The 144,179-nt window shown below is 37.7% G+C and overlaps 1 pseudogene; it reads left to right on the top strand.

Annotated features, from left to right (window-relative positions):
• The first annotated feature begins 91,381 nt into the window (after positions 1-91,381).
• Positions 91,382-93,410, top strand: LOC149142700 (DNA gyrase subunit B, chloroplastic/mitochondrial pseudogene; annotated as a pseudogene).
• The last annotated feature ends 50,769 nt before the right edge of the window (positions 93,411-144,179 follow it).

Below are 144,179 nucleotides of genomic sequence, written 5' to 3'. Positions count from 1 at the left end.
CCTCTTCCATTATACTCTGAACATTGCTACGTATATCTTTCTACTTTCCACTCCTCCAATTTAAAAATAAGGAAAGAGTAGTGATAAGAAATAAGGTGACGAGAAAACTTTTAATGCTGAAATCATATAAAATATACCACCCTATGTGAAATGACCTTTTGATTAGATCCAAACCTTATCTCATTAATGATCATCTAATAACTCATTAAATTAACATTAATGCGCATAACTTGGCATCGAATTACGAATTTTTTTTTTTAATGATGAGCCCTGTAAATCTACGATAAAGCGATTTTGTGATTTGCTTCGCAATATCGCTAATCGCAATATCACTAATCCGTTGTGTTTAACAATCATCTATCATCATGTGTTTCTGCGAGATGTGATTTGCAAGATGTGTTATCGCATATCGCCCGGTTGAGGTATTTTATCGTAAGTGATACTTGAGACATATGAAAACTGCGACACGCGATGAGCTTCTTCAGTGTGTGATCTTGCATCACAATTTCGCAATCTTAGTAGTTTTCTTATATGGTGTCATCCATTACCTTTTTGCAATGCGATGCTTTATTATTGAGAGAACAATTTTGTTCGAACTTATCATAAAACTTAAGTCCTTTTGGAATTTTTGTGGGTGTTCTCCTAAGTTTATGATAGTAAGATTTACTCAAAAAGGGAATATAAGTGCTAATTTATTTTTTTATTTTTTTAGAGAAGGGTCCCCACTTATTTAGTATTAGTAATAAAATTAAATAAGAAGGGGGGTTGTTACTAGCCACAACAATTGGCGATTCACTTGGAAGAACCAGTTATGTCTTATTTTCTTTTGAATTTTCTAAACTTCCAAAACAGAAGGGTTTTTTGGAAAATCAAACTTTATTATAGAAAGATAAAGTACATCATGCTTTCAGTTGTTAATGATAGTTTGTTTCTTCTATGTTAACTCTGATTATTTACTTCCTAAAGCTAGTCATTCTATTTACATCAGCCACTACTTGGTTTATAAAGATAAAAAGAAAATCTCCTTTGTAAATCGATTTTAAATATGCTCATTTGTCATAGGTAGAGGCTTTGCTGCCAGCAGGCGTTTATAGCCTCGACAGGGTTACTGTTACCTAGCAATGATTCCGTATCCTACTTGGAGAAATATACGATTTTCAAAGGGAAATCCATATCGACACTTATTGCTTTTATTTTCTTTTAATTCTTAAAGAATAATGTCTTGGTTTGGTAGCCAAATTATGATAGTGCCACTGACTTGATTTATAACTTTACTGAACAAGCTAGCTCATGATGAGACCCCTTGTCTTTTGATTGCAACAATCTTGAGTCATTGCCCTGTTGTGGTATGTCGTTTTGGCAAAGTCAGCAAGATACAATATCTATGATCATGAAAAGTTGGCTCATGATGAGACCTCTTATTCTTTAAGTTTATAGTGTATCACTAGATTATTCCTTGAAGCTCGTAATTCTCTAGGTGGGGAGGAAGTCATTGGTTCCTTAAGAATAGCTCTGGATGACAATGGTAGAGGTTTTGGAAAGAGTTTCTCTACAGAGAATCTTCATTTTTTGTTATTGATGCTTTTCATTGATTGATATAAAACAAATTCCCACTAAAGGTTGCTTTTTATCAAAATTCGCAAGGTTGAAACTAGTACCATTTCCAGGCTTATAGCCTTTGACTGTATCTTTCAATAATAATGATCAATTTTGCAAATTAGTTCTATTTATATAAGTGAAAAATAAAATCTAAAATAAATACTAGTCTTTTTCGTGAATTCCAAACGTAACCATTTACAACTGGTTTTATTATCAAAATAAAGGAAAACCTAATTTACAAAAAATAGAATAAGTGATCTTCTATGGAAAGTACTTTTTGAGGATCTGCCCATTAATAGGTAAAGATTCTCTTTTCCCTGCTAAATACTGCAACATAAAAGTGGATGGACCTATGATTTCCGCAATTTGGAATGGGCCAAGCCACATTCATTGGAATTTCGTATGTTTACCCTTTTCTTCATGAGCCTTATCCCATTTTAAAACTAAATCTCCAATTTGAAAGTCCTTTCTAGATACCATGCTTGAATCAAATGAAGTCTTTACTAATGCTTGATGATGAGCGTGTGTTATTTTAGCCAGTTATCGTCGATCTTCTAGCTTAAGAATCTGCAGTTGTCTTAGTTGTAAGGATGAAGTTGGTGTTTCGTCAATAAATTGAACTAAGGCCAAAGAGGGAATTGCTAGGTGAGTTGGGAGAACCACTTCTTTCCCATAAACTAAATTAAAGGGAGAAGAGCCAATGGAGTCTTTCTGTGTTATTCGGTTTGCCCACATAGCATACGTCAAAGATTTGTGCCAATTCTTATGATTTTGATCGATGGTTCGCTTAATGATTCTGATTAAGTTTTTATTCGTTGATTTGGCCAACCCGTTCCCCTGTGGGTAATAATTGGCAGAGTATTTAAGCTTAAAACCTCTTTCAGGTGTAAATTTAGTGATAGCTTGCCAGAAAAATATGATGCATTATCCAACATTAAAGTAGAGGGTAAACCAAACCTGGTGATTATGAACTGAACTATGAAATCAATGATGTGTTCAGCATTAGCTGTCTTGAGAGGAACTGTTTCTACCCATTTAGTAAAATAATTTGTAGCTGTAAGGATATACCTATGTTGTTTAGAAGAGTGAGGAACGATCTCACCTATTATATCCAATCCCCATTGATCAAAGGGTTGATCGATATTGACTGGTTTCAAAGGCAATGATGGCTTCTTTTATCTTCCAGTAGCAGTTTGACAAACTTGAAATTTCCTTACATAGCTATGCGCATCTTTAAATAGTGTAGGCCAATAGTACCTTGCGCGCAAGATTTTATTTATTGTAGCATCTCTAGCATAATGTCCACCTACTGGTCCATCATGGAGTTCCTGCAACACTTTTCTAGCTTCAGATTTCTCAAGACATCGAAGGAGAACAGAATCATAATTCATCCTAAAAATTACATCATTTACGAGTTGATATTGCTTAGCCTTCAATCTTAGGCTCTTTTCTTTGTATAATCCAGGTTTGAAGGAGCATATCCATTCTTTAGATAAAATATGATGTTAGCATATAATGATTCAATATCATTTAGGCTTACCTCATACATTTGTACTTCTTGATTTGAAGATGATATTTCGGAAATAAGCATGTTCCAGCCAGCATTTTGCAAAAGTTTTGACCTTTTACAATATTTGCTGGTTTAATTTCAATGTTGTATTCTTGTAAGGCAGTAACTCAATTTTCTCTTTTCTCACCCATGTCTTTCTGTACTAAGAGATTTCTTACCATTGGAAATGGTACTATGGTTTTGGTATGGGTTTTAAGAAGGGAGGGTATGAAGTGCTTGATCGCTTTGAAAACAGCATAAGCTTGTTTCTCGACATCAGAATAATTTAATTCGGCCCCTTGTAGATTTGAATTGAAAAAGGAAATTGGGACTTCTGCCTTGTCTTGATTTGCTTGAGTGAGTATCGCAGCATATGATCTATCAGAGGCAAATGTATACAAAATGAAAGGATCGAAAAAGTTTGGAGTTGCTAAGGATGGGGCATTTACAATCACTTGCTGAATCAGATTGAATGCTTCATATTCCTCTTGGCCCCATTTGAAGAGTGAATTCTTTTAATCATTGCTTGTAAGGGAGATACAATCTTTGAGAAGTCTGGAACGAATCTCTTAACAAAATTAATCTGGCCAAGGAAGGATTGCATGGCTTTCTTGTTGTGAGGCAAGGGTATTTTATAAATCTCCTTAATTCTATTGGGATCAATATGGGTTCTAGATTTTGACACTATAAATCCAATAAGTTTTCCTTCACTTAATGCAAAAAAAGGACTTTTTTGGATAAGTGAAATCCCATACCTTTGGCAACATTGGAAGATTTTCTTTAAGTCTCTAAGATGATTAGGTACCATGTTTTTTAGCATATACAGTTATATCATCCAAGTAAATTACTACTGATTTGTTTACTAATCCCTTAAATGCAATGTCCACGACCCTTTGAAATGTGGCGCCAGCGTTGATCAGACCAAAAGGCATCTTTTGAGATGTGTAAGTACCCCATTTGGTTCTGAACATGGTCTTTAGTTGATTGTCGGGATGGACAAAAACTTGGTTATAGCTAGAGAAACCATCTAAAAAGGACATTAATTCTGGACCTGCAACTGCTTGCAATATTTGCTCCATGGGAGGCAGGGGAAAGTTATCCTTTTGGCAGGCTTTGTTAAGGTTTCAAAAGTCAATACAAATTCTAATGTCTCCGTTTTTCTTTCTGATTGGAACCAAGTTATAAACCCATCTAGAATGTCAAACGGGAAAAATAATTTTCGCTTTCAATAATTTTTTGAGCTCAGACTTAATCTGTCTTTCTAGATTAGGATGGATCTTCCTCAGCTTTTGTTGGACAAGTTTTTCATCGGTTATCATTGGGATGGTATGCTGAATGATAGAAGTGTCGTAAGTCTTAAGATCATCGTATTTCCAGGCAAAGACACTTTTGTATTATTTCAGGATACGAACATAAGCTAATATTTCTTCAAGGGCTAGGCCAAGACCTAGGTTGATATTCTGCATCTTGGTATCAGTTCCTAGATTTACTAATTCGTAGTTCAGAGTTGAAATCTGAAGTTTTGAATCGGTAGTTCTCTTGAATCGGTCTTTCAAATCATATAGGTCTTCCAACTTGACTATTGATTTTGGCATAGCATTATTAGTGCTTTCTTGTTGCAACTGTTTGTCATGTTGGTCCTCATCAATTAGCTGATTAGTGTAAGATCCCCTTGATGTGAGGAAGCTTACAATATCAAGATCATCGTTGAAAATTCTCCAGTTTGTAACATTATCAGGAATCGAGGGTCTAAAAATCAATTGGATTGAGAATCTTTCTGGGCTATAGTCTTATGATGGAATGAGCTTGGTAGCTACATTTTCCAAGAGGTCACCACAAGCATTTTGGAGTCTAGGAATTGGTGAAATATTGAATTCCATAAAATTTTCAGTCAGATCTTGCACTAAAGATTGATAATGCTTTAAATGACCTGATACACAATGTATAGTATTTCGTACCTGTTTAATAAGAATTTCAGAATCTCCGAAGACTTGTAGATACTTGATATCTAATCCGATTGTCTTGTATAATCCTTGGACTAAAGCCTCATATTCTATAGTGTTATTGGTGCAATCAAACTCGAGTCTACAATTTTGCATGGTTTTGTTTCCCTCTGGACTAACTAATATGCATCCTACTCCTGCTCCATCGTTAGACTTAGAACCATCAAAAAATAACTTCCAAAATAAAGATTTATTTACAGGACTATCTATAAAATTAACACATTTAGAACTATCTATTTGAGAAAAGTTTTCTACTTGAGATAGAACAGAATGTTCTAAGTAAGGTGAAGTATGAGCATTAAAATTTCCTAAGAAAGAGTCAACAGAATAGTTGCCAATTATATTGTTGTTGTATGCTACAAGTTCATTTTCTCCTTCCAATTCTGTCACTATGTATTTTTGATGTCTTTCTTGCTCAACCTTTATCTAATTCAGTTTACCATTGTAAGGGAGCCACATATGTGACCAATCAGTTGCAAAGTATCCATGAAGCTTTTCAGACTGATCCCTACCAAGAATTAATCCATAAAATTCTAGAATGTTTGCAACTAAAATATCAATGACTTGACATACCTTTGTATTAGATGACAGCCTTATGGTAACCTGATTTAGTTCACCGATCATTTCAACCTGTGATTGGTCCAGCTAAACTATGTGTACCGCAAATTTTTGAGGTTGAACGTTTAACTTTGCACTTATTGATTCAGGTAAGACATTAGATGAAGGTCTTGAATCTACCAAACAATTATGTAAGTTTTTGTTGAAAACTTCATAAGTAAGAAGAAATGGGGGAGTATGAGATCTTGACCTTCCTCCAATTAAAGTGATATGGTTTGGATCAACTATATTAGTCACATTAGTTGTAGGTCTTCCCATCTCATGAGAAGATTGCAAGATTATAGTGGTAGGCAGCGGTGCAATAGGTATTGCGTGTAACTCTTTCAAAAGTAGCTTTTGTTGATGTTTTAATTTGCTCAATTAATGAAAAGTAATGTTAGCCCTAGTCTTATTCATGTCTTGAATGATATTATACTCCATATCATAAGAAAAAATCAATGTTTTAGATGGAGTTGGTGAATCAGATTGGACTGGGCTTGTTTGAGTCGCTTTGGGTGATGATTTCTTACCTATGGCTTTATCTTTAGATATCGAGCTTGCGCTCTTCTGTTTAGGAGTAGGTTGTGGAGGATTGAGTTGATTTCTATTTCTGGTACTGACTAGTGATGCCTCTTGATCCTCTTCGTCTGGGAGGATGAAGTCCCACATTCCCTGTACTTCTAAACCTTCTTCTTCATCAGTAAGTTCCTCGTTAAAAACTTCCTCTTCTTCTTCTTCTGATTCTGCATTTGTGATAGCATTGGGAGGCTTTGAATCAGTTGAAGGATTTTTTCTATAAGGATTGTAAGGCTTTTTTGAAGAAGTCTTTGCTACTTGTTTCTTAATGTCAAAAATTTCATTACACATGGTTTTCAAAACTTTCTACAATCCTTCTAAATCAAATGAGTCTGTTAGCACTCCAGGAAACTCTCTTAGGTTGTAGCTCGGAGATGCCTGGTAACATATAATCTTCAGTATTGTTCTCTAAACTACTGGAATGGATGATGGTTTGGATCAAGTTAGATAACCATTTCAGCTCTATTCTCACTCAAGACATGCATGAACACCCCCAACAACACAAGGCTTTAGACCATTAATGCTCAATAGTTTGTAGATTTAATGGATAGATGGAGAATACTGACTATACCAGCAGATTGCATACATGAACATATATGAATGGCTAGCTATAGGTAGCAAAAGAACTTACTGACTATACTGGCAGATGCATATATAATAACACATAAAAATGGCTAGCTACAAGCAGTAAAGAAGCTTGCAAATCTTAATATGATAGTTATCTAGCCTTAAAGACAAAGAAGACCTGGATTTTTTTTTCAAGTGCAAGCATAGAATAGAAGAGAAATGGACATTGAACATATAACAACAAAAGAATCTTGTATTACTAAAGAATGCAGATGAGAAGCTTGAAGGAATAGAGGAGGAATAATCTCCAAAAGTTGAACCCTTGTTACATATTGTTTTCAACTATTTATAGCTTGTTTACAATGGTCTTGAGCCTTTTGAGGCTTCAGGTGTCTTAATCTATCCCTCTCTCTTGTTTAACCATTTGATTCCATCAATAGGTAGGCATGGCTTAGCAGTTTTCCTCTTCTGACAGAGGAATAACCATATTCAGATATTTTAGGCAGCTTGCCGTGATACCTGGGGGCTCTCTCGTGCCATAGATGCCCCATGATCTCGTTTGATTTGGGTTGCAGTGTGTTGTGGCCCCTCTCTTTCCTTTTCCGGGATCTATCTGCCGACCGCTGTATCCCAGCCGAATCCCTCTTTTTGCCATGTAAACATTTCTACACAATGCTTCTAAGGATGGCTAGCCACCTGATCTTGTGAATGGAGTGACTATCAAGCATATGAAATCCTTGTAATAGTCCCTTTCAAATGATAGCCATAATTGTTTTCCTTTTCATCCATAAAACGTTGCAACTATGTAAATCCCACCCTTCTCTGTCCTTTCAGACTTCAACAGTCCTGAAAAATGATTAATTCTTTTATCGTGTCCAAGTTTAATCGCTATCGCAAGTCACATCCATATGTGTGTAAAGGTTGCGCCCCTTGGTTTCCGCTGATGCGATATTGCGATGCGATCTGATCGCAATCGCATATCGCTATATGTAAAGGCCTTTCACCTTGGTCTCCCCGATCTGGGGTCTGCCGACGTAATGTGGGCCGTTAATCAGCTGTATCTAACAGCTGTTGTGCAACCACTATTTAAGACTGTAGTAATGGTTTTTTCCATGTCTTTGGAGTGTTTTGAGCTTCCCGATAGTGTATTTCCACCCTCTTGAGGGCTTTTGCAATATGATTGTTTTGACCTTGGGAAGATCTTAATCAACTCTTGAAGAGTTCAAGAGTGTTTTGGATCCATTTTTTGGGCCATTTTCCCACAAGGCTAACACTGGCTCCTTCTGGGGATGAAAGCCTCCCTGTGAGGTTTCAAGAACTGCAGAGCAATGCCTTTCCTGTAAAACAAAATTAAATCCTTCCCCTAGTGTTCCATTGGGCATGGAGTCTTTTTAGCATAAACATAAAAACTGAAAGAAAAACATATGTACAATAATAAGGTTTTAGAGCCTTAAATGAAATAGAGTTTCAGGAACCGCCTGTCTACTGGGCTACCAAAAGTGTCTCCTCCTTTCAGATTGTGCAGGATGAATGTATTGTTGTGCTAAACTTGAGCGATGACAAAAGGACCAGTTCATAAGAAGTCAAACTTGCCATGATTACCTTTCTCTTCCTTCAATGCATCCCATTTGAGCACCCAATCACCAACTTGCAAATTGTCCTCTTTTTCCTTCCTATCAAAGGTTTCTTTGATTTTCTTCTGATGGACTTGTGACTTCTCAACCAGCTTCTGTTTGATTTGCTGTAATTCAACTAGGTTATTCGTTCTTCTTACTAAGTCATTCTCTTCATATTGTTCTTCTTGTAAGAACTTAGCCATAGGAAGGATCAGCTAAATAGGGAAAACAACATTAGTGCCAGAAACTAGTTTAAATGGAGAGTTCACTATGGAATTTTTGATGGAAACTCTGTCTGCCCATAGTGAAAACTTCAACTTGGAATCCTAGCTCTTTTTGTTGTCTTCTAATAGTTTTTTTATTATCCTTACCAAACTCTTGTTAGATGATTCTGCCAGGCCATTTCCTTGAGCATAATATGAGGTAGAATGCACCACTTGAATGCCCATGGATTCAACCATGTCCATCAATTCTTTTGCCTTAAAAGCTGCTGCATTATCAATGACTAGTTTGGTTGGGCAACCAAATCTAGTGAAAATATTCTCATTCAAGAACTTTATGACAACTTGATGATTGGCATTCTTAGTGGGTATAACCTCAATCCACTTGGTGATATAATCAGTGGATACTAAGATCCATTTGTGTTGGCCACTGGAATGTGGGTTAATCTCACCTATAAAGTCCAAGCCCCACTGCTGGAAGGGACCATTGACATGTATTGGCTTTAAGGGCAGAGATTTTAGTTGTTGTCTTCCTGGAAATCTTTGACATTTGTCACAAGATTTTACAAAAGAAAACACATCAGAGAATAATGTAGGCCACTAATACCCAGCCCTCAAGATTTTTTGAGCTGTGGTTTTCCAATAATGATGCCCACCACAGATGCTAGAATGAAACTGGTGTATGACCTCTACAGATTGTTCTTTATCTAGACACCTCAAAAGGATTCCTAATCGGTCTTTCCAGTAAAGTAGATCTTTGTCAGTGTAGAATTTGGCTAATCTGAGTCTAGTGGTACGAGCTTGACTTGAACTAAGCCCTAGAGGAACTTCCAACTTCTGCAAGAAATGAACTATGATGGCATACCATTCGCATGTGGCTAGATTCTCAGCCATGGACTGATTCTGCTTTTGCTCTTCTGATGCTCCCCTTGTTTTCTCATCATCTAAAGTTAAACTCATGAAATTTATGTCTAACAAGCTACAATTTTCTTCGGCCATGAGCTTAGCCAAGCCCTGGCCTTCGACAAGCTTAGTGGGCTTCACCTCTATGTCAAATTCTATGAATTTTGCAATCCATTTTTCCCTCTTTCCATCAATATCTAGCTGAGTTAAGAAATCTTTCACTGAGGCTGAGGGTACATATGCAATTACTTTGGAATGCAGAATAAAAATCCTGAATTCTTTCAAGGATTTTATGATATCATAAGCTTGCTTCTCAATAAGGTCATACCTTAGTTCAGCATCCCTTAGAGTTTTGCTGAAAAAGGCCACGGGGTGCTCTATGCCTTCATCATTTTTCTGCAACAAGACTGCTGCTAGTGTATCATAAGAGGCAAAAGAGAAGATAGAAAACCCCTTAGTGTAATCTAGGCTTATTAGAGTGGGAGCCTCCATGATCTCTTGCTTGATGGCTTCAAAAGAGCTTCCTGAAGTCGCTATCCATTTTATGTTTGATCCTTTCTTCAGCATGGAAGTGATGTGCTTTACTAACTCTGCAAAGTTTGGAATGAACCTCCTTACAAAGTTGATCTTACCCAGGAAGGATTGAATGTCCCTTATCAACCTTGGGATGGACAATTTCTGAATGGCTTGAACCCTCGCTAGATCAATCTTCACACCTTCAGCAAAAACAATATGTCCCAGAAGTTTGCCTTCTTCTAAAGCAAACTATGACTTCTTTGGGTTGACTGAAATTCCAAACTATCTGCACTTTAGAAGGACTTTCTTCAAATGTTGTAAATGATCTTTGTGGCTACTGGAGAAGACTATTATGTGATCAAGATAAATGAGGAAAAAATTGTCCTTCTCTCCCACAAAGGCTATGTCCATGGCCCTCTAAAAGGTAGCCCCATCATTCATCAGTCCGAAAGGCATCTTGGAGTACATGAAAGTGCCCCAAGGAGTAGTGAAGGTGGTCTTTCCCTCATCTTTAGGATGTATAGAAATCTAATTGTAGCCTGAAAATCCATCTAGGAAAAACATGCCTCGAGCCTCTGAAACTCTTTGTATCAAGTGTTCCATCTTGGGTAGGGGATAGTTATCGTTTTTAGAGCACTTGTTTATATTTATGAAGTCGACGCAAATCTTGATTTCTCCATTTTTCTTCCTTACCACCACTAGGTTGGCTATCCACTTCGAATGTCTTAGGGGAATTATGATTTTGGCATCCAACAACTTCTTGATTTCTTTCTCAATCAAAGGCAGTAAGAGAGGGCTGACAAGTCTTAATTTCTGCTTAAAAGGGGTGGTGTTCTTTTCTAATGGGATTTTATGCTGAATAATGTCTGGGTCATAGGTTTTAAGATCATTGTATTCCCAGGCAAAAATATCAGTGAATTGCTTCATGAGGGAGCAATGCTCGGAATTTTGGGTAGAAGACCAATGAGTAGACAAATTGATGAATTTTGGATGGGTTGGGCTCCCTATATTATGTTTATAAACGACGGACTCATTCTCTATTTTGACCAACTTGTAGGGCATGTCATTATGATCGAAAAGCTTCTCTAGAGGCACCAATCCCTTTGGTACGTGATTACTGGGCAACTGGACGATGCTTTCTCGACCGATTTCAATTTTTAGCTTGGACTGGCTAAATTCTTCCATGTTTTGATTTTCTTAGTCAATGTGCGTTTTAGCAAATTCCACAACAACTTGTAAAAACCTGTTAATTTCCTCATCATCTTCAAAAACATTCCAATACTCGACATTGTTTGGCCGGGATGGTTTTTATTTTACCTGAACTTCATATGTCAATTTAGGAGGCAAAGGGGGAACAAATGTGCTAGCAGAGATAGCAAGGGAGTCGGCAAGCTGGTTCTTCATTCTTGGAATATAAGAAATGCTGAAAACTTTGAAAGAATCCTTGAGCCTCCATACCTCATTCCTATATTCTTTCAGCCTTGGATGCTTTGCTTGGAATGATTTATTTACCTGCTGAATGATGAGGTCTGCATCCCCAAACACTTGCAGGCCTTTGATACCCCTTTCCTTAGCAGCGCTTAAGCCCAGAATCAAAGCTTGATACTCTGCTATGTTGTTTGTGACCTAAAAGGCTAATTTGAATGAAAAATGAATGTATTCCTGTGTTGGGGACATAAGGACTACACCTGCCCCTGCAGCTTCTTTGTAGCAAGCCCCATCAAAGAACATACCCGAAATCTGTGGGTTTCCATCTTGTGTGATCTGGAAAATTGCCTTTTTAAGTTGCGTGGAGGCCAACTAGGACTCTTCAATATGAAGAATACATCCTCCAAAATCAGTATCAATAGCGTAGATGGGATGATTGGTGGGATTCTTCTCATTGCTGATGATGTAAGCCAATTGTGCCTCTCTGTATAATCTCTTGATCTCACCTCTGAAAATTGGGACAGTAGCATAGGTCAGATCATTTTGTAATGATCCACCTCGTCTCTTGATCCGACCACTGGAAGGTAACATGCCAAATTTGGGAGGTACATCTGCTACCACAATATCCATCATCATGCTTTTCATAGGCAGTTGAGACAAAGTGACGGCAAGGTCCTTGATTAATCCTCGACATTTCACTTTTCTAGAGTCAAAAGAAAAAAAATCATGATAATGCTTAGTGATGTCGAGACCCAACTTGTCCATGATAGCCTTGGGCATCAAGTTATGGCTAGCTCCAGTGTCCCAAAGGCAGTTGTGGAGGATTTTATCATGAATGTTAAGAGAGACTTAGAATGATGGGGAGTTGTCCAACTATTTTCAATTATTGGGCTGAGGATAATAGCTAGCTTGTCATCTTGTAGATTTACACAGTCGGTGGAGGCTTGGATGGATTTAGGCTTAAGGGCTTCGAGGATGGATCTTTTGAAGGACTCACTTTTCACTAGTTCAATCAGAGACATAGGTATTCTTAGCTTTTGAATTTCTAATTGAAAACTCAAAGGAGAAGGGGACTTGTCAAGGCCTCTTACCTCATGAGCTGGAGGTTTGAGGATGATAGGATCAACTGCCAGTTGTTTTTTCTTATTAGCTTGTTGCACTGCAGGGTCAGCAGCTCTTTGAACTGAAGTTTCCTTGGCATTATTCATTTTTGACCACAGATTATATCTGCGATGATCTTCAACTTGCAGAATAGCTTCACCACCCCATTCTTGGTTAGTTTTATCATTGCATAATGACTTTTCATAGGTAGCCGTGGTAAAAAAGGAAGAATTGCCTTTGTCTTCACGGTAATGGATCTCATCATCTTCTTCAAATTACTCTTCCTCCATGACTACATTCTGGAAAGGTGTCTTGACCCTTTGGTCTTCATTGGAATCTTTGCTTCCTTGCAATATCTTCAACTGTTCATTATCTCTTCTATATGGATTTGGATTTCTAGGAGAAAAGGTATTGGGAACTCCTCCTTTCCCAGGGTTCTATTCAACCTTTAATTTGGAAATATTAGAGGCTAATGACTCGATCATTTTTGTCATTTTATCTATCTTAGGATCAGACGAGGATGAAGACTCGCCCCTCTATCTTCTTCTATCAGCATTTCCCTTGAGTTTTTCTGTAACCATGATGTTTGATTCTACTTCCAAGGCTACGTCCTGCATGTCAGCCAAAGTAGCACATCACCTCTCTCTCAACAGTAGGCAGAAGTCAGAATCAAAAGTATTAGCATAGGTGAGTTTAGTAGAGGTAGTAGTAGGATTCACTTCAGTTGGTATCTTGTTGTACATGCAGTTAAATCTCTTATTAAAATCAGACAACAGTTCACCATTTTCTCTCTTTAAGTTCCCAAACTTAGTGTGGTAGTAGAGGAGATCCTTCTTATCCCCCCAATGTTTTAGGAATGCATCATCTAAAGCTTCGATATCTGCTATAGATCTTGGGGCTTGTTCCCTAAACCATTTTCTAGCCTCCCCATCTAGGCTTTCGACAAAATCTCTCATCCACACATCATCTTCACTAATATCCAGATTATTAACATAGCTATAAAATGACTCAATGTGTTCTTCAGCAGTGGCACCTTCAGTCCCAGTGAACTTAGGCATATACTTCTGATATTCTCTAGTGGGCATAGCATTCAAAGGAGTGGGCAATATTAGAGGTCCATACCTAGTAGCTATGATTCTTTCCATTTTGGAGGGTGCTTGCGGACCTTCCATAACTGTGGTGACTAAAAGAGTACTAGAAGTCTGAATGATAGAAGGCGGAGGAGTGACTGACAAGACCAAAGGAGTATGGTGAATAGGAGGTGAGGTTCCCTTTGGGCTAACAAAAAAAGGAGAAACTAAAGAATAAGGATCTTTATGAATTTCTAAGGGCTTTTCTTCACTGCTAGTATTAGAATCTGTACTCTCAACATGCATTTGTTCTATTGCGGGATCTTCTTGAAGAGATATAGAATATTGTTTAGGTTTACTTGAACCTGATGCTCCTTTCTGCAATACTTTCTTCCCTTTGATCATCTTTTCAGGGTCAGGTACTGGGTCAGCCTGCGATTTCTGAGGATTTCTCTGAGTATGCCTCACAAACTGAGCCAGGATTATGAAGTGGAATCGCCAAGAGGTTCGGCCTCCAGTAGAGTCACCAGATAGATGATTACAACCAAAAATGTGCCCATAATTTATCTATCATCAAAGCTGGATCTGTGTCATTTCCCAGGTAAGCTGAGCTTCAATTTCCTCTCCCCGGCAACAGTGCCAATTTATGTTATAACTCCAGGAAACTCTCCGATTCTTGTAAATCGGAGATACCTAGTAACATATAATCTTCAGTATTGTTCTCTCAACTACTAGAATGGATGATGGTTTGGATCAAGTCAGATAACCATTTTAGCTCTATTCTCACTGAGGACATGCATGAACACCCCCAACAACAGAAGGCTTTAGACCACTTATGCTCAATAGTTTGTAGATTTAATGGATAGATGGAGAATACTGACTATACCAGCAGATTGCATACATGAACATATATGAATGGCTAGATACAGGTAGCAAATGAACTTACTGACTATACTGGAAGATGCATATATAATAACACATAAAAATGGCTAGCTACAGGCAGCAAAGAAGCTTGCAAGTCTTAATATATCAAAGCAGAGATAAGATGACAGTTATCTAGCCTTAAACACAAAGAAGACATGAACAAATTTTTCAAGTGCAAGTGTAGAACAAAAGAGAAATGGACATTGAACATATAACAGCAAAAGAAGCTTGTGTTACTAAAGAATGTAGATGAGAAGGTTGAAGGAACAGAGGAGGAATGATCTCCAAAAGTTGAACCCTTCTTACATCTTGTTTTCAGCTATTTATAGCTTGTTTACAATGGTCCTAAGCCTTTTGAGGCTTCAGGTGTCTTAATCTATCCCTCTATCTTGTTTAACTGTTTGATTCCCTAATTAGGTAGGCATGGCTCGATGGTTTTCCTCTTTTGACAGAGGAATAACCATATTCAGATATTTTAGGCATCTTGTCGTGATGCCCGAGGGCTCTCTCATGCCAAAGATGCCCCATGATCTCATTTGATTTGGGTTGCAGCGTGCTATGGCCCCTCCCTTTCCTTTTACAGGATCTATCCATGTACTACTGTATCCTGACCGAATCCCTCTTCTAGCATGTAAAAATTTATGCACAACGCTTCTAAGGATGGCTAGCCACTTGATCTTGCGAATGGAGTGGCTATCAGGCCTATGAAATCCCTGCGACAGTCCCTTTCAAATGATAGCCATAATTGTTTTCCTTTTCATCCATAAAACGCTGCAACTGTATAAATCCCACCCTTCTCTGTCCTTTCAGACTTCAAAAGTCCTGAAAAATGATTAATTCCTTTATCGGGTTTGGATTTAATCGCTATCGCAAGTCACATCCATATGTGTGTAAAGGCTACGCCCCTTCGTTTCTGCTGATGCGATATTGTGGTGTGATCTGATCGCAATTGCATATCGCTAAATGTAAAGGCCTTGCCCCTTGGTCTCCCCAATCTGTGATCCACCGATGTAATGTGGGTCGTTGATCAGCTGGATCTAATGGCTGCTATGTAACCACTGTTTAAGACTGCGGTAATGGTTTTTTCCATGTTTTTGGAGTGTTTTGAGCTTCCCGATAGTGTATTTCCACCCTCCTGAGGGCTTTTGGCATATGATTGTTTCGAACTTGGGAAGATCTTAATCAACTCTTGAAGAGTTCAAGAGTGTTTTGGATCCATTTTTTTGGTCGTTTTCCCACAAGGCTAACAAGGTCTTTTGATTGTTTTTTCTTGTGATCTTCTCTAAAGGTGACTTTCTTAGATTTTCATTCATTGAGAGTGTTTCTTTTCTAAGGCTATGATACGTTTTTCTACTGCTATTGCTTCCTTCATATTATCAGCCAAAGTTGTTTTCGAAACCCTATCAATAAAGATTGCTATGTTTGATGGTAGAGCAGATATGTACCATTCATTTCGAACTTCTTAGCTAGGCTTCGAAGTGGTAGGAATTTTATTCAAAATTTTATTGAAACATGAGTTAAAATCTTTGATAGGTTCCATTGATTCAGTCTTAAGATTCGACAGATTATTGATCAATGTTGCAATAGACATATGATCACTGGACTTAGTCAAGAATTGCTCTTGGAAAATATCCCAACTAGTAATAGATCCTGATGGTAATGAAAAATACCAGGATCCGGCTGCTCCTTGCAAAGTGTAAGGGAAGAGCCGAACAACAACATCTTCATTAGTAACTCCATTTAGATTTACAAATAACATAAAGTTGTTTATGTGTTTTTTTGCTAGCATGCCTGCTTCAGGATTAAACTTAGGCAACCATTTTTCAGGATGGGCCAGTATTTGACTCAAGGGCGTAGGCATTAAGACTGCCCCTGGGTTATTCCATGGGGTTTGGGCCATCGTTGAACTACTAACATAGGAAAGCATAGAAAATGTTCCTTGTGGTTGGGAAGATGAGGATATTACAGTTCCAGATGATTGAGAAGTAGATGTTGAAGTTCCAGTGGTCTTGTGGACAACAATTTGAAGGGGAGGGGTTGATGGTTGACTTGGCAGTGGAGAGGTCGAGAGGGATGATGATGATGAAAGAGTCTCACTATCAGACCCTTTAGGTGATTTCCTTGTTCTTTTCCTTTTAGGTAGAGGTAATTCAATTGGTTCGATACCAAACTTTTCACTCTACAATCTGGTAAGAGGATGAGAAGGATTATATTTCAAAGTCACACTACCTTGAGATATTTCATATTTTTGGTGTGATATAGAAAATCCTTGAAGTTTATGGATAAAATATTCAACTTGAGGAGGTTCAGTAGTAGATTTCTCTTAAATGTTCAAGTTTGTGTCAGTGGTTGTTATTTTATCGACTTCTCGCTCAAGATTTAAAGACTCCCAGTGCGATGGAGAAGTCAAGGGAGATGTTGAGGGTGATTTACTCTTAGAATGGTATTTAGATTTATATTTACTATCCATTCACAGTTCAGACCCTCCTTCTAGCGCCAAATATGTTGAAGCCCAGAAAATCGGGTCTACAACAAGGGGGATACCCACCCAGTCCAGACCTTGAAAGAAGCTCCTTTTCCGTTTGGGATGGTGGGTCCGACTAGGGATAATGGGACCAGTTTTCCAATTTGTGTGCATGTGATGAGAATTGATATTTCCTTTCTGATAATTCCTAAGTAAAATGCTTTTATTCTAAATCTATTTTACCAATATGCAATTGTATTCTAATGAATAGAAATATATAATTCTAAAACTAACCTGGGATTTAACCTTTCAGTTATGCGATCTAAAATAATTTCTAATATAAATTGGTAATAAAGATCATTCAATTGCTATGAGACAAGAATTCAATAAAAATGAACCGCTTCATATAAAAAGTTAGCCGAAACAATTTTGAGAAACATATCGCATAGTAAGTCATTCGTAAGTTAAGCATAAATAGAATAGTCATCACTGTACAGAAGTTCCAAATGATAACTCAAACATTCAAGAATTCATATATAAATAACTGAACATAAATATCACCTTAACACATAAGCAGAAATCTTTAAGAGATAAAAGTACCATTGATAACAATTTCTACTCATGAGCTTCAGCAATAATGATTTATCTCTTCCTAATTCAACATCTACTAAGAGTACAAAAGGTGCATTTTAGTAGCAGACATTAAACACAGATATCAATAAATCTTGTTCCATTCATTCATCAAAACCTCCTCTGAGGGTGTAGAAGTGCATGTTCTGAGGAAACTTTATTAAAAAATTTCAGGACCCTTCTCTAAATGCATGAGAGGGGTTGAAATACTACTAGCTAAATCCTAAAAATAGTCTATTACAAAAATATAGGAGGAGGTTTAAATGACTGTCCTCATCTAAGGCAAAAATAAATCAAAACTAAAACTAAAACTAAAACTGAATCTGGAAATTAACTATCTATGTATCTATTCTTTGTGGTCGCAATCATTCAACATCAGTTTGAGGAGAGTTGGTTGGCCGACCTCCGATTTTAGTTGCCTTGCGCAAACAGAATCACCAAGTGCTGGCACTATCTTCTCGGCAGAATTCGTAAGGCATTTGAGAGTCATGCATTGACTGTGTGGATTAACCAAGTACTACCAGTAAGAATCCCAATTCAACTTGGTTAACTTCTTGATGGATTCTTCTCTTTCCTCATCCTTTTATCTCTAGCTTGTCCCTGATAAATACCACTGGTTTTTAGAGCTCGGGTTTTGCCTTTAACCTTTAGCACTTTTTCCTACAATTTTCCAGGCTTACAGGTGATAGTTTTCGCCTAAACCTTAAATTTTGTGGAGTGAACAACCCAATGAGTTATTGGCTATAAGTCTTAAATTGTCTGTCTGTTATATCAGCACCATCCAAGACCCATTTGACCATGTCTGTGTATGGAAGAATCTTGGGTCTCGCCGCTATCCGGTGCAGGAATGAACATGCAAGTTCTGTAATTGACGCCTTATATGACTCGCGTGAGTCTACAGTTTCTTTAACCTCCATTACTCTAGTATTTTCCTCTTCGTGTAGATTGTACATGCCTTCCCAAGTAGTTATGCCACAATCTCTGTTACAAGTGGTGTCTGTGTATAAGGGCGTCATTTCTTTGTCTTCAAAAATCAGAGCTTTTCCCTTCTTTCCCATTATACTTTAAACACTGCTACGTATATCTTTATGCTTTCTGCTCCTGAATTTACAAATAAGGAAAGAGTAATGATAAGAAATAAGGTGACGGGAAATCTTTTAATGCCAAAATCATATAAAATATACCACCCTATTTGAAATGACCTTTTGATCAGATCCAAACCTTATCTCATTAGTGATCATCAACTAACTCATTAAATTAACATTAATGTGCATAACTTGGCATCAGATTACGAAAAAAAAACTTTTTGAACGATGAGCCCTGCAAATTTGCGATAAAGTGATTTTGCGATTTGCTTCGCAATATCGCAAATCGCAATATTGCTAATCACAATATCGCCAATCTGTTGTGTTTAACAATCATCTATCACCACATGTTTCTGCGAGATGCGATTTGCAGATGCATTATAGCATATCACCGGGTTGAGGTATTTTACCTTAAGTGATACTTGAGGCATATGAAAACTGTGATGCATGATGAGCTTATTTAGTGTACAATCTCGCATCATGATTTTGCAATCTTAGTAGTTTTCTTATATGGTGTCATCCATTACCTTTTTGTGATGCAATGCTTTATTATTGAAAGAACGATTTTGTTTGAACTTATCATAAAACTTAAGTACTTTTGGATTTTTTGCGGGTGTTCTCCTAAGTTTATGATGGTAAGATTTATTCAAAAAGGGAATATAAGTGCTAATTTATTTTTTTATTTTTTTAGAGAAGGGTCCCCACTTATTTAGTATTAGTAATAAAACTAAATAAGAAGCTGGGTTGTTGCTGGCCACAACAGGTTCACAATTTTGTAACTATGATCAGAACTGTAATTCTTTGTTTCTTGAGCAAGTGAGACACCACAATTTAGCTTGGGTACAATCACTGTCTGGTTAAAGACGATTTACTATAGGTTTAAGCCGATGTTACTGTTGAGTAAGGGGTATTCTTTTAAATGACTGTTCCACACAAGCTTCTAAACCATTGTTCCACAGTTAGTTGGAGGGCTTTTGAACCTATTGTTCCACTAGAAATTGGAGTTCTACCAAACCTATTGTTCCAATGGAAAATAGAGGAATTCTGAGCTATTGTTTCACTATTAGATAGAGGAATTTTGAGCCGTTGAAGTGCATAAATGCTCCTAAAGTAAAACTACATAAAATCTTTGTTGTCCTGTAGTTAACTTCAAACCCAAACACATTTCAAATTATTCTTGTTCTCGTTTCTCCCTTAGATTGACTCATTTGAGTTTCTGAAGTGTTCTTGTGATTCTGCCTAGGATTGATGATGAAAGAGTGAAGCTGGATCCTTAATAAACAATGATTTTTACAAGACAAAACAAAAATACATGTCTAAGTATGGAGGCCGACTTGAAATATAAGGTGTAGGTCGGGTTACTGTTAGATATAATTTTTTTGACATAAAAATTCCATATATCATCAACCACTGGGCGTTTTGTGACAAGTAAGGGCTCATTGGAAAGAGGAAAAAGGCCTCTTTAAGATGGTGTATGACTCACTGAGAAAATATGCCTCTAAGATGGAAAACCTTAATTTTTATGCATAAAACGTTTGGGACAACATGAGGAATGTTTGGGACAATGTGGCTTCTTCATTGTTATAAATGTCATCATAGGGTCATAGAGTCATCATGTAGGAGTGCATCATTCATGTCATGATGATAGTGTAGCATCACATATAAAAATTTCATCATATACTAGCGCAATCATATGTCCTTAACCACAGTGTAGCATTTATTAATTTTCCATTACGAGATTTCCAAGTCCTTTATCTTATGTCTTTCCATTAAGAAATTTCCAATTCCTTCAATGATTTCATCAAAAGCTTCATCAAGTGCCATCATCAAGTGTGGTAATCCTTTAAGTGTATGACATCATCAAGTATGGTCCTCCATATGTCATCAAGGGCTTGTATATTAGAACTTAATGTCTAGGTCATCAAACAAGGCATATGATTGGCACTTTGCAACATTCAAGGATTTCTTAAGGCTTCTTCATTAGTGCCATGACATATTAATAGCTTGACATCTTCATTAATGGCATCCTTATCAAACAAGTGGGACTTGTCATCATGAGAAATGACATCGTCATACTATGCATAGGTTATGACATCACAAGACTATTTTCAATCCCAATAATCCCATATTGACATCAATGACAATCTTGATTAAAAATATCCGCCTTTGTCATTGATGGAAATATTTTTTCCCTTCAACATTTTCTCCCCCTTTGACATTAATGGAAAACAGGGTGTCCAAGTACTCCCCCTATCAATATGCTTATTTTCATCATATATTCTTTATCAATAGTAGTTCTTCATAGGTATGTTACTCCCCCTGTCATGGTGCTCTTTCATATGGAAATATGGTCCATTTTGCATTGCTTCATGGATAAACCAACTCCCCCTGTTAGCATAAAGTCCTTTATATTGTTATTAAAAATTGTTCCCTTATGATCAAGTGGAAGAAATTTTCAACAATAGTCCATCGTATGAGTAAGGGATCGTGTTATTCAATGGAGCTTCTCCCGAGAGATGATCTATGATTATTATGTGTGACTCATCAATAATTTCATAGTACCCATTCATGGATAGATTCTACAAGAATGATCAATAGCTCCCCCTAACTGTATGCATGGTATTCATTTTGGCAAAGTCCCATCAAATCACTTTGGATATCACATATGTCAAGGATGTATTCATAAAATCAACAACATGTGTTGTTGATTAGAGTGTCTAAGAGACTTTTGGATCCAATTTTCTTCTTTCTCCATATTTGAGTAACTTTCTTCTCTGGCTTCGTTTTCATGGTTCTAGCTTGTGTGGGGACCCAAGTCAAGTTATAATCATGTTCAATATGTCCAATTTTATGGAAATTGAAGCACTCTATCTTGTTCATGAATGAGAAATCACGACTTCATCTTGTAAAATTGCTTCTAGGAGATTGATGGGGAGCACTATATTTTTCTTTGTCATATGCCCTATAATATTTACCATGCGCCCAAACTTTGTACAAGAATAGCAATAACCAAGAAATATACTTTGGTACTTGGAAGATGAAGCTTTCCTTGATGTACTTTGGAAGTCTTTGTCCCTTCATATTCTTTGATGATATTCATTTTCTTTTGTATTCCTGACACCATCTGCAAGTCTCCTTGGAGTAGGATTTCTTCCATAGTTGTCTTAACTCTTCTCCTTTCCTTTGCTTGAACTGGGAGCATTGATATTTCTTTCCGGCTTCCTCACATCCTTGAAGTTTGAAGCATCAGGGATTGCATCATTCCTTCTTGAGTGTTCACCTGCATAGCTAAGACCTGATTTATCAAGAGGCGATCTTTGATGACTTAGGATGTCAGCTGGGGTTTGAGAGCTCTTTAGGATCTCGTTCAATTGATCAACTTCCTTTTCAAGGATATCAATTTATTTTTTCATTTTCTAAGATTCTTTATCCTTCTTTGATAGATTGGTCTCCATTTCTTCCTCCGTCTTGGTTGATTCACCTGATTGGGCTTTAAGTGAGGTGATTTATGATCTTAATTTGGTGGTTTCATCATCCTTTTCCTCTAGCATGGTGTTTCTTTTCTTTTCTTCTTCATAAAATTTTCCTTCTATGAGTGCCAAGGATTCTAGCACCTTCTCAGCTTCGTGTGTTTGTTTTCTTACTTCCTCTAGTTGAGATCTAAGGGAGGAGACCACTTCCTTGTATTGACCCATCTCTTCTTCAAGTTTGTTTAAGCTCTTGGATATTTATTCAAGGTGGATTGATAAAGTTTCTTCCCTTTTCTTCACCTTATCCAAATGATTTTTCATGGATATGACTTCTTCATGATGCTTTCTTTTGTTTTGATGAAATTCCTCTTTAAGTCTGGTGAGCTCCTCATATTTTTCTTGTACTTGAATCTTGAAAATGTCAACTCCTTCCTTGTCTTGTTTGGGTCACCATCTTCTACTTTCTTCTTAAGTTCCTCATTTTCCTTTCTGAAATTGTTAATCTCTTCCATGGCATCTATAAGTTTAGTTAGGCAATCTTCTTCAAATTCTTCTTAACTTTCTTCTTCTTCTAGGTCTTCTATGGCCTTGATGTCATCTATCTTATTTTCATCTTCCTTGATGGATTCTGGATTTCATTCTTTCTTTCCATCATCTTCTTAACTAGAGTTCGTGTTCAATGCTCCTTTTAAGTGAAGGTCGTGAAGTTTGTCCCATATATCTTCTACTGAAAAACATTTCTCTACATTGGCCTTTATAGAATATGGTAGCCCATTCAAAATTTCCTTCATCGCTTTTGCATTGTACTCCTTGGATTCTTCATTCATCATTCTATAATTAATCATTGATTCATGTGCTTCAATGCCTTCAGCCATTAATAAATTTCTCATTGTTACCTTCCATACATTAAAGTTTCCATTGAACAATGGACCCTTGATAATTTGATTGTCTTTAGTTTTCACGATTGAGGAAGAGACATCTTTAGGAGAATTGGAGCCTTTCTTTCTTAGCTTTTCCATTTGTGTTCTAAGTATCAACCTTCAATCTGTTAGACTTTCAGTGAAGGTACTAGCTTTGATACCAATTATTGGAAATACTGAGGGGAGGTGAATCATTATTTCTTTTCAATTGTTACCTTTACCAGTTAGATCACTTATATTTAGAACACAAAATGAACAATAAGAAGAAATGCTTTTATTAATTTTTTCTTTCAAAGAAATCATGTACAATATATGTAGGGCTCCAACACTAGATGATGAAACCAACATTTAATCTCCCAAGCTCCAACCTATATTTTCCAATCACCGACTTGGACTTCCAAGGCTCTAACCTTATCAATTTTGAGGCACCATCCTTGTCTTTTTGAGGCTCCAACCCTTAACTTTACTTCATAAAGATATGTTTGGTTATTATTCATGGATCCCAATGTCTTATTCAATGAGACTTGTCAATCTTCACCTATGTCATCACTTAGCAACCACATCACATCATCAATGACAACCTTGTTCTCTTAGAAGGTGTCATCACTGCTCTTCGTTGTACACAAAAAAAATTCTCCAAGTTGCCTCATGATTACTTCAATTATGCATCAATGTATTTCAAGAATGCCTTCAAGTTCAACAAGTGTCTTCTAGAGTTCTTTAACAATGCTCCCAATATGATTACTTCAAACCCAAAGCAACTTCCTCTAGGTTACTTCAATAGGATTTCAATGATGACTTCTTTCTTAGGTTTCCTAAAGGTTTGTCCTCACAACGTGTCCCAAAAATTATCTTTAAAATATGTTCTAGGGGATTTCATTAAGACTTTCACTTGGTTTCTCCAAATGATGCTCGAAACCTGTTGTGACCAGCAACAACCCCCCCCTTTTTCATTTAAGTGTTGTCCAAAATACTAAATGAATGGGGACCCTTAGTTAAAATTTAGGAAAAGCAAGAGTTTCCTTTCTTCAAAATAAGGTTACCATCGTAAGCTTAGGAAGATCTTTTGAATACTTTAAAACCTAAGTTTATGATGAGAAAAAATTCTTTAAAAGGCTGCATCATAAAATAATAGATAAGCACCTCCATTTGGGTATAATCCCGGTATGTGCAAGATTCTCGTGCTAAGAAATATATCGCATCGCAATAAGGTAATGCTAATGAGAAAGACTTCAAGATTTTCCGATTTGCGATAACCTCGATCGTAAGATCGCATATCGCAGGGAATGGGCTAACAAAATATGGCAAGCATAAAACTTCTGCGATCTGCGATGTTGCGATATTGAGATAAAGTGATGGTTGCGATATTAAGCCAAATCAACTCTGCAATGTTATATTTGTGAGTTAGTGCGAGAACGTGATAGTGAAATAATGCGATGTCGTGATCTGCGATGATTGCGAACCAAATTGCAAAATCACTCCATCACGAATCTTTCGAGCACGCTATTCAAGAAAAGCCACTTACCATAATCTGACTCAAGATCATGTGCTTTTAATGATAATAAAGGAATTAGTTGTCATCTATTAAATGTAGATGCGTGATTTTGCAAAGAATTACTTCACGTAAGGTGGCATATTTGATATATCTGCTGCATTTAAGACTCTCCCATCACCTTTCTTGATCAAGTCATTTCCATTTCGCTTGTGAATTGCAGGAACGAAGAATGAAGGATGATACCAAGCCATATGCAGGAAGAAATGGGAAATAAAAATAAGGCTCAGGGCTCTGAGGTGAAGGAAATGGCACCTTTATATATAGACACAGCTTGTAGCAGAGACACAGGGATATCGACGTGGGAAAGCATGTACAGACTACTTGAAGAAGAAAACCCCAGAATAATGAAGGTTACCGCTGTCGCAGACTCACAGGGCTCTTCCAAAGCATCCTTAGAAGAACTAGCGTGCTCATTCCTTCATCGGATAGCAGCAAGGCCCAAAATTCTCCCATATACGGATATGATCAAGTGGATACTTGACAATGCAGAAATGAACGACAGACAGTTCAAGATTCAAGGACATGGGCTCGTTGGGTCATTCGCTGCACAAGACTTAAACCTCATGTATCATCTTCCTGAACTGCAGGCGACTTACAATGCACTATTTATTAAAAAATTTGTGGCGGAGAACCCAAACCTATCAGAGACCACCAAAGATTGGTCTAGAAAAGATGAACCGCTCAAGAAAGATAAAAACGGTATGTACAACACTGGTTCCCTCACCTCTCCGTATTGTTTTGCTGCGGCCATGCTTTGTAGATTATTTGGGATGCCAGATATCAATAAGTTTTCCTCTGAATGGTTACCATTGATCGATGCTGCCACAAATGCCGTTATTATAGATTGGGAAAGATCTTTTCTGATAACCAATTCACGACTATTATCAATTACCGGTCTAAAAGATCCATGTCTCAAAGGATCTATCCTCCTTTTTACCTATCCACATATGTTATGGATTCTATTTGTTATGTGTCTAAATTTCCTGCTATGGGTTGGAAATGGACAAATCAGGACCCATTACCCATCCATGTTTATCATAAGATATTATGGGATTCTCAGTTCATTCCACATTTCTACCAGATTTGCCACGGGCTTATCTTACCCATGTATAGAATGATGTATGATAAAGAACCCCCGAGGTGCTCACCTGAGGCATAGATAGATATCATCCCCATCGCAAGATGGTTCAGAGAAGAATGGTTCACCTATACTAGAGTATTTGGAAGCACCGTCCCCCCTCATATCCTGCCTTTGTATATTCCTGACAAACTTCTAGCTCGAGAAATTGCATATCAAACCTGTTCAGAAGGCGGCCTAACTAAAGACCTAAAAGACAAAAAGAAGGCCATATGGCCACAGTTTCCCGTAGCTTGTAAGGCCTTTTCATTGTTCGATGTAGGCCACGCGTTCAACGAAGTAGAGAATATGACGTGTCTACAATTATTTAAATTCTCGGCAAGGCCATTTGACCCAAATGAGGTTGCCCAGGATTTCACAACGACAGTCAAGATAAAAGTGTTCGTTGGAAAAAATGATTATTTGATGATATATTTCAGAGTAAAAGCTCACTTCAGGAAATTTTGCGGGAAGCTCAATCGCGATTGTCTCCAGATGACCTCCAAAGATTCATGGTATACATGGAAAGAAGACTAGCCAGTGTTCCTCTAGAAAAGCTGCAACTACCTACCAGAGAACCTACTCCAAGCATTAGTCTCAGTGATAATTCAAGCACTTCCGGATATAAATCTAAGACTAGACAAGAAATGCCTGAGCATTCTAAAAGATCCGAAAACAACCAAGATAGGAGCAAAGAGTCAGCTAAAGACACCGCTCAGTCAATGGAATTTACATGACAACAGGCTATCGCCTCCCCGCCAAGAGATGTCCCCCCTCTCGTCATTGAAGCACCACCTGTCATAACAGAATCTGATAAGGAATGGGAAACCTTCAACGAATTGATCAATCTTGAAGGACAAGCCCCAAAAACACCCGTGAGCAATACACAGGTAGCACAAGAAGTGGGCTCAGCGTTGCTCTTCAATGAGTGGGACGATCAAATCGAGGAGGCAGAACAAGCAGAATGGAAGCAGAAGACGCCAAAAAAGGGAAAAACGGTCCAAGCACTAAACAGGTTAAGTTGGGAGTGTTACTTGGCATACTTGGTGAAGCCGCATAGTCAGTGGATGACTATGAAATGTATCATAAATGCGGTCGAGAAAGTGGTGCCAGCTCTTATAGATTCCGTTTTCTCAGCCCAGCTCAAAGCAGAAGTCAGCCAGCCGACTCTCCTTAAACCAATGATGAATGCATGCAGCTTTAAAGATCAGATTCAGAAGTAGCTTAATTTAGAATGTTGTTTTTTCTTAAAAAATTAGATTAGAAAAAGGACGGTCATTTGAAAACCGCATCCTAAATTTTGTAAATAAACTATTATTAGAATTAGGAAGTAGTATTTAAACCCTTCTCATGCATTTAGAGAAGGGTCCAGAAATTTGTCAAAAACTTGTCCTCAAAACATGCACTTCTGTACCCTCAGAGGAGGTTTTGATGAATGAATGGATCAAGGTTTATTAATGTTTGCATTTGATATTTGCTACTGATGTTGCACTTCTGTACTCTTGGTAGATATTAGAACAAGTAGAGATAAATTATTGTTGATTGAAGCTTATGAGTAGGACCAGTCATAAATGGTACTTTTATCTCTTGGCCATTTTTGCTTATATTCTTAAAGTGATATACAGTTTTTAGTTGTTTATATGTTATTGCATGAATGTTTGAGTTACCATTTGGCACTTTTGTACGGTGGAGTCATTTATTTATGTTTGATATATGAATAACTTATTATGCGATATGCTGTTCACAACTGTTTTGCCTAACTTTTATGCAAAGTGGTTCATCTTAATTGATTTATATTCTTATGATAGCTGAATGATATTTATTACCAGTTATTATTTGAAATCTCTTTAGATCGCATAATAGAAGAAATACACCCCGGGTTAGCATAGATTAGATGTGTTGTTTTAATTAGATTACAATAGCATAGAATTAGATTAAAGTAGCTTAGATTAGAACTCTTAGATCAGCATCATCCAACTCTGCACACACACACACACCCTTAGATTGGGAAACTGGTCCCATTATCCCCAGTCGGACCCGCTACACCAAACGGATAAGGAGCTGCCAACCAAGGTCCAGACCGGGTGGGTATCCCCCTTGTAATCGTAATCATAATCATAATCATAATCATTTGAATTAGGATGGCTGCTCACAAACTTCCCATTTGGAGTTGCATCCATGTTCGTGCCTCTTCCAACACTCCACCTGAAGTGGTAAGGCTCTTGTCTCAGGTAAAATTCAATGGTAAGAATAATTCTTCTGCTTTTAATCATGCCCTTCAATTTATTCAAAGTGTTTCAAGTTCGAACGTTCAAAGAATTGATGAAGGCATTTTATGCAGAATTTTTATTCTCACATTCACGGCGGAAGCTAGAAAATGGTGTAGAACCCTCCCAGTTGCCTTAATTCACAGCTGGGACCAATTTGTCAAGGCTTTCATTTGTAAATTTGATTGCTCTGATTATGATCAGGTATATGATGAAATTGAGTATCTACGAAAAGAAGATGAATCTCTTAGGGATTTTAATATGTGATTTCATCTTGATTGTCTAAAATACGATCTTGAAAATGAACTCATGAATGAAGAATCTTCAGATTATGCAGAGCATTCCCTACCTCCTATGTCCGATCCATCAGAAATTAGTCCAAGTCTTGTTTTATTTTCTTCTAATAGGAATGAAAATTCCAATTTGAATGTGCCAATCACTCGTGATGAAGAAACTTCCCAAAACTTAGGAAACATGCCTGCTCTAATGCAAGAAGACAAAAGTGAGAACGTTGAAAGAAAGCCTGCCTTGGAACCAGAAAGCAACTTGGAGACAAGGTTAGATAATATCATCGCAAGTCAACAAATGCAGACACCAAGGTTAGAAAAGAAAATTAATTCTCTTTCGGAAAATACAAACACGCAAAGGTATGATCTAAAGCCCAATGTCTACAATGAATGTGATGAACAAGAAATTTTTCACGATGATATTTTCAAATGCATTGTTTCAGAATCACATTTTTCTCTTTATCCTGATGTATTTAGTGATGGTAATTTTCCCCCCTCAGTATTAATGATATCTCAAAAACTACAGAGGATTATTCAAATGAATCATTATTAGGTTTTCAAGATAAAGAGGCAGCTATAGAACATCCTTTGGTCATTTACAAACAAGAACGACTTGACCTTCCTTTTCTGAAAATATTGGATAAAAAAGAAAAATCTAGAGAAACCTGTAAAATCATTTAAGATAGCTACTTTGATGATGATGATGTTGATTTATCTCAAGTAACTCAACAGAGCTCAGATAACGAGAGATATTCTAATTCAAGAATCTTATCAGTCGATTCTCATTCCAGAGTGAGGGATCATTTGCATGATTTTACTATCCAAAACAATATCCCAATCTATGATTCGTATCATGAGCAAACTCCCATGCGTGTTCCCAATCATAACTTGTTTTCTGATTCACAAGACGTAATTCGAAATTACTCGGATCCCATAATTCTAGCCAATTCTTGTGAAAAAGAAGATATTTCAAGTCAATCCCATTTGTGCTGTAACATTAGTTGTACAGATAATCATTGCATTCTTTTTCGCTTGCACTCATTTTGTATAAAATCGGATTGTATTTTAAATTTTCAGACTTTTGATAGATTACTATGGTATATTGAGCACCTTATCAAAGAACATTCGAAAGATGTATTACCATTTTGGAAAACTAAATTGTGTCAAGGAAATACAGAACTTTTTCAATTCCACGATCAATCAATATCAGCCTTTCAGAAGAAACTTCTATGTCATCCAAAACATCATCAACGAAAGAAAGTATTTTTGGAAACTTGCCAGCAATTCGCGTTAATTGATAAATCTCTTTCCAAAAATTTCCATCTATTCTTCATTGATTTATTTAGTGATTTATATGTGGAAACTTTCCTTTTACAAGAAATTGCTAAAAGCTTGACTTTAACGCATAGTAGATTACAGGCCATTAAAACTAAAAAATCATATTCGCAACCTGGCTTGTCATCTTTCCTATTACATGATCACCAATCCATAACAGAAATTCATCCTGATTTTTATGATCCAATAGGTATCCAATTGGAAAGAATATTTCATAAGAGATAAATTTCAGGCAGAACTCCGCCTGAAGTTACACTTTCTAATCCTAAATTCAATGTTCACAGTCCAAGAAAAGTTTTATTCTTAACACTGATGTTTGAAAGGTACATATGTGTAGGAATAAAAATGAAAAGATGCTTTCACTGGAAATATCATTTTACCTAGTCAATTTGTCTGTGTATAGTTAGAATAGAAGTAGGGGTAGTTTAGCTAGGTTATTAGGTGGATAATTTAATTTTTAAATGTTGGTAGGCAAAATAAGAGAAGAAATTACCCCTATCATGTACATAATCCAAGGGGATAGTTACCTCTCATTTCTTTAAATATTTTCCTCCCTAATAAAATTTGTTGTGGTTAACAGCATTTGACATTTACTAAAGACCATTTTTCTATCAGATTTTGAACTCCTGCTTATATAAATAGTAAATTTTTTGGAAACTTGATCTTTATTATTAATAGATATAGTTAAAAAACTTTAACCCAGATATGATACTAGTTTCAACTTCAAGAAATTTGATGAAGGCAATCTTAGTGAAGAAATTGTTTTATATCAGTACAATGAAAGGTATCAATAACAAAATGAGGATTCCCTGTAGAACAACCATTTCCAAAAAACTCTATTATTGTCGTCCAGAACTTTCTTAAGGAGAAAAAAAAAAATGACTTCCTCCTCGCTAAAGAAAATCGTAGCATTTAGAGAAACGACCCAAGGATACACTATATCTTGAAGAATAAGAGGTCTCATCATGAGCCGGCTTATCATAATCACAAATATTATAACTTGCTGCCTTTGCCATTACTGTCCACCAAAACAGGGCAACGACTTAAGATTGTTGAGATCAAAAGACAAGGGGTCTCATCACGAGCCAGCTTGTTCAGCAAAAGTGTAAATCAAGTGAATGACAGTGTCATAATTTGGCTACCAAACTAAGACATTGTTCTTTAAGAATAAAAAAGGGAAAAAGTGTCAATATGGGTTTTTCTTTGAAATTTGTAGATCACCTTAAGCAGGATAAAGGATCATTACTGGGTAATAGGTAACCCTGTCGAGGCTATGAACGCCTGCTGGCAGCAGAGGCTCTACCTACGACAAATGAGCATATTTAAAAAACTGGTACACAGGGAAGACCTTATTTTATCTTTACAAGACCAAGTAATGGCTGATGTAAATGCAAGGACAAGCTGAGGAAGCAAATAATTAAAATAGAAAGAGGTTGGAACAAAATGTCATTGACAGTTTGGAGTATAATGCGCTTTATCTTTTTGTAATAAAGTTTAATTTTATAAAAAAAAATTTGTTTTGGAAATTTGAAAAGTTCAATAGAAAATCAGAGATAACTGGTTCTCCCAAGTGAATCACCAATTGTTGTGACCAGCAACAACCCCCCCTTTTTCATTTAAGTGTTGTCCAAAATACTAAATGAATGGGGACCCTTAGTTAAAATTTAGGAAAAGCAAGAGTTTCCTTTCTTCAAAATAAGGTTACCATCGTAAGCTTAGGAAGATCTTTTGAATACTTTAAAGCCTAAGTTTATGATGAGAAAAAATTCTTTAAAAAGCTGCATCATAAAATAATAGATAAGACCCTCCATTTGGGTATAATCCCAGTATGTGCAAGATTTTCGTGCTAAGCAATATATCGCATCGCAATAAGGTAATGCTAATGAGAAAGACTTCAAGATTTTCTGTTTTGCAATAACCCCGATCGCAAGATCGCATATCGCAGGGAATGGTCTAACAAAATATGGCAAGCATAAAACTTCTGAGATCTGCGATGTTGCGATATCGCGATAAAGCGATGGTTGCGATATTAAGCCAAATCAACTCTGCGATGTTATATTTGTGAGTCAGTGCGAGAAAGCGATAGTGTAATAATGCGATGTCGCGATCTGCGACGATTGCGAACCAAATCGCAAAATCACTCCATCACGAATCTTTCGGGCACACTATTCAAGAAAAGCCACTTACCATAATCTGACTCAAGATCGTGCGCTTTTAATGATAATAAAGGAATTAGTTGTCATCTATTAAATGTAGATGTGTGCTTTTGCAAAGAATTAATTCACGTAAGGTGGCATATTTGATATATCTGCTGCATTTAAGACTCTCCCATCACCTTTCTTGATCAAGTCTTGAGCTGCAGGAACGAAGAATGAAGGATGATACCAAGCCATACGCAGGAAGAAATGGGAAAGAAAAATAAGGCTCAGGGCTCTGAGGTGAAGGAAATGGCACCTTTATATACAGACACAGCTTGTAGCAAAGACGCAGGGATATCGACATGGGAAAGCATGTACAGACTACTTGAAGAAGAAAACCCCAGAATAATGTAGGTTACCGCTGTCGCAGACTCACAGGGCTCTTCCGAAGCATCCTTAGAAGAACTAGCGTGCTCATTCCTTCATTGGATAGCAGCAAGGCCCGAAATTCTCCCATATACCGATATGATCAAGTGGATACTTGACAATGCAAAAATGAACGACAGACAGTTCAAGATTCAAGGACATGGGCTCATTGGGTCATTCGCTGCACAAGAATTAAAGCTCATGTATCATCTTCCTAAACCGTAGGTGACTTACAATGCACAGTTCATTAAAAAATTTGTGGCAGAGAACCCAAACCTATCAGAGACAACCAAAGATTGGTCCAGAAAAGATGAACCGCTCAAGAAAGATAAAAACGGTATGTACAACACTGGTTCCCTCATCTCTCCGTATTGTTTTGCTGCGGCCATGCTTTGTAGATTATTTGGGATGCCAGATATCAATAAGTTTTCCTCTGAATGGTTACCATTGATCGATGCTGCCACAAATGTTGTTATTATAGATTGGGCCAAGATCTTTTCTGATAACCTAATCACGGCTATTATCAATTACTGGTCTAAAAGATCCATGTCTCAAAGGATCTATCCTCCTTTATGTGTCTAAATTTCCCGTTATGGGTTGGAAATGGACAACTCAGGACCCATTACCCATCCATGTTTATCATAAGATATTATGGGATTCTCAGTTCATTCCACATTTCTACCAGATTTTCCACGGGCTTATCTTACCCATGTATAAAATGATGTATGATAAAGAACCCCCGAGGTGCTCACCTGAGGCACAGATAGATATCATCCCCATTGCAAGATGGTTCGGAGAAGAATGGTTCACCTATATTAGAGTATTTGGAAGCACTGTCCCCCCTCATATCCTGCCTTTGTATATCCCTGAAAAACTTCTGGCTCGAGAAATTGCATATCAAACCTGTTCAGAAGGCGGCCTAACTAAAGACCTAAAAGACAAAAAGAAGGCCATATGGCCACAGTTTCCCGTAGCTTGTGGGGCCTTTTCATTGTTCGATGTAGGTCATGCATTCACCGAAGTAGAGAATATGACGTGTCTACAATTATTTAAATTCTCGGCAAGGCCATTTGACCCAAATGAGGTTGCCCAGGATTTCACAATGACAGTCAAGATAAAAGTGTTCGTTGGAAAAAAGGATTTATTTGATGATATATTTCAGAGTAAAAGCTCACTTCAGGAAATTTTGCGGGAAGCTCAATCGCGATTGTCTTTAGATGACCTCCAAAGATTCATGGTATACAGGAAAAGAAGACTAGCCAGTGTTCCTCTAGAAAAGCTACAACTACCTGCCAGAGAACTTACTCCAAGCGTTAGCCTCAGTGGGAATTCAAGCACTTCCGGATCTAAATCTAAGACTAGATAAGAAATTCCTGAGCATTCTAAAAGATTCAAAAACAACCAAGATAGGAGCAAAGAGTCAGCTAAAGACACTGCTCAGTCAATAGAATTTACACGACAGCAGGTTATCGCCTCCCCGCCAAGAGATGTCCCCCCTCTCGTCATTGAAGCACCACCCATCACAACAAAATTAGATAAGGAATGGGAAACCTTCAACGAACTGATCAATCTTGAAGGACAAGCCCCAAAAACACCTGTGAGCAATACACAGGTAGCACAAGAAGTGGGCTCATCGTTGCTCTTCAACGAGTGGGACGATCAAATCAGGGAGGTAGAACAAGCAGAATGGAAGCAGAAGATGCCAGAAAAGGGAAAAGTGGTCCAAGCACTAAATAGGTTAAGTTGGGAGTGTTACTGGGCATACTTGGTGAAGCCACATAGTTAGTGGATGACTGTGAAATGTATCATAAATGCGGCCGAGAAAGTGGTGCCAGCGCTCATAGATTCCGTTTTCTCAGCCCAGCTCAAAGTAGAAGTCAGGCAGCTGACTCTCCTTAAACCAATGATGAATGCATGCAGCTTTAAAGATCAGATTCAGAAGTAGCTTAATTTAGAATGTTGTTTTTTCTTAAAAAATTAGATTAGAAAAAGGACGGTCATTTGAAAACTGCATCCTAAATTTTGTAAATAAACTATTATTAGAATTAGGAAGTAGTATTTAAACCCTTCTCATGCATTTAGAGAAGGGTCCAGAAATTTGTCAAAAACTTGTCCTCAGAACATGCACTTCTGCACCCTCAGAGGAGGTTTTGATGAATGAATGGATCAAGGTTTATTAATTTTTGCATTTGATATCTGCTACTAATGTTGCACTTCTGTACTCTTGGTAGATATTAGAACAAGTAGAGATAAATCATTGTTGCTTGAAGCTTATGAGTAGGACCAGTCACAAATGGTACTTTTATCTCTTGGCCATTTTTGCTTATATTCTTAAAGTCATATACAGTTTTTAGTTTTTTATATGTTATTGCATGAATGTTTGAGTTACCATTTGGCACTTTTGTACGGTGGAGTCATTTATTTATGTTTGATATATGAATAACTTATTATGCGATATGTTGTTCACAACTGTTTTGCCTAACTTTTTATGCAAAGTGGTTCATCTTAATTGATTTCCATTCTTATGATAACTGAATGATCTTTATTACCAGTTATTATTTGAAATCTCTTTAGATCGCATAATAGAAGAAATACACCCCGGGTTAGCATAGATTAGATGTGCTGTTTTAATTATATTACAATAGCATAGAATTAGATTAAAGTATCTTAGATTAGAACTCTTAGATCAACATCATCCAACTCTGCACACACACACACCCTTAGATTGGGAAACTGGTCCCATTATCCCTAGTCGGACTTGCTACACCAAATGGATAAGGAGCTACCAACTAAGGTCCGGACCGGGTGGGTATCCCCCTTGTTTTCGACCCAATTTTCGGGGCTTCAACAAAACCCTACGCTCAAGATATTGAAAAATGCCAACTAACTCTTTCTTCAACAATTTGTTTCTCAAATACCTCCGAGTGTTTTTCAATCACATTTCTTTAATGATTTTGCATTATCCCTCTTGCTTGGGTCTCTTTCCAATCCTTACAACCCACTTTCAAAAACAAACTAAATCACTTTTGAGTTACGTTATTTTACAAGACTGTGAGCTTCTTAGGTTTATGAGTCTAGTTTCACAATTTTGTAACTACAATCAGAACTGTAACTTGAATTCTTTGTGTACTGAGCAAGTGAGACACCACAGTCCATCTTGGGTACAATCACAGTCTAGGATAAAGATGAGCTACTACAGGTGCAATTCAAGGTTACTATTTAGCAAGGGGTATGGTTTTAAGTCATTGTTCCACGCAAGATTCCCAACCATTGTTCCATATTTAGTTGGAGGGATTTCAAACCCGTTGTTCCACTGGAAATTGGAGGGCTTCTGAACCTTATGTTCCATTGGAAAATAAAGGAATTCTGTGTTTTTGTTCCACTATCATATAGAGGACTTCCAAGCCTCTAAAGTGGATAACTTCTCCTAATCCGAAGGTACATAAATTTTTTGGTTTCCTGTAGTTAACTTTAGACCCAAACACATTTCAAATTATTCATGTGCTCCTTTCTCCCTTATATTCACTCATCCAAGCTTTTGAAGTGTTCCTGTGATTCTTCCCAAGATTGATGATGAAAGAGTGAAGTTGGATCCTTAATAAATAGTGTTTTTTACAAGCTAAAACAAAAAGACACGTCTAAGTATGGAGGAAGATTTGAAAGATAAGGTGTAGGTCGGCTCCCTGCTATATATATATTTTTTGTCTTAAAAATTCCATATCTCATCAACCACTAGGTGTTTCAGGGAAAGTAAGGGCTTATTGAGCAAAGATGCCTCTAATAGGGAAACAATTATTTTTCTTTATGATTGTGCGTAAGTTTTATGCATAAAATGTTTGGGACAACATGAGAAATGTTTGGGACAATGTGGCTTCTTCACTCTTTGGCTTCTCCATTATTATCAATGTCATCATAGGATAATAAATTCATCCTTTAAGAGTGCAACATCCATGTCATCATGATAGTGGAGCATCACATATCAACAATGTCATCATATACTAGTGCAATCATATGTCATTAACCATAGTGAAACATTTATTAATTTTCCATTAGGATATTTCCAAGTCCTCATGCCATGTCTTTCCATTAGGTGATTTCCAAGTCCGTCAATCATTGCATCAAAACATTCGTCAAGTTCCATCATCAAGTGTGGTCATTCTTCAATTGTATTACATCATCAAGTATAGTCATCCATATGTCATCAAGGGCTTGTATATTGGCACTTAAGGTCTATATCATCAAACAAGGCACATGATTGGTAGTTCGCAACATTCAAGGATTTCATAAGACTTTGTCATTAGTGGTTTGACATATTAATAGATTGACATATTCATCAATGGCATCCTTATCAAATAAGAGGGACTTGTAATCATGAGAAAGGACATCATCATACTATGGATGAGGTGACATTATAAGAATATTTGTCATTCCAATAATTCCATATTGACATTAATGACAACCTTGATTAATATACCCAAATAGATTACACTTGTTGGAAGTGGAACGCATACTCAAGTATATGCGTGGTATTATGGAGTATGGGCTGAGTTATGTCGAGGGAGAGGGATTGAAGCTATTGGGTTATTTGGATGTTGATTGTTAGTGTTAGTGTCCTCACATTGCCATCAGTGATCAAAATTTACTCTTTTGCATTTCATACTAGGAGTCCCATTCTGATGAGGTTGCATACCATTAGGTCATGGATCTACTCATGGTATGGTTATTTTAGTTTTTCCCTCATGATATGTACTTGCTGACCTCCTTTCATACCTTTTAGTCAATGATTTATGCTCATTTTCAGTTCATTTCATCAATACATAGGGTTTCAGTCTCATTAGGTCTTAGGGTTTCCACCATGGTCAAAATTCAGCGGTTATTACTAATAATGGTTAGCAAAGACATGAGGACTTCAATAATGATATGAAAGTCATAATATGTTAATTTGTAAGCTTAAAAAAAACAAAGCATTTGTATTATATTTTTAAATTTGATGTAATTTTAATGTTTTCATATGTAATAATGGTTCCATGCTACTCCTAGACATCTGGTGATGTTGCCAAAGAACTGCCACTACAAAATTCAAAGAATTTGAGCATCATTCCACCTATCAAAGCAAAGAAACCAAGAATAAAAAAAAAAAGTATTGGAAAAAGCATACAGACATTATAAAAGTGGTTTTTCACTAACAAAAATCACAAAGTGAATGCTATAAAAATCCATCCTTCTATTTATAATTTCATTGTGTTAATGTTGAAGTTAAACGTGCCAAAAGGAGAGCCGAGGATTGATTTCAAGCATCATACTCTCACATATTTCTTCATCTTCACTCTATTCGTTTCATTCCTTTACCCTATCCTATCATCACCCATACAAAACCATAAGTGTTCACAACTATAGAAAAACAATGGAAAGAGATAGTGAATATGACTATGAGGAAGAGACACTCAGTGATAGTTCCATGGAGAGAAATAAGAAATAGGGGAAGCCTCATAAAGGAGGAAGAATTATCAGAGAAGAGCCTACTAGTTTGAGGGAGTTACTAGCTTGTCCACTTGCCAATTCTTGCTTTAAACAGTAGGCATGCTTTGATTTTTGTGAAATGATAGAAAGAGTCAGATTTCGTTATGAGTTGGCTGGGTTATTTGTGACTCATTTGCACAGTAATGAAGTAACCCTTGCCGGAATCACCTTCACCATATCACCAGCTGTCATCTCAGAGGCTACAGGAATTCCAAATGTGGGTGAAAATTGGTAACATAAGGATGAGGAAACTTAAATCTAGGTTGAGGAAGGCTTTAAAGAGAAAAAATGAGCAAGATAAGTTGAATATATTAGCTGAAGCCTCACTAGCCCATCAGAGCAGCTGATGGTGGTGTCCCATGCCAAAATTGGGCAAGTTTTGATGATTTTTTTTGCATTTTTCAAATTTTACAAATTTTCAAAATAGAAAATCGGCTCAGAGGTGGCGCTGTGCTTTTCCCTGGAGCACTTTTTAGAGGAAAAGCTTATATATTTTGATTCTGCATGATGAGAGCATTCATCCCTGAAAATTTCATAATTTTTGGAGCAAAACTAGGTCATGAAAAGGTCCAAAAACTACCAAAAAATGACCTCTTTGCCTCTTTTTGGACACACTGAAGCAGCCTTGGGAGATTTCAGTTTTGATGGTGCAAATGACCTTGAAATGCAAACATTCAAGTTGTTCTAGAAACTATACTAGAATACCTTTTCAATGAGCCATCTTGGGCTAATTTTGGCTAAGGGGAAAGCCTCCAAAAGTGGGTGAAAAGCGGCATTATGCTTTTGGCTAATGGCGCTGTGCTTTTGACAAGTTTGCTAGAAAATCAAATTTTCACCTACTTTCACTACAAGTTGACTTTCTCTCTCTTCATGGATGATTTTATGATTGTAATTAATGACTTGATAGGTAAATGTAATAGTGAGATGATCTTAGAGGGTAGATTCATCAGTTTGAGGTGGTTTTAGGGTCAATGAATTAGCTTCCATGCTTATAGAGGCAAGTTGTTCCACTACCTATATTCTTGGTTCCTGTATGGAAATGGTTATAACAGTTCCTTTTCTCTTGGTTTCGACCCCTGATGGCTAGCATAGGTGGTTTGATTTCTATATTATGTATTATTTCTGTCATTAGAAAAGGTTGGACTCTCTTGGATGCTCTGAGCTACATTGTACATCTTTATCAGCAGTTTGGCAAGGAAATAAACCAGGATTTGAAGCTATTTTTATGGGATACTTGTGGTATTGTGTTTTTTCATAGTTTCTTCTTCTGTTATTAGTTTTTCAATGTCTTATGTATGTCACAATCTAATTCATTTCTTCTAGTTGAATGAAATCAAGATAGATAGCTAGAATTCATTATTTACAGTGCTCTACCTCAAGAAGCCATTCAGTTTTCTATATTTTCTATTGTTTGAGAAGGATACATGATCTTTGCATGCCCTCCTCAGCTCCTCACTAGTCTTAAACCTATCATTTCACTCAATTTCAAGTGCTAAAGCACCTACCTACCTCACACCATAGAACACCCTGCATCCTGACTTAATTTCCTGGACCCAAAACTGCCTGGCTCCATTTGACCCAGCAAAAAACCTAAAAAAATCAATCAAACACCCTAGAGCTACTATACCTAGCCTGAAATCCATATTTGATCTAGTCATATTGACTGAGATTCATAAGGAGAGATCCCTCTCCTGACCTGGTAGGGCTAGCTACTAGGTTAAGCGTCATTTGTGGTTACCCTAGAAATGCTTCAATTCAGCCTGAGGTCAATCTAGGCTCTAACATAGTGGCCACCATATTGGGGAACAAAGTTTCATGTTCCTCAGCAAAATGTATCAAGTTTAGATTTGATTTTTGATGGTGAACAATGATCAAACACATCAATGGAAGGCTGAAATCAATCACCTGGCGACTCTAAATCAGTTTTGAGATCAGACCCAAGGACTCCACTGGAGGATGAACCTGACCAATAGAAACATGAAAGGAAAATATGGAAAGATCAGGCATTCAAGTTTGAATTTCATCCAAGACATTATATTCTTTGTTATAAATTATTTCTTCTCTTTTCCTGAGAATGTCAAGAAGGCTTTACGAAATATATTGTATTTGAGAAAGGATCTTATACCTGCATTTGATTCTTTCCCTATGAAGGTTGTGAATACAAAATATTTGCATGCCTTTGATCTCGATCAAGACCCTTCTTCTGAATCTTATGATGACCATCTTAAAACTGATGAGACTTAAGAGACCAAGACTAATTCTACATCTTCTGTATATACTCCTATACCTTGTAAAATTCCAGATAGATACAAGCCTCTGATTTTACCTCCTATATCCCATGCTTTCCCTAAAAATCATTTACCTATATCTACCAAGATTTGATGGTGACTATGAAATCATCAGTACTGACAGACATGTACTAAATTTTGAGTCTTTTCTTGACCATTTTGAAGTTGATGAAGAGGATGTTAGTATTAGGCTTTTTGCTCTTTCTTTGCAAGGCAAAGACAAGAGTTGCTTCAAAACCCTACTTGATGCAAGCATCTCAGATTTCCAGCAGTTCGTCAAAGTTTTCCTCGACAAATGGGTGGTTAGATAGAACCCTTTTTTGATTCTAGAATAATATAACTAGTTGAAAAGACATCTAGGGGAGACAGTACAACAGTTTTATGCCAGGTTCAACCAGGTTTATTGTTCGATGCCTATTACTATAAGACCTCCTCCTGGGGCCGCTCTCTTACACTACCCAAAAGCCTTTGATTCGGAAATGGAGTTTCAACTGAGGGAAAGGAACCTTGCAACACTTGAAGAGATGAAATATAGTGCAATGAGTGTAGAGGAAAATCTGATGGCCAAAAGAACAAGGATGAAAACTGAAAAGAAGGTGACTATAAAGGAAGAAACGTCTTCCTCAGATGTTAAGGCAGATAATATTCTCTGGAAAATTGAGAAAATATTTGATCGGTTGATAGTTGTAGACAAGCCTGAAACCATAATCAGAAATCCAAACTTCAGAGGACAGCAGCAACCCCAATCTAGGATTAAATAAAGGGAGCAAAAGGCACAAGATCAGTCGTCACGACAACAACAGGTCAGAACGCCTTTGTAGCAAAACTATGTACATGGAACATAGGATGAAGATGATGATGATCTGGTGGTAGAGGTGAATGATTTCCTTACTATTGATTGTTTTCCCATCTTTCTCATGGAAGATGAAGAATATTCGAAGGTCCCAGATGCCCAAAGGGATGAAGACTACGTACTAGCAAATGAGGAAGTTTTGGAGGATGTGTCAGATGATTATCAGCGAGGATATATGAATGCATTGATAACACAACAGAAAAAATATTCATTGAGAAGCAGAGATGTACCAGTCAGTCCAGTTCAAAACAGAAAGGAATAACAACCCAAAAATGACTCTTCAAACATTCAGAAGAAAGGGAAAGAGCCTGCTAATCCAACCTCCAGCAAAGGACCATCTGCAAATAGCATTACAAATGAGAAGAATAATCAACAAAGTGCAGCAAAATAAAAGGTTGAAAAGAAGGACCTTCCAGTCAAAGAGGTAGATAAAGTTATAGCTTTTAGTTTAGAAAATGAGATTGCTAAATTAAAAGTTTCAATTCCTTTGACTGAATTGATTAAGAATAACAACTATAAACACCAGGTGTTCAAAATTTTGCACATAGATCCTTTATCTGATATGGTCAATGTAGAAGATGATCACCCTGATCTTATTTTTGGCCCTACCTTAGAAGGTCAGTCTGAGGATAGTGAAGTTCCTCCATTCTATATAAGCCTCAGATTACATGAGTATATCCTCCACAATTCCATGCTTGATTCCAGAGCTTCCCATAATCTGATGCCAAAAGCTATTATGGAGAAGCTCGGCCTTGACATTACTCGAAAATATCATGACCTGTATTCTTTTGATTCCGGTAGAGTCCATTGTATTGGTCTTATTAAAGACTTGGTCATATCTTTAGATCAAATCCCCACTAAGAATGTTTTGATGGATGTGGTTGCCGCGGACATTCCCCCATGGTTTTGTATGCTTTTGTGCAGATCATGGGGTGCAAAGCTTAAAGGGACTTTACAACTAGATTTCTCTTATGCTACCATTCCCGTGTTTGGCCAATTGAGAAAACTATACAGGGAGAAGAAAATGAAATACATGATTACAAGCAAGGATAAACCACTTAATCATCCAATTAATGTTGTACATACAGATTTAGAGTCATTTGTACTATATCCAAATAGTGGTTTGAATGATTTTGATCGTTAGATAGTTGAAACAAAATATGTTCCAGAGATTTCAGAAAATTTCAGAGCAGCCCTTGAACAACAAAGACATAAAATTGCAAGTACTTCCGAGCAGTCCACATACCGGCAGTGTTATAGACATTTTTGGGCACTGGAACCCCAATCAATTATGTCCATAAACCGAGGGCTCCTAAGTCCCTAAAAGTGTTTTTCCAACCCCTAAAAGAACAAGGTCAACTGATTACATCATCTCTTAGAAGTTCTCCATGAAAAACTACTCAGAACTGGTCAAAGTTGGACCATCGCACCTGCTCCATGGTCAAAGTGTGCTGCATCCCACCTAAATGCACACGAGAGGTGCGATGCATACTGAAAAAGCCCTTCTATGGGGTGCGATGGGCGAGAGTGGAAAAATGGCAGAGTAAATTTGCGAGGTGGACGATCATGGAATCTTCCAGAAACGTCTCCTGTGACACTTGCCTCTCTGCATTCGCCTAGGGATGAGTAAGAGATCATCAATCTCCAAGTGGAATCAAGAACTATCAAAGAGAGGACACTAGTCAAATCTCAGAAGCTGACTCACCTCCCTGCAATAATCTATATATGGATCCCTCATCCCAGAGATCCAGGGGCTGGAATTTTGTATCTTGTAAGGAAGTGCTGCTGGTTTCTTGGTGTAACATCATAGTGTTGGGTGATCTAAGCTTTTCATGAGGTGAAGAAGGGCTTTCTTGCTGAGAGGATGACGTCGGGTCAGAACAATTGGTTGTAATCCTCTTTGCTATTCTTGATATTAATAAATCTATTCAATTTTTCCTCCACATTCTTGTATGATTGATGATATATGCATTTGTGTGGTCAATATATATGGTCCTATATTGTTATGATAGTAGATCTCTGTTCTTGGATAGTGTTATGCTACCTTGATTCCACAAGTGCTCTTTGAAGCTGGGTAGACAAGGAAGAGAGTGGCAAAGATCTATCAGAAGGGAAAGGAATCAAGCAAGGGACCAAGCGCAAGATAGAGGTTGGTCTCCTTTGTTCCCCTCTTATCTACTTCTCATAAAGGAAAACGAAAGTAGTTTTAGTTTGTTTATTTCTAAGATAGCTACCAGTCTTAATGGGACTAGCAGCTCTGCATGGACACTAGATTTCCCGATAACAAAATGGTGAATCCACTGGGGAGCGAATATATTGATTATTTGTCTATATTTGTTTGCTTTATAAACTTACAGACGGAGCCTGAAGTCAAGCCAACTAGCCTTCGAACTGCATTTGCTATGCAAGTGCAAAGTAGATCAATGCTGCTTCAGTCTATCTCCGAGTTTTGTTTATGAACTGAACAACCGATTTACAAACTCTCTAATTTCCCTTGTGGTGGCCTTAGTAACCTCCTTAGATCTACCCCTGTGATTTATTTATTGATTACCACTTGCTTAGCCTAAATACCTGAACTGTGCTGCAAATTGTGATCAAGAACTGGATCAAAAGTCTCTCACTGTACCATCGCACCCTCTCTTCAAGGATATCAGTAGGCATAGCACTTCCCGTGTGTTGTAGGTGGGATGCGTACTGGAATCCCTGTGTAATATGTGCGTTGATCAGAAAAGGCTAATTTTGCCTCCAGACTTTGGTTTTTCTTCACTCTTTTCAGCTCTATTCAGGATTTTTACTGTCTGTAGTCAGTATACCTCTGTTGGAAACCCCCTTCCTTGCCATTATTCTGCCTCCATTGTGCAAAGAAATGTAAATGTTTTTATGTATTGTGAGCCATTTTCAGTTCTCTTTTACAAAGAAGTAGCGTAATTGAACTGTCGTTTCTTGATTTGGAAGTGTCGCAAGTGTTGTTTTGAGTCATAGAAGAGAATCCAATTGTTCTTGATAGTCGATTACACTGTTACTCTTGTATTTGATTTGAATTAGTAGTTTTTCAAGTGCCGAAAGCAAGTTTTCAATTCCAAATCACAAAGTGTCGCCATTGTCTTCATTTTGTCTTGAAAATAAGCTTGTTAGTAATGTCGCTTTGAAAAAATAATTCATATTTGCGCTTAGCTTTCTTTTTATCATTCACACATTAAGAAGACTGAAAAAAAATACATGCATGTGCATTTGCATTTAGACGGTTTGTTGGTTTGATTTAGGACAGTGCATATAGTGTGTGCTCTCTGCTCTATATTGAAAGAATATCATCTCTCTTTCTTTAGTAGCTAGGATTTTCATTGCAAAAAGAAGATTAAACGATTGTTTATCATCTTAGATTGCATTTTAGGAATTGTATATCTACATCATGTGGTGAACCTGAAAGGAAATTTTCTTAAGCAAGATCAACTATAAAATAAATTTAATGAATCTAAAAATGCTTTGGAACCTAACACACAACATTTATAAGTCTAGGTTAGAGACGTATTCCGGCGTCGTAAAGCCTGGTAACTATTGTTTTCACTGCTGGATGGGTGATTCCTACACTATGAGATGATAAGTGCCAGTACAGACTTGTGCTCCCACGTACCATTTAGTATATATTGGGAGACCACAATAGGCTATATCCTTTGTCCATAGGGAGCTGTGTCTGCCGCCCTATCGATCGTAATGCACTGAACACAGTATTCGGGAAGATTGAGTGCCGTACCGTAAAAAGTATTCTGTAGTTTTGCAATTGGTTTGGTAATCCCTTTGTCTAGATTTCCAAAGTAGTCTCTTTCATTCCTTTTCAGACTCCTTAAAGGAAAAGGTCCATCTGAGCACTTGTCACTTCAATCTCATTAAAAATCGAAGGCGACTAGAGTCATCTTTTGCTTTTTCTTAACTCTTAAAAATTGAAAAAGCAATTTGTGTCAAAGCATCTAAAATTTATTTTAATCGGAATAACACCACCTTTCCTACGTTGGTCTTAGGTTGAGGAAAATGGAGTCCACCAATCGAGGAGTTCCCCTTGGGGGAAATCCTAGTCCTTTCTCCTCTTGGAGAGATGTTGGTGCACCCCATATGGCTACATTGTCACTTCCACGATTGACAATCGGCCTACCCGTATGGCTCTTCTCGACCTCTGTCATTCAGAACACCGTGGTTCCTGAGCAATCAAGCAAGTAGCTAGACGATACCAAAGCTACCCCCCAACCTTCTACTTCATCCAATTCTCCCTCTCCTCCTTCCTCTTCACTTGATGGAGCTGGTAACGCCCAAATTCAAGTAACTAAGAAGAAGAAGGAGAAGAAGAAGAAAGAGAAGAAGAAGGAGAAGAAGAAGAAAGAGAAGAAGAAGAAGGAGCCAAAGACGACAGGGGCAACAAGGCATCATCTAGTGAAAATCCACACACTGCGCTATCAAAGCCTAAATCTCCATGTGTCATTTGCAAAGGAGATCACTATCATCGAGATTGTCCCTGCATCCCTCGGATCTTAAGGGACTGGTCTCCTCGTTTGCACAATCTGGTGTTGACAACATCTGATGATCATGTTGAAAGTACATCGTCAACTAGTGAAAGTGAAATGTCGGGACAGAAAAGGAAAAGTAAATTCCCTTGTAAACTGTGTGAAGGAGATCACGCCATCCACCGTTATCCCTTCCTATATGAAGCTAAAATATTTTTGGACGATCGTTCAGTTTCATTGTTACGACTTCCTCCTGGATATAAGAAACTCTTGCCAAGTCCATCACTAGTTGAAAATCTGACTGACACGCCATTGTGGTCAGTTGAAGCATCTATCATTGAAGATAAACCATCTGAATTCACATGAGATGAAAGTCAAAAGGTCGAGGTGGCAGTTGACCCAGTCTTGCCTTCAGAAGGTCTATCTTCAGATGATACAGTCACCGAAGAGAACAAGAACGACACCATTCAGATTCTCTTCGTAAACACAGACTCTGATGAACATGGGGGCCGTCTACCTGTTCCTTTACCACAGGAAGAAAGTTCGTCAGATTCATATCCAGCCGTCTATTCGGTCCCACCTCCAAGCAACCTAGTTGTTTCCTTCGATTGAAATCTACTAGGCAGACCTCGTTTACCGGCTAGTGTACCATTTCAAATCATTGCTCAAATATACAGAATGGTCATGGCCGGTACCATCATAGATGAAGGGGCTTCTGTGAGTATCCTTTCCTCAACTGCTTGGAAAGCACTTGGTTCACCATCAATTTTGCCTGAAATGAGAAATCTAACAGGCTTTGACAAAGGAACTAGTCGACCGTTAGGGATCCTTCCCAATGTACCGATAACATTGAGAAGGAAAACCATTCACATGAACATAATGGTAGTCCAAGGACCCCTGGATTATAATCTACTCCTTGGACGCGACTATATTTATTGCATGGGAGCCATTGTCTCCTCACTCTTTGGAGTAATGTGTTTTCCGCATGAAGGAAGAGTGGTCAAGCTCATAGACCAGCTTTCATTCCATGGTTCACACATAGAAAATAGTCAAATACCATCCCTGAATGGTCTTTTCATGCAAGGAATGTCTCATCAATTCCTAGTCCGTCCACTTGATGAGCGCGAGTGATTCGGGAGGACATGACTGAAACCCAGGGGGCATGCACCCTGGTCTGTTTCGGCAGGAAAACCTTGGGCATAGGGTAGGTTTCCACGAAGGATATATGACCAGTTTATGAGATTGGACTGAAATATGATTCCTTCGTCAAAGTTATGTGAGTGGAGGCAAGTTGCGCCACTCACCTTTGTCTATTTTGATAGACATCGCCGAGGAAGTGTTTTGTTTGCAGTGCGGATAGAACAATCTTTGGTAACGTGGAAATTTTTCGCTATACCTGGGGGCATGCAAACCTTTCAGCATGCAAGTGAAGAGTGACCATTTATTTTTTAAATTTGTAGGTCATCTAACCCTTTAAACTCGTAGGATTGATCGTTTCCTAACTTGCATAAAGAAAGGATGTGGGGCAAAGCTTTGAAAAAATGCCATCTTAGATGAGACATCCTTATTATACGACTGGATCGCACAGTTTCTATGTGGAGTTAAAGCTCGTTAAAAATTAAACATAAGTAGTGAGAAAATGTTTCCCCTAGAGTTTAAGCTCATTCATTAAAAAATGAAACAATTTCCGGTAAATAACCATCGTGAATGCATTATCATCAGCCTTTGAAGCCTTGGTCGTGTTCTCATAATCACCTCCACTCTGTATTGGCCGATCATTCACCTCCATTTGATTTTTTACCCTTTTTGAGGAACAGCTGCGAAGAGTGATCCTATTAGCCATCCTTGCGACACTTCCGTGATTGGAAAATTCCAAACCTTACCTGGAATTAGCTGCTACCCGAATTTATCACTCATTCCTCGAAAAACGAGTCTCCTTTAAGCTATTTTCATCTGACTCGTAAAATATGAAAAGATTGTCGAGCAATTGGCCTCTCTAGCTCATTAAAGTGACTGGAAGTGCTATCCCTCCTTTAGATTTTAATATTTTTGGACCAGAGGGATTATTACACAAAAAGATCGAGCGCTTATTTCGTTCGGCTCATTAAAATTACCAAAAATTCATCCCTTTCGTATTATTTTATACTTTTTCAGACTTAAGGGATTATATGACGAAAAAAGATTGTTGGAGTTTTCTTTACGTCCCTTTCAGACTCTCTAAAATTGAAAAGGAATGAGTTATCTTTGTCGTTAAACTCGTTAAAACCGAATAGTGACAAACTTGTCCATACCGACAAGAACGAGTTTCACTATCGCTAGGCTCGTTAAAACATAGCGATGGGTTTGCCCGAAGGGAAAATTATAGAACAAGCATATGTTATCCTCCTCAAGCTTGACAAAAATAAAGAGGTACTCGTCAGCAATGACTGGGGAAAAATCAGGAAGAAAACTTGAAGAAACTTTATTGGTAGCAAGTCGCTCTTGAACATGACACTTTCACTCCGCATCCAAGTCGGGTTGCGTTGTTCGGTTCACTGGTCATATCACCATTGGTCCATCACACCATCCACATTTGGGGTTAACGCTACCAATCCATCATGTCAGTGTCGCTGATATGTTCAAGAGAAGTCGCTAAGAGAATTCACCTATGTCTCATCCACTGCAATACATTTACACTCCATTCTTTCATGACCGCCACCCTGAACCTTATATCGTCAGATCATTTTCACCTCCATTAAAATAATTTGCTTCATTCCGTGTCATAGATGTGGGATTCACTAAGGCCATCCTATGACGGATCGCTTCTTGTCGACATCAGCTCATTATCCAAGAAGTCGATCTAGGAACAACCCTTTCAGTACTTTGAAGCTTGCATGCCTCAATGGCAAGTTTCTCACTTCCGGCGACAGGTTTACATCAATGGACTTCGACCGAAAGATTTTGCGTGGTGTTCGACGCCAAGTCCCTTATTCACACCACGTGAATTGTACTGTAGTAACTTGAGGGTCATCATCATTATCGGTGATTCCTCTCGCGCCTATTAACAACTTACATCATTGGCTGGTAATCAGGCGATGTCTTTCCATGTTCGACTCCAGAACATCTCTCACATGGATCGACTTGTAATTCGAGTGAAGATCGAACGAGATTGAAGACCCCGAATCTAGTTTCATCCATCCGGGCTGAGGTATATATTTAGGAAAATAAAGACATCAAATGGACATCATTGCTGCACAGATAATCATCCAATCTAAGGGATGATGGCTCTACCAGAATCATCAGTCTGCACATAGATGATTGTCTGTCTTATGTACATGAAAATGAATTTATAAAGATGAGCATGGGAATTCCCGCCTCAGCTAGATCATGGAAATATTATGAAGATAATGTATTGTATTGTATCTTATTACAGGTCGCCTTCCAGCTCGAAAAAACTTTGGATCCTCATGATAGAGCATTTCACCCGACATCAAAAGATTAACGACCTCATGCTTGAGGGGGTAAGTGTTATAGACATTTTTGGGCACTGCAACTCCAATCAATTATGTCCATAAACCGAGGGCTCCTAAGTCCCTAAAAGTGTTGTTCCAACCCCTAAAAGAACAAGGTCAATTGATTACATCATCTCCTAGAAGTTCTCCATGAAAAATTACTCAGAACTGGTCAAAGTTGGACCATCTCACCTGCTCCATGGTCAAATTGCGCTGCATCCCACCTAAATGCACATGGGAGGTGCAATGCATACTGAAAAGCCCTTCTATAGGGTGCGATGAGCGAGATTGGACAAGTGGTAGAGTCAATTTGCGTGGTGGAGGATCATGGAATCTTCCAGAAACGTCTCCTGTGACACTTGCCTCTTTGCATTCGCCCAGGGATGAGTAAGAGATCATCAATCTCCAAGTGGAATCAAGAACTATCAAGAGAGGACACTAATCAAATCTCAGAAGCTGACTCACCTCCCTACAATCATCTATATAGGGATCCCTCATCCCAGAGATCTAGGGGCTGGAATTTTGTATCTTGTAAGGAAGTGCTATGTGTTTCTTGGTGTAACATCATAGTGTTGGGTGATCTAAGCTTTTCATGAGGTGAAGAAGGGCTTTCTTGCTGAGAGGATGACACCGGGTCAGAACAATTGGTTGTAATCCTCTTTGCTATTCTTGATATTAATAAAGCTATTCAAGTTTTCCTCCACATTCTTGTATGATTGATGATATATGCATTTGTGTGGTCAATATATATCTGGTCCTATATTGTTTATGATAGTAGATCTCTATTCTTGGATAGTGTTATGCTGCTTTGATTCCACAGGTATTCTTTGAAGTTGGGTAGACGAGGAAGCAAGTGGAAAAGATCTATCAGAAGGGAGGGGAATCAAGCAAGGGACCAAGCGCAAGACAGAGGTTGGTCTCCTTTGTTCCCCTCTTGTCTACTTCTCATAAAGGAAAACGAAAGTAGTTTTAGTTTGTTTGTTTCTAAGATAGCTACTAGTCTTAGTGGGACTAGTAGCTCTGTATGGACACTAGATTTCCCGATATCAGGAAGTAGCAAAAAGAGAGTGAAGAACAGAAAAATTGTAGGTTTTAACTCCGTACAGAAATTATCTGTATACGAATTCTAAAATACAAAAAATAAACAATGCAAGAGCATAACACATACAACACATATACACAAAGATTTTCCCTTGGATCCCAAAATCGGGACTACCAGCTTGATTTTTCATTATATTCATTTCAATGTTACAATACATATTTATACATGCTAAAGAATCCAATACCGCGTACTGAAAACCATCGCATCCAAAACCATGTGTGAAAATCATGCACAAAACTAGAGGTGGGTCCGCCCAACCTAACATAGGTTCCGAAACAAAAATTTTCCGGGGCAGTGCCCCAGACCCCATAGAGTGGGGTTACGGGTACCCCTCAAACCCCTTGTGACCTCCCCCACTCTAAACCCCAGGTAACTACATGGCCTAGTCATGGAAAGAATATAACACAACCCAACATTCTCCCACTTGTTGTTTTCTTTCCACAGGGGGTCACAAGAGAGCTTAGTCATTTATCCAAACCTCCAATGCCCATTGTTTCTCTACACCAAGAGAACTTCTTAGAGCTCACAGATTTTTTCAATGCATCTACAATATTCTTCAAAGTGTCCACCTTTACTAGCAACACCTTTTTGTCTTCTATCATATCCCTCACAAAGTGATACTGAACATCAATGTGCTTTGTCTTTGAATGATATGCCGGGTTCTTTGCCAAGAAAATTGCACTTTCACTGTCACACTCTATCCTAATGGATTCCTGTACTAACTCCATACTTGAACACAATCTCTACAATCAAACTGCTTCCTTGCTTGCAGGAGTGGTTGCCATGTATTCTGCCTCTGTAGTTGATCATGCCAGTGCAGATTGTTTCTTACTCATCCAACCGACTGCACCTCCAAATAGGTTAAACACATACCCACTTGTAGATATTCTCTGATTCAGATCTCCAGCCCAATCTACATCAACAAAGCCATAAATATCCAACACTCTATCCAATCTTGGTCTTCCTTGGTAGCACAAACCATAATCACTAGTGCCACGCAAATACTTGAAAACCCGCTTCACTGCTGTCTAATTCTCCTTCCCTGGTTTTGACATAAACCTGCTCAATACTCCCATTGCATGTGCAATGTCCGGTCTCGTACAGACCATTGCATATTGAACACAGGACACGTCCTCTTCCTCTTCTTGTTTCTTGGGACATTGTTCAACAGATAACCTCACACCTACAGGAATAGGAACCTTGACCCGTTTACTATCCTGCATATTAAATCTCTGCAATATTGTCTTGACATACTTCCTCTGGTTTAACCAGATCTTCCTCTTTGCCCAATCTCTTTTAATTTCCATGCCCAAAATATAGTTTGCAGCACCAAGATCTTTCATGTCGAATTTGGAGGACAATTGGGTCTTCAAATCCTAGATAACTTCTTTGTCATTCGAACCAGCAACATATCATCCACATACAAGACCAGATAAATAACACGATCACCAATTAATTTAAAATACACATAGTGATCTACTTTGCTTCTGGTGAAGCCAAGTCCCCATATAAATGTTTCAAATTTCTGATACCATGTCCTTGGTGACTGTTTTAACCCATACAGAGACTTATTTAACTTACATACCAGTTCTTTCTTACCCTTCACCACAAAGCCTTCAGGTTGATTCATGTATATCTCCTCTTCTAGATCCTCGTGAAGAAATGTTGTCTTCACATCCATATATTCTGCCTCAAAATCAAAAGCAATAGCAATAGATAAAAGTAATCTAATAGAAGTTACCTTGGCAACAGGAGAAAAAATATCACCAAAATCAATTCCTGACACCTGGGAATAACCTTTTGCTACCAACCGAGCTTTGTATTTCTCCACTTTTCCTTCTACATTTGTCTTCTTTTTGAACACCCATTTACTACCAATGGGTTTCCTTCCAGCCAGAAACTCCACCAGATCCCAAACCTCATTTTTGTGTAAAAATTCCATTTGATCAACCATGGCCTCTTTCCAGAGTTTTCGATCCTCTAAATCCTCTTCTTCCTTCACAGTTCTGGGATCATCATTAGTAATAGACAAGGCAAAATTTGAACAGAAAGTAGATGGAATATACCTTTCTAGCTGCCTTCTTTCTCAAACTGATCTTCTCATAGCCAGAGTTTGTGGCTCTTCATCTTCTGATTCTTCCTTTGCTGCAGAGTCTGATTCTTCCTCCTTTAGCTCAAACTCTATCTTCTCAACTTCCTTTGGTTGGACTTCATGTTTAATAACATCTTTCACCTCATTGAACACCACATCTCGGTTGTACACAACCTTCTTTGTTACTGGGTTCCAAAGCTTATAACCTTTTAAACCATCCTTATACCCAATAAAGATGCACTTTTCAGATTTACTATCCAACTTGGTTCGTTTCTCCTTTGGAACATTTACATATGCATCACATCCAAATACCCTTAGATGTGAAAGAGAGGGTTTCTTACCAGTCCATACCACTTTTGGAGTCTTATCCTCCAATGCTAATGAAGGTGATTTGTTGACCAGGTAACATGTTGTCTCCACCGCCTCTGCCCAGAATTCCTGTCCTAACCAGGCACCACTGAGCATGCTTCTTTCCCTTTCCATCAACGTCTTGTTCATTCTTTCTGTAACTCCATTTTGCTAAGGTTTATATGGAGTAGTCTTCTGTCATGCTATACCGAATTCTTCAAATTCCTTACTGAAAAACTCTCCACCGTTATCTGCCCTCAGCACCTTTATCTTCTTTTCTCTCTGGTTTTCCACTAGAGCCTTAAATTCTTTAAACCTGCCAAAGACTTCAGATTTCTTCTTAAGGAAATATATCCATGTATTCCTTGAGAAGTCATCTATAAATGATACATAGTACACAGACTTACCCAATGATGGAACCTTCATAGGTCCAAACACATCACTGTGCACAAGCTCTAATATTTGTTTCGCCCTCTTACTACCAGAGGGGAAACTCTCCCGATTTTGCTTCCCATATACACATTTTCACAGAAATAAAAATCCAGAGAGCTATTACTCATACCTTCTACCATACCTTTACCATAAAGTATTCAAAGGCCCTTCTCTCCAATATGTCCAAGCCTTTAATGCCACAGCATGGTATTTTCTCCAGAGACCACTGGATTTTCTGCTCCACTTTCAGGAACCACAGAATTGTTGCACCCATCAATAATAGTGCTACCTTGCAGCTTGTATAGAGTTCCAATCTGAACTCCCCACATCAATACCAGTGCTCCTCGAACCATCTTGTAGGTATCCTTCTCGAACATTATTTTTACACTTGCATCATCTAACTTGCTTACAGAAATTAGATTTCTGGGCAATGCAGGAATATGTAGAACACTCGGAAGTGTTCTAACCCTTCCACCTTGTAACTTCAACTTCACTTTTCCGCGACCAATGATTCTAGCCTTCGTATCATCCCCCAAGAAGACATCACCACCATCATATTTCTCATACTCACAAAACCACTCTCTATGTGGAGTGAAGTGAAATGATGCACCTGAGTCAACTAACCATGCCTCATGATCTACATGTGTACTTGAAGAAGCCAAGTACACATCCCCACCTTCATCTGAGGTGGTTTTCGCCTATGCAGAAGGAGCATCATCAGATCCCTTTCCTTTATCAGGAGCTTTAGATTTACAGTCCCTTTTGTAGTGCCCTCCCTTTCCACATTTCCAGCACACCACATTTACAGGTTTTCCTGAAGATTTAGATCTCCCACTCGATGAGTTATTTTTGTTTTTGTTCTGGGACCATCCTCCTACAAACAAGGCATCACCATTCTAGCTCTCCATATTTTTCTATCTCCTCTCCTCTGTCAGCAAGGCTGAGACTATTTCGTCAAACTGCAAGGCAGTTGCATTGCTACCTATTGCAATAACTAGACTATCCCCCGAATCTAGTAGAGAACATAAAAAATTGATGCACTTATCTTCATCTGGAATTTTAATATCAATAGATGCTAATTGAATTACCACAGTATTTAATGCGTTCATATGCTCTATCACCGAGTCTCCATCTTTCATCCTCAGCTTATACAGCTTTTTCCGCAGGAACAATTTATTCACCAGAGACTTAGATTGGTACAAAGTCCCTAACTTGTCCCACAAAGTCTTCACCGTAGCTTCCCATGATACATTTAGTAATACTAAATCTGAGACACACAATCATATTATGCTCTTTACTTTCTGATCCAACTTCTTCCATTCTTCATCGGACACTCCCATTGGTTTAGTACTCGGATCTACCATGATCCACTGATCTTTATCAACCGACAGATCCTCCATCTTGAGTTTCCACAACTCAAAACTCTGAGCATTAAATTTCTCGATCTCTATCTTTCAATTTCTCACCATCTTCTTTCACCACCAGAATTGACCTCACAGATCTCCCACTAAGCAAGGGTCTACCATAGGCCCGAGTGAAACCCCTCAACAACAAAGGCTTCCCCTTGAAGCCAAAACTACTCCGATACGAAATGTAGGTTTTAACCCCATACAGAAATTATCTGCATACAAATTCTAAAACATAGAAAATAAACAATGCGAGAGCATAACACATATACACAAGGATTTTCCCCTGGATACCAAAACCGGGACTACTAGCTTGATTTTTCATTATATTCCTTTCAATGTTACAGTACATTTTATACATGTTGAATATTCCAATACCATGGACCGAAAACCATCACGTCCAAAACCATCTACGAAAATCATGCACAAAAACATAGGTGGGTCCGCCCAACCTAACATAGGGTCCAAAACCAAAATTTTCTGGGGCACTATCCCAGACCCCATAGAGTGGGGTTACGGGTACCCCTCAAACCCCCTATGACCTCCCCCCCTCTAACCCTCGGGTAACTATGTGGGCTAATTGTGGAAAGAATATAACACAACCCAACAAAAATGAAGAGATCAATCAAAGTAAGAAAGAGCATGAAACCGAATTTCAGCATTTAGAAGAAGAAGCAGGCCTATGGAGCATGGATTTTGATGGAGGTGTGGGTAAGGATGGTGCCGGTATAGGGATTTGGATTCGCAGCCCCGCTTTCTAGAAAAATAAAGTTCCTAGCAATGTTATAATATGTTCATATAAACTGGCCTTTTATTTTTCTAACAATGAAGCCGAATATGAAGCATTGATTGCAGGTTTGAAAATTCTAAAAAAGATGAATGCAAAAAGGATATCAGTCTATGGAGATTCAAAGCTAATAATCAATCAAGTCAAGGGAGACTATCAAGCTAAACACTTGTGGATGAGAGCCTATCGAAACACAGTTTTAGATATCTTACGTATGTTTCCAAAATATACTTTGACAGCTGTACCTCGTGCTGAAAATGTTATTGCAGATTCACTTGCCACAACTGCAAGTAATTTAAAGATTCCGATGAATTCCAGCAACAAGTTTGAGATCCATGTCAAACACCGCCTTGCTATTCCGGACAATTTAAGGTATTGAAAAGTGTTTTGGGATGATAAGGAGATTGATACCTTTTTTCAGAATGAAGGAAACTACAAGGATGCTTCCATAAATGTTGACTATGATACTGATGAACCCGAAATTGAGGTGAATCAAATGGAAATATTGCAGCTGAAAGACAACATTATTCCTAAAGGTCTCATACCTTTAGACGAACTTTTCGATCAAGATGATGTGGCTAGAAAGCCAAGTTTAGTGCCTATAGACAATGGTGTCGAGGATGTTAATCTTGGAACAGTAGATAAGCCCAATTTTGTGAAATTTTCCAAAACATTGTCTCCCGAGGTAAAGTCTAAATATGTTAGATTATTATCTGAATTTTCTGATGTGTTTTCTTGGGATTATTTAGATCTAAAGGTGTACAACAAAGACATAATTCAACACACTATTCCCATCAAGCCAAATCAGAAGTCGTTCAGACAAAATATGAGAAGAATCAATCCCAAGTTGTTGTCTTCCATTGAAAAATAGGTGAACAGATTATACAAGGCCAGTACAATTGTCCCAATCGGATTTTCTGATTGGATTTCGAATCTTGTTCCAGTAAGAAAGAAGACCAGGGAAATCATATTGTGTATCGATTTCCAGAATCTAAATAAAGTATCATTGAAGGATAATTATCTGCTGCCGAAGATGGATCATATCCTCCAGAGAGTGGTTGGAGCATCGCGTATGTCACTACTTGATGGATATTCAGGGTATAATCAAATTTTAGTGCATGAAGATGACCGAGATAATACTGCATTTACCACCCCTTGGGGAACTTTTCATTATGCTAAAATGCCATTTGCTTTGAAAAATGATAGAGCCACATTTTAGCGTGCAATGGACATCGCTTTTGCAAATAAAAAGGATGTATTTCTGGTTGTATATTGACTTGACAGTGTTTTCGGGTTCAGATGATGAGCATATTCACCATTTAAGAATTGTGTTTCAGCGATGTAGGGAATTTGGGATATCACTCAATCCGAAGAAAAGTCTCTTTGCCATGGATGAAGGGATGCTTCTTGGTCATATTATCTCAAAGGAAGGAATTTGCATTGATCCTTCAAGGGTAGAAGCAATTCAGTAGATCGATTTTCCCAGAAACAAAAAAGAGATACAAGCTTTTAATGGTACGATGAATTTCTTATGTAGATTGTACCCAATCTAACTGACCATTTGAGAGAAATTACTAGTATGTTAAAGAAGGATAGTGTGGTAAAATGGACGGAGGATGCTATGAAGTCATTTAATCTGGTAAAGTATGCTTTATCTACAGCCCCGGTTTTGATTAGTCCCGATTATACACAAGATTTCATTTTATTCTCATTTGCATCTGAGCATACCATGGCAACAATTTTAATGCAAAAGAGAGATCAGTTGGAAATGTCCATTGCATTTTTCAGTAGGACCATTAGAGATGCTACCTTGCGGTACAACATAATTGAAAAACAGGGTCTTGCTCTTGTCAAAGATTTGAAGGACTTCCGAGTATATATTCGACTCACACATCATAGCATACGTTCCTAATGCAGCGGTTAAGGATGTGCTGATACAAACCGATCCAGAAGGAAGGCGGGGAAAATGGATTACAACAATGTTAGAATATGATCTAGAGATCAAGCCTACAAAGCTGATCAAAGGAAGGTTAATAGGGGAATCAAATCTGCATGCTTTAGATATAAATCTTATTGTGACCATGTCGGAAGATGAAGAAGAAAGCTCCCTGATTCAAGTGTTTGAAATGTTCCTTCAATCACCATGGTATTCAGATATCATGTATGTACTTCAGTGCCTCTCACCACCTCCGGGGATGACAAAGAACAAGGTTAGATCTCTCAAACTTAAAGCTGCCAAATTTTTCATTTTGAATAATGCCCTTTATTGGAAGGATCTAGGAGGAATTTCGCTGAATTGTTTAATTGAAGATGAAGCCCAGCAGGTGATGAGTGACTTTCACAAGGGTGATTATGGTGGTCACTTGTTCTGGAAGACAACAACAAACAAAATATTGAGAGCAGGCTATTACTGGCCAACCTTATTTTCAGATGTGTACAAAACAATCATGAGCTGTCATGAATGTCAAGTGTTTCAAGGTAAAAGAAAATTTTTGCCTCTTCCTTTGATACTGGTTGAAGTCAATGCACCATTTCAGTAGTGGGGGCTCAATTTTATCAGGGAAATCCATCCAACATCATCAGTACAGCAAAAATGGATCCTAACAACAACTGACTATTTTACCAAGTGGATTGAAGAAATTCCAACCAGACAAGCCACAGATACGGTAATCATTCAATTCTTGGAATCAAATATTTTATCTCATTTCGGTTGTCCTAGTAAAATCATCACAGATAATGTAGCTGCATTCAAATCAAAGAAGATGATCGATTTTTGTAGCAAGTATAAGATTACTTTGGGTCATTCTACAGCATATTATCCGCAGGGAAATGGTCTGGTTGAATCATCCAATAAGTCATTGGTGAATATCATCAAGAAGATGTTGGAAACAAATAAGAAAGGTTGGCACAGAAAGTTAGTTAATGCCTTGTGGGCTGACAGAGTGAGCCAGAAGAAGTCCATAGGTATGTCTCCATTTGAATTAGTTTATGGCATTGACACAGTTTTTCCAACATCTCTTGCGGTTTCGGTTGTGAAAATTTTACAGGAGACTAGCAATGAGGAAGATAATTTTAAGAGGAGAATAAATCATATGATCCATTTACAGCAGACAAGGGAGGAATTTTTCCAAAACACTTTCAGATTGTAGGAAAAAATAAAAAAGATTTATTACCGGAAAACAAAAGCAGAAAAATTTCAGCTTGAGGATGTAGTGTTGCGGTGGGATGCTAGAAATGAAAATAAGGGCAAACATGGTAAGTTTGAAAACTTATGGAAAGGACCCTATAAAATTCCTGCATACAGAGGACAAAATTCATTCGTGCTAAAGGAAATGGATGGACAAGATTGTTCAGGAGGGCCAGTCAATGGTAGGCTCTTGAAACGCTACTTCTTCTAAGGTGATTTCTAAAATCATGATGTGATCATTGTATATACCATTTTCATTTTCATTGTAAGATTTCAAAGGTACGCAGTCATTTCAGCTTGGGGCCCAAGGTGAAGGCAATAAAGTTGAGTGATTTGTGTCCGTCGATGTGTTTAATTCAGTGTCTAGTCATATTTTGAGTCTTGAGTCAGTTTGCATCGAGTCATTTTCAGTTTTTGAAATGTCTTGACCCCATTTCCCTATGAATGAGGCACTAGTCTACATGTTCCTAGAGATTTGCGGTCCTTGGAATCTCCAAGGAGCTACCATCCCCATTGGACCCAATGTTAGTGTTAGTGTCTTCACACTGCCATCAGTGATCAAAATTTACTCTTTTGCATTTCATACTAGGAGTCCCATTCTAATGAGGTTGCATTCCATTAGGTCATGGATCTATGGATGGTAGGGTTATTTTAGTTTTTCCCTCATGATATGTACTTGTTGACCTCCTTTCACACCTTTTAGTCAATGATTTATGCTCATTTTCAATTCATTTCATCAATACATAGGGTTTCAGTCTCATTAGGTCTTAGGGTTTCCACCATGGTCAAAATTCAGTGATTATTGCTAATAATGGTTAGCAAAGACATGAGGAGGTCAATAATGATATGAAAGTCATAATCTGTTAATTTGTAAGCTTAAAAAAGTTCTCACCTCAAAACTAGTTTTGAGGTGAAAACAAAGCATTTGTATTTTATTTTTAAATTTGATGTAATTTTAATGTTCTCATATGTAATAATGGTTCCATGCTACTCCTGGACATCTGGTAATGTTTCCAAAGTATTGCCATTGTAAAAAGTCAAAAAAATTGAGCATTAGTCCACCTATCAAAGCAAAGAAACCAAGCATCAAAAAACAAAGTATTGGAAAAAGCAGACAGACATTATAAAAGTGGGTTTTCACCAACAAAAATCACAATGTGAATGCTATAAAAATCCATCCTTCTATTTATCATTTCACTGGGTTAATGTTGAAGGTAAAAGTGCCAAAAGGAGAGCTGAGGATTGATTTCAAGCAAAATTGGGCAAATGAAAGTTAGTCGCTACATTTCTGGAAAAAATTGAGTGGCGCTGCGTTTTTGAGTTGGCGTTGCGCACCTGGTAGCATTTCTCTGTGAAAATTTGCACAGGCACTGCGCTTTCAGAGTGGCATTGTGCACCTGTGTGAGGCACTGCATTTTTTCCTAGCCAAACCTAAATCATTCCCAAATTTCTAATTCACCTCAGAAATTTCAGTTTCTCCCTATTACAAGTTCATTTATCACATCTTATGTTTTAGGGTTTTGTTTGCCAAGTTTGGTGTTTTGCATTCTTAAATCTAAAACCCTAGCCTCTAGGGTGAAACCCTAGTTTTCCTCATTTCACTAGTGGTTATATACCCTATCTACTTGCCATTATTCCCTAAACCTCATTCCCACATACCATATTTCCTAAATTCCATTCCCCTCATACATTTCCCTAATTTCCTATTTACACTCTCCATTAACCCTACAGACCCTACCCACTCTCCCTAAAACCTTACTCATCCCAAAAAACCTGTTCACACATCATACTCTCACATATTTCTTCATCTTCACTCTGTTCATTTCATTCCATCACCTTATCCCATCATCACCCATACAAAACCATAAGTGTTCACAGCTACAGAAAAACAATGGAAAGAGACAGTGCATATGACTATGAGGAAGAGACACTCAGTGATAGTTCCATGGAGAGACATAAGCAGCAAAGGAAGCCTCATAAAGGAGGAAGAATTATCAAAGAAGAGCCTACTAGTTTGAGGGAGTTACAAGATTGTCCACTTGCCATTTCCTGCTTTAAACACTAGGCATGCTTTGATTTTTGTGAAATGATACAAAGAGTCAGATTTCATCATGAGTTGGCTAGGTTATTTGTGACTCATTTGCACAGTAATGAAGTAACCCTTGCTGGAATAACCTTCACCATATCACCAGCTGTCATCTTGGAGGGTACAGGAATTCCAGATGTGGGTGAAAATTGGTAACATAAGGATCAGGAAACTTAAAGCTAGGTTGAGGAAGTCTTTAAAGAGAAAAAATGAGTAAGATAAGTTGAAGATATTAGTTGAAGCCTCACTAGCCCATCAAAGTAGCTGATGGTGGTGTCCCATGCCAAAATTGGGTAAGTTTTGATTATTTTTTTGCATTTTTGAAATTTTGCAATTTTCAAAACAGAAAACCGGCCCAGAAGTGTAGCGCCACCGGCACTGTGCTTTTCCCTGGAGCACTTTTTAGAGGAAAAGTTTATATATTTGGATTCAACATGATGAGAGCATTCATCCCTGAAAATTTCAAAATTTTTGGTGCAAAACTAGGTCACCAAAAGGTCCAAAAACTACAAAAAAATGATCTCTTTGCCTCTTTTTCGACACACAGAAGCAGCCTTGGGAGATTTTAGTTTTGATGTGGAAAATGACCTTCAAATGATAAAATTAAAGTTGTTCCAGAAACAAGACTAGAAGACCTTTCCAATGCACCATTTTGGGCTAAATTTGGCTAAGGGGAAGACATCCAAAAGTGGGTGGAAAGCGGCGCTGCACTTTTGGCTAATGCCACTGCGCTTTTGACCAGCTTGGTAGAAAATCAAATTTTCACCTTCTTTCACTGCAAGTTGACTTTCTCTCTCTTCATGGATGATTTTATGATTGTAATTAATGACTTGGCAGGTAAATGTAATATTGAAATTATCTTAGAGGGTAGATTCATTAGTTTGAGGTGGTTTTGGGGTTAATGAATCAGTTTCCATGCTTATAGAGGCAAGTTGTTCCACTGCCTATATTCCTGGTCCCTGTTTGGAAATGGTTGTAATAGCTCATTTTCTCTTGGTTTTGACCCCTGATGGCTAGCATAGGTGGTTTTATGTCTATATTATGTATTATCTCTATCATTAGCAAAGGTTTGACTCCCTTGGATGCTCTGAGCTACATTGTACAACTTTATCAGTGGTTTGGCAAGGAAATAAAATAGGATTTGTAGCTATTTTTATGGGATACTTGTGGTATGGTGTTTTTGCATTGTTTCTTCTTCTATTATTAGTTTTTCACATGTTTTATGTATGCCACAATCTAATTCATTTCTTCTAGCTGAATGAAATCAAGATAGATAGGTAGAATTCATTGTTTACAGTGCTCTGCCTTGGGAAGCCATTCAGTTTTCTATGTTTTCTACTGTTTGAGAAGGATACATGATCTTTGCATGCCCTCCTCAACTCCTCACCAGTCTTAGACCTATCATCTCACTCAATTTCAAGTGCCAAAGCACCTACCTACCTCACCCCATAGAACACCATGTATCTTGACTTAATTTCCCGGACCCAAAATTGCCTGGCTCCATTTGATCTAGCAAAAAACCAACAAAATCAATCAAAAACCCTAGAGTTACTATACATAACCTAGAATCCATATCTAATCCAGTCATCTTGACTAAGATTCATAAGGAGAGAGCCCTTTCCCAACCTGGTAGGGCTAGCTACCAGGTTAAGCGTGGTTTGTGGTTATCGTAGAATTTCTTCAATTCAACTTGAGGTCAATCTAAGATCTAACATTGATGAGCCTAGGTATTGCAACAAGAATTCTGCAACTCCCAGGGCTACCCACTTTACTTAACAACCCATGGTTCATACAAACTTGGAGGTGACAGTGCTATATGCACAAGTAAAAGTGAAGGTCCTGCCTATTGTCACTGCTCATCTGGCAAGAGACCCCAAGGGTTCCAAGCCAGACTTCTATAGGTCCAAAAGAAGCATAATTATTTGATGGAAGAAGAGAAAACCTATTCCAAGAGAGAGCAACTCTACTTCATTAATGAAGAAAACACCATGTAATGCTAAACCACACCATAACCTAACTAACCATCTAAATAGCTATGCTAAACATAATTACTAAATCAACACTAACCTAATGCTGCTATCTAGGTTGTGGAGGTAAAGAGCATTAAACTATACTAAGGAACTAAACTAAATCATTTTTCAAGTGGAAGTGCAGTTAGCGATTGAAATTGGTGAAAGGAGGACGTAAGGACACAACACTACATAGGGACCGTTGGATCGATCAATGAATAGAAGATGGACGACGGAGATCTTATTGCGGTGGCTTAAGTGAATAGATGGATGAACAGGGTTAACGAATAGGATGAATGGTGGAGATCTTGTCGCAGACAATTTAGTGAATAGATGGATGAACAAGGTTAACGAACATGATGAACGAAGGAGATCATATTGCAGGTGATTTAGTGAATAGGTGGATGAACAGGGTAATGAAGCAGATGAGTGGTGAAGATATTATTGCGAGAAAGTAAGTGAATGAATGTTCGAACAGGGCAATGAAGTAGATGAACGGTGGAGATCTTATCGTGAGGAATTAAGTGAATGGATGGATGAGCAGGATTAATCGGTAGATGAATGGCAAAGATCGTTTCGTGGGAATAAAACGTGCAGAAATGATGGAGTGGGTTTCGAATGCCGTAAGAAGTTTCTTATGAGCCCTTAAAGTTGTAAGCTATATTTCTGAATTTCTCGCAATTAGCCTAACTGAGTGACACGTAGCATGAGAAAACCACTTTTATCACATTCTCTCGGGTAGATAATGATCATGCAAGAATCTGCTCGAGATTGCATGATAGTCATCAGATTAGGCTAGACAGATTGACGGTGGATATTTGGGTGCATAAAGTATTGAGGTGATGCGATAGCCGTCGGATCAGGCAAGGCAGATCGACAGTGGGGATATAAAGTGCATAAAGTAGGTGGAATGATTCATGCGAGGTGGCAGTTGAATAAACAAATGAATCGGACGGCGATTAGATAGGTTTGTTGTGGATCAGATGGTAAGGGGATTATGCATGAAGAATGTACTGAAGGAGGTTTCAATGAAAACAATAGAATAACCAGTGAAGGTGAAAAAGTAACTGCATTATACAACAAACTCCATAACTCATGCGAGAATGAGAAACCTATGTTTTTGGGGTTGCTGAAGGGTCTCTTCCTCAAGTCATGGTCCCAGAGGGAGGAGATGAGACCGAGACACCTGCGGATAACCTTATGGTGATATTTTTCTCCTAGCCAAATTGCTAATTGAAAGAAGGCACAAATGGGAGTAAACTAAAGCACAACCGTTCTACTCTACACTACTGTAAGAGGAATGCAGTGACCTAAGCGAATGAATAGAAAAACCAGGAAGCTACTTAAGAAAATGAACAAAACCAAAAATCTATGCTAACATATATGTACAATAAGGAGGAGCTTTGGCTACTTGGGTTGGGCCCTAACCCAAGAGCTTCAACCCTCTAAGTTAACTCAGTGATGGCTCAAAGAAGAACTCGTCTTTATCATAAAAACCATGGACTACATAAAAAACTATCACAAGTCTTGCAACTCAGAAATAAAGTAGAGATTTATAAAGAGAATCTAAATCCTACTGAGGTCCTAAGCCTCTCTACTTATATATCTGAAGTCTCCAATGACTTCCTTCCCCTTAGGGAGGCTTGGCTCCCCACTCAAGATAAACTGGTTTCTGTCACTTTCACTTGTTTGGTTGCCTTTTAGTCCTCATGATTTGGTTGTTTGCACTCCGAGATGATGGAGGAATATTCAAATGGAGGGGTATTAAATGAGGGGGATTTGCCCCCTATAATTCCTCTCCCTTGTTCCATTCGAGTTTTTACTAAGGTCTTTGCCACAGTTCCTTGCTTTTATCCTTTATTCCTACATTTTTCCTTCCTTTTATCCTTTATTCCTGCATTACATGCATATTAGACCACAAAGAAAAATATCGAACTCTAACTCATCTGATAAACAAAATATAATCAAACGTATGCAATAAGTTGTGAGAATAGTTGGTTTGACTAAGTTAGGAGGTGAATTAATGCCAATTAAGGCCCATATAATTACCCAATGATGAGGCTCATCATGACCCCCCTACTGAAAGTGTTGCTCATCCTCTGAGCAACTTAGTCAATGTCCATGTCCTCCATGGCTCTGGTAGCCTCTCTAACATCCCATGTTTCTATTATGGTCTCTTCTTCTAGTTTTTAGAAGCCTGCTTTCCTTTCTACTTCTTCCCTCTACCTCTTTTCCTCTTCTTTTCTCCCTTCTAGCATCCCTAGGAGTAGTGGAGGACTGAGTTTTAGGCCTATCCAATTGACCTTCAACCTTTGCATTGATTTCTTATACATAGGAGTCCTGTTGAGTGCCTGTCTCAACCTTTGAGGGGAGTGATATTCTTTGATCTTCAAGCTGTGCGGCAGTGTTTTCCATCTCCTTTAGTAGGCATGTATATTATCATCTCTTGGTAGCCTAAACATATCCTCAAAATGTGAAATTTCTTGCTCTTGGGCAGCAAGATATCTAGGTGCCAGTTGATGATCATTTGCAATTAGATTATGGGTGTTGATTAGGGCCATGGGATTTTATTGTTCAGCTTTAATGAAAAGAGGTTCATTTTTCTCTGTGGACAATATTATTCTCATCTCTGCAGCCCTTGACTTCTCATGGTTCATCGATGATGCCAAAGCCATTAATTGTATATTTTCTAGCTCTGGATTAGGATCCCAAATATTCATGTCTATGAGGGCCATGTTGTGCAAGTAAAACTCAACCATTTTTGCCCTATCCTCTAGTGAACTTTGATCACAAAGATAAATAAACTGCCTACAGCCCTGAAATGGCATGGTGACCCTTTGTGCCAGTGTTTTAATCTAAAATTGCAACCATTGTTCTCTGAGGTAAAGAGCATAGGATTTAGTTGGCATCCTACACTGGATGGCCTCTAAGGAGAGGCTGGCCATACATGCTAGTTGGTTTTCCTTTTCCTATAGTTGTCCTCTCAGGAGCCTTTGGAGAGATGCTAGGTGACTCCTCCTTGTGTTCTTCCGCTTCTGTTTCAATGCCTTCTTCCTCTCTGACAGAAGGACTACCATCATAGATGAGGGTTTTGATGTCATCCTCTGCTGGTAAGTCTCTGAAGAATGACCATTTTATAGGGATTCTGAGGTTTTGGAGGGCATCCTCAATGAGGATTTTGATCAAACCATGGTGAGCCAACTGTTGGAATTTCCTTCCTTTACTTTGTTGCTAGAGTTTATGAGTGATTGCATCAAGAAATAAGGTATGCTGAGTCTTTAGTGAAGTCATTTTTCTACCCAAAATCTTAGTTCTTGAAGAATCCTAAAATGGTAGCCATAAACAACATTATATCTACCCTCATACGATATATATTTGATGAGTTGGTAGCCTACCTCACTCCATGGGTATGGCAGGCTATCCCTCCTTACTCCATTTTTATCCTCTGTGTGTTCTTCACCTTCTAAAAAGAATTTCCTTTTTGCCACCTAATTGTCTTCCTTGTCTTCTTTTCTCCATGTAATTCCTAGGGGAAGTGTGGTGAACCTACTGATGAACTCTGGGGTAAGATCTATAGTGAGCCCTCTAACTATAAAAATGGCATGGATTATGCTGTGTGGAGTGAGGGAATGAGAAAATTCTTTAGAAAACAATGTTTCATGTGTATGTAATCCACTAGCTTTTTAGAGGACTTCTAGTTCATTTGCTTGTAAATGGGGATGGATTTTTGGATCCTACCTCTTTAGAATGGTGGCAATGGACAAGTCTCTTGATATTCCCTCTTGAACCCCTCTCTACCTATCCTGTAGACTGCCTCTGTGTATCCTGTAGATTGCTCTTGTAGATTGTTCTTGTAGGAATTCTCTTGCAAGACGATGGATCCTTGCTTCTAGTGGGTGGCCATAGTTATGAGAGCTACTTGAGTGAGGGAGTTTCAAGGAGGTAGAATGCATGAATGCATGCAAATGATGTTTTGTTTCCCTTTATACCAACTTATCATTCCCACTCCTTGTAATCAACTCCCACAGTTGTTAAATCCATAGTTAACCACTTCTTCTCCTACTCCTCCTCTATTCTTTGAGTTGAGTACAACCATGTGTGAGAGGACACCCTGCTTTTTTTCTGATGACTGTAAGAAGGTGGCCAAGTTAACTGGCCACATTTTCACTTACAAACCAACTACGTCGTAACCTTTACAACTTTTGATCAAATGGTGCATATGAGCGAGTGAGTGGGATACTTACATGTGGTCTCAATGCCATGTTGCAGTTTGTCGAGGATCAAAGGTGTTGCATTGTTTATTTGATGCATGGTCATTATTCTTCCTCCTCTGCTATCTTTTAATGGTGTATGTGACTGCAGATTTGATTCTGCTACTGTTGTGTAGCTCCTTGATTACCACTTGGAAATGTTTGGTGTCTCCCTTAGAATTTCTTGATCATGTTGTTGGATGGTGCTGTGAGGATGTTGTAATGAATGGAAAATGGGAGTAGGAGTATGTGTGAGTGCAGGGATGATAGTAATGGATGATTTTAGGGATGATTTTAGGGGTTAGACCATGTCTATAATGAATTTTGGGGACATAGCCAACCTACCATTCAGGGGATCCTGTAGAAAACACAATCTAATATGGAGTGGAGGAGATTAATGTATGTGAGGCAGGGTTCCCTTTGAATCTTCTCTTTGCTCCTTGATTTTCTTTTTCACCCACCTACAAAGAACAATTATGTCTTTTTCTTTTACTATTATTATATTTTTTTTCAAAAATTCCTAGGCTGTCTTAGAGAGGTTTTCACCCTAGATATCTGCCCTGGGTGCCTCAAGGAAGGTTTTCACCCAGGTATATTCTTACTCTTTTTCATTTTTTCTCATCCTTGGGCCACCTTACAAGGTTTTCAACGCAAAGATGGGACTCAGGCGCCTCATGGAGGTTTTCACCTGAATCCTTATTCTTTTTCTCTTTTTTCAATGTCGTGATGTGGGAGGAGCTGGAACTTGCTCCACCATCATCATTGTCTTATTGATATTGTCAATGAACTCTTGTTTTGATAAAGGCCTCTTGTATATTTTCAATCAGTGTCCATTAACAAGCAATGGAATGGCTTCTTCATCTATAGTTCTGATTTGCACTGAACCATTATCATGGAATCTTTCCAGCACATAAGGTCTAAGCCATCTTTTCCTTATCTTGCCCTTGAAGTCTTTATACCTAGAATCATATAACAATGTCGAGTCTCCCTCTTGAAATTGCTTCTCCTTAATATGTTTTTCATGCCAGATCCTCCCCTGAAGCTAAACTATCTCTATATGTAGGACGGCCTGCATTGTGAATTTATCCAAGCCATTCAAATGGAACAATCTTTCTTTCTGTGCATGACTAAGATCCAAATCTAGTTGGGCTTCCATCCTCAATGTGTTATATTCAAACTCAGTGGACAAAAAAGCCTTTTTCCCGTAGACCAGCTCATAGGGTGTAAATCCAGTGGTGGTCTTCCATGTTGTATTATAGGCCTAGGTAGCCTCAACTGGTCTCTCTGCCCAATCCTTCCTGCTACTGCTCACTACCTTGGTTATCACCTCCACTTGCCCATTAGCTTGTGGATGATAAGCAGTAGAGGTTCTATGCTTGAGTTTGTGATGGATGAGTAGTTCTTCAATCATGTTGAAGGTAAACTGGCTGCCTTGTGTTGGAAATAATACTGAGAGGGGGGGGGGGGGTGAATCAGTATTATCAAATCAAACACTTTTTCATTTCCATACTCAGATTCATATACGCTACTTCAGTGAAGGGAACCTACGTGTACACGCAACTGTGTCTAATGCAACTAGCGTATATCCAGTAAACTTATGATTTAGTTAATCCATTAAATGTTGATCTTTAGTTAGTGCATCAGAACTTTTATTAACCATATGAACAGTAAACAGGTGTAGTAAAACAGAACAAATCATCACACACAAGAAGCACACATGAACACCATGATGTAAGGTGGAAACCCAATGTGGGTGAAAACCACCTGCTGCAAGTTGTCTCTATCTTCTTTTAATAAGAAACTTCTTTTTACAATATTTCTGTACTGGTGCAGTCTTATACCAGTACACAAGCTTCTACCTACAGAAGGCTACAACCTTCTCTCGTTCTCCAGCTTCTCCTGGAAGGGAGCTGCAACCCCCTTAGCTCTTGTACTAGCCAATCCTTTTACTAGTACATAGGTGCTAGCCTACTGAATGCTCCAACCTTCACTCATTTTCCAGCTGCTACTGGAAGGGAGCTACCACCCCCTTAGCTCTCGTACTAGCTGATGTAATAGTACGTAGGTGCCAGCCTACAGAAGGCTACAACCTTCTCTTTCATCCTCTAAGTACCACGTTTCATAAATGTTCAGACTTGATACTCCTGAAGCACAACACCATAATCTGAAAGGCCACGTTTCATCCAATTTTCATACTGGACCCATCAATATCATTGAAGCACAAAATTAGTCAACACTAGCATCATCAATCTCTGAATCACCCAATACTGAATCACTGAAACCCAGTGAACAAACTGCAATCACCAAAACACAGAGCAGAATACAGAACTCTGCAACAATATTCAGAACCAACTGTATCATCAGAAATCATGCTACCTGGAAGAGCCAAACCAGCGTGTATACACAACTTCACCAAAGTGAACTAGCGTATATGTCAACAATTACTTACTGATAACTTCGCTACACATCCCGACTTCAGACATACCTAGATCATTACATATACAAGGATAATACATATGTTAGCAATTAGATCTAGTCCATCAGATCACATAAAGATAATTCATTATGATCCTGATCCATTATAGATCTCACAACCAACCTATACTGAATATGTAGAATACTGACACCAGTAAACAGTCACCAGAACTCAAACTTTGAATGTAACATTATAGTTCATATTGTATATGCTACTTAGATGTATCTAACCTGTGTATGTACGCACTTTTATCAAAGTCAACCAGCACATACATCTGTCAATATTCATTCATGTTTTGCAGCTATTTCAATCTTAATTTATACCCAAATCAGAACATTACATGCGTCAGTATACAGATCTAGAACAAGCATGATGAAACCATATAGAGATGATTCATTCCAAACCATTTGATCCCGATCTATCCTTAAATCTTGTTCTCCATCAACTACTGAGATTCCTCCTTAGCTCAGATCAAACAAAGCATCATGAACCCATAACCTGCATACTAGATCTCATACATCATCAGATATTCAAGACATTCTAAATGCCATTTTCCTAATGATCTTCTTCTCCTTTTATAGTCTTAGGCCTTACTCAATACCATGGTCCAAAACCATTTAGAACCAATACAAGGGACCCATTACCTAGGTTCAACACTTCGGGCACAATACCAAGGTCCAAAACCATAGGTCTAAATATCGCGGACCCAAAAATAAGCTTTCCCACATGTACGCGCTTTTATGTGCATGAAAGTGCCTGCATACGCATATGCGACGTTTGATCAGCAATCCTACGTGTATACGTGCCTTTGTATAATCAACCTGCATGTATACACTACTTGGTATATAGCGAACCTGTGTATATACGTGACTTGGTATATAGTGAACCTGCGTGTGTACACAACTTGGTATGTAGTGAACCTGCGTATATACTTTGCTTTCTTCATTCTTTGTAGTTTGATCATTAGTTCTTTGCTACTGACCTGCTGCACTATGATCTATCATTTGTGTGAGTTACCATCAAGGACAACACCTATATCATAATGCCAACACCTTGGTCTATGACTAGCTCTCTAGGGTACCCAGAGTTGTAAAATATATTCTCCCTTAGTAACTCAACCACCTTCTCTTCTGTTGCTGCCTTAATCGCCTTGGTTTCAACCCACTTATTCAAATAATCAGTGCACACAATAATTTACTTATTTTTCTTTGAAGGAGGGTGGATAGGCCCAATCAAGTCCATGACCCACTTGTCAAGTGGCTCTAAAGTCACTTGAGGTTGTAGGAGCATTTCATCTCTTGGAGTACGCTTTCCCATCCTCTGGCACCGATCACACTGACTAATGTACTCTTTCACATCCTGATGAAGAGTAAGCCAATAATAGCCTGCTTGTAACACTTTGAATGTTGTCCTCTTTACTGCAAAGTGACCTCCACAAGGCCCATCATGACAGGTCAGAAGGATGTCAAAAATTTCCAGTTGCCTTACACACCTTTTCAAGATTTGATCTGGGCCAAGTTTGAAAAGATTGCCCCCAATCGAGGTGAAGGGGGCACTCTTCTTGACTATCTTTCTCTTTTCTTTGGAGGGAAATTTTGTTTGGAACTGTGGTGATACCAAAAAGTTTGCTATATCAGCAAACTGTGGGAAGAGAACTGAAATAGCAAACAAATGCTCGTCAGGTAATTAGTCCTCCACCATTCCTTCTTCACCTGCAGGCAGATTCATCCTAGATAGAAAGTCTACAACAACATTTTCCTTACCAAGCTTATCAATGATAGTTAGATCAAAATAATGTAATAAAAGCAACCATCTTATAGTTCTAGCATTCACATCTCGTTTGTTCATGAAATATTTGATTGCAACGTGATTAGTATGCACAAATGTTTGATAGCCTATAATGTAATGCCTAAATTTGTTTAATGAATTCAGAATAGCTAGGAGTTTCTTTTTGGTCAAAATATAGTTTAGCTCAAGCTTTGACAGGTTCTTACTAATAAAATAGATGGCATAGGGAAATTTCTCCTCTTCCTGAACTAAGGCTGCTCCTATTGATTTCTATGAAGCATCAGCATGAATATTAAAAGGGAGGGCCCAGTTTGGGCCTCTAAGGATTGGTGTAGTGATTAACTTACCCTTTAGAATGTCTAAGGCTTCTTGATAGCTCTTTGACCATATAAACTCAGAATCTTTGGTCAACAACCCAAACAAAGGAGAGGCCAATTTGCTGAAGTCCTTTATGAACCTTCGATAGTATCCAGCTAACCCTAAGAAGCTCCTGACATCTCTCTGCTTTTGTGGAGGTGGGTCCCTTTTGATGATTGCTATTTTGTTTGGGTCCACCTGCAGTCCTTGCTGAGATATTGAATGACTTAGCATGGTCCCTTCAGTCATTAAGAATTCACATTTTTCTGAACTGAGAGATAGGTTCATTTCAATGCATTTGTGTAATACTTTGCCTAGGTTAGTCAGGGATTCTTGAAAATCACAGCCATAAGGTGTAAAGTCATCCATATATATTTCCACAGCATCATGTACTAATTCAACAAAAATACTCAAGACCACTCTCTGGAAAGTGGCAGGAGCATTGCATAGCCAAAAACGAAGGACCCTATAGGCAAAAGTGCCCCAAGGATAGGTGAATGTGGTCTTATCCTGGTCTTCTAGGTAGATTTGGATTTGGTTGTACCCACTGAATCCATCTAGGATGGAAAACAAATTCTTCCCTACCAGGCCATCTAGCACTTGGTCAATGAAGGGGTTGGGAAAAATGATCCTTCTCTGTGGCTTTGTTCAACTCCCTATAATCAACGCAAATCCTCCACTTACCATTTTTATTCAGAATTAACACCAAAGGAGAGACCCACTCACTCTCTGAGATAGGGTAAATCAATCTTGCATCTTACAATTTTTGTAGTTCTTCTTTGACTGTCTTTAAGAAATGGATTCATCCTCCTTTGTGGTTTCCTGACTAGCTTGCAACCTTCTTTGATGTATGTGTGGTGAGTACACACTGAGGGGTGTAATCCCTTCATTTCCTTATAACTCTAGGTGAAGGCTTCTAGGTTTTCTCTCAACAGGTTGCATAAATTTTCCTCCTCTAAAGCAAAAAGAGATGAATTAATTTTCAAAGTTTTCTTTGGGCCAAATTCTATGGTTTTGACACAGAGTGGGTTGGAATTGGCAAATCATAAGTCAATTGGATGATTGTTCTAGGTTTCCCTTACTTCTTCTTCTAATGGTAGTGAACTAGGAGTTGGACTTTGGAGCAGGTGTTCAATTAAGTCATCCTCATCTTGTTGTCCACCTCCTATGGTTGCTTCCAAAGCACAAAGTTGGGAAAAGTAAACCTCATCTTCTTCATCCTCCTCCAACCATAATGGTAAATCATGCTCTAGGGTAAGTTGAGAAGGAGGGTATAGGACTAACTGTTTGGACATATGCCCATTCTTAATGGCCATATTCCTAGCTCTGCAGCTAATGTAAGCATCAATTGTGGCCAACCATGGCCTCCCAAGGATGAGAGGGTAACCAGTAAGCTTAGCCCTAGGCTGGAGAACTAGGAAATCTGCAGGGCACTCCTAGGAGTTAATGGAGACCATCACATCCTCCACAATTCCCTCAGGGGTGACCGTGGAATGGTCTGCAAGTTGCATAACTGTTGCGGTCTTCCTCAATGACCCTTGGAGGTTGAGCTTGAGCATGGTGTCCTTAGTCATCACATTTATGGCAACCCCAAGATCAATCAGAGCGTGTGGGACAATGGTGCCATTGATGTGCACATCTACTACAGGGCTTCTAGGGTCTAAATATTTTGGACATAATACCTGCCCCAACATTATTTTAGATAACTACCTAATGACATTAATGGTAGGGGCATCCCTTTTTCTTCTTCCTGGATGTTTAAAGCACTTCTCGTTAATCAACTTATTGTAAATGGGAACATCTTTGATTGCCTAGAGAAGGGGGATCTTTACACATAGAGTTTTAAATTCTCCCAGAAGTTCAGTTTCTTCTAGGGTAGGCTGGAGTGGTTGGGATAATCTCTCAGGAAAGGGTGGATTTACTTTAAGGTTCCTTTCCTCTCTTTCTTCCTCAACCTCCCTATGTGGAGAGGGAGGTTGGTTATCACGGAGAATTCTCCTAGATTTTAGGTTGATCTCCTAGATTTCTACAGCATAAGTTGGGTATGATGCCTCTCCCCTATATACTTGTTGAGCCTGCCTATTTTTTGGGTTTGGATTTCGCTGGGCAGGAATCTAGGGTTGCTTAGGTGGAGCAGAGTGGAGGAGTTGTGGTAGGGTAGGTGGTGGAGGCAATAGGGTTGGAACATTATTGAATTGGGGCCTCCACCCATGGAGTGGGGTATTCCACTAAGGTTGTGGCTGAACATAAGGTTGAAATGACTGCCTAGCTAGCCAGGAATGATATTGAGATGTATATGACCAAGGAGGGGGTGTAGACCAGGAAGGATGAGAATGGGGTCCCCAAGAAGGTATAGTTGTGGTTTGGTTGGGGTTGTAATATGCATGGGATGACCCTTCCATACCCTGTTGGTATGGTATAGGCCTAGGAGGTCTCCTTTAGTTGATGTAGCATCGCTGCTCAGTGGCCCCTTCAGCTGCTTGATATACAACTTTGAGTCCAGGTAAAGAAAGGTTTGTGTGGAGTGGTTTTCTTCACAGACTGAGAAAATATTAATACAGTTCAATGGACATTCGTTCCTAGGATGCCTCTTGGTGCATCTAGGACAAAAGATGGCGAGGGATCTTTCTGCTTCCTCTTGCTTCCTTTTGATGTTCATGGTGTACAATTGCAAGGAAAGGGTTTGCCACATATCACTTTTGTCATCTTCCTGCATATTTCCAATTTCACCCTTGATGGATGAGTTGGAGGATGATGTATCGGACATAGGTTGATTACCCCTACTCTTTTTCCGGGTTACCCAAGAATGGTTTGTAAAGACAATATTAATATCCTCATAGGGTAATTTGTAGATATCTCCTCCTGCTATCATATGTAAGGTATCTAGAAGATCCTCCCTTGCTCCTCTAAGCAGGACCAACTTCAGTGACTCAAGGTTAAGTGTGCACTTGGCCCTTTTGTAACTAAGATGGAATATTTCTTCATAGTCTTCTAAGATTCATCCTGGCCTATGGTCATCCTGAAAATATCTTCTTTAGTATCGTTTGACCTACAATAGTCCCTATATTTGTTGTTAAAAGCCTATTGCATTTGATCCCAATTTGTGTTGCTATCTTGAGGTAAACCCATGAACCAGCTCAATGCTACATCCTTGAGGGTAGATGGAAACAATTTTAATTTTTTCTCATCATCTGTATAGTCATAGGTTCGACATATAACAACAAACTCAAATAGGAAAGTGTCAGGGTCCTCTGTGGTTAGGCCATGGAAATGATGTAGAGCAGAGGGGCTTATATTCTTCATGTTAGTGTCCCGTTGATCTTCCTGATGGGGAAGGAACCCTCAATTCTCTCTCTATTTCCTCTGTCATTTCGGTTTTCAGTGATTGGTTCAGTAGGAATGGGTTCTTCCTCTTCTTCTTCCCCTATAGGTTCCTCAAATATGTAAGGTTGCTCACCTAAAGGGTCTTCCAATTCACTGTCACTGAAGAAGAGAGAAGGTTGACTGTTGGATGCAGTGGGGGTATTTGATAATAATTTCCCTAAATTGTGACTATTCCTACGAGGCATGAAAGCAAATGTTTTTGGGTTGGTTTTTGTAAGATTTTTGTTTTTAAGCTGGAAATTACTCTACAGAAAGGAAATTGATGATTGAATGAAAAACCACTAACAAGAAAAACTACTTGCTGAATTGAAATTCTACTTGCAGAATGAAATTGTTGATTGAAGGAAGACTACTAACTGAAAAACACTACTTGCTGAATTGAAATTATACTTGCAGAATGAAAAGGAAATCACATAATGACAAATGAACAGAAGGAAGCTACTAACAAAGAAACTACTTGCTGAATTGAAATTCTACTTGTAGAATGGAGAAGAAAGCAGATAATGAGAACTAAAAGAAAGGAAGAAACTAGATTAATTTTGTAGAAATAAACTAATGGAAGAAAATTGGAGACTAGAAATAGAAGAAAGTAGTAATAACATTCTACTTAGTCACCTCCTCGATAACGATGCCAAAAAGTGATGAGCCTAGGTATTGAAACAAGAATGCTGCAACTCCCAGTGCCACCAGCTTTACTTATGAACCTGGGGTTTGTACAAACTTGGAGGTGACAGTGCTATATGCACAAGTAAAAGTGAAGGTCCTACCTATTGTCACAACTCATCTGGCAAGAGACCCCAAGGGTTCCAAGGAAAACTTCTATAGGTTCAGAAGAAGCTTAATTCTTTGACGGAAGGAGAGAAAATCTATTTCAAGAGAGTGCTACTCTACTGTAGTAATGAAGAAAAAAATATGTAATGCTAAACCACACCATAACCTAACTAACCATCTAAACAACTATTCTAAATAGAATTTCTAAATCAACACTAACCTAATGCTTATATCTAAGTTTCAGAGGTAAAGAGCATTAAACTATACTAATGTGTAAGCAAAGGAACTAAACTAAATCCATTTTCAAGCGGAAGAGTAGTTAGAGATCAAAATTGGTGAAAGGAGGACGTAAGGACACAATAGTGCATAGGGGCTGTTGGATCGATCAACAAACAGAAGATGTATGATGGAGATCTTATCGCGGGGGCTTAAGTGAATAGATGGATGAACAGGGTTAACAAACAAGATGAATGACGAAGATCTTATCACGGGCAATTTTGTGAATAGATGGATCAACAGGGTTAACTAGCAGATGAAAGGCAGAGATCTTATCGCGAGAGATTTAGTGAATAGGTGAATGAACAGGGTAACGAATCAGACGAACGATGGAGATCTTATCGTGAGGAATTAAGTGAATGGATGGACAAACAAGATAACCAAGTAGATGAACAACGGAAATCTTATCACGAGGAATTAAGTGAAAGGATGGATGAACAAGATTAATCGAAAAATGAATGGCGAAGATTGTATTGCGGGAAGAAAACGTGCAAAAATAACGGAGTGGGTTTCGAAGGCAGTAAGCAGTTTCTCGTGTGCCCTCAAAGTTGTAAGTTTTATTTCTAAATTTCATGCAATTAGCCTAACTGAGTGACACGTAGCATCAGAAAACCTATTTTCTCGCGTGCTCTTGGGTAGATAACGGTCATGCAAGAATCTACACAAGATTGCGCGATAGTCGTCGGATCAGGCTAGACAGATCGACGGTGGAGATTTGGGTGCATAAAGTATTGAGGTGAAGTGATAGCCGTCAGATTAGGCAAGGAAGATCAATGGTGGGGATTTAAAGTGCATAAAGTAGGTGGAATACTTCATGCGAGGTGGCAGTTGGATAAACTAATGAATCAGATGACAATTGGGAAGGTTTGTTGTGGATCAGAAGGTAAGGGGATTATGCATGAAGAATGTGCTAAAGGAGGTTTCAATGAAAAGAATAGAATAACTAGTGAAGGTGAACAAGTAACTGCATTAAACAACGAACTCCATAACTCATGCGAGAATGAGAAACCTATGTTTTTGGGGTTGCTGAAGGGTCTCTTCCTCAAGTCATGATACCAGAGGGAGGAGATGAGGTGGAGACACCTATGGACAACCTTATGGTGATCTTTTTCTCCTATCTAACCTGTTAATTGAAAGAAGGAAAAAATGGGAGTAAACTAAAGTACAACCGATCTACTCTACACTACTGTAAGCGAAATGTAGCTACTTAAGCGAATGAACAGAAAAACCAGGAAGCTACTTAAGAAAATGAACAGAACCAGAAATCTATGCTAGCATTTATGTACAATAAAGAGGAACTTTGGCTACTCAAGTTGGACCCTAACCCAAGATCTTTAGCCCTCTGAGTTAACTCAGTGCTGGCTCAAAACATAACTCATCTTTATTATACAAACCATGGATTAAATAACAAACTGTCACAAGTCTTGCAGCTCAGAAATAAAGTAGAGTTTTACAATAAGAATATGAATCCTATTGAGGTCCTAAGCCTCTCTACTTATACATATGAAGTCTCCAACGACTTCCTTCCCCTTAAGGAGGCTTGTCTCCCCACTCAACATAAACTGGTTTCTGTCACTTTCACTTGCTCGGCTGTCTTTTAGTCCTCATGATTTGGCTGTTTGCACTCCGAGTTGATGGTGGAATATTTGAATGGAGGGGTAGTAAATAAGGGGCATTTTCCTCCTATAATTCCTCTCCCTTTTCCAATTCAAGTTTTGACCAAGGTCTTTGCCATAGTTCCTTCCTATGTTTTTCCTTGATTTTATCCTTTATTCCTGAATTACATGCACATTAGATCACAAATCAAAATATCCAACTCTAACTCATATCATAAATAAAATATAATCAAAAGTATGCAATAAGTTGTGAGAATAGTTGGTTTGACTAAGCTAGGAGGTGAATTAAGGCCAATTAAGGCCCATATAATTACCCAATGATGAGGCTCATTAGATGTTTACTAGGAAAGTAGCACAATTGATAGAAAAGGTACTTTAGTTTGTTGTTTTAGCTTGGGGTCTAGAGTTATTTCTTGGCTCAATAGGAAATAAAAGTTAGTTGCACTAAGATTTAATGATCTTGAGTACAAGGTAGCAATTTTAGCATCATGTGAGGCCATTTAGCTTTGTAAGTTACTCAAAGGTTAGTTTGATAAGGAGTTTGAATTAATTGTGATACAATTGTGACAATTAGAGCTCCATTTGGCTCTTGAAAAATCTTGTCCTTCATGAAAAGTTGAAACACATAGAGATTGAGTACCACTTCATATGATACTGTGTGAAGAAATGCACAAAGAAGTTGTAATATATACCTACAAATAAGAATGTTGTGGACATCTTCATGGATGCCTTGATAAAAGGCAAGTTTCTAGTTTTCAAGGAAAATTTGAGGGTGGGGCATAACACCTGATGAGCGCTAATATTGTAGCAAGGGTACTGCAACTCCTATGGCAACCAAATTTACTCTATCAACCTGGGGTTCATACAAACTTGGAGGTGACAGTGTTATATGCACAACAAATACAATAGTCTACTCTTGTCACTTCCTGACGGGGGCAATACAACACTAGAGATTTTCAAACCAATCTTCTATTTCCTAGAAGGAGGTTGAACACTGATAGTGAATGTAAAGCTATCTTTAATATAGAAAGTAAATTCTTTCCTATGTCAATGAAATGAAAGTGTTGAATAGAAAGTGCTATGAAAATCACATGAAATCACCTAGCTAGGAATTACCACACATTACTTGTAGAAGAGAACTAATTTAACCTTGCATTCTATCATCTAGTTATCTGGACTAAGTAGGCATGTAAATGATCCTAACATTTCTAAGACTAATGTATGCAAGGATTAGCAAAATATTGTAGAAAGAGTCTTTTGGTTTTTTCAATTTAGAAATGTAAATGTTAAACTAGTCACTGATCTTTTGTAGGAGAGGAAGGTATGAGAAAACTGGTCAAAGATGGCATTGCGGGGTATGGAGGTCAAGTTGAATGCCTACCCTAGGCTTTGATCATTATTTATTCTTGAAACTGTCTAAAACAGGTTGCTACAACTTTTCCTATAGTTCTAAAGGATTTCATGTAGTTACTATAGGATGTCCTGGTTTACTACAAGAAACTTAGTTGAAAGTTGTAGAAAGGTACAAAAGGTGAAAGGAAGTGCTTGGAAGATATATGATGCTGGAATAAGTCATGGGGAAGGTGCACACCACCCAAGTATCAACCCAACTCTTCAGGATGGTTGGATTTGCTTAAGGTGGTTGTCCATGGTGGCTACAAAATCAAAATCTTAATTGGTGATTGGTAGGGTTTGGTGAGAAGTGGAGAAAAATTTAGATGGGGCTGGTTGAATGATTTCCTCCCTACAGATCAACAACTCCTCCAACAACACATATTCATTTCTTCATTTATGCATAACTTTATGTAAATGTGGAAAAGATGAGTTGAATTTGAGAAACTGATTTATTGATGGCTAGTGGATCAAATCTATGGAATGGAATTCTTTCTAATCTACAGAAAACTTAAGGAGCCAAAATCACAACTGTAGGTTCTTCTAGGAAATCATTAACAATGGTCTACTCAACAAGAAATCCTAAGCTATGTAATAACCAAAATATAACTCTGTTTTTGGGGCTGTGAGAGTGGGGCCCTCAAATATTGATCCCACGAGGGAGATGAGGATGAGGCCACTGTTATAATATTTTCTGAAGTCTTTTTTCAATACTTTAACATTGATATACTCCTCCATCTAATTGAAGAAAAACTAATGAATCATTTAAAGAGTTGCAAATTTAACAAAACATAAATAATTTCAGCAGCTACCCTATGATTCTAATCTAAGGATACATGTACAAAAAATAAGAGGAACCTATGATGCTAGGGTTGGGCCCTAACCCAAGAGCTTCAACCCTCTAAGTGAACTCAGTGCTAGATCAAATAAGCCCTTTTCTTCATCACCAAAATGTCAAAAATAACATGATAATAACAGTTACAATACCTTAATCTTGAAATTACATCTTCGTTACAATAAAAGTTCAAATCCTAATGAGGGCCTACGCCTTCTTATTTATACAACTGAATCTACCAATGACTTCCTTAGAATTAGGGAGGCTTGGCTCCCAAACTCGAGATTAACTTCTCTTCGACTATCACTAGCTTGGCTGCTAATGAACTCAGTGGGATTAACTGCATGTAACTTCGAGCTGATGAGATCTGGTGGAGGAATATTTGAGTGATTAAGGAGTTAAGGAGGGATATCCAATCTCCTAAAATCCCTCTTGCTTGTCTAATTCGAGTTCCTCCACTTAAATTAGCCAAAAACTGTTACAAATCCCGCAATTAATGCACATTAGGCCACAAGACATAACATCTCACCTTTACCCTTCTCACTAAGAAAAATATAATAAAATATGTAAATAAATGTGATAAAAGTTTATTTTAATAATCTGTAGAGTGGCATTAAGGCCCGTATAATTTACCTATTGATGAGCCTCATCACCACCCCCTACTAAAAGTGTTGGTCATCCTCTGAGAAGCTTAGTCTATGTCCATGTCTTTCACAGCTCTTGTGGCCTCTCTGAAATCCTAGGCCTCTGTTGATGGAGTTTCTTCTTGTGGATAAAACCCTTCATGAATCTCTATTTCCTCCCATTGCTTTCTTTCCTCTTCCTCCTTTCTACCTTCTAGCATACCCAATTGCAAGGGTGGACTGAGTTTCAAACCAATCCAATTGATTTTGAGTCTTTGTAGTGCATTTTTATACAATGGGGTCCTTTCTAGTGCATCTCTCATCCTTTTAGATGGATGATACTCCTCGATCCTTAGGTTCTATGGTAGGGTGCTCCATCTCCTTTTGCATGCTTGCTGGCTTTAATTCCCTAGAAATCTCAAGGTGCTCTTAAAATGTGTGATCGCTTGCTCTTGTGTAGCTAGGTATCTTGGTGGAAGTTGGCGATGATTGGCGATGATCTTGTGGGTGCTAATGGAAACAATTGAATTTATCGGTTTTGCTCTGACATAAAGGGGCTCTTTTTCTTCTCTTTCCAACACCCTCTTCACCTCCTTAGCCTTGGCCTCCTCATGAGTCATCCATGATGCAAGGGACATTAGTTGTAAGTCCCCCAACTTTGCATTGGGGTCCCATATATTCATGTTTGATAAGGCTAAGTTGTGCAAGTAAAATTCAGATATCTTGGCCTTATCCTCTAGGGTGATTTTGTCACATAGTTCAATGAAATACCTATAGTATTGGAAATGCATAGTCCCTTGTTGTGCTAGTGTATATATTTGATATTGTAGCTGTTGACCTTTGAGGTACAAGGAATATGATTTTGGTGGCATCTTGCACTGGAGTGCCTCCATGGGGAGGCTTGCCATGGTGTCCAATTGGCTCTTCTTTCCTTTAACTGCCTCCTTAGCCATGTGTTCTTTTCCTCTATTTGAGATCTCATAATTTGTTCCCTATCTCTTATCCTACTCAAATCTCTGCCCATCTCTAGTAGCTTCTCTTCCATATGGTTGACATCCTCTACGTTCTTTGATTTGGAAGTTTGCATCTAACGATGTGTCCTTCCTCTCTCTTATCTCAAAATCAAAGAATAGAGGGATGGAAAATTTTTGTGGTATTACTCTACCTCCCTCAATGAATATGTAATAAGAGCTCATATTGGGTTGTGGGATAGGTTCCTGTAGTTATTGGGATTCTCCCTTAGATGTCTTTCGAGAATTTCCCCCCTCCTGCACTTGTGTTGTTGTTTCCTTCCATTTCCTCTATCCTTGTTGTCCTTCCTATTGCTTTTTCTATGTTTTATGTAGTGTTGATGGAGTTTCTTGTAGTACTGTTTGAGGATCCTCTAGAAGGCTTTTTCCTTTCTGAAATGGGATCAATGGTGCCTTGTCTTTCTTTGTTGATTCTAACCTGGTGACATGCCTCCTAACACAGGCTATGGTAGAATCTGGGCAAGCTTGTTTTGATGTGCCCTCTTCAGCTTTTATTTCCAGGGAAACTAGTTTTTCTTGCTCTTTTGGTGAGTCCTCAATTATGTTTAGAGTCTTGGTGGGTGTTTCTGGTCTCTCTTGTTTTATCGTATTTGAGATAGAGGGGATTCTGCCTCTATCTTTTCCATTTTTTCTTGATAGGCATTCTTACGGTAGTCAAAGTAGCAGTTTCCTCCCTCTCAGTTGGTTCAGGCGACAACCTTAGAGATTCCTCCCTTTCCTCGGTGTGTTCCTCAAGGCTTTCTTCTTCCTTCTATTCTTTCTCTTCACCTTTCTCCTCTTCTCCTTATTTTTCTTCTTCTTCCTCTATTTTCTCTATTTCTTCCTCCTCTTCCTCATCTAGTTCTTCTTCTTTCTCTTCTGGTTCTTCTTCATCTTCTTCTGCCTCCTCTTGAGATTCTTCTTCATCTTCTTTTGCCTCCTCTCCAGGTTCTTCTTCATCTTCTTTTGCCTCCACTTTAGCACTAGACATATTATCCCTATCATATTCAAGGGCTTGTATTTCAATCACAACCTCTCTGTATATGTCTCTGAATGTGGACCATTAATAGAGGATTCTTAGCTGGCTCACAACATCCTCTAATATTAGATTAATAAGTCCATGGTGCACCAATTTCTAATGTTTTCCCTCTCACACTTTTAGGCTCATGTCTATTATTGATTGCAACAAGAGGTAGGTTATAGTAAGTCTTCTTTCAATGGGTATCCCCTCCCCAATTTTCAACCAATGGAGGAGTCTAAATTGATAGCCATAGACTATACTAAGCCTTCCTTCACAAGAGACATATTTAAGAATATGATAGCTCACCTCATTCCAAGGGTAGGGAAGGCTTTCCCTTCTTATCCCATTTTTATCTTCAACTCACTCTTCATCCCTTAAGAAGAATTTTTTCTTTGGAAAAGTGCTTGCAGCTTTATCCTCCTTTCTCGATTGCATTCCTTGAGGAAGTGTAGTGATTCTACTAATTACTTTAGGAGTAATTGTAATTGACATACCTCTTACCATAGTAGTAGCACCGATTCTAGCTTGAGGGTTATGTGTAATGGAAAATTCTTGAGCTACATCATCATCATACCTTCTGAGGATCTCAAAGAATCCCAACCAGTGATTCCTTCTAAATATTTCTAGCACAGAGGGGTGGAGGTGTATTCTGGATGTATCTGTGGGTTCCCTTTTGTTAAAACCTCCTGTCATGTTCCTTTTCCGGTTGGCTGACTATAGGGAGTTTGGTACACTAGCCTTAGTTTTTAGGGTGACTGAGAGTTTATAGTAGTGGTGGATGGCTGCAATTTCTCCCTATCTGCACATAATTTTTAAACTGTTCACAATTGTTTTAAAATTCCCAGGCCCAATATAATCACTTAAAAACACATATTTTTCTGTTCCTAGCTATCAATTCAAAGCATAGGAGATATGGACCACCTACCCCTCACTGTGATGCCTTGGATGAGGATAATATCTGAACAACTGGATGCTAGGTACTTCCTTTCCGCATTCTCTATGAATTTCTGTTGTTTCCTCTAGTTGCTCTTGTATTTCTATTTCCTATAGTGTAGCTAAAATAGGTTTTCCTCCTTGATGGCTCAACAACATGGTCCCGGTCCTCTTTGATATCAAAATGAAAAAATGGTGCATTATATTTTGAAATATTTTCTTTTTATGGTCGGTTCCTTGGAAAGTATTATTGGCTAGCAGTGTACGAGTTTTCCTCTTTGGGATTGTTGGCCCACCATTCGTTATCATGAAGCCTCCACTCGTAATCATCACCCACTTTCACACAACTTAACTTGACCACATTTTCAAGTCATTCTTCTTGATTTGATGTTGCCACATGTCAGGTTGACTATGAGTTCACTTTTTATTTTCAAGCTGAGAGTGGCCAAGTTAACTGGCCACTTCCAACTTATAAAATAGAACTTTTTCATATTCCTACACTTTTATGATATCGTACTTAGGGAAGAATTTGGATGAGACACCATACATATTCCTTCCTTCCCTTAGTTGCTGCATGCTAGAGGGTGATTCACTTCTTTTTGTTCAAGTGGGTGCTTTTCTGTGGTCATTTTTTGTATATTTCTTCATGTTGATATGGTTGTCCTCTTTGTTGTTGTGTGCAAGTGCTTGGTCTTGTTGTTGTTGAGACTGAGATCATCATGGAAGTCACAGTATCTGCAAGGTTTCTTAAGATCTTTTCTTCCCTTGGTGTTGAAGGAGAATGCATGGAGAAACAACTGTTGTGAGAACATAGGATGCTACAGGATTTCCTATAGTTACTATAGGGAATCCTGTAGCTACCTTTTTCATCATTTTTTTTTCTTTTTTTTTTCACTTGGAGGAGGAATGGGTGGTGATGTAGGAGTTTAAAGATGGAAATGGAGGAGATGGAGTGGTAGGCGAGTGAGGCCAATGATGGCATGGCCTTTGGAATCTCTTTTTCTATTCTTTTCTATCTTTTATTTTTATTTTTCTAAGTGGTTTTTGACGGACACAGAGGGCGGTATGGTCATGAGATGGTGTTGGGTGAGAGGTTGTGAGGTGTATGGTCCCTTATTTCAACCTAGAATAGGCATGCATCATCACTTCCCAATCATAATTTCATTCATGTAGTTTCTTAGGACATTGTGTAGTACTACAGGAAACTCCTGTATTAACTACAGGAAACCCTATAGAAGTAAGAAAACTACATAAAAACTAGTTTTTGATGCCTGGAAGTGAGGATGGATTATAGAGACACAGTAGTCATGGGAGATATGAAGTAAATATTGGAAGAATGGGGTAATTCTTGGCTTACTGTCCTCTCGTTGTAACCGCTACAACACCACCCAAAATTTTGGGCATATTCAAAATTTTGGGTGCCCCACCACTCGCCCCAAGCTACTAGGGTTTCGGTAAGGCCCCCAACTAGTTACTCTCTTAGTGATCCTACCTATCCAACCCCTTTGGTGTGATCACTCATGTTTCATACATTACATCCGCACATCATGTTTTATCTCATATATATAACTTAGTATCACATTAGGGTTTCGAAGGTTAATGGCTTCATTAATGTATTAAGGCTCTCTTGTGATTTTGAAACTCATCTTTGCATGTTACGCATCGTGATCAGTATATGTCCTATATTTGAATGAGCATGCGTTCAAGTTGACTTCCTTTACGATTGACAATATTAGGGTTTGGGAGAAACCCTAGGTTGTCATAAGAGTGATCCCCCTCATGTTTTAACCTAATTCGCATCCCTCTGAGAGTGCATTCCCATTGACATTGTCTAGCATCATGGAAGAAATTACTGCATGACATATGACCCTAGGTTCATGATTGGTTCCTCACCCTAGCATGTGCATTAGGCTTTATAACAAGGCTCTCATTCCCATGTATATTCGAAGCCCTAGATCGTGGTAATCAATAGTCCAACTGTCATAAATGGTTCAAGGAACTCGCTCGATGAGTGCATCATCCCCTTGGGCATTATGCAATATCAAAATCAACTGCAATTGATAGATCCATGAAAGTACTTGAATGTTGAGTTGGTCTCCAAACTTAAGCAGGTTTTTAATCAAAAAATACAATTTATAATATCTTAGTTTGGATAATTTATTGTTTAGGCTCCTCAAATGAATTATTTTATTTACTTATTTGTTTTCACATGAAGATATCGCTGTTGTAAACTAACTTATTGTCATCTCGTCTTATTTTTAGGAATTCAGCTGAAGATGCCATGGAGATGCAACGAACTGTCAGGCCAGGCAGTAACTCCATTAAGCAAAAACTAATTCGTGTATTATTCCATCAGGTAGGTCTTTTTTATATACAATAGGGAGTGACTATTCAGTTCATCTGCCGATGACTGTTCACATTTCTAATTTAATTATTTACATAAATTCACCCAAACATGAGGACTAGGTGTCAACATTCCCCCCCTTAATCTGAAGGGATGTTGGTGAGTCCAAGCATCATTCTGAATCGTTCAAGGTTTTCTCTTCCAAGCACTTTGGTGAAGATGTCCGCAATTTTCTCATTTGTGGAACAATGATAGAGATGGATTGTTCTGGCCTCAACATGATGTCCAATCAGATGATATTTAGTATTGATGTGATTCATTCAATCATGGAACTTTGGGTTCTTGGCCAACTTTATTGCAGAGGTATTGTCAATCATGAGTGGAGTTGATTATACTTGTTTTACCTGCAAATGTTCAAGAATTTTCCTGAGCCACACAATTTCTTTTGTTGCTTCAGCTGCTGCCACGTATTCTGCTTCTGTTGTGGAATTTGCTGGAACGGATTGTTTGCGTGATCTCCAGGAGACAGCTCCTAATCCAAGAATCATAGCATATCTTGAAGTTGATACCCCAATTTCTTTGTCTCCATCGAAGTCTGAATCAGAGTATCCAATCAAGATGAAGTCATCCACCTGTGTATACTTGATTCCAAAGTCTTGAGTTCCCTTCAAGTACCTTAGAACTGTTTTTGTAGCAGATCAATGTCCCTCACAAGGCTTTTGCATAAACCTGGAGAGGATTCCAATAGCAAACAAAATGTCTGGTATGGTAGCAGTGAGGTAGTTGAGACTTCCTACAAGCTGTCTATACTTTGTTTCATCCTCAAATTCTTTTCCTTCAATAGATGTGAGCTTTAAGTTTTGTTCCATTGGAGTAGTAAGAGGATTGCACTCTATCATGCCAAACCTGTTCAACAGATCTCCAATGTATTTCTTTTGAGAAAGAAATATGGACTTTGGATTTTGGGTTACTTCAATGCCAAGATTGGAATGAACATAGCCCAAATCAGTCATTTCAAAACTTTTCCCCAATTCCTTCTTTATGGATGCAATGTAGCTTTCATTGTTCCCTTTGATCGAAAGATCATCTACATATACCACACGATATACAATTGTTTTGCCAACTTTCTTGACAAATAAAGTTGCTTCATCAAGATCAAAATGTTTGAAATTGAGTTTCACAAGATGCTCAGTCAGTTTTTCATACCAGGCGTGCGGTGCTTGTTTGACGCCATACAAGGACTTCACAAGTTTGCATACTTTATGTTCATGTCCTTTCACAGCAAATCCTTTGGGCTGGGACACAAAAACATTCTCTTTTAGATCTCCATTCAAGAAAGCCGTTTTTCCATCCATTTGATGGACTTTCCAACCGTTCTGAGTTGCTAGTGCAAAGAGTGTCCGGATGGTAGCCCATTTTGCTGTGGGGGCAAAAGTCTCCTCATAATCGACCCCTTCCTTCTGTGCAAAACCTTTTTCCACAAGCCTAGCTTTGTGCTTGTCAAGTGAGCCATCAGCTTTATACTTGTTCTTGTAGACCCACTTGCAGCCAATTGGTTTGGTTCCTAATGGAGGATCAACTAGCTTCCAAGTGCCATTCTTTATGAGGGCATCATACTCCTTTTGCATTGATTCTTTCCATTCATCATGAGAAGTAGCTTCTTTGAAGGAATTTGGTTCAAAATCTGTAGACAAGTTCAATTGACAATCATAAGAAACATCCATATCAATAAGGGAATTAGAGTCATCTACATCACCTCCATTTTGCCGATTTGAATTTCTGGTTCCTGTCTTTCCAACTTCATCAGGATGAACACTTTGAAGTGTCTTTGTCACCCACTTTGGGGGACCTTTCTGAGATGGTCCATGATGCTCTATTGATTGAGTTGGGACTGAATCAAGACTGAGTCTCCCAATTCTATCAATTACATCACTTAAAGCATCATCCATTGTTGGAGTTTCATGCGGGGGAGAGTGTTCTTTAGAAGAAGATTCCACATGTTGATCTAGTATAGGAATCCCCCCTTCAAGATGTGGAATTTGATTATCAAATTCTTGAAATGATTTTGCTTTTGCGAATCTATACAAGCGATCAAGTTGTCGCTCAACAACATTGTCAATTTTGGATGATTTAAAGAAAATTACATCTCTAGATACAACAAATTTCTTATTTACTTCATCATAGAGGCGGTATGCTTTGGAGGTGTTTGAATACCCCAAAAAGATACACCTATGACTTCTAGCACCAAGTTTTTTCTATGTACCTTTGGTATCAAGGCATAACAAGTGGAACCAAAGGCCCTGAGATGCTTTACCGAAGGAACATGTCCGTACCACATTTAATATGGAGTCTTGTTTCTTATAGCATTAGATGGACATCTATTCTTTATATATGCAACACATAGAACAGCATTAGCCCAAAACATTATCTTTACATTTTTGAAGAAGAGCATGGATCGTACCATATTTAAGATTGTCCTATTCATTCTTTCAACTACACCATTCCGTTGGGGATTATAAGGCACAGTTGTTTGATGTTTGATCCCATGTTGGCGAAGATAGTTTTCAAATTCATTTGATGTGTATTCTTTTCCATTGTCAGTGCGAATAGACCCAATATGAGATTGTGCATCATTTTCAATCCATTTATGAAAATCCTTGAATGTTTGAAAAGCATAAGATTTGTTCTTCAATAAATAAACCCAACACATTCTGGTGTAGTCATCAATAAATGTCATTATATATTTATTTCCATTTGCAGAAGGAACATGCATTGGACCACATAAATATGAATGAATGAGTTCAAGTTTCCTATGTGCTCTTGAATGTGAATCATGAAAAGACTGTTTGCTATGCTTTCCTAGAATGGAAGCATCACATTGCTTAAGTTTCCTAGGAATTGTATGCAAACCAGCAATACCATTTTTCTTCAATAACCAGAGGCTGTCATAGTTCAAATGTCCAAATCTAGCATTCCATAACAAACTTGATGGAAGTGTACCTACTTCATAATGAGAATTGTATGAGAAATGTTGTGCATGAGCAGAGGTTCCTTGCAGTTTGAGAAGCCTTTCCTCTTCTATTCCCCTCATGAAAAGTGAGTGGTCAGATGTTTTTCTTACCTCAAGATTGCCATCAAACATATGAATGGAATGACCTTGCTGGTGGTTGTGGACCAAGGACAGCATGTTTCTCTTGAGCTGTGGGAGATATAGAACATGATCCAGAAGAAATTCTGGAAGACTAGGTAGTTTAAGCCTGATTGTGCTAAGCCCTGATGGCTTGATTTTTGATTGATCTGCAAAGTATATTGCTCCATCAACATTGTCAGTGAAATTTTCAAAAAAATATTTTCTATGAGTCATGTGGCAGGTTTCTCCTGAATCAAGCAACCAATAATTTTTCCAAGAAGCAAGTGAAGCATTAAATAAATCTTCATTTACTCCAATGTTACATTGTGCCACAACATTATGAGCAGATTCAGGTGCTTTACATTTGTCTGTATCATTAGTTTTACCTTTATGTTGGTTTCTTTTCTGCTCAATGTTGTCCCACGGTAGCTTGCATGTAGAGGAATCATGTGATCCATTTCTTTTGCAGTGAATACAGTGCAAATCTGCCTTTTCTCCTTGAGAATGTATGCCCCCTGCCTCTGAAATATCTTCCTCTTCCTCTTGTAGAATCTTGAGCAGGATGCTTTTCTTTATGAGAAAGGCACACAACTTCTTCAGAAGATTTAGGGGTTGTCTTATTTCCAAAAGCTTTCTCTGTTTCAGCAAACTTTTTCACAAGAGTGTCAAAGGTTATATCTTTGAGATTTCCATTTGCTTGCAATTACTCAAGATAATTGGAGTAAGTGTGATAAAGTGCCTTGAGAAAAGCGATAAGAGGAATATCCAATTCAACCTTAGTGGATTTGATATTATGCATTATAAACCTTGCTTTAGATGCAAGAGCAAGAGGATCATTATTTTGCAGTTCAAGAGTGAAGAGTTTAATCATGAGTTGGACAACTTCAAGTGCAGAATGTGAGTCATAGAGTTCTTTCAGCTTTTGTAAGGCTTCAAAGGTAGTTGAATATGACGAAATATGGTGACTCACCTCTTCATTTATAGATTCTGTGATTAATGCATAAGATTTTTGTTCATGTTTTCCCAAATGACGAGCTCTTTATCTGAGGTAGGCTGTACTGGGTCATTGTCTCCTTCTTTCACACACACTCCTTTCCACAACTCATTGAAAATGAGGGTGTGTTTTATCATCCAGGACCATTCAGGATAGTTCTCCTTGCTAGTGAGAACTATTCCTACCATGGATATGATTGAATGCATTCTGTAAAAAAAAATTACTTCTACTGATAGAAAAAATACTTCTGCTGCTAAAAAAAATGATTATGATATGAAAGTGTATTCAAAACCATCCAAAATTGGAGCAGGAATAGAATTCTGCTATGCCATTCATATACCATTGACCATTGAAAGGAACACTACCACTGTCATAAAAATCTTCACCACATATAACATTTTAATCCATTATATGCCATGTCCAACATATAAAAGGCAATGTGAAAAAAAAACTAACATGCACATAAAGTGGTATACGATCATAGTTTAAATTTTAACACCATTCAGAAGGAATGCCCAATGAATATGGGGTTTATCCACAGAACAAATATCCCAGTCAAACAATAACCATCAGCTAGAAATGACATGAATGAATCCCGAAGCCCGTCACGACAATACACACTCGAACTCGCTTTTTTTTTTTTTAACTAGCGCTCAGATTCCACATTGGACCCCTCTTGACGTGCAACTGAAAGCTTCACTAACTTATCAGAGCAAGTATGCATGTACAGCTCAAACAAAAGTTTGGCGCTCCACAATGTCTAGAACACTCCACTCAGTAACCTCAAAAGCACTCTCAAAAACAATAGTTTCCTTACACGCAAGCTTTTGGGTTTCAAGCTCCATCAATTGAAGTATGAAATCCCATGCAGTAACACTCATCAAAACCAAAAAGCTGCCTCTACATTCCAAAAAAACTAGCTCGGAAATGTACTAAAAAGAACCCGTCCAAGGATTCGAACCGCAGGCAGACTACAGTGTGACCATTTCATGAGAATTCAGAGATAGAAAAAGAGCAGCTGAGTGAGAAAACCATAACAATGAATACAGAGCAGGCATTTGTACCATAAATACCCCTTCAACATGACACTAAGCTAGCAGGTGGTAACAAGGGAATAAATGATTGAGAGTATCAATGTTTACAAGGACAAAAAATAGTAGCCAGTATTATCAATAGAGAGAAATCTGAGACAAAATTAGAAGACCAAGATGCGGAGGCCGATGCAGCCTCTGAACTATAGTCTCAAGGAAACCTCGACTATCATGTCCTGCGTGGAGGCACTTGTGGTTAGTGAAGGACAACGCTAAAATTATGAAACGTTTATGGACAGAGAGTGCAGGTAAAGGAATATGGCAGATAGAACACAGGCAATGTCAGACAGGCGTACAGGCACTCAATCACTGAATTATATGGAGAGCAGAGTATAGAGAGCAGAGGAGCAGACTAGGGAGTTACAAAGACATAAAGGCTAAAAAAAGGAGTTGGCTCTGATACCATGTCAGGCCAGGTAGTAACTCCATTAAGCAAAAACTGATTCATGTATTATTCCATCAGGTAGGTCTTTGTTATATGCAATAGGGAGTGACTGTTCAGTTCATCTCCCGATGACTGTTGACATTTATAATTTAATTATTTTCATAAATTCACACAATCATGAGGATTAGGTGTCAACACGAACTATGCTACAGTTGCATAATTATTCCCTTGACATGACACCACTAAGATGCTTTGGTGCCAGAGAGCATGCACCTTCAAAAGGATTACAAATTTCACACCTACAAGATGTTCTACGACCATACATGCTTTTATGTCATCAACTAGTTCCATAGACCCTTCATCTGATCCAACTGCTTCAAAGTCTTATAATGCTAGACAAATTCAGGTTTTGGGAGGTCTAGACCCAGTACAAAAGTGGCCAAGGATGTACATTGGAAGCACTGGATCTCGTGGTTTCCATCATTTGGTTTACGAAGTTTTGGACAATGCCATAGATGAGGCTCAAGCTGGGTTTGCAACATGCATAGATGTTATTCTCTTCCCTGATGGCTCTATTAGAATCACAGATAATGGTTGAGGGATTCCCATAGATTTACATCATGTTACACAGAAGTCTTCTTTAAAGACTATTTTGACGGTGTTCCATGTTGGAGGCAATTTCGGTGGGGAAAGCAATGACTATAATGTTTCTAGAGGATTGCATGGTGTTGGTGTTTTTGTAGTGGATGTTTTGTCTGAGAAATTGGAAGTGACAGTTTAGCGTGATGGAAAGGAATGGGATCAAACCTTTGTGCATGGAAAGCGAGTGACTGAACTCACCTCTCATGACATTTTAGATGAACATGTGTAAGGTTTTGGCCAGATTAGGAAGTATTCACAACCATGACAATGTTTGACTATAACATAGTAGCTGGACATGTTAGAGAGCTTGCATTTCTAAACCCACAGGTAAAGATAACCTTGATGGAGAAGAATTTGGATGCAAAAAATATAACCTATAACGAATATCACTATGTTGGAGGCTTAGTTGAATATGTTTGTTGGCTAAATTATGACAAGGCACCTATTCATGGAACAATCTCCTTTAAGAATGAAAGAGACAAAGTCATTGTTGACTTAGCCCTTCAATGGTGCTCTGATGCATATACAAACACCTTGTTGGGATATGAAAACAATATCCAAACAAGTGATCGAGGTTCTCATATGGATGGTGTGAAATATGCATTATCTAGTACAATGAATAACCTTGGAAGGAAGTCAAATCTTATCAAGGAAGAGGATGAGAACCTCAGTGGTGAACATGTGAGGGAAAGGTTGACATGTGTAGTTTCAGTTAAAGTTTCAAGACCAGAGTTTGAGGGGAAAACAAAGACAAGGTTAGGAAATCTAGAGGTGAGGAGGATTGTGAACCAATCTGTTCAGGGATATCTTACAAAAGTGTTTGGAATGTAATCCTCGAGTTCTAGAATTCATTCTCTCAAAGGTTTTAGTTGCGTAAAAAGAATCCATGGTAGGAAAAGGGGCAAGAGAATTAGTAAGGAAAAAACTAATTTTAGGGTCATCTGCACTTCCTGGAAAGTTGGCTGACTGCTTTGCATCAGATCCTTATGAATCTAAGATTTTTTATAGTTGAAGGAGAGTCTACAGGGCATGCAAAACAAGGATGAGATAGGTGATTTTAGGCTATCTTACCTCTGCATGGTAAGATATTCAACATTGAACGTAAAGTTGAAGAAGATATGTATAAAATGTATAAATTCAAGATCTTATCATTGGATTAGGACTTGCGGTGAAGGGTGAGGATTTCAAGAAAATGATTTATGATATCATAAGATCATCATCCTTACAGATGTTGATGTAGATAGTGCTCATATTCACACTCTTCTATTAAATTTTGTTCATATATCAGTAAACTCTTTGTGAGGAAGAGTTCCACCACTATACAGGGTTGAGAGGGTTACGCAGTTTCATTACTGCTTCGATGATTGTGATTTAAAGGAATTTCAGAAGAATCTTCCATCAAAGGAATAGGAGAGAGGATGCCTTTACAATTTTGGTAGATGACCTTGGATCCAACAATAAGGAAGCCGAAACAACTAACAGGGGAAGATGTTGCAGAAGCAAATGAGGTTCTCTCTTTATTGATGGGGAATTAGGTGGAACCACGAAAGGAACATATTGAGAAATTTTAATCTAAAATCAACATACTAAACCTTGATATTTTAGAGAATTCCCAAGCAAAGATGATATTGTGAACTATATTCTCAACCATGTTCTGGCAATGGAAAGTCAAGGTCTTAGAAGCCATGTGCATTGTTGATTTTTTTGTAAAATTCAAATCTGAGAGTAGATTTTTCTGGTCATGTTCCTTTTGTGTTTGTATTATCACTTAGTAATTAAAAAGGGTAGTATTAAAGGTAATGTTTTGGGAAGTAAGGGCCAAGCGTATTGTATTCCAACAGTAAATGAAAAACTTCATAAGAGTCTACAAATGTATGCCTATCATTTGTGGTGAGCCTATTGAAAGTACCCCAACGAGTGTGAAGCTACCAACACCAACGTTCCAAAGGGTCGCATTCTTTTAGAAATACCTTAAATTGTGAAATTGCGTCTTAAGAGTCTCAACTCGAAGTGCGACCAACTTCACTGTGACTGAGCAACCTGGAGGAGGTCCTGATTCTAGCCAAGTCACTCGGTCACATTCCAATGCCTCAAGCCAGATTGCAGAAAATACGACCAACCCTTCCCTGTGACCATGCGACCTCTAGTGAGTTGCACTCCCACCTAGGTCACGAGATCACATCCTATGCTTTAGTGGAACATCCAAATAATGTGATTTTGTGAAAATGTGACTATGTGACCTTTCATAAGTCATGAACTACTTCACCGGTTGTTACTTTGTTGGAATTGTCTCTTGAAAAGATTCTTCTTCTAAATGGTTACGCTGCATTGCGAGATCGATCAGATTTGTCTTCTGATCGAGAAATTAATATAAATTTGAGGATCAAAACCTAAAGTGGATCATGACACAAAAAAGGGAATGCTCAGAGAGATAAAACAATTCACTACTAGTTAATCAACTTGTACAAAACACTTCACAGTCTCTTTCAACAATGAGATTATGATTTTGAGGAAATATGACAACTCCACAAAAGAATTTTAATCATTTGCGATTTCCCTGAGTTCAAGATTTCGATTTTGGTGGTTATTAGAATATCCTTGTTGTCTCTGATATCTTCGATACCATTTATTTTCTCAAATCAAATGACTTCAAAGTGTCATTTACAAGCAACATGGACACTTGTTGGAGTGATAGTTTGGGAGGATAGGGAAGCACATATATTTTATAGGTGCAGTATCATGGTTGTTACTTCAGATTATTGTCAATAACTTGGATAGGAGGGAAACCCACCAACATAAACTAGGGAGACAACATCCATTCATAATATCTTATGTTTGTTTCCACAAGGAGATTTCTATCCTAGTGGTGGCTGGACTAGTTAAGGTAGAAGTTAGGGTTTGTATTCACTATGATTAAACCCAGGAAGGATGATATGTAATTCTAGGAAGACCCTGAAAATCCACCCTCTCTAGCACTTCCATAGCACAAGATAGGATTGTCCAGGGGTCCAAAGATGATTTTGGTTTTTCGTGATTACTGTTATTTATTTATCTGTTTTACATTTATGGCGTGGTTCTTCGATTATCATCGTGTATAACTATGGTTATTTTCTTACAGGTTATAGGAGAGCGAGAGCTTCCACCTATGAGGAGAGATCTATGGTTACTTTTGGGAAACCCTACAACTAGGATTCCCAACTATTGAACAAGTTGGCTCCACATAACTGATCGAGACACTATGGCAACTGCGATGGCATTCCATGTAGCCAAGGAACTGCACAATTTGGTCTTGAACTGTGGCGATTGCCTTGGTGATAAGTGTTCTAGGTTCTACAAGAACCCTTTACATCTTCTTCTTCTTTTTCATCATGATGTAAATGTTCTCCTATGTTTTTAGTAGTTAGGCTGAGATCAAGTAAACCTATACTAGGTAGTATGCATGAGAGAATAGTGCGGAAGCTTAAGAGGCATGAAGGTAGTTGAAAGTGCATGAGAGAAGGCCAAAGGTCATGGTAGGTGAAAGGTCACCTGACCTCTATAAATGTGCCCTCATCCCTCATCTAAATTGATTCTATCACTTGAGTTGAGGCCAATATAGATAGTTGATTTATGCTTGAGAGCTATGGCCACTCAGCTCTTGGTAGCTAGTAGAGTGTTTTTGCAGCGGGGCTAGGGATTTGGCATTGGGCAACGATATGAACAACCCATGTTCCACTATAGGTTATTGACAAATTGCATGATATGTATTTAAAGTTGCAACAATATTAATAAGATTTTTTCTTTTATCTTTGGCACTGATTCCCATGCTTACTGATGGGGGTTGTATTAGTTGTTTGGAACCTCACCATATTTGTATGTGTGCTTTCATATACGCAACCTGTTATGTACTGATACATAGTGGTTACATGTATGTTTCACTTTCAAATTTATGTTTATTTGTTCCTTGCATGTCGGTGACCTATTGTGAACTACTTCGTAATTGAATTCTGGCATGTTCCTATTTATTATTTCAGATGGGTTTTTTAGCTCACTAATCCCTCTCAACGTATATCTATTCATATTTTTGCTGAGATTTGTTCACACCTGCTTTTGCAATTTTTCAATCTTGGGCTAATTTTTTTTTTTTTTTTTCTCGAGAATTCCATTCTTTCCCTACTCTGAAGCTTTCTCATTTGATAACCAAGAGAAGAGAACATTCATGGTGGCAGCCAGACCCAAATACCGGGTGGGGATCCTATCCCAAATGGTGTGAGGTCTATGGGACTTCACACCAGGGAGACCCCTTAGATGTTGGCAGTACATTTCGACCCATAAACACCACTAAACTCTAAGTCCTTTGTTTCCTTTAAAAACCTACAAAAATTACGGGATTTTATTAGTGGGCAGGTTTGAGGTCCCTGTGATGTCATTTTGTTTGAAGGACACAAAGGTTTCCTCAAATGATGTTTTCAGCGTGTTTGCCTGCACTGGGCACTTCAAGGGAGGTTTTCACCCATGGATCTTTTTATTTTCCTTTTTTCACTCTTGGGCTTCCTCAAGCAGGTTTTCAACCCAAAAGTTGGCCTCAAATGCCTCATAGAGGTTTTCACCTAGGTCCCTTATTGTTTTTTTTCCTTTTTCATTTTTTTAAAAAATAAAACAATTTTAAGAATTTAGTGAGATGGAAGCTTAGACACTTCCAAGAACATTCACTTACTTACTAATGGTACTCATGAACTCTTCCCTTCATAAATGTATTTTATAGGTTTTTAATCTGTATCCATTGACCAACAAGGAGATACTTCTTCATCAATGGTCCTTATTTTCACAACCTCATTGTCATGGAACTTTTCTATCAGATATGGGCCCAACCACCTGGTTATCAATTTTCCTTTGAAGTCCTTGAATGTGGAGTCATATAGTAGAGCCCAATCACCTTCTTGAAAAAAATTGTCTTTGATTTTCTTGTCATGCCAAACCTTTCTTTGTACTTGAGTCATTGATGTGTGTAGGAAGGCCTGCATCCTAAATTCATCTAAATTGTTGAGCTAGAGCAACCTCTCTTGTTGTGCCTTTGTAAGATACAAATCCAACTACGTTGTCATTGTCAAATTGTTGTACTCAAAATCAATGGAGACAAGAGCCTTATTCCCATACACCAAGTCATAAGGGGTGAAGCTAGTGGTTGTCTTCCAAGTTGTATTATAGGCCCAAGTGGCCTCCACTAGTCTGTCAACCCAATATTTTCTATTGGTTCTCATAACCTTGGTAACAATGCCTTCCAATGCTCTATTGGTAACCTATAATTGTCCATTGGATTGATGATGATAAGCAGTTGACTTCTCTTGATTGATCTTATGCTGCCTCAATAGATATTCGATTATGTGTGAGGTGAATTGATCTTCTTAATCATAGAATAGCCCTCTAGGGTACCCAAACTTGTAAAATACATTCTCCCTTAAGAAATCAACCACTTTCTCTTTTGTTCTACCTTGACAGCCTTGGATTTAGCCCACTTTTTCAAATAATTAGTGCACACAATTATGTACTTTTTTCCCCTGATGGTTGATCGAATCTGGATTAGGGTCAAAATTTTTCTCATAAATAAAATTTCTCTAAATTGATCAAAACTTAAATGATCACATCCATCTCACTGATACGATCCCAATGCAACTTGTTTCACTGAAAACAGAGTTCGTATGAGAAAGTTAGAGCGTTCTGATCGTTTGGTTAAATAAGTGAATTTTGGTACAGGCTAACTGAGATGCTGACTAGGGATCCATACAACTCAATAAGAAAAAGTAATATTCTAGGGAATATTCCTTGGAATCAAGGAATATATTCCTTGAATATTCCCATAGGTGGCTCAATCACATCTTGACACTTGGCAACACGTTATTGGTCAAAACATATTTCGTGGACCAATGAGAGGGTGACATGTGGCAAGCTTGGAAGCTACCATGTGCCATCTCAAAGGTCTATCAAAGGTTTGTTTGGAGGCCAGCAGAGTTGAACCCATGACCTCACCCACACAAGCACCATGCACCACCGTTACACCAAATCCAATGGACTTAATATATAACGATCACAAATTGTATTTATAGCTTAAACCATGGTTGATTTGGAGTTAGCCACTATCATTAACAGCTAATGATTAACCTTCGCATGTGGCCACCACCAATAAACTACTAGCAATTTATGTTAATCACAAGTGGTTACATAACCGCCAGGTAACTCTAACCGCCAGCATGTGACCAAAACCAATGGTAACCACCAGATTAATGTGCTAAGCAATATTAGTGCTAATTAATTTATGTTTATCATTTAATTAATGATGGATTAGGTTGGCGTAGCTTTTGGTGGATCCAAAAAATCCGGAGCTAACTCCAAATTTGGCGGAGTTAACTAGAGTTTTTCTAGATTTAGTGGAGATTTCCTAGGAAAAACTGAAGAAGCCACAACTTTGGCAATTTTTAACCAATTTTGGCTCAGAAACAGTCATTCCTAGATAATTTGGATGCTATGAACACAATGGAACACGTTGTATATGCAGAAAGGAACTTCTTTACATGATTTTTCTACGTTGAGGTTTAAGGAAGCCTAGGGCCGTTAGGAGAGGAGGTCAATCTTAGATCAACTAAAGTCCAAATGTAGAACTTGGAAAGTCATTTTTGGTGTTTTTGAGTCTTCTGAATCCAATGGAGTAGGATACAAATCCGTTGGAGCACTGAAGGTGCATGTAATCAAAGAATCGACCATTAATCCATAGAGGGCCTAGCCATTGAAGTAGCTCCAAGGAGATGTAGCCTAGGAGGGGTGAACTCTTTTATCAACTTTGTGTTATGAGTTTGCTGTATTTTACTTCTCTACATTTTACTTGTTGTATATGTGTTTTTAAATAGATAATTAACCTCATGAATTTCTCATAAAAGAAACTCAAAACTTGACACATAATCCTTTACATTTTGGTTAATTTGAGACGATCCTAAAGACATTTTAAATACTGATGAAGGAGATTGCATAACATTAACAAGTTTACCCAAGATTTCAGATCAAGTTGGTATCAGAGAAATTTTTAGATCGTTTTAACCCTAAGATGGTTTGCCAAGGTTAGCTAGAAAATTAGCTATTGGTTTTGTATTTGTGCAAGGATAATTTAATAGTGTGCAATTTTATGTGTGTAAGCTGAAGAAGGGAGATAATTCTTTGTTGAGAAACATTTTTGAAGCTTTGTGAAGCCTTTTGATGCATTAAAAGTGTGATGGAAGCTTCAACAAGTGTTGTTTCTAATCCATCTTCCTTAGCAAGACTCTTTGATGAAGATATGTTGCAAGAGATTATCATCATGACAGATATGGTGCAAGAGTTGTATGAAGATATGACGGAGAACACTATACTTCAAGAGAAGTTGATGGCCCTGAAGGAGGAGAAGAAAGAGCTTCTTGAAAAGATGCATGAGATGGAGATTCAACACAATGATGCCAAGGAAACCCTAGCCAAGTATGTAAATGAAAATGAGGTAGGAAATTCAATTTTATCTTCAATTTCCTCTCAAAATGAATGTTTTGGTGCTTTTGTAAGACACACTAGAGGAATAGGTGTTGGCATTATGATACAGGTATGATACAGGTGTTGTCCTTGATGGAAACTCACTCAGATGATAGATCATAGTGCAGTAGGTCAATAGCAAAGAATTAATGATCAGAGAGAGGTATACGCAAGTCCATTGTGACAAAGGAGTGTATACACACGAGTTAGCAGACCAAAAAGAGCGTATAACGTACACACACACTTTCACAGAAGGAAAGGCATGCACATGTTGGAAAACTAAGTTTTGGTCCATGGTATTTGGTCTAAGATATTGACCCCAGGTGTTGGGTCCAAGGTATTGGTCCTACGTGGTTTTGGACCATGGTATTGAGAGAGGACTAAACCTATATAAGGAGGAGAATATCATTAGGCCAAGGTTTGCAAGTGGTGCAAGTATTGAATATCTGATGAAGTGTGAGATCTAGTATGCTGGTTATGGGTTTGTGATGCTTTGCTTGATCTGAACTAAGGATGCACCTACCAGGATGACAGTGAATGATGGATTGGGATCATAAGGCTTGGAATGTACTATCATTATGTGATTTGATCATGGATGGACTAGATATGAATTATTGATGTATGTCTTATTGTATAAATTTTAACATCTAGGTAACATTGATGTCTGGAATAGTTGTAAAGTTCTGAATTAATTGTTATAGATCTGTATGCTAGTTCACTTTCGAAGAAGTGCATATACACGTTGGTTCCGCTCATCAGAGTTGCGTATACTATTTAAAGTATGATACTTGAAGTTGCAGTTGGATCTGGTTGTTGTTACAGAGTTATGGGTTATGCTCTGTGTTTTGGTGACTGTGTTTTGATAACAAGGTTTCAGTGATTCAGTGTTGGGTGATTTAGAGATTGATGATATAGGTGTCGTTGATGGTTGTATTGTAGTGGTAATTGTTTTGTGCTTCAATGTTGTTGATGGGTCTAGTATGAAAATTGGATGAAACATGGCCTTCAGATTATGGTGTTGTGATCCAGGAGTATCCAGTCTAAAAATTTATGAAACGTGGTCCCTGGAGGAAGAGATAAGGTTGTAGCCTTCTGTAGGTTGGTGCCTACGTACTGGTAAACATATGGGCCAGTAAAAGAGCCAGGGGGCTGGAGCTCCCTTGCAATAACAGCTGGAAAATGAGTGAAGGTTGGAGCCTTCAGTAGGCTAGTGCCTACGTACTAGTAAATATATCATCCAGTACAAGAGCTAGGGGGTCGTAGCTCCCTTCCAGTAGAAGCTGTAGAATGAGAGAAGGTTGTAGCCTTCTGCAGGTGGGTGCTTGCATACTGGTATGAGTTTGTGCTAGTACAAGATTATAAACAGGTTTTTCTTATATTAAAGGAAGACGGCAGCAGGTGGTTTTTGTCCCACATTAGGTTTCCACCTTATATCATGGTGTTCATGTGTGTTTCTTATGTGTGATGATATGTTCCATTTTTACTGCACCTAGTTACTGTTTATATTGTTAATGATGTTTTGATGCATTGATTAAAGATCAACATATGATGAATTAACTGAATCGTAAGTTTACTGGATAAATGTTAGTTGCATTAAACATAGTTACGTGTACACGCAAGTTCCCTTAACTAATGTAGCATATACGAATCTGATTATGGAAATGAAAAAGTTAGTGGTTTTCTAATACTGATTCACTGCCCCGCCTCCTAGTATTATTTCCAACAATTGGTATCAGAGTAGGTCCTTTGGTAGAAGATTGATCGCTTAAAGGATATCTGTAGAACAATGGGGAAGAAAGCATGTCAGAAGAAGAAGACAACTCAAAAGAATAGCGAAAACTTGCCGTCAGGTGGAAGTAAGTATTCATATTCTGAATCACCTTAGATTGAAGATGAACTAGCAAATGCAGCATCAGATCAACAATACCTATTTAACAAAAGAGAGAGTGCCTTGCAAGAAGAAGTTTCCAGACTAAATGCTCAGCTAGAGTGTTCCTTCAAAGTATGTCAAATGCTACAAGATGAAGTGATATCATTGAAAAATAAGCAGAATGAAGAATTACCTCAAGCAGATAAAGAACAAGGAAATGAGATTCTCAAATTAAGGCAACAAGTTGAAGAAGGAAGAAAGGCTGCAGAAATCTTAAGGAAACAACATTTAGAAAAGGAAGAGAAGCATCAGATTGAGGTAAATATCTTAAAAGGTAAATTAGAAGAAAAGGATAAACTGTTACGATTTCAAGACAGTACTAAGATTTTGGATGATATTCTTAGTAGTCAAAGACCCCTGCTAGAAAAACTGATCTTGGTTTTCATGAATCTGTTGAAGGTGAATCTAGCTCTTAGGGTGAGGCAAGGAACTCTAATGCAAAACCTGAAATTCTCAACAAGGAGATAAGAGGTCAACCACATCAACAACCAAGGAAAGAAATCCATCAAAGAAAATATTTTACTCCAAACTATGGAAGTGATAGTCGGTCATTTTCTCAGATGAATAATGTTGAGTGTTATGTATGTCATAATCTTAGACATGTTGCAGGGAGATGCAGAAGTAGAATGGTGCAAGGCCGTCACACAGAAAGATCATCACATTCTAGGTACTTTAAGGATATTGTTTTGCTTGCAATATGTTTGGTCACAAAGCCATTGACTAATACAGAAGGAATATGAAACATGTAAGATTTTATGCATGTAATATGTTTGGAAATATAGCAAATGAATGCAGGAACAAGGTACGTGCACCATACCAAAAGGAGAAAACATCATCACAGTCAAAGATATCGAAGAAGAAGGAAGCACAGTCAGAAATATGTGGCATAGAAGAGTATACAGACAAGACAGACTTAGAGGGAGCTGAAAGTGTGAAACTTCAGTGTTCTAAATCTCATATGCAGGTTTCATGAAGAAAAGTCGCATGTATACGTGAGTTAGATGCTGCATAGTCGCATATATGATGTTTTGAAGAAAAGCAGTAGTACGGAAGTCTCATATGGTTCAGTCACTTATCTGCGTTGTTTGATGATGGCATGACACAGGTTTAGGGGGAGCATATGCTTCAAATAATGCATTGTTGTCATTATGGTTATAAGTCTTTGGTGATGATGCTTATACATCTGGCTACTTATTATTGGTTAGTCAAAAGAATGGTATTACAGGTCACAGGTCTGGATGTTGATGACAGATGCTTATGGTGCAGATCATATATGGTGTATGATAGTTGCTAATGACTATCATGGTGTTGTTTAGATTGCTGGTCTTTGTTATAAAAGTCATGTATATCATTTGATGTAAGGGTCATGCAAAGACCTAATTTGTATCCCCACTATGCATGGGAAGGATGATGTAATAATTTCTATTTTGAGTCATGTATAAACATTTGGTATATCACCACTTGGTTGGGTGGATGAGTAAAAAATGGTGTATCTGGGAGATTGATGTATGTATGAGTCATTGGTGATAGGAAGGTCATACTCACTTAATTGAATTGTAGAGTCATGTTATTCTTTTGAAAAAAAAAATTGCAGCCTCGGCATGTACTCAGGGGGAGCATGGACGGATTGATACATCTTAACATGTACAAAGGGGGAGCTCAATCGAAGACTACAACATGTACTCAGGGGGAGTATGGACAGTAGAATGTATATCAAGGGAGAGAATACCTTGGTCTGCCCTTTGCCCTTGATGTCAAGGGGGGAGAGTGACTTGGTGTGGTTGTTGCCATCAAGTCCAAAGGGGGAGATTGTTTGCATTATGATACAGGTGTTGTCCTTGATGGCAACTCACTCAGATGACAAATCATAGTGCAGTAGGTCAATAACAAAGAATTAATGATTAGAGATAGGTATACATAGGTCCACCGTGACAAAGGAGCATATAAACGTGGGTTAGTAGACCAAAAGGAGCGTATAACGTACACACACACTTTCACGGAAGGAAAGGCGTGTACTAATTTGGAAAACTAAGTTTTTTTCTGTGGTATTTGGTCCGAGATATTAACCCCAGGTATTGGGTCCAAGGTATTGGTCCTACATGGTTTTGGACCATGGTATTGAGAGAGGCCTAAACCTATATAAGGAGGAGAAGATCATTAGGCCAAGGTCTGTAAGTGGTGCAAGTATTGAATATCTAATGAAGTGTGAGATCCAGTATGCTGGTTATGGGTTTGTGATGTTTTGCTTGATCTGAACTAAGGATGCACCTATGTGGATGATGGTGAATGATGGATCAGGATCATAAGTCTTGGAATGTATTATCATTGTGTGGTTTGATCATGGATGGACTAGATTTGAATTATTGATGCATGTTTTATTGTATAAATGTTATGATAGGGGTATGATTGATGTCTAGAATAGCAGCAAAGTTATGAATTAATGTTTATAGATCTGTACGCTGGTTCGATTTAGAAGAAGCACGTATGCACGGTGGTTCGGCTCATTAGAGTTGTGTATACTATTTAAAGTATGATATTTGAAGTTGCAGCTGGATCTGGTTGTTGTTACAGAGTTTTGGGTTATGATCTGTGTTCTAGTGAACGTGTTTTGATGACAGGGCTTTAGTGATTCAGTGTTGGGTGATTCAGAGATTGACGATACAAGTGTAGTTGATGGTTGTATTGTAGTGGTGATTGTTTTGTGCTTCAATGTTTTTGATGGGTCCAGTATGAACATTAGATGAAACGTGGCCTTCAGATTATGGTGTTGTGATCCAGGAGTATCCAGTCTGAAAATTTATGAAAGGTGGTCCTTGGAGGAAGATAGAAGGTAGTAGCCTTCTGTAGGCTGGCGCCTACGTACTAGTAAACATATCGGCTAGTATAAGAGCTAGGGGGTTCGAGCTCCCTTCCAGTAGCAGCTAGAAAACAAGTGAAGGTTGGAGCCTTCAGTAGGTCGGTGCCTATGTACTAGTAAATATATCGGCTAGTACAAGAGCCAGGGGGTTGTAGCTCCCTTCTAGTAGAAGCTGGAGAATGAGAGAAGGTTGTAGCCTTCTGCAGGTGGGTGCCTGTGTACTGGTATGAGTCTGAACCAGTACAAGATTGTAAATAGGGTTTTCTTATATTAAAGGAAGACAACAGCAGGCGGTTTTTATCCCACATTAGGTTTCCACCTTATATCATGGTGTTCATGCATGTTTCTTATGTGTGAAGATCTGTTATGTTTTTACTGCACCTAGTTACTATTTATATGGTTAATGAAGTTCTAATGCACTGATTAAAGATCAACATATGATGAATTAAATGAATCATAAGTTTAGTGGATATACGCTAGTTGCATTAAACACAGTTGCATGTACACGCGAGTTCCCTTAACTAAAGTAGTGTATATGAACTAATTATGGAAATGAAAAAGTTAGTGATTTACTAATACTGGTGCACCCCCCTCCCCCCTCTCAGTATTATTTCCAAAAATAGGGTCCAAATTATTGATTAAGATGGGCTATGAAGGTAAAGGGTTAGGCAAAATTACACAAGGCATAGTTGAGCCAATTTTTGTTGAGGAAAGGCCTAGGTATTTGGATCTTGGTTATGGACAACATGATGGAGAATGTTCCAAAGCCAAGGAGACACATGAAGGTGTTCAAAGAGGGAATTTCATTACATTTTTATTACCTCAAGCTTGTGAAGTTTGTGTTGATGAGGATGCAAGAGTTTTATAGCCACTTTGCAAGAAGATGCTCATAAGCATGTAACTAGTGGAAATGGAAAATAAGAGGATGTTGAAATCTCTACGGTCATTGAAACCATTGTTGGTATTCTGAAGAGAGCCACTACCTCATCAAATTCACTTCCTTAAGAGGGCGACAAAGGTGAATGTCCAAGGTAGAAATATGCCTTTATTCAAGTTTCTTTTGATTATGATAAACATGATAATTATTCACATAAGATTTGGAGAAAATTTACATGTTCCTTTTGTGGTTTGAATAACCATAATGTTTCTAGGTGTTGGAAGAGCATAGCCATACACAAGAAAATTTCAAAACAAAAGAGATAGAAAGCCCAAGGTCCATTGGATAATGGAAACCATCTTGAAAATTAGATGCAATTGTTTTGCACTCATTGCCATAATCAGGGTCATCTTGTAGACAAGTGTTGGAATTTGCATCCAACAAGTCATCCATGACATTTGAAGAAGATGGAGAGAGATTTTGTGTTAGAAAATTATATATTACGGAGCAATGGAACACATAAAATATTGCAGAAATATAAACACAGAAAACGCACAAAACAAGAGAGACACAGATATACGTGGTTCACCCAGTTTGGGCTACGTCCACCCCGAACAGCTAGTCCTTCCTTTCTATTATCCAGCAAAATGAAGAGATACAACCTACAGCAAAACCGCTGTAATATCCTCTGTTTTCTCTCACAGTCTCACCTCTATGTTTCTCGCTCACCGAATACACATCTATATAACAGCCTCAAATACAATGCCCTCATATAAAGAGAGGGGTTGCCTTCTAGGGCAAAAAACCCTAAACTAAACATAAGTTCTACCGTCAGATCATCTGCCTAATGAACGACCCAGATTGACTAGAAATTACTATACGGGCGGCGTTGCCGCCCCATTTTGAACTGGGGTCCAATATGCCAGTACTATAGAAGATAATCAGGCTCCACACCCAACAATCTCCCACTTGGAGACTGATTGTAGCAACTCCACCGCTGCTCCATTTGCTGGACAATGACTCCTCTTTGGACCTGGCTGTTTCTCATCTTCATCGCCATCCTTGAAGACCAACTGAAACTGAGCATATTCTCAGTTTCTCCCTGGTTACAACTTTTGTTAGCATATCTGCAGGGTTCTGGCTAGTGTGTATCTTTTCCAGCTTCAACTCTCCATCTTCCAACACTGATCGTATGAAATGGTACTTGAGCTGTATGTGTTTTGTCCTGGAATGAAATGCTGAGTTCTTTGCAAGATGAATGGCACTTTGACTATCACTGTATAACGTGCCCATATCATGCTCCTTACCCAATTCACCCATAAACCTTTGTAACCAAATCATTTCTTTACTAGCCTCTGTAGCAGCAACATACTCTGCTTCTGTTGTTGAAAGTGCAACAACACTTTGGATTTTTGAAACCCAACTGACAGTTGTTCCTCCGACAGTAAATACATATCCTGTAGTGCTCCTCCTATTATCTCTGTCACCTGCCATATCTGCATCAACATATCCTTGTAGGGATATGTTTGAACCATGAAAGCATAATGCCTGATTTGTGGTACCTCTCAAATATCTGAGAATTCATTTCACTGCCATCCAATGTTCCTTTCCTGGATTGTTCATGTACCTGCTTACAACTCCCACTGCATGTGAAATATCAGGCCTTGTGCAGACCATTGCATACATTAAACTTCCAACTGCTGATGCATATGGAACTTTAGACATATAATCCATGTCTTCTTGGGTCTTTGGGCACATTTCTTTGCTAAGTTTGAAATGGCTAGCAAAAGGTGTACTAACTGGTTTTGCATTTTGCATGTTAAATCTTTTCAACACCTTTTGTATGTACTCATTCTGAGACAATGTTAATTTTCTATTTTTCCTGTCTCTAGTTATTCTCATACCAAGGATTTGTTTTGCAGCACCCAAATCCTTCATTGCAAATGAATTTGCCAATTTTCTTTTGAGCACATTTATTTCCTGCATGTTAGATCCTGCAACAAGCATGTCATCTACATACAATAACAATATAATATAGCTGCCATCATTTTGCTTTTTCAGATAAACACAATGATCAGAGTGACATCTAGTATAACCTTGTTCAGACATAAACTTGTCAAATTTTAGATACCACTGCCTTGGAGCCTGTTTTAAACCATACAAGCTCTTCTTCAACCTGCACACAAGTTTCTCCTTCCCTTTCACCTCATATCCTTGTGGCTGCTGCATATATATCTCTTCCTCCAAATCCCCATGGAGAAAGGTTGTCTTTACATCTAACTGCTCAAGATGCAAATCTTCAGCTGCTACAAGACTTAAAATAGTTCTGATTGAAGTCATTTTAACAACAGGAGAAAATATTTCATCAAAATCAATACCTTTCTTCTGTGCAAACCCCTTCACCACAAGTCTAGCTTTATACCTCTGTTTTCCTCCATCTTCTTCCTTCAGCCTGTAAACCCATTTATTCTTCAATGGAGTTTTTCCTACAGGCAACCTGACTAAATCCCAAGTCTGGTTATGCATTAAGGAGTCCATCTCTTCTTCCATGGCTACCTCCCACTTCTTCCTGCTTTCAACCTGCATTGCTTCTTCATAACATTCGGGTTCACCGAAATCAGTCAACAATAAATAATATAATGAAGGAGAGTATCGTTCAGGGGGTCTACCTATCCTGGTAGATCTTCTAACACCACTTTCAGGTGTTTGGGGTGTCTGTTGCTGTTGTGGTGGTTGCTGTTGTTGTGGTTGTTGATTATTATTATTTTCAGGCACCTTTACTTTTTCAGTGATTTCATCAAGAACTGCGTATTCCTTGTTTTCCTTTTCCTGTTTCTTTTCCTGCAACTGATTCTTATACAAGACCTTTTCATTGAATATTACATCTCTGCTCCTAATGATTTTGTGATTTTCGTAATAATATAAGCGATAACCAAAATCATTAACACCATATCCAATAAAGTTACATTTCTTTGACTTTGCCTCAAGCTTTGTTCTATTTTCTTTATCAATATGGACAAAGGCCTCACAACCAAAAGGCTTTAAAATAGAGTAGTTTACCTTTTTACCTGTCCATGCTTCCTCTGGAACACCACCATCCAAGGAACTTGAAGGCCCTCTGTTTATTAGATAAACAGAAGTATCTACAGCATCTGCCCAAAACTGTAAAGGCAATCCTGCATGCAATCTCATGCACCTTGCACACTCCATGATTGTTCTATTCATCCTTTCTGACACACCATTTTCTTGTGGTGTTCTTGGAACTGTCTTCTCTCTGCGAATTCCATGCTCTGAACAGTACCTATCAAACTCTTTGCTGCAATATTCACCTCCATTGTCTGATCTAAGACACTTCAATTTCTTTCCTGTCTCAATCTCAACCAAAGCTTTCCATTTCTTGAAAGTATCAAATACATCAGATTTATTCTTAATACAATAAATCCAAGTTTTTCTAGTTGCATCATCAATAAAAGTAACATAATAAGGAGAGCCACCGAGAGATGATACCTGAGTAGGTCCCCATACGTCTGTATGCACAAGCTCTAATTTTTCGTTCTTCTTTTCTTTCCCAACTCTGAGAAATCTGACTCTCTTCTGTTTTCCATAAATGCAGTTCTCACAGAAGTCCAAATCAATATTCTTAAAACTCGGCAACAAATTCCTTGAGTGAAGAATCTTCATCCCCTTTTCACTCATGTGCCCGAGCCTATGATGCCATAATGCTGCATCTACTCCTCTGGAAGTTAAAGCATTAACAAAGTTAGAAATACCATTGCATAAATACAATGTACCAACCTTTTCGCCTTTTGCTATTACCAGGGCTCCTTTAGTGACCTTCCAAGCTTTATCTGTGAAAGTTGTCACACAACCTTCACCGCCTAACTGCCCTGTTGAAATCAGATTTTTCATTAGATCTGGAACATGCCTTACCTCCTTTAATAGCCATTGGTTTCCATTCTGCTGTTTTACAAGAACCTTACCCATTCCAACGATTTTACAGGGTTTATCATCACCTAGACGAACTTGTCCAAAATCTCCTTGAACATAGTCATGAAAGTATTTCTTATCAGGTGTGGCATGGAATGAAGCCCCTGAATCTACCACCCAGGAATCAGTAATATTTTCGAAAGAAAGAATCAAAGCATCTTGTAACACCTCACCTGTCACATTTGCTTCATGATTGTTTTCTTGCTGTGCATCTCCTTCTTTTCCCTTCCGATATCTACAGTCTTTCTTTAGGTGTCCTTTCTTTCCACATTTCCAGCACACTATCCCCGATCTGGACTTGGATCTGCCTTTCCTTGATTTACTGCGATATCCTGAGCTCTTTCCTCTTTCCATTTTTCTTCCTCTAGACTCTGCACGCAAAGCATTTCCCGATGTCTCACCGGAGCTTTTCCGTCGCATTTCCTCGCTAAGGATAGCACCGACAACATCATCAAACTTTAAAGTACTAGACACAGCAACGGAGTTACTAATGGCCATTACCAAACCATTCCAACTTTCTGGTAATGAGCACAAGAATAACAGAGCTCTGACTTCATCATCAAAGTTTACCCCTACAGAACTTAACTGACTTGTAACTGTATTAAAATCATTTAAATGGTTTGCAATAGATCCACCTTTCGACATATTCATATTAAATAACTGTTTCATAAGAAATACCTTGTTTGAGGCCGAGGGTTTTTCATATAGTTTCGACAACGTCTGCATCAAACCCTTTGTCGTGGTTTCCTTCGAAATGTTGAAGGCGACTGACGCAGCAAGGCACAACCGTATTGTTCCGAGTGCCTTTCTATCGAGAAGATTCCATTCTTCGTCTTTCATACCCGTCGGCATCTTTGTTTTTCCGCCCAATGGTAGGTATAGATCTTTCTGATACAGATAATCTTCCATCTGCATCTTCCACAGCGAGAAGTTTTGGCCGTTAAATTTCTCGACCCTAAACTTACCATCTTCCGCCATTGCTCCCACTCGAACCAGGAACCCTTCTTTCCTGCGAGTTTATCAGCCAAATAGACCTTCGGCTCTGATACCACTTGTAAGGACTCTGGACACCACATATCTCCACAATGGTATGATATTGTCCACTTTGGGCCTAAGCCCTTCATGGATTTGTTTTTTGGCTTTACCCCAAAAGGCCTCATACCAATGGAGATACTTGTCCATCCTTATATACCCATGATCCTTCCCACTTCTAATCAATGTGGGACTTTGTTCGTATACCCAACAATCCTCCCCTCGAACAAAGGACCATCGAGCCTCCCCTCAAACGATTATCCATCCACAGGATTCTCCCCTCTCTACCAACCAGGATTCTCCGCTCCAATGCGTTGGAAGCACATGCCTTACATGGTAGCACCACCTGTCTCGAGAGCTTGCTCTAACCGAGCTCATCCACGGGCTTACCAGGGCTCACCATCTTCGTTCGGCATTCCGAGAATTCATCCACTTGGCTAACTTCGGGGCATGGCTCTGAGACCACTTGTAAGGACTCTGGACACCACATATCTCCACAATGGTATGATATTGTCCACTTTGGGCCTAAGCCCTTCATGGATTTGTTTTTGGGATTTACCCCAAAAGGCCTCATACCAATGGAGATACTTGTCCATCCTTATATACCCATGATCCTTCCCACTTCTAATCAATGTGGGACTTTGTTCGTATACCCAACATTTTGGAAAGAATGAAAAAGAGGATTCCATAATTGATTTGGGTCATGATGATATGCATGATGAAGTGCAACTGAAAGAAGCACCATTGAAATGGTTTGGAAAGAGATTGCTAGATTTCTTAACCAATTAAGGCCTTGCATTTCTTTTGATAATTGATGCAAATCTTTTCTTATTGATGCATCTCCTTGTTATTGGGATACATTTATTTTATCCTAAAAGCATCTTTCATATTATGCGACGAAAGATGTTGGAGAAGTAGAGCTATGTTGACTCACTTAGATGCATCAAAGATGGCAATTTGCAATTACAAATTTGCATGCATGATTTCATTCTTGAACTTGCATGTTTATGCCAGGAAGGTGTTCAAAAGTGGAGTATGTTGACTCACTTTATTGAAGCAAATTGGTCATTTCAGCTCTTTAAGTACTCATATATACCAATGGGATTCTTGTACTTCTGATTGTACTTGTGAGAGAGTTTAGAGTTATTATACATGCATGAGAGTTTGTTTGTGTGAATAGTGGAATTTTTAATAGTTTCATTTTTATTGAACATGCATGAGTGATTGAATTGTGTTGGTTGATTTCTTCTTTAACATGTATGTTGTCAACTTGAGAATGTTGATCATTTGCACATGCATGCGTGTTGTTTTGTGTGGTTGATTCATTGTTACATGTATGTTATATCGACTTGGAAGAGTTTATTTTGTCTCCAAATATGAAAGGGAGATGTGACGAATTGTTTCATGAGAATGTGGAATTCTTGTTGTAAATCGTCAAGTGGTTGTACTTGCTTTTGCTTGATTTGAGTCAGTTCCTTTGAAGAAGCATGTTTTTTATACTTGTGTTTAGTAAACCATCGACTAAACACCAAGAGGGTTTATACACCAAGATTTAAGAGTACATGGCGATGTTCACATGATGTGACATTTGTTGCTTTGAAGAAGAAAAAGGAAGAGGTCGTCAACTTATATTCTTGCATGAGTGTTTTTCAAGGTTAATGGTGTTTCTTGTGACAAGATGTCGAGGATTTTGGAAGGTCCAAGCTTGACAAAGAGGCTCATGATTAGCCTTCATTCGCAAGTCATGACATGAGAAGCATGTTAATACTTGAGAATGATAGAAACAAGAAGCAAAAGTGGACAAAAATGGCAAAAAAATACTTCCCTTGTAAAACATTAAATGGTCTACAATGCGATTTGATGTGTTGACACCAAGAATCAAAAGAGATGGTGAATTTATTCGTCCAGATGTGAAATTTGGAACCATGGAGGTAAAATAATGGTCACTTATTTTCTTGTTATTATTGATATTGGAACTCATTGCTTTAGTTCACTAAGATGGGCTTAACTTGGAAAAGTGGTTTCTAAAGAGAAGCTTGCATCGAATGCATGTGTTGCAAAGGAGGAACATGATTCTCAGTGGGAAGGCCACTAGTTAGCTTTCCAAGCACCGAGTGATCTCTTTGGTACAACAAGGTGTTTAATCAGCAAGAAGACAACAAGTGTTGGATTGGGTCAGTAGCAAAACAAGAACATTGGTTGAAGTGCCAAAGCATTTGCAAGGGAAGGAAAGTTAGTGAACACAACTGGTTGACACAAATTTTTTTCCAAGTAGACTCAATTGATAAAACTTGGGAAGGATAAGAGTATTCAACTCTCATTAGATAACTAGCTTTTGTGGATACAAAATCTTGTCAGTGGGAAGGAGTGATCATAATCTAGATTAGGGGCAAGAATTTGATCAAAAATCAAAGTGCTCAAAATTTATCAAAACCTGAGCAAACACGTTCGCCTCAGTGATACGATCTCAAGCAACTCGTTTAACTCAAAACAAAGTTGGTATGAGAAAGTTAGAGCATTCTGATCGTTTGGTGAAATAGGCGAATTTTGGTACTGGTTGACTAGGATGCTAACTAGGCATCTGTACAACCCAGTTAGCAAAAATAATATTCGAAGGCATATTCTCGAAATATTCCCACAAGTGGCTGAATTGCATCTTGACACTTGGAAGCACATTATTGGTCAAAGCGTATTAGGTGGACCAATGAGAGGGTGACACATGGGAAGCCTGAAGGCCGCCATGTGCCCTCTCAAAGATAAATCATTTTTTTTTTTGGAGGCTAGTGGATTTGAACCCATGACCTCACTCGCAAAAGCACCATGCACGACCATTACACCAAAGTCATTGGACTTAACATATATTAGTCATATATCAGTCACAAATTGTATTTAAAGCTTAAACTCTAGCAAAATTGGAGTTAACCACTAGCATTAACCACTAACAGTTAATCTTTCCATGTGACCACCACCATTAAACCACCATCATTTATGTTAACCACTAGCAGTTACGTAACCTCCAGGTAATACTAACTGCCAGCATGTGACCAACATCGATGCTAACTGCCAGATTAATGTGCTAAGCGAGATTAGTGATAATTAATCCATGTTTATCATTTAATTAATGGAGGATTAGGTTGGTAGAGCTTTTGGTGGATCTAACAAATCTAGATCTATCTCCAAATTTGGCGGAGTTAACTGGAGTTTTTCTAGATTTAGTGGAGGTTTCCTAGGAAAAATTGAAGAAGTCATAACATTGGCAATTTTTGACCAATTTTGGCTCAGAAAGAGTCATTCCTATGTGATTTAGATGCTATGAACACAATTGAATAGGGTTTATAGGTACAAGGCACTTCGCTACATGATTTTTCTATGTTGAACTTTAAGGAAGCCTAGGGCCATTAGGAGAGGAGGTCAAGCCTAGATCAGCTGGAGTCCAATTGTAGATCTTGGAAAGTCATTTTTGGGGTTCTTGGGTCTTCAGAATCCAATGGAGTAGGTTGCAAAGCCATTGGAGCACTACAAGTGCATGTAATCATAGAATTGACCATTAAACCAAAGAGGGACTAGACATTGAAGCAGGTCCAAGGAGATGTAGCCCAAGAGGGGTGAATGCCTTTATTAGCATTGTTTTATGAGTTTGCATTATTTTACTTCTTTGCATTTTACTTGTTGTTTATGTTTTTCTAAACAACTAATTAACCTCATTAATTGGTCATTAAAGACACTCAACACTTGACACATAATCCTTCACATTTTTGTTAATTTGAGATGATCCTAAATACATTTTAAATACTGATGAGGGAGCTTTCATAGCATTAACAAGTTTTCCCAACATTTCAAATCAATGGTGGATCAATGGGCCCAATGAAATACATTCCCCACTTGTCAAATGGCTCAAGAGTCACTTGAGGTTGCATTGACATTTTGTCCTTGGGAGTAGGTTTTCCCATTCTTTGGCACTCGTCACATCGACTGGTGTATCTTCTTGCATCTTAGTGGAGAGTGGGCCAGTAGTAGCCAAATTTTAGTACCTTGAAGGTTGTCCTCTTAGCTGCAAAGTGATCTCCACAAGTCCCATCATGATAGGAAAAAATGGTGTCAAAGACTTCCTCTTCCCTAACTATCTCCTCAAAATTTGGTTTGGTCCTACCTTGAAGAGATTTCCCCCAATCCAAGTGAATGCGGGGCTCTTTCATATAATTCCTCTCTTTTCCTTGGAGGAAAAATTTGGAGGGAACTGTGGAGCCACTTAGTAGTTGGCTATGTCAAAAAACCATGGAGAGAGAATTGAAATACCAAATAAATTCTGATCTGGTAGCTCATCATCAACCATTCCTTCCTCATCTACGGGCAAAGAGAGTCTAGACAAACAATGTGAAACTACATTTTCTCTATCAAGCTTATCAATGATAGTTAGATCAAATTGTTGTAATAAAAGAAGCCAACTAATAATTCTAGCATTCACATCAGGTTTGTTCATCAAATATTTAATATAAGCATGGTCAGTATGTACAAAGGTCTGGTAACTAATGACTTAATGTCTAAATTTATTTAAGGAATGGAAAACACCTAGGAGTGATTAAGGATCGAGGGTGAATCTAGCCCTCTTGTAGCTGAGTTGGAACATTTCCTCATAATCTTCCAAAGATTCAGTGTGTCACAAATTCATTCTAAATATTTCCTCTTTAGTGACTTTGGACCTACAATAATCCCTGTACTTGTTTTTCAAGGCTTGTTCCATTTGAGCCCAGGTTGTCCCTAGGTAAACCCATGAGCCAGCACAAGGCTACATCCTTAAGGGTCGATGGGAACAACTTCAACTTCTGGTCATCATAGATATAATCATAACTTTTGAAGACGACAACAAACTTTAACTAAAAGGTATCAAGGTCTTCTAAGGTTAAGCAATGGAATTGATGAAGGGAAGAAGGGATTATGTTTTTCATCCTAGCATCTCCATTAGTTTCTCTGATGGGAAAAGCACCCTCAGTTCTGCTTTTAGCTCCATTTCTGTTTTCAATCGCATTTCTATTTTCAACCATGCTGAAGTTGGTGGAATGGTTTCTTCTTCTTCTTCTTCCCCAATAGGCACTTCGAATATATCTGGCTTTTCACCTAATGGGTTATCTAGATCACAACCACCGAAGAATAGGGAAAGTTCGTTGTTTGATGGTGTGCGGGTGTTTGGCAGAAATTTTCCTAAGTTGTCTCTACTCCTATGAGGCATGAAAGAAATTTGTTTTTTTCTTTTAGGGTTTCTTTAGAACCATTTGGAGAATGGAAAGAAAGTATAAATTGCAACTATTTATTAAATGAAAAACAAAAGGAAAACAAAAATCATATCTACATAAACAGCTCCCCAACAACGATGCCAAAGAGTGATGATCCCAAGTATTGTAGCAAGGATGTTGCAACTCGTAGGGAGATGAAATTTACTTTATCAGCCCATGGTTTGTACAAACTTGGAGCTGATAGTGCTATCTTCACAACAGATGTAACAATTTACTCTTATCACTTCTCAACTGGGGCAATAAATCGTTAGTGTTTTTGAAACTAGTATTCTATTGACTAGAAGGAGGTTGAATACAAACAATGAATGTAAAGATATCTTTAATGTAAAAAGTACATGCTTGCCTATGTCAAGGAAATGAAAGTGTTGAATAGAAAGTTCTATGAAAATGACATGAAATCACCTAGGTAGGAATTAACACTCACTACTTGCAAACGATACCTAATTTAACCTTGCATTCTATAATCTAGGTATTTAGACTAAGTAGGCATGGAAATGATCCTAACATTGCTAAGAATGATGTATGATGCATTACCTAAATATTGTAGAAAAGAATCTTTTGCTTTTCTCAATTTAGAAATGTAAATGTTAAATTAATCAAGTTGATCTTTTGCGGGAGAGGAAGGTATGGGAAAAGTGGTAAAAAAATGCATTGAGGGGTATGGAGGTCAAGTTGAAGGCCTAACCCAAGCTCCAATCATTATTTCTTCCCAAAATAGTCTAAAATAGACTGCTACAGGGTTTCCTATAGTTGCTACAGGATTTCTTGTAGTTACTATAAGATATCCTGGTTTACAACAGGAAACTTAGCTAAAGTTGTAGGAAGGTAGGGAAGGTTAAAGGAAGTGATGGGAAGATTTATGATGGTAGAATAAGGTATGGGGAAGGTGAATACTACACAAGGATCAACCCAACTCTTCAGTATGGTTAGATTATCTCAAGGTGGTTTGCCTACAATGGCTACAAAACAGAAATCCGAATTGGTGATTGGTAGGGTTTGGCGAGAGGTGGAGAAAACTTTAGATGAGCCTGGTGGAATGTGTTCCTCCCTGGAGATTAGAAACTCCTACAACAACACATGTTCATTTCTTCATTTATGCACAACTTTATGTAAATATGGAAAAGATAAATTGAATTTAAAAAACTGATTTATTGATGGCTAGTGGATCCAATCTATGGAATGGAATGCTTTCTAATCTACAACAAACGTAAGGAACCAAAATGAAAATTGCAGGTGCTTCTAAGAAATCATTAACAATTGTCTACTCAACAAGAAATCCTAAGCTATGTAATAACCAAAAGATAACATTATTTTTGGGGTTGTGAGAGTTGGGCCCGCAAATGATGATCCCATGAGGGAGATTAGGATGAGGCCACTGTCACAAGATTTTATGAAGTCTTTTTTCACTAATGTAACACTGATCTACTCCTCCAACTAATGGAAGAAAAATTAACCATTCATTCAAAGACATGCAAATTAAACAAAACAAAAATATTTTCAGTAGCTAATCTATGATTTTAATCTAAGGATACATGTACAAAAAGAAGAGGAACCTCTGCTTTTAGAGTATGGCCCTTACCCAAGAGCTTCAGCCATCTAAGTCAACTCAGTGCTAGATCAAAGAAGCCCTTTTTTATTATCGCCAAAATGTCAAAAATAACATGAGAATAAAAGTCACAATATCTTAAGCTCAATTGCCTCTTGGCTACAATAAAAAGTCGAATCCTAATGAGGCGCTAGGCCTTCTTATTTATACAACTAAAGCTACCAATATCTTCCTTAAAATTAGGGACGCTTGGCTTCCAAACTCCATATTAAATTGTCTTCAACTATCATTGGCTTAGTCGCCAATGAACTCGGTGGGCTTGGTTGCTTGTAACTCCGAGATGATGACATATGGTGGAGGAATATTCGAGTGACTGAGCAGTTAAGGAGGGAGACCCAATCTCCTAAAATACCTGTTTCTTCTCTACTTCGAGTTCCTACATTTAAATTAGCCAAAAATTCCTCCAAATCCTACAATTAATGCACATTAGGCCACATGACATAACATCTCACCTTTACCCTTCTCACTAAGAAAAACAAAATAAAATACGTAAAGAAATGTGAGAAAAGTTAATTTTAATAAGCTCAAGAGTGGTATTAAGGCCGATACAATTTACTTATTGATGAGCTTCATCAACTCCTTTCTCACTAAGAGGGATTGTTGAAGTTGTAGCTTGCATAGGTGTTACACAACATTTTTTCACTGTCCCTGTACTCCTCGTCCACGATCTTGGAGGAACTCTATAGTGAACCCTACGTTCTTCCCCATCATGAAGAAACTCCCAGTATGCCCCTCTTCATGAGCAAAATTATTTCCTTTTGCATCATTTCCCAAGAATCTTCCTTTTACCCCAATTTACAAGACCGACGCTACTAATCAATTTCCTCCTCGTGGCATTTTGTAGAGATTAAAACTAGCACTAGTGTCTTACGGAGTGACTAAGCCCTTTTTCGGTCACGTCGATCCACTTTTGGCAAGTTTTTTAAATATGGAGTTGAAGCTTCCAAGTCTAGAAGCTTCATACCAGAAGTCTGGTAGATGGTTGGAACAACGTAAACTTTGAAACGGGAACTGATATTGTTACTTGTTTCGTAGAGATAGCAAGAAAGTGTCCCAATTTTGAAAAGGGGCGATGCAAAACACACATATTTTTTTTAGAGCATAGTTTTGTCACTTTAAATAACCGATACGATTCCCCGTTTCATAGAGGTAGCAAAAAAGTGACTCAATTTTGAAAAGTGGTGATGCATAATACACTTCTTTTTTTTCGGAGCATATTGTTGACACTTTAAATTTTCTAATGTATCAAATATAAAAATATGTTTTTAAATGATAGTGATTTTCATGCTGATTTTGAAACGTGCTGATGCAACATGCCTTTTTTGTAGAGGGCTTATTTTTCACACTTCAAAATTTATTATGTCCAATTTTTTTTGATATCATGATTACTTAACGGATTTTCAAGTTGTTTTATTTTTCTTTTTTAAATGTTGATTACTTTATATATATATATATATATATATATATATATATATATATATACATAAAAAAGAGAAAAAAAAACATAAAAAAATGTATTAAAAAAAAAATTATCTCATAAAACATAAAATAATTTGGAAAAGAAAAACAAAATTTAAAAAACCTATAAAATTATGTAAGTAAAAATAAATAAATAAAAATTTAAAATTTTTTGAAGATTAAAAACATTTTAAAAAATAAAAATAAACTCAAATTATATATATATATATATATATATATATATATATATATCAAAAAACATTTAAGGTTAAAAAGAAATATCTATTATTGATTTCAAAAAAAAATTAAATAAAAAAAAAATTAAATTTTTTGTTAAACCTTATATTTTTTATTTAAGGAAAAAAAAAAAAAACATATATATGTTTGATTTAAAAAAAATAAAAAATAAATAAACATTTAACATTTTTCAATAAACAATTGTTTTTTATTTAAAACAAAAAAAATATGCACATATTTGGTATTTTTAAATAAGACTTTTTTATTTTAAAAGAGAAAAAATAATGTTTAATTAATTTATAAGCTTTTTTTTTATTTCTTTTAAATAAACTTTAAGAAAAAAAAAAAAAAAAACAAATTAAAATTTAAAACTTTAATTATTTTTAAAAATTTTAAACAAATATCTGTTAATTAAAAATAAAATTGATTCATGCCCGACCACCCGTGGTGGCACGATCATGGGCGGAGGGGCTGCATGCAGGCTCTTCCACCCAGGGCCGCGACACGACAGGTGGCCAGGTGCCCCACCGTTGCCCGACCCTCGACGAAGGAGGCTGCATGTAGCCCCTCTACCCACGACCGTGCCACTATGGGCGGTCAGGCGTGAAACAATTTTTTTTTTTTTTTAATTAAAAAATATTTGTTTAAAACAAAACTTTATTTAATAGAAAATGGTTAATAAATTTTTTATTTTGTTTTAAATATAAAATATTTGTTTTTAAAATGGTTTTTTTTTTAAATACTATATATATATATATATATATATATATATATATATATATATATATATATATAGTTTTAAATTTAAATGTATTTTGTTTTGTTTTGCTTTGTCTTTTTTTTGTTTTGTTTTGTTTTGTTTTTTTTTTAAATTTGAAAATGCATATATATTTTTTTCTTTTTAATTGGTTTCTGGTTTTTTTGTCTTTTAATTTGAGTGTATATATATATGCTTTTAATCTTTATTTTAGTAGTTTTTTATTAATTTTCTATCTTATTTTTTTAAAATCTAGTTTGATTTTAATTTTAGTTTTTTGTTTTTTGTTAGTGTTTTCTTTAATTTTTCTATTTTTACTTAATTTTATAGTTTCTTTTAATTTCTATTTTTACTTTTCCATATTTTTGTTTTGTTTTTTTTTTTTTTTTTTCCAAAATATATATATATATTACATTTATTTTTAAAATATGTTTTTCTTACTATTTATTTGTTTATAATTTTTATTTCATTTTTCATTTTTTAATTCTTATATTTTATAGGTTAATTTTGTTTTTTTAACAGTTTTAGGATTGATGGTTTTTTGTTTTTTCGTTTTTTTGTTTTTTGTTTTTTTTTTTTTTCTATGTATGATTTTCTTTTTTCGTTTTTTTATTAATTTTATGTTTTGTTTTTAATATATATTTTAATTTATGTTTTGTTATTTTTTTTTTTAAATGTTTTCATTATTCTTTTGAAATTTTAATGTTTTTTGGAGTCATGATGAAATCTTTTACGCCATTATTTTGAAATGTTGAAAATTTGCCTTTGAAAAAAAAAGTGTTATTCCAGCATCAACACTTTTCATTTTGAGGGTGTTTTTTGCACAAAATTTATCATTGAAAAAAAATGTTATTTGAACCTAAACAATTTTCATTTTGAGGGTGTTTTTCGCAAAGTGTTATTCGAACATCAACACTTTTTGTTTTGAAGGTTTTTCTGGGACAATTTTTGCACAAAAAATTGGTTTTCACTGCTATTTTCAAAACATGTTGAAAATTTACACTAGAAAAAAAATGGTGTTATTCCAGCATCAACACTTTTCGTTTTTAGCACTGTTTTTGATGTTTTTACGGGGTTTTTGGCCAAAGTTCTCGTTTTGAGTTTATAGTTCCCGTTTCAATGTTTGCATTGTTTTGGGCTGGATGGAGCTAAGGAAGTCAATTTGGGCTCATTTCCCCTATTAGGATGGAACAAACACAAGAGATAAGGCCTTCTCCCATGATGAGAGGAACCATCTCCCCTCTATGCAAGCTATATAAACCTGTCTTTTCCCAAGCTAAACTAGTTTTGGAGTGAGTTTGAATGATTAGCAAGACATCTATAACTTGTAGCTAGCTTTCTTGTGTATGTTTGAGGGAGAATAGTGTGTTTTGGTTTGGTTTGGGACTAAGGGGGGAGGCCTTAAAGCTTCCATTGTTGGGGCTATCCATGAGATGCTAGTAGAAGTGTGGGAACCGGGATATGTCAAAGGAGACCAGCAATGTCAAGGCATTGATTGTAATCCCTTTCAGATTTATATGAATACAATTATTGATTGATTTCCTACATGAAGTGTTATTTTACATCTTTATAGCTTAATGTTCCTTGACCTATTAAGTAGGCTGAATACAATATTTTATGGTTCATGTTTTTTGTTGTTGTTTGTTTGCTTGTTTCGGATATTCAAAAGAAGGAAATGAAAGATAGTTGGAGTAAAGAAGCAGGATCATCACCAAGCAGAATAGTGTTCTAAGAGGTAGTCTTTCTTAATTGATTCTAGATTAAGTAGATTTTCCATAGATTGTTTGTTTGTGGCTAGACCTGCTCTCTCGGGCTAGAGGAATTGTTTGTGTCCGCACCTATAATTTACCTGCACCACAAATTGGCAACTCCACTAGGGAGCCAATCCTTCTGTTTGATTGATTGTCATTATATGGTTTTGGTGTGAACTTTTCTAGTATCACCATTTCCCTTTATTTTTCTCTTCCTTGCTTGGTTTAGTGCTCTGAGTCTAAAATTTACAGCGGTAGGTCTTTTTTTGGCCTTTGAATTTTTTTTTTTTCTTGAATCCCTTGATTAGCGCTCTTTTTGGCCAAACAGTCGCGCCGATCAGCCCTATCAGTGCTAGTTGTAGTTTGGCTAGTCACATCAGTCATGGCAATCAGTGCTTGTTGTTAGTTAGGCAGTCGCTCTGATTCTTGTAGGTGAAGATTACGGTTTCTATTAGATCATTTCTTGCCCTCTTAATTTCTGCCTCTTAGCTCATTTTGCCTGTGTTCTCCCGGACTGGAAAGCTTCATTGGCTTGGTTTGTGTGCTTCTTTGGTTTGCCCTCTTTTACTTGATTTTTTGAATCTTTGGATGGTTTGTGGCCCTACAACATCTAGGTCGTCATCTATTCAACTGTTTGTGTGCTCAGAAAGTCAAGTTATTGGTTAGCTACTCCATGAATTTTATTTTTTTAATCGTTTTATCACTTTGATTTCAATTAAACAAGTTTGAAAAGTTTCATTGGGTTTTCTCTTGATTAAGCATCTCTTTTCGAGTATAGATCACATTGTTCATCTTGTTCTTGATTGAGTCGTTGCATCATTTGTTTAGAAGGCTTCCTCTTTTCATGATTTCCATTTGATTGATGTTGATTGTTTTGAAAATTTTTCATTGAAGTGTTTGTGAAAGATTCATTTTATCATTCCATTGAAAATACATAATTATAGTTTGCTGAATCAATATGTTACATTAGCTAGTACCATTGAAGACTAGAGTTGCATCATCATTTGCATTCGAAAAGAAATGAATTCTCTTTACTGTTGAAAGGACTAGTTGAAGTGCATTCAATAGGAATATTTAGTGCATTTTGTAGATTTATTAGTGAAATATTTCATTCTTTGATTGTGTTGAAGCCCCGAAATTTGGGTCTACAACAAGGGGGATACCCACACGGTCCAGACCTTGGTTAGCAACTCCTTTTCTATTTGGTGTAGTGGGTCCGACTGGGGATATAAGACCAGTGTCCCAATTTATGTTTGTGTGTGTGTGTTGAGAATTGATATTTTCTTTCTAATAACTTCTAAGTAAAATGCTTTTATTCTAAATCTAATTTAATGACATGTAATTGTATTATAATGAACAGAAATATCTAATTCTAAAAACTATCCCGGGATTTGATCTTTCAATTATGCGATCTAAAATAGTTTCTACAGCAATTGGTAATAAAGATCATTCAATTGCTATAAGAAAAGAATTCAATAAAGATGAACTGTTTCGTATAAAAAGTTAGCCGAACAGTTGTGAAAAACATATTGCATAATAAGTCACTCATATATTAAGCATAAATAAATAGCTATCACTATACAAAATTGCCAAATGATAACTCAAGCATTTAAGCATTCATACATAAATAACTGAACAGGAATATCACCATAACGCAAGCAGAATTTGTTAAGAGATAAAAGTACCATTTATAACGAGTCCTACTCATGGGTTCTAGCAATAATGATTTATCTCTTCTTAATGCAATATCCACTAAGAGTACAAAAGTTCAACATCAGTAGTAGATATTAAACACAGATATCAATAAATCCTTTTTCATTCATTCATCAAAACCTCCTCGGAGGGTGCAAAAGTGCATGTTATAAGGACAAGTTTTTGATAAATTTCAGGACCATTCTCTAAATGCATGAGAAGGGTTTAAATACTACTAGCTAAATCTAAAAATAATTTATTACAAAAATGTAGGATACGGTTTAAATGACCCTCCTCCTTTTAGGCAAAAATAAAGCAAAACTAAAACTAAAACTGAATCTAAAACTAAAACTAATCACTAACTATCTATGTATCTGTTCCTTGTAGTCGCAAGTGTTTAGCATTTGCTTGAGGAGAGTTGGCTGGCCGGCTTCTGATTTTAGTTGTCCTGCAAAAATGGAATCGGCAAGAGCTGGCGCCATCTTCTTGGAAGAATTAATGATACATTTGAGAGTCATGCACTGGATGTGTGGTTTTACCAAGTACGTTCAATAAGAATCCCAACTCAACTTGGTTAACCTTTTGATAGACTCTTATTTTTCTTGATCCTTCTGTCTCTAGCTTGTCTGTAGATGTTGTACATTTGGTAGATATTTACATACTATTTGAAGATAAATACCACTGGTTTTGAGTTCAAGTTTTACCTTCTGCCTTTAGCACTTTTTTCCTACAAATTTCTGAGCTTACAGGTGACTGAGTGATTAGAGGCTTTCGATTTTAAGAGGTTTTGCCTGGCGATGCGCGATTAGCGCTAGGCGCTAATGCACTAATCGCGCATCAGAAACTGCCTCGGTTTCTTGATCCGGGCTTCCCTGATGCTATTTTTTGCCTCTTGTGTGCCTTTTAATATAAACCTTAAATTTTGTGGAAAGAATGACTTCCTACGTTCTTGGCTATGAGTCTTGAATTGTCTATTTGTGATATCAGCACTATCCAGTACCCGTTTGACCATGTCCATGTATGGAAGAATATTAGGCCTTGCTGCTATCTGGTGCAAGAAAGAACATGCTAGTTTTGTAATAGATGCTTCAAATGACCCGTGTTAGCCAGCAGTAGCTGTAACCTCCATTACCCTGGGATTTTCTTCCTTAAGTAGACTGTACATGCCTTGCGAAGTAGTAATACCAGCATCTTTTTTATAGGTGGTGTCTGTGAATAAGGGTGCCATCTCTTTATCTTCAGAACTTGGAGCTTTACCCTTCTTTCCCATAATATTCTGAACACTGCTATGTACACTTCTCTGCTTTTCACTCCTGCAGTTTACAAATGAGGCAAGAATAATGATAAGAAAAAGGTGACAGAAAGCTTTAAATGTCGAAAACATATAAAATATATCACCTTACATGAAATGGCTCCTCGATCAAAACAAACCCATATTTCATTAATGATTGCCAACTAACTCATTAAATTAACATTAACGTGCATAATTGGGTATCGGTTTATGGAAAAAACTTTTTTGAACAACGAGCCCTGTAGATCTGGGATAAGGCGATTTTGTGATTTGATTCACAATATCATAGATTGCAATATCGCAAATTTGTTTTTTGTGGCAAACATCTGTTACAATGTGTTTTCTGCGAGATGCGATTTGTGAGATGCACCATCACATATTGACGATTTGAAGCATTTTAGCTTAAGTGATATTTGAGGCATGTGATGCGATAAGGATCTTTTGATGGGTGATCTCGAATTGCGATTTCGCAATCTTAGGATTCCTCTTGTAGGATGGCATCCTTTACCTTTTTGTGATGCGACACTTTTTATTAAGGGAATGAATTTGTTCAAACTTATCATAGAACTCAAGTCTTTTTGGGATTTTAAGGTATTTTGCTAGGTTTTATGATAGTAAGATTTATTCAAAAAGGAAATACAAGTCCTAATTTATTTTTTTGAATTTTATGGATAAGGGTCCCCACTTATTTAATATTAGAAATAAAACTAAATAAGAAGGGGGGCTGTTGTTGGCCACAACAATTGGCGATTCACTTGGAAGATCCAATTATCTCTTCTTTTCTTTTGAATTTTCTAAACTTCCAAAACAAATTTTTTTCTAGAAAATCAAACTTTATTATAGAAAGATAAAGTACATCATGCTTTCAGTTGTCAATGATAGTTTGTTTCTTCTATGTCAACTTTGTTTATTTACTTCGTAGAGCCAGTCATTGTATGTACATCAGTCAATACTTAGTTTATAAAGATAAAAGCAAAGGCTTCTCTGTAAATCAGTTTTAAACATGCTCATTTGCCGTAGGTAGAGCCTCTGCTTCCATCAGGCGTTTATAGCCTCGACAAGGTTACCTATTACCCAACAATGATTGTGTATCTCACTTAGGGAAATATATGATTTTCAAAGGGAAATCTATATTCACACTTATTTATTTTTATTTTCTTTTAATCCTCAAAGAACAATGCCTTGGTTTGGTAGCCAAATTACGATAGTGCCACTCACTTGATTTATAACTTTGTTGAACAAGCTGGCTTGTGATGAGACCTCTTATTCTTTAATTTAAAGTGTATCGTTGGATTATTCCTTGAAGCTCGTAATTCCCTAGGTGGGGAGGAAGTCATTGTTTCCTTAAGAATAGCTCTAGACGACAATGGTAGAGTTTTTGGAAAGAGCCTTTCTACAGAGAATCTTCATTTTGTTATTGATACCTTTCATTTGACTGATATAAAACAAATTCCAACTAAAGTTCATTTTTTATCAAGATTTACAAAGTTGAAAGTAGTATCGTTTTCAGGTTTATAGCCTTTGATTGTATCTTATAATAATAATTATTAAAATTTCTAAATTAGTTCTATTTATACAAGTGAATTTTTTTTTAAGAAATGCTTGTCTTTTTCGTGAATTCCGAATGTAACCATTTACAACTGGTTTTATTATTAAAATAAAGGAAAAAATAATCTACAAAAATAGAAGAATGATCTCCTATGGAAAGTATTTTTTGAGGATCTTTCCATTAACAGGTAAATATTCTCTTTTTCCTGTTAAATCCTATAACATAAAGGTAGATGGACCTACGATTTGGAAAGGACCAATCCACATTCGTTGAAACTTCGTATGTTTGCCCTTTTCCTCATGAGCCTTATCCCATTTTAAAACTAGATCCCCTATCTAAAAGTCTTTTCTGGACATCATTTTTGAGTCAAAAGAAGCTTTTACTAATGCTTGGTCATGCGCCTGAGTTATTTTAGTCTGTTCTCTTTGCTCTTCTAGCTTAAGGATTTGCAGCTACCTTAGTTGAAAGGAAGAGGTTGGTGTTTCATCAATATATTATACTAAGGCTAAAGAGGGAATCACTAGATGAGTTGGAAGGACCACTTCTTTCCCATAAACCAAATTAAAGGGAGAAGTGCCAGTGGAGGCTTTCTGCGTTATTCAATCTGCCCATAGAGCATATATTAAGGATTTGTGCTAATTCTTATGATTTTGATCAATGATTTGCTTAATGATTCTAATTAAGTTTTTATTTGTTAATTCAGATAACCCGTTGCCTTGCAGATAATAATTGGGAGAGTATTTAAGCTTAAAGCCTCTTTTGAGCGCAAATTCAGTCATAGCATTGCCAAAAAAATATGATGCATTATCAAACATTAATGTAGAGGGTGAACCAAACCTGGTGATTATGAACTGATCTATGAAATCAATGATGTGTTCGACATTGGTTGTCTTGAGAGGAACTACTTCTACTGATTTAGTAAAATAATCTGTAGCTGTAAGGATATATCTATGGTGTTCAGAAGAGTGAGGAACAATCTCACCTATTATATCCAATCCCCATTGATCAAAAGGTTGATCAATATTGACTGGTTGCAAAAGCAATGATGGTTTCTTTTGTCTTCCAACAGCAGTTTGACAAACTCGACATTTCCTCACGTAGCTATGCGCATCTTTAAATATTGCAGGCCAATAGTATCCTGCGCGCAAGATTTTATGTGTTGTGGTATCTCCAGCATAATGTCCACCTGCTAGTCCATCATGGAGTTCCTGCAACACTTTTTCAGCTTAAGCTTTCTCAAGACATCGAAGGAGAACATAATCATAAGTTATCCTAAAAAGTACATCGTTTACAAGTTTATATTGATTAGCCTTCGACCTTAAAGCTCCTTTCTTTGTATAATCTAAATTTGAAGGAGCATATCTGTTCTTTAGATAAAATATGATATCAACATATAATGATTCAATATCGTTTAGGCTTACCTCATACATTTGTACTTATGAAGACGATATTTCGAAAATAAGTGTTGCTCTAGCTATAATTTTACAAAAACCTTGATCTTTTATAATATTTGATGGTTTAATCTCGACGTCGTATTCTTGTAAGGCAGTAACCCAATTTTCTCTCTTTCACCCACATCTTTCTATACTAAAAGGTTTCTTACCGTTGGAAACGACACAATGATTTTTTTATGGGTTTTAAGTAAGAAAGGTCTAAAATGTTTGATTGCTTTGAAAACAGCGTAAGCTTGCTTCTTGACGTCAGAATAATTTAATTCATCCCTTTGTAGATTTGAACTAAAAAAGGCAATTGGGGCTTCCACCTTGTCTTGATTTGCTTGAGTGAGTATCACAACATGCGATCTATCAGAGGCAAATGTATATAAAATGAAAGGATCAGAGAAATTTGGAGTGGTTAAACATGGGGCGTTAACAATTGCTTGTTTAATTAGATTGAATGCTTCATATTTGTCTTGGTCCCATTTGAAGATTTAATTCTTTTTAATCATTGCTTGTAAGGGAGATATGATTGTTGAAAAGTCGGGAACAAATCTCTTTACAAAATTAATATGGCAAAGGAAAGATTGCATAGCTTTCTTGTTGTGAGGTAAGGGTATTTCGAAAATCTCCTTGATTTTGTCGGGATCAATATGGAATCCAGATTTTGACACTATAAATCCAAGAAGTTTTCCTTCACTTAATGCAAAAAAGGACTTTTTCGAGTTAAGTGAAATTTCGTTCCTTTGGCAACGTTGGAAGATCTGTTTCAAATCTCTGATAGGATTACCTCATTTTTTGAAATATACAGTTATATCATCAAAGTAGATTACTACTGATTTGTTTACTAATCCCTTAAATGCGATGTCCATGGCTCTTTGAAATGTGGCACTAGCGTTGATTAGACCGAAAGGCATCTTTTGATATGCATAAGTGCCCTATTTGGTTATGAATGTAGTCTTTAATTGATCATCAGGGTGGACAAAAACTTGGTTGTGGCCGGAGAAACCATCCAAAAAGGACATTAATTCTGATCCTGCAACTGCTTGTAATATTTGCTCCATGGGAGGCAAAGGAAAATTATCCTTTTGGCAGGCTTTGTTAAGATTTCGAAAGTCAATGCAAATTCTAATATCTCGGTTTTTCTTTCTAACGGGAACCATATTGGAAACCCATTTAGAATGTCACACAGGGAAAATGATTTTAGCTTTCAATAACTTATTGAGCTCAAATTTAATCTGGTTTTCTAGGTTAGGATGGATCTTTCTCAGCTTTTGCTGGATAGGTTTTTCATCATCTATCATTGGGATCGTATGCTGAATGATAAAAGTGTCGTAATTCTTAAGTTCATCATAGTTCTAGGAAAAGACACTTTTGTATTGTTTCAAGAGACGAACTTATGCTAATCTTTGTTCAGGTGCTACGCCAAGACCTAGATTGATATTCTACGGCTTGGTATCATTTCCTAGATTTACTAATTCATAGTTTAGAGTCGAACTTTGAAGTTTTGAATTGGCTTTTGAATAGGTCTTTCAAATCATATAAGTCTTTCAATTTGATTACTGATTTTGGCATAGCATTATTATTTCTATCTTGTTGCAATTGTTTGTCATGTTGGTATTCATCTATAATCTGATTACTGTAAGATCCCTCTGATGTGAAGAAGCTTACAATATCAGGATCATTGTTTAAAATTCTCCAATTTGTGATGTTATCAGGAATCAAGGGTATAAAAATTAATTCAATTGAGAATCTATCCGGGCTAAAGTCTTCTGAGGGAATGAGCCTGGAAGCTCCATTTTCCAAGAGGTCAGCACTAGCGTTTTGGAGTCTGGGATTTGATGAAATATTGAATGCTATAAAATGTTCAATCAAATCTTGTACTAAAGATTGATAATGCTTTAAATGACCTGATAGGCAATGCATAGTATTTCGTACCTGTCTAATTACAATCTCAGAATCTCTAATAACTTGTAGATACTTGATATCTAGTCTGATTGCTTTGTATAATCCTTGGATTAAAGCCTCATATTCTGTAGTATTATTGATACAATCAAACTCGAGTCTGCAAGTTAACATAATTTTGTTTCCCTCTGGACTAACTAATACACATCCTACTCCTGCTCCTTCGTTAGACTTAGAACAGTCAAAAAAGAACTTCCGAAATAAAGATTTATTTACAGGACTATCTATAAAATTAACACATTTAGAACTATCTGTTTGAGAAAATTTTTCCACTTGAGATAAAGTAGAATGTTCTAAGTAAGGTGAAGTATGAGCATTAAAATTTCCTAAGAATGAATCAACAGAATAGTTGCCAGTTATATTGTTGTTGTATGCTACAGGTTCATTTTCTCCTTCCAATTCTGTTACTATGTATTTTTGATGTCTTTCTCGCGCCACCTTTATTTGATTTGGTTTGCCATTGTAAGGGAGCCACATATGCGACCAATCAGTTGCAAAATATCCATGAAGCTTTTCAGACCAATCCCTGCTAAGAATTATTCCATAGAATCTGGAATGTCTTTAACTAAAATATCGATAACTTGACATACCTTTGGATTAGATGAGAGCCTTATGGTATCCTGATTTAGTTCTCTGATTACTTCAACCTGTGACTGGTCCAGCTGAACTATACGCACTACAGATTTTTGGGCTTGAATGTTCAGCTTTGCACATATTGATTTAGGTAAGATAGTGGATGAAGCTCCTGAATCAACTAAACAATTATGCAAATTTTTATTGAAAATTTCATAAGAAGGAATGGCGGAGTATGAGATCTTGACCTTCCTCCAATTAAAGGGATGTTGTTAGGATCAAATTTACTAGTGACAGTATTTGGAGGTCTTCCCATCTCGTGGGAAGCTTGCGATATTACAACGGTAAGCAGAGGTGCAACTAGTATTGTGTGAAATTCTTTCAAAAGGAGATTTGGTTGATGTTTTAACTTGCTCAATTCATAAAAAGTAATGTTAGCCCTAGTCTTCTTCATGTCTTCTATGATATTATACTCCATCTCATCAGAAACAATCAATGTTTTAGATGGGGTTGGTGAATTTGTTTGGACGTGGCTTGTTTGAGTCGCTTTGGGTGATGTTTTCTTAGCCGCGACTTTATCCTTAGTCATTGACCTTGCGCTATTTGGATTAGGAGTAGGTTGAGGAGGATCGAGTTGATCTCAACTTCTAGTACTGATTGGTGATGCCTCTTGATCCTCTTCATCTGGGAGGATAAAATCCCACATTCCCTGTTCTTCTACAATTTCTTCTTCATCAGTAAGCTCTTCAGTGGAAATTTTCTCTTCTTCTTGCTTTGATTCAGCATTAGTAATAGCATTGGGAGGCTTCGAATCAATTGAAGGATTTATTCTATAAGGCTCGTAAGGCTTTTTAGAAGAAGTATCTGCTACTTCTTTCTTTATGTCAACCATTTCGTTAGACATTGTTTTCAAAACTTTCTGTAATCCCTCTAAATCAAATGGGTCTTTGGATTGTTTTTTCTTTGGATCTTCTTTAAAAGTAACCTTCTTAGATTTGCATTCATCAATAGTGTTTTTCTTTTCTAAAACTATGATACGTTTCTCTACTGCTATTGCTTCCTTCATATTGTTAGCTAAAGTTGTTTTGTTAGCTCTATCAACGAAGATTGCTATGTTAGATGGTAGAGCAGATATGTACCATTCCCTTCGAACTTCTTCGCTAGGTTTGGAGGTGGTAGGAATTTTGTTCAAAAGTTTATTAAAACGTGAGTTAAAATCTTTGACAGGTTCACTTGATTCAGCCCTAAGGTTAGACAGGTCATTGATTAGTGTCGTAGTGGATCTGTCATCACCGAACTTAGTCAAGAATTGTTCTTGGAAAATATCCCAACTAGTGATAGATCCGAATGGTAATGAGAAATACCATGATCCGGCTGTTCCTTGCAAAGTGTAAGGAAAGAGCTGAACGATGGCGTCTTCATTAGTAACCCCATTGAGATTTATGGATAGCATAAAGTTGTTTATGTGTTCTTCTACTAGCATGCTTGCTTTAGGATTAAACTTAGGCAGCCATTTTTTGGGATGGGCTGGTAATTGACTCAAGGGCGCAGGCATTAAGACTACCCCTAGGTAATTCCATGGCATTTGGGCCATCATTGAACTAATAACAGAGGAAAGCACAGAAGATGATCCCTACGGTTGGGAAGATAAGGATATTACAGTTCCAGATGATTGAGAAGGAGATGTCGAAGTTCCAGTGGTCACGTGGACAATGATTTTAAGTGGAGGAGTGGATGGTTGACTTTGTGGTGGAGAGGTTAAGATGGATGATGACGGCGAAAGGGCCTCACTATCAGACCCTTTAGGTGATTTCCTTGCTCTCTTCCTTGTAGGTAGAGGTAATTCAGTTGGTTCGATACCAAACTTTTCACTCTGCAATCTGGTAAGGGGATGAGAAGGGTTATATTGCGAAGTCACACTACCTTGAGATTTTTCAAATATTTGAGGAGATATTGAAAATTGTTGAAGTTTATGGATCAAAGATTCAACTTCAAGAGGTTCAATAGTAGATTTCTCTGAAATATTCGGGTTTGTGGCAGTGGTTGTTGTTCTATCGACTTCTCGCTCAAGATTTAAAGATTCTAAATGTGATGGAGAAGTTGGGGGAGATGGTGAGGGCGATTTACTCTCAGAATGGTATTTAGATTTCAATTTACTTTCCATTCATACTTCGGGACCCTTCTTCTAGTGCCAAATATGTTGAAGCCCAAAAAATCGGGTCTACAACAAGGGGGATACCCACCCGGTCCGGACCTTGGTTAGCAACTCTTTTTCCGTTTCATGTAGTGGGTCCGACTGGGGATATGGGACCAGTTTACCAATTTATGTGTCTATGTGTTGAGAATTGATATTTTCTTTCTAATAACTTTTATGTAAAATTCTTTTATTCTAAATCTAATTTAACGACATTTAATTGTATCCTAATGAACATAAATATCTAATTCTAAAAACTACCCCGGGATTTGATCTTTCAAATATGCGTTCTAAAATAGTTTCTACAACAATTTGTAATAAAGATCATTCAATTGCTATAAGAAAAGAATTCAATAAAGATGAACTGTTAAGTATAAAAATTTAGCCGAATAGTTGTGAAAAACATATCTCATAATAAGTCATTCATATATTAAGCATAAATAAATAGCTATCACCATACAATAGTGCCGAATGATAACTCAAGAATTTAAGAATTCATACATAAATAACTGAACATGAATATCACTATAACACATAAGTAGAATTTGTTAAGAGATAAAAGTACTATTTATAACGAGTCCTACTCATGAGTTCCAGCAATAATGATTTATCTCTTCTTAATCCAACATCCACTAAGACTACAAAAGTGTAACATCAGTAGTAGATATTAAACGTAGATATCAATAAATCATGTTCCATTCATTCATCAAAACCTCCTCGGAGGGTGCAAAAGTGCATGTTCTGAGGACAAGTTTTTGATAGCTTTCAGGACCATTCTCTAAATGCATGAGAAGGGTTTAAATACTACTAGCTAAATCTAAAAATAATTTATTACAAAAATGTAGGATACGGTTTAAATGACCGTCCTCATTTTAGGCAAAAATAAAGAAAAACTAAAACTAAAACTGAATCTAAAACTAAAACTAATAACTAACCATCTATGTATCTATTCCTTTTAGTCGTAAGTGTTCATTATTTGCTTGAGGAGAGTTGGCTGGCCGACTTCCGACTTTAGCTGTCCTGCGAAAACGGAATCGGCAAGAGCTGGCGCCATCTTCTCGGCAGAATTAATGATACATTTGAGAGTCATGCACTAGCTGTGTGGTTTTACCAAGTACGTCCAGTAAGAATCCCAATTCAACTTGGTTATAATTTTGATGGACACTGCTTTTTCTTAAGCCTTCTATCTCCATCTTGTTTGTAGATGTTGTACATTTGGTAGATATTTACATACTATTTGAAGATAAATACCACTAGTTTTGAGTTCAAGTTTTACCTTTCGCCTTTAGCACTTTTTTCCTACAAATTTTCGAGCCTATAGGTGACTGAGTGATTAGAGGCTTTTTATTTTAAGAGGTTTTGCCTGGTGATGCGTGATTAGTGCTAGGTGCTAATGCGCTAATCGCGCATTGGAAATTGCCTTGGCTTCTTCATCTGGGCTTCCCTGATGCTATTTTTTGCCTCTTGTGTGCCTTTTAATATAAACCTTACATTTTGTGGAAGGAACAACTACGTACGTTCTTGGCTCTGAGTCTTAAATTGTCTATTCATGATATCAGCACTATCGAGTACCCATTTTAGCATGTACGTGTATGGAAGAATTTTGGGCCTTGCCACTATCTGGTGCAAGAAAGAACATGCTAGTTCTATAATAGATTCTTCAAATGACCCATGTGAGCCAGAAATAGCTGTAACATCCATTACCCTGGGATTTTCTTCCTCAAGTAGACTGTACATGCCTTCCCATGTAGTAATACTAGCATCTTTGTTACAGGTGGTGTCTGTGTATAAGGGCGTCATCTTTTTATCTTCAGAACTTGGAGATTTACCCTTCTTTCCCATAATATTTTGAACACTGCTATGCACACTTCTCTACTTTTCGCTCCTGCAATTTACAAATGAGGCAAGAATAACGATAAGAAAAAGGTGACAGGAAAGCCTTAGATGCCAAAAACATATAAAATATATCACCTTACATGAAGCGGCTCCTCGATCATATCAAAACCATATTTCATTAATGATTGCAAACTAACTCATTAAATTAACATTAACGTGCATAATTGGGCATTGGTTCATGGAAATAACTTTTTTGAACAATGAGCCCTGCAGATCTGCGATAAGACAATTTTGTGATTTGCTTCGCAATATCGCAGATCGTAATATTGCAGATCGCAATATCGCAAATCACAATATCACAAATTCATTTTGTGTGGCAACCATCCATTACATTGTGTTGTTTGCGAGATGGGATTTGCGAGACACGCCATTGCATATCAGCGGTTTGAGGAATTTCAGCTTAAGTGATATTTGAGGCATGTGATGCGATAAGGATCTTTTGATGGGTGATCTCGAATCGTGATTTCTCAATCTTAGGATTCCGCTTGTAGGATGGCATCCTTTACCTTTTTGCGATGCAATGCTTTTTATTAAGGGAATGGATTTGTTCGAACTTATCATAAAACTCAAGTCTTTTTGGGATTTTCAGGTATTCTCCTAGGTTCTATGATAGTAAGATTTATTCAAAAAGGAAATACAAGTCCTAATTTATTTTTTTGAATTTTATGGATAAGGGTCCCCACTTATTTAGTATTAGAAATAAAACTAAATAAGAAGGGGGGTTGTTGTTGGTCACAATAGATTGTTGTATTGATTATGTGTTCTCTACCTCTCAATTAGTGTTAACTTTCATCGAGGAAAAATATTTATTTTTTCATATAGTTGCATGTAGGAGTTTTTTCAAATGACAGCAGTAGGGCCTTGTAATTGAAGCCTAATTGAAGATAAACTATTAAAATGTATTGAATTAATCTAAGGAAGCATTGAAACTTAATGCTCATATTTAGAGGTCTAGGCTAGAGATGTGTTCTAGCATCTTAAAACCTAGCACCTGTCATTCGCTTTGGCACTAGGCAGCATTAGTACGGACTTGTGCTCCCCATACCATCATGTATATAAAGGGAGACAACACTAGGTTTTCAATCCTTTATCTATAGGAAGTTAAGTTTTCCACCTTGTAAATGTGATACACTGAACACAACATTCGAGGAGATTGCCTACTCGTACTTCTCGGTTCGCCAAGAGGTGTTCTATAGGTCATGGTTACCTGGTAATCCTTTTGCCTAGATTATCTTGAGCAATCATTTTGGTATTTTTTAATCTTTAAATTTAAAAGATCATCGAGCACTTGTCCTTTTGATCTTGTTAACTCGAAAGAGACTAGAGTCACCTTTCTCCCTTTTCTCGACTCTTAAAACATGAAAAGGCAAAGTTTTGTTTCAATGTTTTAAAATTAACTTCCCACGAAATATTCCTGGTAAAGTTATCTTCCTTAGTAATTCTTTAGGGTCGATTCCAATGACAACATTTCCGGAGACTACCAGTCAAGGATTCTCCTTGGATGGGAATCTTGGTCTTTTCCTTCTTTTGGAAGTGTTGGGGCTCCTTATATGGTGATGTTGTCCCTTCCTGGGTTAACCAATGGTCTACATGTCTGGTTGTTTTTGACCTTGGTGGTCCCGAGCTTCCCGACTCCTATCCAAATGTCTCCTTTTCTTGAATCACATCACGATGATTCTAATTTTGACCCCTCACCTTCTCCCCCTATTTCTTCACACTCCTCTTCAACTTCGCCTAGTGAAAGTTTGAAATCTAGTAGCCAAGAGGTTAAGAAGAAGAAAAAGAAGATGAAGAAGAAGAAGTTTGATAAGTGAGAGGCCAACCATGTAGTTGTTGCTCTAAATGAATTTCCTAATTTTGCTCGACAAACCTTCTAATCCTCCACAGAAGGTTAGATTCCCTTACAAGTTGTGTAAGTGTGACCATCTCCTTCCAGACTGTCTTGGCATTCCCAGAGTCTTAGATGTATGGTCTCAAAATCTAGATTGACCATTCCTATCGACCTCTGGAGATCATTTTGATGCTACACCCTTGGCTAGAGATGGTAAGAAGAAGGGAAAAAATAAATTCCCCCGTAGGTTATGTGAAGGAGAGCATCTTCTTCACCTTTGTCATTCTATGGATAAAGCTTCCAGAATTTTGGAAAACCTTACAGCTCCTCAAACCCAACTTCATGTTGGTTATCAGAGGCTTTCTTCTAAGTCTCTCCTAGTTGGTAAAGAGATTGACTTGTATTTGTCTCTTTCCCATTCAGCTCTTCCTGAGCATGACTCTCTTATGTCTATTCCCAACTAGCCATTGGTTGAAAAAAGTGTCAACTTGGCTCCTTCTTCAGTTGTTCACTATGTTCCTGAAGAGAGTAGTGATGATCATACTTCTCATGTTCTTCTCGTCTCCTCATATTACCATGAATCAAAGAGTGACCCTCCCATCTTGGTTATTCAGGAGATCCTTTCTTCTATTCCTATAGAGCATGGGGGAAATCATATGATATCCCCACTACATATTTCTGTCGTCTCTTTTGATTGGAGTCAATTGATTGTTTTCCACCACGCATCTTATGTGCTTTTCCAGATCACAGTACAAGCCTATAATATGGCAGTACATGGAACTATATTAGATGAAGGCACATTTGTCAACATCATTTCTTCTACTACTTGGCAAGCTTTGGGATCCCCACAGCTTGTACCTGTTACTTAGAACCTGTTGGCTTTCAACAGAGGAACCAGTCAACCCTTGGGGGTCCTTCCAAAGTTACCTATTACTTTGGGAGGAAAGACTGTCTATATAGATGTGATGGTAGTCCAAGGTCCCTTAGATTTCAATCTTCTTCTTGGACATGACTATGTTTATGTCATGGGATCTCTTGTTTCTTCACTTTTCTGTGTGGTTTGTTTTCCGCATGAAGGGAGAATTGTGACTATTGATCAACTATCATTCATTGGTGTTACACTAAAAAATGTCACCATGACTATTTACAGTTAGTATGGCTCAATCAACAGTCATGCTATCCTTTTAGGCAAGTCTTATGCCTCTGCTCTCCATGTCAAACTCCAAAAAGAGAGAAAGTCTTTTATAAATGTATTTATCTCTGGGGACGCAGGTTCTCTCAACCTTACCTGTGGGGACGCACCCAATGTTCACAAAATCTGCGTCTTTGGACGCTCTGTATGTAAAGGGGCAGGTGCGTCCCCCTGTAAAGTTTAAAATGCGCAAGTTTCATCTTTAAAAAATCACTTGTGGTCATTTCTAGAGCATTCTAGAAGGTTGTTCGACGTGTATTGAGTGCCTCCAGATGGTTCATGCACTCCTACCAAAGAGGAACTTATCCCATCAATGAGGGAGCTATCCCATCCAAAGAGGGGATTATCCCATTGATGGTGGACCTGATTAACTTCCTCTTGAGCACTATAAATACAGGCATTGGGCCAAAAGGAGAGGAGGTTGGAAGCTATACATTTCTAAGGGTAAATGCTGCAGGAATTAGGACTCCCATTTAGAAGCTTGTGAGGAGAGATTGCCATCTTTGCTTGTTCTATTTGGAAGTGGGTGAGCTTTGTCAAAGTAAAGGAGAAATCTTGATGGACCCTGGGAGGGACTTGCACAACACCAAGGCTCAGGTTGTATTTGTTCCTTTTGTTACCTATTAATGCAAATGAGTCCATTCTTCTCAATAACTTGTTATTTATGAGTTGTTTCATGTACTCCTTGGTCTATGTGTTAAATATGTTTTATTCTATGAGATTATCAAGTGATATTTAATTGTTTGATTGTTAGTGTATGTAGGTTTCAAAGTGAAGGAGGAGCTCATCCGGATCAGCGGAGCTGGACTGCTACAACAGCGTTGGATTACAGGTAGGATCTAAACACTTGATTTCCCATATAGTAAATGCATGTTTAGAGAAGGATTGCTCTTGTTTGTCTTGTTTGTCACTTGAGAGTCTTAGGCTCCTAGGGAGGTCGGTTGTGTCCGCACAATCGACTCTTTCCGCCTGACAAATTGGCGACTCCACTGGGGAATCCATTGATGTGAAAGTATTTTCCTTTGTATGCAACTTTGATCTGAGAAAAGTCATTTATTTTCTGGTTTTTGGCTCTGTGACTTTGTTTTTGGGTGGGTTAGCTTAGGGTTAGATTCAATTTAGTTTTTCTTGAATTTTCCAGTAGGACGCACCCTCTGAGTATTGCACAGTGCGTCCCTGTACGCACTGTCGCTGTGTGCACAGAGTGGGTCCGCATCTGTCTTAACGGGTTGCCTGCGTCCCCTGCTAAAATTTAAGAAAATTCCATTTTTTGCAATTTTTCTCTTAGATTTTGCTTTTTCTTAGTTTTTACTGCCCAGATCCATTAGTCTCCTGTCAAAGATCTTCACCTAAGCTTGTTTCATTGGCATTCCCGCTTTAAGCTTTCATCAATTGGGTGTTTTGAGTCTCTTTTTGAGAAATTCTTGATTTGATTTCCTTTGGTCATTACTTGGAGGATTCTCTCAGTCCTTTCACAATTTTGTGTATGAGTGTTAATCGCCTTTGAGTGTTTTTATTTTTGATCTTTGGAACTCTCACCCAATTTTCTCAACTTGCACTTGATTGGTTCTTAGATTACATTAGAATCATCTTGTGTTTGAGAATTCTCTTGCATAGATCACATTTGCATAATTAGAATTCTCATTTTCAGAATATGAATGAAAAATGTGCATAGATTACATTTGCATACTTTTCGAGTGAATTGTGCATAGATTACAATTGCATAGTTTACATTCTGAGAAATCAATTGTAGATTTAGATCAGTTTTCTTTGATTTGAATTTGCACAAAAATAAAAATAAAAAAATGGTTTGGAATTGATTTGCATTAGTTTTTCTTGATAAAATCAGTACATTAGAGAATTTGTTATATTTTCTCTTAGTGATCAATTTTTTGCATTGTTGGAAGTGAATGGAAACTCTCTCCTTACTTTAGTTAGGATTCATCGAATTGAAACGATTACATTATCATATTCGATTGCATTCAGTTGAGTCGGGTCATAACACCATTGGTTTCATCTCCATTTACCCATTTGAGTAATAACAGCCTTAATAACACAGCGCTTAATTAAAATTCATTTAGTAATTTTTACATTTCTAGGGCTCTAAAACACCAATATAGATCAGGCTAGTGTCTTGGAGTAGGAGAGTAATTAACTCTCCAAGACAGCAAAACCAAACAAGTAGCTCATCTTGTGGTAGAATAAATCCAACTGTTTCATTTGTACTCTGGGAAAGCTCCTCTTAAAGGAGAAGCACGAGCTCGTGTCCGAACCAGTGAGGGGATCAATCCTCCCTCGTTGGGAACGATGCCAGACACGCACGTATTACAAACGGTAAACCTCGGATTAACCATTGTCGAGGAGCCAGGGGTCACTTGTCGGTAAACCTTGGATTATTGTCAAGGAGCCGACAAGGGGATTGAGCTTGATACTCTGCCCTTGCGTGCTGTCGGAGTGTAGACTGTTCCCCCAGGTGCATTTGTTGTTGTTGGTGACCTTAGTGACCATTATCTTTAGGATTCTATCCGAGGTGACGGTGGAGGGAAGATCCCACTGTACCTGGAGCAGACGTCGACTAGACTCACTTGGATTTTCTGGGGGGTTCACTTCACTCGAGACGGTTAAAGTGGAGGAACTTGGTCCAGTCTATTCATTAAGCAGGTTGCCGAGGTAACTGTTCCACCCACCACTTCTGTACTGAATTCTGCGATGTTGGATTTCATCCCCAACTAGTGTTTTCGGTCCGAAAGGTTACTGTTTGTGTATGGTTTGACTCCTAGATTTGATAGCGCGTGTTAATTTGTTTGTTTTTACTTTTAGAGACCATAGGTGTGAATTGTGAATTTTAATTGTTAGGTGTGAATTGTGAATTGTTAATTTTAGTTTTAAAATTGTTAATAAAATTCACTGAAGTTGAATATAATGGCAAATGTTCCGGAATTTACCAACCTAGGAACCCCTCCTAATGAGAATCCTAGTACTTTTCCTTACTTTGGAAATGTTGGTCCTCCTTATATGGCTACTTTGTCATTACCTGGATTTACAATAGGATTACCGATATGGTTATTTTCAACTTCGTTGGTCCAAAGTACTCCAATTGTTCCATCTCAACCAGATGCTTCACCTCAACAGAGTTCACCATCTCAACATCACCAACCTTCTGTTGACCCTTTACCTTCTTTGCCTAATTTTTCTTCCTCCATTTCTTCCTCTTCGCCTGGTAAAAGCCTTCATGCTAGTAACCAGGAGGCTAAGAAGAAGAAGAAAGGGAAGAAGAAGAAGAAGAAGAAGAAGAAGCAAGATAAGAAAGAAGTCAACCAACCAACCACGACTGTAAGTGTTAGTTGTGTTGAGGAAAACTCCGACATGCATCGTAAACCCAAATACCCTTGCAGGCTTTGTAAGGGTGACCACTTCCTTGTCAATTGTCCCGGTATTCCAAAGGTCTTGGAAGTATGGTCAGAAAAATCTCATCAACTTTCCGTTGATCCATCAACCAGTGATAGTCAGGTTCCTGGGAAAAAGGGTAAAGTTAGGTTTCCTTGTAAGTTATGCAAAGGGAGTCATCAAACTCACATTTGCCCTCACATGGATGAAGCCTCAACATTGTTGGAAAACCTTACTGTTCCACAGCACGAATTTCCAACTGGTTACCGTAAACTTTCTCCCAACCTGCCGTCAACTGACGGAGTGATTGATCTAAATTCAAGTACAGTCGATCACACTATTCCATTGGAGAGTGAAACTCATGTCACCCAGGTTGATGATCCATTAGTTGATCAAGTGGTCGATTCAATTTCACATTCGGTCGATCCCACTTTCCCTTTAGAGAGTGAACTTCATACCGCTCGGGTTCTTCTTGTTACATCAGATTCTTCTATACCGGGGGGCATTTCACCTGTTTCTACAGAACCCCCTCCAAGCACTGAGGTCTTTTCCTTTGATTGGAATAGACTGACAGAACCTCGTCTTCCTTCCTCCATCCCTTTCCAAATCATTGTCAAGGCTGGTGGTAGGGACATACATCGTACTCAGGTAGATGAAGGTGCTTCTGTTAGTATTTTATCCTCAACTGTTTGGAAAGCTTTGGGTTCCCCTCAGCTTGCGCCTATTACGCAGAATCTGAAAGCTTTTAACAGAACCATTAGTGAACCTTTAGGGATCCTTCCTAAGTTTTCTATTACCTTGGAAGGTAAAACTGTCTGTATTGATCTTATGGTAGTTCGAGGTCCCTTGGATTTCAATTTAATCCTTGGGCGAGACTATGTTTATGCAATGAAAGCTGTCGTATCGACACTCTTTCGCGTAATGTCTTTCCCTCACAATGGCAATATTGTGACTGTAGACCAGCTTTCGTTCCCTAGTCTTTTTTCAACTACCAATAATATGACATCCCTAAATGTTCCTGATTCTAAAGTGGTATCTACCCTGCCATGGGTTAATTATGTGGCAACAGGTCCCATGTTTTCAGTTACCGATGTAAGTGGGCCTCTCACTGTTTGCTCATCTTCCTTTGATTTAGATCCGGTAATTGACATGGAAAACTCTATGGGATTACTTGAACACGATGTTCTTATCCCTTTTGAGTCCCTTGACATGTGTTCCTTCCAGAGAACAATTCTTCCTTCTGATGAAGACCTCTTGGAAGCCATGATCAAGGTGTGTCCATTGACATGTCTTTCTTCCAGGTGGAAGCCATGATCAGTGTGAACGAGGAAAGTTCCTTTTACTGTGTCAACCTCGTTAAAAAATGAATCAGGTACGAGGAAAGTTCCTTTTACTGTGTCGACCTCGTTAAAAAATGAATCAGTGAGAACGAGGAAAGTTCCTTTTACTGTGTCAACCTCGTTAAAAAATGAATCAGGTACGAGGAAAGTTCCTTTTACTGTGTCAACCTCGTTAAAAAATGAATCAGTGTGTGCGAGGATAGTTTTTTCCTATATCAACCTCGTTAAAAAATGAAACAGGCTAGTACGAGGAAAGTTCCTTTTACTGTGTCAACCTCGTTAAAAAATGAATCAGTGTGAGCGAGGATAGTTTGTTCCTCTCTCAACCTCGTTAAAAAATGAAATTGGATGCTACGAGGATAGTTTTTTCCTGTATCAACCTCGTTAAAAAATGAAACAGGCTAGCATGAGGATAGTTTTGTTCCTGTGTCAACCTCGTTAAAAAATGAATCAGGTATGAGGATATTTTCTTCTAGTCTCAACCTCGTTAAAAAATGAAACTGGAAATCATGAGGAAAGTTCCTTGTCTTGTGTCAAGCTCATTAAAAAATGAAACAAGGAGTTGCGAGGATAGTTTTTTCCCGTCTCAACCTCGTTAAAAAATGAAACTGGATGTTACGAGGAGAGTTTTTCCTGTATCAACCTCGTTAAAAAATGAAATAGGCTGTCACGAGGAAAGTTCCTTTTACTGTGTCAACCTCGTTAAAAAATGAATCAGTTGGCATGAGGGTAGTTCTTTTACTGAGTCAACCTCATTAAAAAAATGAATCAAGTAGAATTTAGGATTTGTAGGAAGTAGGATTTTGAGGATAGTTCCTGTTACTGAGTCAACCTCGTTAAAAAATGAATTAGGTATGAGGATAGTTCTTTTCTTGTGTCAACCTCCTTAAAAATGAAACAACTCCCTTTTCAAGTTAAATATTGAAAGTAAACCTTCATTTCATCCAGCCGGTTGAATGCAATGAAGCCTGGGGGGCATGCACCTCGCTTTGCATCATTATACTGGGGGCATGCGAACTTCTTGAGCATAGTTCCTTATCTTGTGTCAAGCTCATTAAAAAAATGAAATAAGGATAGGTTAGATAGGTAGATTTTAGAGAGTAGTCATGAGCATAGTTCCTTGTCTTGTGTCAAGCTCATTAAAAAATGAATCAAGGATTTAAGAGCATAGTTCCTTGTCTTGTGTCAAGCTCGTTAAAAAATGAATCAAGGTTTTTAGAGTAGAGTTTTTGTTAGGTCGATTGTAGTTACGAGCATAGTTCCTTATCTTGTGTCAAGCTCGTTTAAAAAATGAAACAAGGGTTTTGAGGATAGTTCGTTTCCTGTGTCAACCTCACTAAAAAATGAAACAACTCCCACAAGTCTTTCCAAGATCTTGAAAGTAAAGCTTCATTCCATCCACCTCATTGAATGAAATGAAGCTTGGGGGTCATGTACCTCGTTTTGCGTCATTATGCTGGGGGCATGTGAACTTATAACAAGCATAGTTTTTCATTTCAAGCTTGCGTAAACATGAAACTGAATCCGAGCATATTTCTTTTCCTGTGTCAAGCTTGTTAAAAAATGAAACAAATCCTCCTCAACTTGAGTCGAGAGTTTGAGTAGATCTCATAGATGTTAAGTATTTAGGTTAGTTATTTCAGTGTTTTTCATAATTTTCTTACAGTTTTAGGTTGAGTCTTTCAAACGATCTCGTTCATGAACCTTCATTCCATCCAGCTTGTTCTTAGTTGAATGAAATGAAGCTGGGGGGGGCATGCGCTCTAGCAGTTACGCTTAGGGGGCATCAAGCACAGTTTTCTCTCTGTTTCAAGCTTGTGAAAAAATGAAACTACTTTGAAGCATTGTTTTTCTCTGTTTCAAGCTTTTGTAAAAATGAAACCTATCTCGAGTCAATTTCAGTTATTTTCAAGACTCGTTAAACTCATGAAAATCCCGAGATTATTTTGCTGTCTTTCATTCTCGTAAAACAAATGAAAATGCCAAGTTATTTCTGTCTTTTCCTGCTCGCAAGTCAAATTGAAAAGTCGACTATGAGTACATTTTTTATCATTTTTTCGAACTCATTAAAACTTATGAAAAAATGAAAACCATGAGTATGTTTTTATCATTTTTTCGAACTCGTTAAAACTTACGAAAAAGTGAAACCTCAGAGTCATCTTTTAAGCTCTTTTCTGACTCCTAAAACATGAAAATATTGTCGAGCGTTTCTTTTACACTCGTTAAAACAGAATTAAAAGACGGTCCCCTTATAGCCCTTTTTTGACTGTAAAATCAGGAAAAGATTGCCGGGTTTTTGTCGTTTCAAACTCGATACGGAAATAAAACGACGTGTCTTTGATCGCTTTTTACTTTTCAGGTCAGTGGCAGTAATTATGAAAGTACTCCTTGGTTGCAAGATCAAGCGGTTCCCCCAGGTATTATTTTATACTTTTTCGGGCTTGAGGGACACAAATCTACGAAAAAGTTCAACTTGGAGTCTTCTTAAGTTTTTCAGACTCTCTAAAATTGAAAAACGCTGAGTTTCTCCTTAACTGGGCTCGTTAAACATTTCACAGTAAAGGACCTGTTCAATTACAAACAGGAACGAACCACTCCTTCCTAGGGTTCGAATCAAAACTAGGTTGGACTCATCCGAAGGATGAGCTTATAATCAAGCATATGTTATCCTCCTCAAGCTTGTTAAAAATAAAGAGGTACTTGCCAGAAATGGTGGGGGAAAAGAGAGAAGAATGAACCTGTTTGTT

This window comes from Pinus tabuliformis, chromosome X (assembly GCF_031772625.1).
Source record: "Pinus tabuliformis cultivar Carrire ecotype Pingquan chromosome X, CPIR1, whole genome shotgun sequence".
Classification (NCBI taxonomy): Eukaryota; Viridiplantae; Streptophyta; class Pinopsida; order Pinales; family Pinaceae; genus Pinus; species Pinus tabuliformis.
The sequence above is the reverse complement of the archived record's forward strand: the minus strand, read 5'-3'. Positions and strand labels throughout refer to the sequence as shown.